Source organism: Cucurbita pepo, chromosome 9, assembly GCF_057944985.1.
Source record: "Cucurbita pepo subsp. pepo isolate OVF chromosome 9, ASM5794498v1, whole genome shotgun sequence".
Lineage (NCBI taxonomy): Eukaryota > Viridiplantae > Streptophyta > Magnoliopsida > Cucurbitales > Cucurbitaceae > Cucurbita > Cucurbita pepo.
Genome location: NC_141806.1, coordinates 12,156,225 through 12,292,636, shown reverse-complemented (window position 1 = coordinate 12,292,636; position 136,412 = coordinate 12,156,225). Strand labels below are relative to the sequence as shown.

General features: G+C 37.2%; 15 protein-coding genes, 1 long non-coding RNA gene, 16 other non-coding genes and 1 pseudogene across 43 annotated transcripts; 25 read left to right on the top strand and 8 right to left on the bottom strand.

Moving 5' to 3' along the window:
• Positions 1-1,712: 1,712 nt before the first annotated feature.
• LOC111802234 (cyclic dof factor 4) lies at positions 1,713-2,377 on the bottom strand. The gene has a single exon (XM_023686528.2). It carries the CDS (start codon positions 2,312-2,314, stop codon positions 1,847-1,849), a length of 468 nt encoding a protein of 155 aa, XP_023542296.1. The 5' UTR covers positions 2,315-2,377; the 3' UTR covers positions 1,713-1,846.
• Positions 2,378-7,369: 4,992 nt separating this feature from the next.
• Positions 7,370-16,119, bottom strand: LOC111801679 (protein SCAR3). 2 transcript variants are annotated; one of them, XM_023685776.2, is made up of 9 exons: positions 15,757-16,119; positions 14,081-14,244; positions 13,142-13,265; positions 12,923-13,052; positions 12,354-12,421; positions 9,450-12,279; positions 9,242-9,346; positions 7,758-7,865; positions 7,370-7,675 (listed from the first exon to the last, which is right to left on the bottom strand). In XM_023685776.2, exons 1-9 carry the CDS (start codon positions 15,909-15,911, stop codon positions 7,625-7,627), a joined length of 3,735 nt encoding a protein of 1,244 aa, XP_023541544.2. In that variant the 5' UTR covers positions 15,912-16,119; the 3' UTR covers positions 7,370-7,624. The 2 variants fall into 2 exon arrangements, with proteins under 2 accessions (XP_023541544.2, XP_023541545.2); XM_023685777.2 differs by lacking the exon at positions 15,757-16,119 and having other exon boundaries at positions 13,142-13,276; positions 14,081-14,221.
• A 15,777-nt stretch (positions 16,120-31,896) lies between these two features.
• Positions 31,897-35,103, top strand: LOC111801951 (protein LIGHT-DEPENDENT SHORT HYPOCOTYLS 10). The gene is made up of 2 exons (XM_023686198.2): positions 31,897-32,605; positions 34,852-35,103. Exon 1 carries the CDS (start codon positions 31,992-31,994, stop codon positions 32,577-32,579), a length of 588 nt encoding a protein of 195 aa, XP_023541966.2. The 5' UTR covers positions 31,897-31,991; the 3' UTR covers positions 32,580-32,605; positions 34,852-35,103.
• A 2,403-nt stretch (positions 35,104-37,506) lies between these two features.
• On the bottom strand, positions 37,507-39,955 carry LOC111801950 (trihelix transcription factor ENAP1-like; annotated as a pseudogene).
• A 1,028-nt stretch (positions 39,956-40,983) lies between these two features.
• On the bottom strand, positions 40,984-41,915 carry LOC111802134 (phosphatidylinositol 4-phosphate 5-kinase MSS4-like protein). Its single transcript, XM_023686402.2, has one exon. It carries the CDS (start codon positions 41,517-41,519, stop codon positions 41,016-41,018), a length of 504 nt encoding a protein of 167 aa, XP_023542170.2. The 5' UTR covers positions 41,520-41,915; the 3' UTR covers positions 40,984-41,015.
• Positions 41,916-44,981: 3,066 nt separating this feature from the next.
• LOC111802787 (small nucleolar RNA Z247) lies at positions 44,982-45,121 on the top strand. Its single transcript, XR_002816321.2, has one exon. It is a non-coding gene; the product is annotated as a small nucleolar RNA Z247 (small nucleolar RNA).
• Positions 45,122-47,054: 1,933 nt separating this feature from the next.
• LOC111802655 (abscisic acid receptor PYL12-like) lies at positions 47,055-47,721 on the top strand. Its single transcript, XM_023687093.2, has one exon. It carries the CDS (start codon positions 47,086-47,088, stop codon positions 47,647-47,649), a length of 564 nt encoding a protein of 187 aa, XP_023542861.2. The 5' UTR covers positions 47,055-47,085; the 3' UTR covers positions 47,650-47,721.
• A 2,527-nt stretch (positions 47,722-50,248) lies between these two features.
• LOC147791324 (transcription initiation factor TFIID subunit, putative (DUF688)) lies at positions 50,249-55,345 on the top strand. Of its 4 annotated transcripts, none has more exons than XM_087126912.1 (5): positions 50,249-51,895; positions 51,974-52,888; positions 52,979-53,074; positions 53,176-53,252; positions 55,283-55,345. In XM_087126912.1, exons 1-3 carry the CDS (start codon positions 50,915-50,917, stop codon positions 53,039-53,041), a joined length of 1,959 nt encoding a protein of 652 aa, XP_086983038.1. In that variant the 5' UTR covers positions 50,249-50,914; the 3' UTR covers positions 53,042-53,074; positions 53,176-53,252; positions 55,283-55,345. The 4 variants fall into 4 exon arrangements, with proteins under 4 accessions (XP_086983038.1, XP_086983037.1, XP_086983036.1 ...); XM_087126911.1 differs by lacking the exon at positions 55,283-55,345 and adding an exon at positions 53,810-55,054; XM_087126910.1 differs by lacking the exon at positions 55,283-55,345 and adding an exon at positions 53,810-55,054 and having other exon boundaries at positions 53,168-53,252.
• A 220-nt stretch (positions 55,346-55,565) lies between these two features.
• Positions 55,566-59,578, top strand: LOC111801609 (protein MALE DISCOVERER 2). Its single transcript, XM_087126908.1, has 13 exons — positions 55,566-55,701; positions 55,814-55,946; positions 56,212-56,283; positions 56,365-56,508; positions 56,601-56,744; positions 56,844-56,942; positions 57,043-57,104; positions 57,180-57,635; positions 57,732-57,922; positions 58,013-58,145; positions 58,235-58,392; positions 58,477-58,668; positions 58,761-59,578. The coding sequence occupies exons 1-13, from the start codon at positions 55,602-55,604 to the stop codon at positions 59,019-59,021; spliced, it is 2,145 nt and encodes a 714-aa protein (XP_086983034.1). The 5' UTR covers positions 55,566-55,601; the 3' UTR covers positions 59,022-59,578.
• Positions 59,579-61,149: 1,571 nt separating this feature from the next.
• Positions 61,150-62,265, bottom strand: LOC111802133 (protein DELAY OF GERMINATION 1). The gene has a single exon (XM_023686400.2). The coding sequence runs from the start codon at positions 62,218-62,220 to the stop codon at positions 61,501-61,503; it is 720 nt and encodes a 239-aa protein (XP_023542168.2). The 5' UTR covers positions 62,221-62,265; the 3' UTR covers positions 61,150-61,500.
• Positions 62,266-66,029: 3,764 nt separating this feature from the next.
• LOC111801862 (CBL-interacting protein kinase 5) lies at positions 66,030-69,142 on the top strand. Its single transcript, XM_023686057.2, is given in 3 exon segments — positions 66,030-66,731; positions 67,921-68,675; positions 68,677-69,142. Coding segments are annotated over 3 exon segments (1,761 nt in total). The 5' UTR covers positions 66,030-66,172; the 3' UTR covers positions 69,124-69,142.
• Positions 69,143-72,364: 3,222 nt separating this feature from the next.
• Positions 72,365-75,746, top strand: LOC111801860 (calmodulin-binding receptor kinase CaMRLK). The gene is made up of 2 exons (XM_023686055.2): positions 72,365-73,919; positions 74,848-75,746. The coding sequence occupies exons 1-2, from the start codon at positions 72,500-72,502 to the stop codon at positions 75,486-75,488; spliced, it is 2,061 nt and encodes a 686-aa protein (XP_023541823.2). The 5' UTR covers positions 72,365-72,499; the 3' UTR covers positions 75,489-75,746.
• An 838-nt stretch (positions 75,747-76,584) lies between these two features.
• Positions 76,585-83,506, top strand: LOC111801864 (transcriptional regulator family protein). Of its 6 annotated transcripts, none has more exons than XR_015422514.1 (8): positions 76,585-77,183; positions 77,442-77,502; positions 78,161-78,387; positions 81,901-82,102; positions 82,631-82,720; positions 82,846-82,946; positions 83,029-83,134; positions 83,293-83,506. XR_015422514.1 is itself a non-coding variant. In XM_023686060.2 (8 exons), exons 1-8 carry the CDS (start codon positions 76,764-76,766, stop codon positions 83,357-83,359), a joined length of 1,278 nt encoding a protein of 425 aa, XP_023541828.2. In that variant the 5' UTR covers positions 76,586-76,763; the 3' UTR covers positions 83,360-83,506. The 6 variants fall into 6 exon arrangements, 3 of the variants coding, with proteins under 3 accessions (XP_023541828.2, XP_023541827.2, XP_023541826.2); XR_002816198.2 differs by having other exon boundaries at positions 82,631-82,723; XM_023686060.2 differs by having other exon boundaries at positions 76,586-77,183; positions 83,025-83,134.
• Positions 83,421-84,958, top strand: LOC147791323 (uncharacterized). 2 transcript variants are annotated; one of them, XR_015422516.1, is made up of 5 exons: positions 83,421-83,477; positions 83,577-83,665; positions 84,501-84,545; positions 84,625-84,679; positions 84,767-84,958. It is a non-coding gene; the product is annotated as an uncharacterized LOC147791323 (long non-coding RNA). The 2 variants fall into 2 exon arrangements; XR_015422515.1 differs by lacking the exon at positions 83,421-83,477 and having other exon boundaries at positions 83,534-83,665.
• A 2,330-nt stretch (positions 84,959-87,288) lies between these two features.
• Positions 87,289-90,720, top strand: LOC111801861 (nucleobase-ascorbate transporter 2). Its single transcript, XM_023686056.2, has 13 exons — positions 87,289-87,802; positions 87,889-87,986; positions 88,076-88,252; positions 88,325-88,425; positions 88,505-88,580; positions 88,660-88,719; positions 88,798-88,982; positions 89,072-89,168; positions 89,241-89,386; positions 89,461-89,552; positions 89,635-89,712; positions 89,791-89,951; positions 90,040-90,720. The coding sequence occupies exons 1-13, from the start codon at positions 87,712-87,714 to the stop codon at positions 90,250-90,252; spliced, it is 1,575 nt and encodes a 524-aa protein (XP_023541824.1). The 5' UTR covers positions 87,289-87,711; the 3' UTR covers positions 90,253-90,720.
• A 1,029-nt stretch (positions 90,721-91,749) lies between these two features.
• On the bottom strand, positions 91,750-94,415 carry LOC111802132 (Rho termination factor). The gene is made up of 3 exons (XM_087126753.1): positions 93,853-94,415; positions 93,410-93,745; positions 91,750-92,225 (listed from the first exon to the last, which is right to left on the bottom strand). The coding sequence occupies exons 1-3, from the start codon at positions 93,941-93,943 to the stop codon at positions 91,963-91,965; spliced, it is 690 nt and encodes a 229-aa protein (XP_086982879.1). The 5' UTR covers positions 93,944-94,415; the 3' UTR covers positions 91,750-91,962.
• A 611-nt stretch (positions 94,416-95,026) lies between these two features.
• On the bottom strand, positions 95,027-102,073 carry IRX1 (cellulose synthase family protein). 2 transcript variants are annotated; one of them, XM_023686054.2, is made up of 13 exons: positions 101,377-102,073; positions 101,196-101,276; positions 101,062-101,113; positions 100,837-100,978; positions 99,830-100,105; positions 99,393-99,738; positions 98,711-98,848; positions 98,483-98,608; positions 98,194-98,406; positions 97,310-97,571; positions 97,018-97,217; positions 95,833-96,186; positions 95,027-95,752 (listed from the first exon to the last, which is right to left on the bottom strand). In XM_023686054.2, exons 1-13 carry the CDS (start codon positions 101,491-101,493, stop codon positions 95,165-95,167), a joined length of 2,895 nt encoding a protein of 964 aa, XP_023541822.2. In that variant the 5' UTR covers positions 101,494-102,073; the 3' UTR covers positions 95,027-95,164. The 2 variants fall into 2 exon arrangements, with proteins under 2 accessions (XP_023541822.2, XP_023541820.2); XM_023686052.2 differs by having other exon boundaries at positions 101,196-101,269.
• A 1,296-nt stretch (positions 102,074-103,369) lies between these two features.
• On the top strand, positions 103,370-103,443 carry TRNAT-CGU (transfer RNA threonine (anticodon CGU)). Its single transcript has one exon. It is a non-coding gene; the product is annotated as a tRNA-Thr (tRNA).
• A 151-nt stretch (positions 103,444-103,594) lies between these two features.
• On the top strand, positions 103,595-103,678 carry TRNAT-AGU (transfer RNA threonine (anticodon AGU)). Its single transcript has one exon. It is a non-coding gene; the product is annotated as a tRNA-Thr (tRNA).
• Positions 103,679-103,984: 306 nt separating this feature from the next.
• Positions 103,985-104,058, top strand: TRNAT-CGU (transfer RNA threonine (anticodon CGU)). Its single transcript has one exon. It is a non-coding gene; the product is annotated as a tRNA-Thr (tRNA).
• A 97-nt stretch (positions 104,059-104,155) lies between these two features.
• TRNAT-AGU (transfer RNA threonine (anticodon AGU)) lies at positions 104,156-104,229 on the top strand. The gene has a single exon. It is a non-coding gene; the product is annotated as a tRNA-Thr (tRNA).
• Positions 104,230-105,841: 1,612 nt separating this feature from the next.
• TRNAT-UGU (transfer RNA threonine (anticodon UGU)) lies at positions 105,842-105,915 on the top strand. The gene has a single exon. It is a non-coding gene; the product is annotated as a tRNA-Thr (tRNA).
• Positions 105,916-106,151: 236 nt separating this feature from the next.
• TRNAT-AGU (transfer RNA threonine (anticodon AGU)) lies at positions 106,152-106,225 on the top strand. Its single transcript has one exon. It is a non-coding gene; the product is annotated as a tRNA-Thr (tRNA).
• Positions 106,226-109,450: 3,225 nt separating this feature from the next.
• On the top strand, positions 109,451-109,524 carry TRNAT-CGU (transfer RNA threonine (anticodon CGU)). The gene has a single exon. It is a non-coding gene; the product is annotated as a tRNA-Thr (tRNA).
• A 5,475-nt stretch (positions 109,525-114,999) lies between these two features.
• TRNAT-AGU (transfer RNA threonine (anticodon AGU)) lies at positions 115,000-115,073 on the top strand. Its single transcript has one exon. It is a non-coding gene; the product is annotated as a tRNA-Thr (tRNA).
• Positions 115,074-115,749: 676 nt separating this feature from the next.
• TRNAT-CGU (transfer RNA threonine (anticodon CGU)) lies at positions 115,750-115,823 on the top strand. The gene has a single exon. It is a non-coding gene; the product is annotated as a tRNA-Thr (tRNA).
• Positions 115,824-116,304: 481 nt separating this feature from the next.
• Positions 116,305-116,378, top strand: TRNAT-AGU (transfer RNA threonine (anticodon AGU)). The gene has a single exon. It is a non-coding gene; the product is annotated as a tRNA-Thr (tRNA).
• A 254-nt stretch (positions 116,379-116,632) lies between these two features.
• Positions 116,633-116,706, top strand: TRNAT-CGU (transfer RNA threonine (anticodon CGU)). The gene has a single exon. It is a non-coding gene; the product is annotated as a tRNA-Thr (tRNA).
• Positions 116,707-116,909: 203 nt separating this feature from the next.
• TRNAT-AGU (transfer RNA threonine (anticodon AGU)) lies at positions 116,910-116,983 on the top strand. Its single transcript has one exon. It is a non-coding gene; the product is annotated as a tRNA-Thr (tRNA).
• A 1,500-nt stretch (positions 116,984-118,483) lies between these two features.
• TRNAT-CGU (transfer RNA threonine (anticodon CGU)) lies at positions 118,484-118,557 on the top strand. The gene has a single exon. It is a non-coding gene; the product is annotated as a tRNA-Thr (tRNA).
• A 161-nt stretch (positions 118,558-118,718) lies between these two features.
• On the top strand, positions 118,719-118,792 carry TRNAT-AGU (transfer RNA threonine (anticodon AGU)). Its single transcript has one exon. It is a non-coding gene; the product is annotated as a tRNA-Thr (tRNA).
• Positions 118,793-118,937: 145 nt separating this feature from the next.
• TRNAT-AGU (transfer RNA threonine (anticodon AGU)) lies at positions 118,938-119,011 on the top strand. The gene has a single exon. It is a non-coding gene; the product is annotated as a tRNA-Thr (tRNA).
• Positions 119,012-123,766: 4,755 nt separating this feature from the next.
• LOC111802131 (uncharacterized) lies at positions 123,767-124,546 on the bottom strand. The gene has a single exon (XM_023686398.2). The coding sequence runs from the start codon at positions 124,538-124,540 to the stop codon at positions 123,881-123,883; it is 660 nt and encodes a 219-aa protein (XP_023542166.2). The 5' UTR covers positions 124,541-124,546; the 3' UTR covers positions 123,767-123,880.
• Between the last annotated feature and the right edge of the window lie 11,866 nt (positions 124,547-136,412).

Genomic DNA, 136,412 nt, shown 5'->3' with positions numbered 1-136,412 from the left:
TTTTCCTCTAACAAACACGTTTTAAAACCGTGAGGTTGATGACAATACATAATGGACCAAAGTGGATAATAACTACTTGCGGAAGACTTGAGTTGTTGTTTAGCAAAGTAAAAGTAGATAACACGGATGCTTGAAATACATTATGTACAGGATTTGGAATTTAGATTTGGTTTCTGATGACCTTAACATTCTACTACATTCCTTGTGACATGATCGTATTATCTACCGTCATAGATTGCTTCTTCCTGCATCTCTTGCAGCAGGTCTTTTTCGCATGTTTTGTCTTCACTCATGCTTTCTAGAAAAAATCCTACGATATCACTCAATATATAATTGCTCGAAGCAAAACATATTTAATATTGAAGTTTTTACGGCTGAGTCACCGAAAAAGAAGTTACACCGAATTTATACACGTAGTAACCATTATATCTTAAGAATCACTCTCATATAAATGTGTTCTCGATTTAGGTAACTAAAGAAAGCAAAAAAGTAAAGAATTTTTTTTTAGAGGACACCCTATTATTATTGCGCAAATGGTCGAAAATGTTTGAAAAATATGATTATTCTATAAAACGCGTTACATCATGTCTAAAAAAACCATACGAATCTCAATCATGGAAGAAAAAAAGGTTGAAATAAGTTATGGCATGAAGAATTCACAGGACTTGAAGGCAACAATGAAGGCAACAATGAAAGGGCAAACTTACAAAAACAAACATGCACCAAACATGATAAATGTTCCTCAGATCCTATAAATTCTGATACATTCAACTCTTAGTGTTTGTGTAAATAAAACCTCGGACTTGGGAAAAGACATTGAAAATATTGTTCCAATATATATCCCATGCAGGTAAAAAGATATATTAAATCCTAAGAAACAAAAAATGTATATATATATATTTTTTAAATGTTCGTGTTGATGAGCAAACATTTCACGGATATTTATACAATTATACATACATATAATTACATTTCATTTCATGTTGAAACCCTTTTTAACGTTACTTTCACTACCATTGAGATATGTAAATAAATCTCAAATGGGTTTCGATACATTTATACCAACCCCTAAACCCATAGATAGCTCCACCAACGCAAGATGAAAATCATTCCTAAACAATTTTTTATACCAACAAATAAGACTGGAAAATTAAACTCACATATAAATGTTTTAAATTTCGAAAACTAGAACCGAACTCGCTAGCGGCCGGTGGACAGCGACCATTGAGAAGATATCTACCCAAGTTTTTCTAGTAAACGACGAACAATCATTGATAAGAGTTTCGTGAAAAAACTTTTACAATTAACCTCACCAAACATCGTATGCTAAGTTAGTTCTCTCGACTTACGTGCATCTCAACTATATTGATCATAACATTCATGACATCAAACGTGCGTGCACCTCAACTGTCTATTGATCGTAACATTCTTGATCTTATCATATGGGTTTTGAAATACCAACCCAAAATCGATGAGAAACTCTCATTTTTTTCCTCCTTATAGCTTATCAACAACTAAATAATACAAAAACTAGAAACTTATTGAATGAATTAATCAAAACCCATCTAAAGAAACTATTCTCCCTATTTTTCAATCAAGTAGCTTGCAATCATTAAGCATCTTAATCCTAATTTAATTGGGTGTTTATGTAATCAATTATAAAGCATGGCTTTGACCTTTTAGAGGGTAATTATTGATGATGATCAAGGTCATAGCATTAAAAATCCAATCTTTTTTCTCCAAAAAACTATAAACAAAGTCTATATTTGTACAAAAACAAGTTTCTTCTTTCAAATTTGAAATTCTTGACACAAAAGCAAAAAAAAAAGGGAAAAAGGGATAGGAATCAACAAGTTTGACCATCTTGGCAATCTCTCCGCCGCTTCACCGGTGAAATTTGGTTAAAACCACCGTGCCACTCCTCCAACTCAAACGGCTGCACCGCCACCATCCCTGAAGAATCAAAGACACAATTCTCCGGCAACCCATCAAAGGTCCGACAAGGAGGCTTGGTTTTCCGGCGGCCGGCTCCGACGGGGACGTTGCGGAGGGCGCCACCGGCCGTCCAGTATCTCTGGCAGCCCTTACAGAAATGTCTTGGCTGATTAACGTTGTAGTTATTGAAATAACAAAATTTGGTGTCGGGGCTTTTGCATCTTGGGCAAGGAATCATCTTGTCCGGTTTTTTTTCAGCTGATTCTGATTTGTTGGTGTCTTCTTCTTTCATTTGTCTCTTGTTTTGCAACGTAATTGTTGTCCCAAATAGCTTGATTCCACCCTCGTCGTCTTCATACTTGTTTCTCTCCGCCATCATTGAGAGGCAGAGAGAGAGGCAGAGAGAGAGAGAGGCAGAGAGAGAGGTGGTTTGGGGGAATTGGGATTAAAAATGGGGACTTTATAATTGAAAGGAAAAAGGGGAAAAGGGTAAGTGAAGAGAGAGAGGTTGGTGAGAAGGAAAAGAAAAGGTTTGGATGAGCTTTTTGTACACATCATTGCTTCACTACATCATCATTATCATCTTCTTTCTTTCTTTTTAAACATTATAAAAATATGATGATAATCATTGAGAGACGTCTTTTAATGGTTAAGAGACCTGCCTCGAACGGAATAGAGAATGAAACAGTGAGTCGGGAGAGATTTCTCTTTGTTAGCTAAACAAGGTCAAAGATAGAGATTATATTCTTCGACCCTAACCCAGTCTCGACTCACTTTTAAGAGACCTGCCTGGAACGGAATAGACAATGAGAGAGTGAGTCAGGAGGGATTTCTCCTTGTTAGCTAAAAAATGGTCAAAAATAGAGATAACATACCCCCGACCCTAACCTAGTCTCTTTATTACCTTCCTCGTGTATGTATAAGGTCGAATCCATTCGATTTCTAAAAATGACTACTAATCTTTAACTTTTCGAGGAATCATTCATTAGTGGTTGTGAATGACTGATTTTTCTCAATCTTTTCGATCCTAGTTCAGTAGGAGCAAGTCAGAAAGATTGAGAAATTGAACCATTTGATTTGATTCGTTCTCAATGGCCATGTGATAATCATCTTAGGGTGATCCGGATGCTCCTATTACACTCGTAGTCACTGAAGGATGAGAACCAACTATGTAGCATCTACATCGAGAATTCAAGTATTGTATATGAGTAAGGACAAAACATACTAAAAGAACTCGCGTTGGTTTGTAGAGATAATTTTCACTCTTACAAGCCGTTCAAGACAAGTAAATAATGCAATAATATCGCAGGTGTGAGATTCCACATTTGTTGGAGAGGGGAGAGAAACATTCTTTATAACGGTGTTAAAACCTCACCCTAACAAACGCATATTAAATCCGTGAGGCTAGCGACAAATGGTAGCAGAGAGCTTGGGTTATTACAAATGATATCAAAGCCAATCACCGGACGGTGCGAGACACTGATCAGAGTAGGGCTAGACCCTCTCCATAGAATAGTAGATTATGAGATCCCACATCAGTTAAAGAGACAAACAAAACCGTGCATTCTTTATAATGGTGTGGAAACCTCTCCTTTTCACATTTTAAAACTGTGAGACTGATGGTAATACATAACGGGCCAAAACGGACAAACAACAAGAGACGTAAAGAAATGTCACGACCATTAACGAGCTAAATCGGGATTTTGTTTTTCAAATGAGAGAGGATTTTAATATATATATATATATATATATATATATATAATTCCATCACTCTCCCACAACTCTCCAACCCAAAAGAAAAAATAAATAAATAAATAAAGACAATTAATATATATATAAAAAAAAAGAATTAAAATGATTTTGTCGTGTAATATATGGACTGGATCGGAATTAAAATTTCCACAAATTATTTAATCTTTTGCTTTTCAAACAATCATTTTATGCTTATAATAATCAATAATTTTTTTTAATTATAATAAATAATAACAATTTTTTAATTATAATAATCAAGTTGTTTGAAAAATAATATCAAATTATTCTACCAACAATAAATAATTATGGATGATTGTTGGTAGCGTTATACTTAGGGTATATATTTTTTTCATTATTATATCAATTATTTAGTTTATAATATGCTTTTTTTTTTTTTTTATTAATCTATACAATTTTACAAATCTTAGCACATGGACAGAGTTGACATTCACATAAAAATTCTTCAAATTTTTAACCCATCTTAATTTTGATACCTATTTTAAAAAATATATTCCCGAGGAATCAGAAAACCTAAAACAAAATGATTCTCAAACAGAGCAACTCAATAACTTTACTAAAGGAACAACCGAACATGATTTACTGATCTAGAAGAGTCTTTTTCGTTTCATATATATCTATAAACATTGTACGATCAGAACCCATATAGCAAATTTTGTTACTTTTTAAAACGAAACGTATTTGTGGGTCGTAATCGAAATTTTTAAGATTGAATCGACTTTTTTAGGTGGGTTTGAATGCATGTATTTGGTGAGTTAACTTTGATGATACTTGGTTTTTTAAAAGGGTTTTAAAGTTAGGGAATGCTTTTAATAAATGGATTTGCTTTAAATAAAGCAATCTTTTTTATAAACTTAATATGAAAGTAACCCTCTTTTCCAAGAACACCTTTTTTTGCTATGATAGACAAAACACCATTTTTCATTGGAAAGAGATGCACTTTTGTTTGGGATGCTTTCCATCACTATTTCTTTCCTTTCTTTCTTCCATTTTTAAATTTGAAGATTTGATCTTTTTCATATTATAATGTATAAAGATATGTCTTTGATATGATATCTTCAACTTGGTTTAGTATATGTAATTTTAAATATGATTTGTTCGTGTAATAGTTGAAATTAGTCACAGTTACGAGTTGGAATTTGTGATACTGAGTAAAAGAGAAGTATATGAATGAATCGAGACTGCGATCATGAGGATAGGATGGTTAAAGAAGACTTAAAAGAATTTAAAGACATTACTTATATCAACAAGGTGTACTTTCTTTTTCGGTAGCTCAGTCATGGAGAGTATGGAGTAATTCTATGTTGGGTGACCTTTTGAAAACTTTCCTAGGATGCATGTGAGTGAGGACAAAGCATATTGGAAGGACTTTATTGTTAGAAGCAAACAGTAAGTAATGTGACCATCTTGCAAGAGAGGTAGGAAAATGTCTGAGCACACAAGTGCCAAATTCGGATCCGAATCTTGGGCTTGGTTCTTCTAAGTTTCTCAAAAACTTTATTTTTTTTATGATTGCCTACCGTGCCTCACCCTCAACCGACCAACCATACAACAATCAGGCCTAGCCGATGTACGAATGTCTAGGTGGGTTTCAGTAGCAAATGGCTTAGCCTGGGTGGTATAGATCATGCAACATGGTCTCGACTCGCGTGTTACTTGTCATAATTGATGATACGATTGTGCCCTGAGAAAGTCATTAAAGATGATAACTGGGTTAAGTGGAGAGCGTGCCACAACCTCATTGAGAGAAAGTAGGTTGTGACCCCACTAGCTAGACACACAAGGGGCGACCCTCAAGTGATGCCCATCTGGCTACGTGAAGGTCAAGATTGAGAAGTGTTATGATATAACCAATGAAGATGGTGCATCATCCAACACACCAAGAACGTGTTTTGAAACTAAGTTGAGGCATATACAAGGTTCGAGAGAATGAGGCAACACGAGTGTTGAAGACAAGCTTAGAGAGGGTCAGGTAGGGCCACAGGCCTTAATCTCAGAAGTTGGAGTTTCGACACGCAGCTCAAAAATTAAGTTTGTCAATATGAAAGATGAAACCTTGCCAAATTTTGGTGTCAATCGGGTACTCTACGAACTATGCACAAGATCGTATGTTCGCTCGCCAAAAAGACATCTACTCAAGAAGGATTAACAATGCCTCAAAATGTATTACAGGGGGAGGCATGGTGTTGGCTCTCCACTACCTCTTGCCTCTATGGCCTAAGCAAGCTACCTGTGACACATACGTGTGTCACAACATGGGCGAGCGTCTTGGGCGTCATCCTTTGAAAAGAATCTTTCAAGGACAGTAACGGACGACACAATGTGCCATTATTGCACGTCATCCTTAAAAATGGTCTTTCAAGGACAGTACTGGACGACACGAGTGTGTCGATATTGCGCCTCAGCCCATGTGTCAAAGGTTAGATTATGCACCCACTATATGGAATGTACGTCGTAAATGATTTAGCATGAACACAGGAGAGTTTGATGTTTGATGGAACCCAGATGGATAGATGTTCGACCAGGCTCCCGTGAGTAGGACTTCGTCCATAACATAATCGGCAGATCCAAGATGTACTCCTACAAGTAAAGGGACAAATTTTATAATAAAAACTAAAATTTACTATCTAAATTTATACCAACAAGATGCACGTTCCTTTTAGTTAGTTCAATCATGAACTCCAAAGTTAAGGACATGGATCGAAATTCATGAGTTTTAGATTAGTACGGCATGTTTCTCGATATCACCTAATCGTTTATTAAATTGAGACGGGTATGGGAAGATTTAGAGCAGCACTTAATTAAATAATGTTGGAGTTTCTTCCATTGGAAGTTGCTCTTTCTTGGTCAATAAAATTCTGTAGTTTCTGGGATATCCAAGACTTGACCTTTCTTTTTTTTTTTTTTTTTTTTTTTAAGTATTTCTTTGAATGATTCTTTGAAGACTTTACCAACGTACTTTACTTCCCCTTTTGGTCTTCTTACATGGAATGCAACACTTTTCAACTCTTTATTTCTTTTCTTTTCCGTCCATGAATGATGACAAAACGTTAACTTTCGGAGGGAGGAAAAGGTCCATCTAATCCAATCATAATAGATATTGATTAGAAAGGTTGTAACGACTCAAGCCCTCCACTAATAGATATTGTCTTTTTGAGCTTTCCTTTTCGAGCTTCCCTTCAAGGTTTTTAAAGCATGTCTGCTAAGGAGAAGCTTCCACAGACTTATAAGAAATGCTTCGTTCTCCTCCCCAACCAATGTGGGATCTCACAATCCACCCCCTTGGAGGCCCAACGTCCTCGCTGGCACTTGTTCCCTTCTCCAATCGATGTGGGACCCCCCAATCCACCACCTTCGAGGCCCAGCTTCTTTGCCGACACATCGCCTCGTGTCCACCCCTCTTGGGGCTTAGCCTTCTCATTGGCACATCACTCGATATCTGGCTCTAATATCATTTGTAACAGTCCAAGCCCACTACTAGCATATATTGTCCTCTTCGGGCTTTCCCTTTCAGGGTTCGGGACTTCTCCTCAAGGTTTTTAAAACGTGTCTACTAGGGAGAGGTTTCTACACCCTTATAAAAAATGTTTCATTCTCCTCCCAAATCGACGTGAGATCTCACAAAGACAATTGAAGAGGCAGAGTAAAAGCTAAAAGAGTCGAATTTACAAGCATTTTCAGGCTTTCTTTTATGCACTCTATTGCTTGCTGCAACCTGCAAGTATGATGAAACATATCTTTCCCAGCACCTAATACTCAATTCTCAATGCTTACAAGGAATTGACAAGTTCTCTAAGGGAATATAAGTCAAAAAGGAAGCTTATTCACAAGACATACCATGAGTTTTATTACATATGCATGCAACTATTAGCATCTTTATGAGAGTTGTCTCCGGGAAACATAGGTTTCATCTCTACAATCAGGCATCACTCCAAGAATCGTCATCTTCGCCGTTGTCACTTCCAACAGCCTGCGAAACGACTCAATAGTTATGGCGAGTCTTTCATGTATATATATAGTGTGCATAGTTGGAAAACAAGACAATGAAGAACCTGGCGAATCGCGTTGGCTTTCTCCAAAATTGCTGTGACTTTGACATGGGTAGCAGGTCCTGCTGTAGTACTTGCCTTCTCAGTCATTGTAGGTCTTAGGTTGAATGACTGGGGATAACATGGTCGAGAATAGTTATTAACATGAACTATACAACTTTTGATCTTATTTGAACAAAGGAAATCTTGGCTACAAAAATTATGATATAAGAATCTTCAAGGGCAGCTTTCAGATTTTAGTATAGAGGCAAATGTCTAGTTAATATAATAAGAATACTACGAATGCGTCACAAACATGATGGCCAACGTGAGTTCATGCGTATGATCTCCGAATGCACAAATGCTAATGTATGCATGCTATGGCCTTGGAATTAGTATAGAGTTGAATTCACAACAAAACCAGTCTGTATACTTGGATGATTTGATTTGCAGAGCTTTTGTGCAAGGAATAAAACTGACCATGTATCACATTGTGAGATCCCATATCGGTTGGGAAAGAGAATGAAACACCCTTTATAGGGGTGTGGAAACCTCTCCCTAGCAAACGTGTTTTAAAAACCTTGAGGGAAAGTCCAAAGAGAACAGACACCAGGCGATGTGCCAGCAAGGAGGCTGAGCCTCAAAGGGGAGTGGACACGAGGCGGTGTGCCAGCAAGGATACTAGTCCCAAGGGGGGTGGGGGGTCCCACATCGATTGGAGAAGGGAACAAGTGTCAGTGAGGACGCTGGACTCCGAAGGGGGTGGATTGTGAGATCCCACATTAGTTTGGGAGGAGAACAAAACACCCTTTATAAGAGTGTGGAAACCTCTCCCTAGCAAACGCGTTTTAAAAACCTTGAAGGAAAGTCCGAAATGGAAAACCCAAAGAGGACACTATCTGCTAGTGGTGGGTTTGGACCGGTACAAATGGTATTAGAGCCAGACATCGGGCAATGTGCCAACGAGGAGCCTGAACCTCAAAGGGGGGGTGGGCACGAGGCAGTGTGCCAACAAGGACGTTGGGCCCCAAAGGGAGGTGGATTGGGGGGGTCTCACATTGACTAGAGAAGGGAACGAGTGCCAGCGAGGACGCTGGGTCCCAAAGGGGGGTAGATTGTGAGATCTCACATCGGTTGGGGAGAAGAATGAAACACCATTTATAAGGGTGTGGGTGGATTGGGGGAGTCCCACATTGATGGGAGAAGGGAACGAATGTCAGCGAGGACGCTGGGCTCCAGAGGTGGGTGGATAATGAGATCCCACATCGGTTGGAGAGGAGAACGAAACACCCTTTATAAGGGTGTGGAAACCTCTCCCTAGCAGACGCGTTTTAAAAACCTCAAGGAAGCTCAAAAAGAAAAACTCAAAAAGGACAATATCTGCTAGCCGTAGCACTACACATATGCCGCAAGTTCACATCCATTAGGGTAATTCAATATCCATCAGAATCAAACAAAATCAATAAAAGAAAACGAATGTTAAACAAAAACGTAAGAAAATTGCTTACTTTTTCTCTTATTTGTTGAAGAAAATCTTCCCTCGCATCCATCACTTGGCCATTTCCAATGCGGTTAAGTTCTTTTTTACCATCCATCATCACTTGTTCTGGCTTCTACATTCAATAATAAATGTATAAACAATTAGAACTTCCCACGCCTTAAGTCATCCTGGTTGTTTATGTTTGCTATCAAAATAACCACTATACTACTATTTACCTTGTCATTTGGCTTGGTTGCAATGGGCTCATGAGTTATTTGCTGCTGCAAGACAATTGGTTCCATCTGTTCCGACCGAGCAGATAAATCCTTCAGGTCTTCAGACACATTCAAGGATGTTTTTGATACACACCATTGTGCAGGAGGAAGAGGAGGCACAGCCGGAGCAGGATTATCTGAACATTGCGGCTTAAGAAGATTCATTGCATCAATATCATCAATTCTTTCACTCATTACAGTGTTCACAATGTCAAAACATGGAAGATCAAGTAACGGACCCGAAAACGATTCATCCATGCCCTTCCTAGTGTACAAATTTTCACTTTCACCGTCCACAGTAGTCCCAATTTTTGTGATTCCCTCAAATGATGAAGCCATCTGTGATATGTGTAAATCATACGAATTCTTGCACGTGCTTCCCGAAACGTCGTCTGATTCCCACAGGTCAGAATTCGACTTAGAGCGATCACTAAGACAATCATCTGACATACATGGAGATGATCTACAGAACGTGTCGTCGTCATCAGAGTCAGAGCCAATCTCATGCACAGAAATAGACTCCTCGGGAGCCAACTGAAACGATGGAAATATGTCGTTCATGCTTCCTCGGCCTTCACTGTCGTCGGGAAATCTCAATTTCAATTTTGAAATTTCAAAACCAGAAACAGGATGGAAAGAGATTTTCATGTGATCAAGTGGGGGTGAAGGAGGACATGAATCTGGACCAGACGTAGTCTCAAACCTTTCATCTTGTACTAGCGTTAGTTTTCTATGAAAGCCATTTACAAGCAATTGATGGCCAAGTCCAGAATTCTGATTCGAATCTTCATCTTTCTCCATAATGGTTTCTGCCATATCATTCATATGGACACAACTAGATCCATGGCTTGAATGATTAATATCAAGACTTTCATCTCTTGACAATACCCGAGACGTATCGTATTTCTGATCATCGTGATGCAATGTGGACTTATTAGAAGTTGAATCATTCTCACTGTTAATAGCATCTTTGGGAAAAGTACCCATTTTCATTTCTTGTGCATTACCATTGATCAAAAACGCATGATGAGAGGGGCCATGTTTTTCGCCTTTACTCGCGTCCTCACGAGAAGCATTTGACACAGCCCAAGAAGGAGGTTTTGATGGCTGAAGTCCAAGCAAGCCACCATTAGTCCAGAACTTATCTAACGGATTGCTGGAGAAAGAAGCTTTTTCAGATTCGTGCGATTCGTGCACCGTGTTCAATAATTTAACTCCCGACTGATCCTCGAAACTAGAAGTGGAGTCAGGAGGGAAGGAGTCACTGATATCAGATTCTGATATGGAACTTTCCTTGTCATGCAAATTAGTTACTAGGGGATCGTCGAGGTTAGAATCCTTCACGGCGTTTTCGAGCCTTTGATCATGGTAAGAACTATCTGAAGAAACTAAATTTGGCAGACTGGACATCATACCTTTGTCAAAGGACGTTTGAGGCTCATTACTCGGGTTAAGAATCGAAATATCAGGATCCAAACTCAATTCAAGGACGTCATGCACTGGTTCTACTACTTCACACTTTATAGTGGATGAGTATGGCTCGACTTCTCGTTTCGTCTGACAATCAAGGTCACTTTCAGATTCTGACTCAATGGTGTTGAGGGCATCCATATAATTATCCGTTTCACTTTCGACTTCATCAAATACATTCCCGTCATTAACGGATTCTAGCAGGTGGCCATTACTAGCAGGCGTGCTCGTTTGTTCATCATTTCTGAGGTAAAAGCCTTCCATTTCCTGTGGATCCAGGGTAGATTCAGGTATAGGAACATTATATTCTTCATCTTTATCATGCTGTTGACGCCTCGACTCCCCTATCTCCACTTTTTCGCTATCACCCTGTCGACTACCCGGCTCCACCATTTCTGGCTTTTCTATGCCACCCTGTTGAGTCCTTGGCTGCACAAGTTCCTCCATTTTACTAACATCTTGTTGAGTCCTGGGCTGCTCAATGTCTGCCATTTCACTGACACCCTTTTGAGTCCTTGGCTGCAGATTTTCTGTCATTCCTGTATCATCCTGTTGGGACCCTGGCTGCACAATGTCGTCCATTTCTCTGACATCCGTTCGAGCCCTAGGCGCCACATGTTCCACCATTTCTCTATCATCCTGTTGGGACCTTGGCTGCACAATTTCTGCCCTTTCTCTAACACCCTTTTCAGTCCTTGGCTGCACAATTTCTGTCATTTCAGTAACATCCCGTCGGGACTTTTTCTCCAACATTTCTGCTATTTCTCTAACCCTCTTTTGAGTCCTTGGCTGCACAATTTCTTCCTTTTCTCTAACATCCTGTTGGGACCTTGGCTGTATAATTTCTTCCATTTCTCCGACATCCTTTCCGGTTCTCGGCTGCATAATTTCAGCCATTTCTCTAACATCCTGTTGACATATTGGCTGCAACATTTCTATCTTTTCTACACTATCTTCCTGATTCCTGGGCTTCATTATTTCTGCCTTTTCATCCCATGTGACATGAGAACAGAAACTCAAATCAATTGGATCATCTAATTCAAATTGAAATTTATCATCTACCATCCTACTTTGTTCATCTGAGGCAAATGAATCAACAGCATCATTAAACTGCATCATGCTTGAATTTGAAGATTCCCTAAATTCCTGTTCTTTAGTTTGCAAGGAAGAATCTAATTTTGTAACACTTCCTGTATATCGTGACCCAGTTCCGGAATCAAAAGAATTTGAAGACTCCCCAGCATCTGATTTCATCCTCATATCAGCTGTAGCAGTTTGAGAAAAGGAAGCTACTTCATTGGAAATGGAGTTAAACTGCAAGCTGCATATCTAGTTGTCAGTGTTCCATTCAACTAAAGAAGAAATGTCCAAAAACTAACTGTTAGTTTGTAATACCTGCTATTAAAACTGGGAATTGATGCACCACATGTCACTTCTCCGTTGCGCATCAACGATCGTTTTCTCTGTGCGTTGTTAATTTATTTGTCAAAATGACAGAGCCTATCTTTGATTTCAAGAATATTAAATAAAACAATGACTCCACATTCTCGACCATTTGACCAGGATCTGTTCTATAGGTTGTACTACTGTGCCTTTGAGTTCTAAGGTTAATGACTTACCTAGCACATATTGTCCTCTTTGGGCTTTCCCTTCAAGGGCTTCCCCTCAAGGTTCATTGATTGGAGAAAGGAACAAGTGCCAGCGAGGATGCTGGGCCCTGAAGGGGGTGGATTGTGAGATCCCACATTGGGGAGGATAACGAAATATTTTTTATAAGGGTGTGGAAACCTCTTCCTAGCAGATACGTTTTAAAAACCTTGAGGGGAAGCCTGAAAAGGAAAGCCCAAAGAGGACAATATCTGCTAGTGGTGTGGGCTTGGACTTGGGCTGTTACAAAAAACTAGAAAGCTAGCCACTTATTCGAGAAGTGCACATAGCACAACCCCTAGATTTTCAGTACATACCTTGATCTTTTGAGCCTTTTTATCACTTCGAACCTTCTCCAAGCTTACTTTTCCTGAGGTTGATATTCTTCTGAAGAATGTGGGATCTGAATAACGCTTTAAACAAGATCCAGGACCCCCGGTATCAAATCTAATGGAGAGAAGAACAACATTGTCAAGCTTGCCTCTCATTTTCAATAAGAAGAAATATGTTAAACAACGATAACGAACTGAACATACTTGTCGAGCAAATGAAGTTGTGGAGGATCACGACATTCTTCATAGGAATCCATAATAAATCGTGGCAAATCATGATAGATGAAGTGATTTTGGTCTGTTTGAATACGAGGATGCCACTCAGAACCTGCAAAGCAACTGCTTTACATTATGCAAATATCAAATGTTGCTAAAATGCTATAGAAAACTGTAACTGCGCTGCTCTAAAGCTCATCTACACAAACCCAGTTTATGAAGATAAGTTCGTGACCAGTACCGAGTTAAAATAAACTAGGATCACTCGTCCTGTCAGTGAATCAGAAAACTACCTCCTTCAAACATCACTTTGCAGCTAAGAAGCACAGACCTTTAGTTTGGATAGTGTGTGTTGGACACTTCGACACTTATTGGACATGCATCAGACACTTGTTAGAACAATAGATACGAGTCGAACACTAATTGTATCAAGTGAATATGAGTCCAGCGTTTGACAGACACATATGAAATGCTTGTTAAGCATTCTAAATAGATATAAATAAACATGTCCTTATCGTGTACGTGTCCTTTATTTTTTTTTAAATGACATGTCCCTGTGTCTGTGCTGTGTTGTGTCATGTCATGTCTATGTTTCATATCCGTATCCGTGCTTCTTAGCCAAGAAATATTTAACACTCATGTACGTTAGAGAACAAAGAATACACGGTCGAAGTGAGGTACAAACAATACCATATGGCTGGAGTCTGTATTTTAGCCAATAAATAGTAGTTTGTGTACGTGTTTACGGGTCAGGGGTGGAGTTTAGAGCAGTTCCTCTTCATTTTTACGAATTAATCCATACTGACAAGGGATTCTCTATTCAGGTCCAGAGTATTTACAACGGACAAGTCGATAGCACCAAAAAAGTTGAAATAACTAATGTTTTAGTCTAAGTAATCAATGATTTAGGTAGCAATTGAGTCATACCAGCTGTGTAAGCAAAATGAATGTGACTTGTTTGAGCTAGTATTGCCTTCTCTAGGGAAGGAAGGGCAGCTTCAATATGTTTGACACGAGCCATCACATTGCGGCTCCTGGAAGCTGTTGCCATCACCTGTTCTTGCAAGCCATGAAAAACCTCCCCCGCAAATCTACAACACAGGATGATACCATCCCATTCAGTATAAATGTTGTTTAATAACATACTTGCATTGCACAAAGGACCAAGCAAAGTGAAAGTGTTTTTCAAAGACCCTATATGCATATCAACACAAAGATGATGATCATCTTTCAGACAACTTACAGACGAACTCTAACTATTTCCTAATGAAATTCTAACGGTCTAGCACCATTTCTGTGAGATACCACATTAGTTGGAGAAGAGAACGAAGCATTCTTTATAAGGGTGTGGAAACCTCCCCCTAGCATACACGTTTTAAAAACCTTAAAAGGAAGCCCGAAAGGGAAAGCCCAAAGAGGACAATATCTGCTAACAGTGGGCTTAGGCCATTACAAATGGTACCAGAGTCAGACACTGGGCGATGTGCCAATGAGGAGGCTGAGCCCCAAAAGGGGTGGAAACGAGGCGGTGTGCCAGCAAGGACGCTGGCCCCAAAGGGGGTGGTGGATTGGGGGGTCCCACATCAATTGGAGAAAGGGAATGAGTGCCAGTGAGGACATTCTGGGGCCAGCCGATGTGAGATCTCACTCCCTTTCTCCAACCGATGTGAGATCTCACAATCCACCTCCCTTCGAGGCCCAGCATCCTCATTGGCACTCATTCCCTTCTCCAGTCGATGTGGGACCCCAGAGGTTTCCACACCCTTATAAAAAATGTTTCATTCTCCTCCCCAACTGATGTGAGATCTCACGATCCACCCCCCTTTGGGGCCCAACGTCCTCGCTGGCACTCGTTCCCTTCTCCAATCAATGTGGGACCCCCAATCCACCCCCCTCAGGGCCCAGTGTCCTTGCTAACACACCGTCTCGTGTCCACCCTCTTCAGGGCTCAGCCTCCTCGCTGACACATCGCCCTATGTTTGGTTATGATGCCATTTGTAAAGGCCCAAACCCATTGTCCTTTTTGGGTTCTCCCTTTCGAGCTTTCTTAAGGTTTTAAAAACGCGCTTGCTAGATAGAGGTTTCCACACCCTTATAAAGAATGCTTCGTTCTCCACCCCAACCAATATGGGATCTCACACTCACCCTAACTACGATGCAATATTCTAAAAAAAAAAAAGAAAAAAGCGAAAGAGTTAGGGGACTAAACACTCACTAAGTCACCGAGCCTGTCACATTCTAAGAGAACTTCTCAATAACTAGTAGGTATGAAATGAATCATGAAAAAACATAATTAAAAAAGAATTAGAATCCCAACCAAATAACTCTGATTTGATTGTCTCCTTCCCATATCTGTTTCCTAAACAAGATACAAAAATGAAGTTCCCATTCAAGGAACTAATCAATTTCCAAGTGAATTTCAACATTCCCAAACATTCCTTCCATTTCCAGATGTGAATATAACTCCACTGATTCCCTCTAACTTAGATTAATCTAAGAGACCTAAGAAATACCTAGAAACAAGAACATAAATACATTCAATACTCGAAACTAAACCGCCGAAGCATCATATATATAGAGCAGGGAAAGCAAAAGAAACATACTCCGCAAGATCACCCAACTGCCTCAAGATCCCAACGAGGCCAGCAACGGCTACACCGTCAAGCACAGCTTTGGGATCTTCATTATTGGCCTCCTTGTAGAGATGGGGCTTTCCAAGCCCGAATTCGCTCTTGAGCTGCACCCTGACGAGCGGCATCTTCCCCTAATTCCCCTGCGCTGCTCTCGGCATTGGAGGAAGTGGATTCGAAGGGAAACGCGGTGAAATTGTAGGTGACTGAAGGGATAAGGGAAGAGAGAGAAAGAGAGAGAGTTGTTGTGGGGATTGAAGCAGCTCAGCTGCCGAACGGAGGGAGCTGCTCTGAGCTTTGTAGGACATTGCCAACTCCTGAAGCCATTCCTTTTCAAAAAAATAAATACAAAAATAATATTCATATATTAATTACACTCCAACAATTAAAAAACAAAATCTAAAATACCCAAAACACCACGATTGTTTGAGGAAAATGACATCTCTATCCCTCTCTGACGTGTCAGCCTTGGATTGGTTGGAGTTTGATAGGGCCTCATATTAGCTGGACTCACAAGTGTTCGAAAGCACCGATTTTTTTATGACGTCATTTATTATCTTTTAAAAAATTATACTAAAAATATAACTCCAAAAATATTGGTTAAATTAAAGTTTAGTTTGTTTTTATTATTATTAAAAACAAATTTTTTATATTTTTAATTATTTGTCTAATTGTCATTTAAATTAATGAATTGTATCAATAAATTTAATTTAGTGTCTTCTATAATACTAAATTTTAAATCAATTTAAATAGATATTAAATATATATATATATATATATATATATATATATATATATATATATATATATATATATAATTAAAAAAAAAAACAGGAATAATTGTGAGATGGCACGTAAGTTGAGGAGGAGAACAAAACACCATTTATAAGGGCTTTCTGGGTGCCTTTTAAAAACTTTGAGGGGAAACTGGAAAGGGAAAGCCCAAAGAGAAAAATATCTATTATCGGTGGGCTTGGGCAGTTAAAAATGATATTAGAACCCGTCAATGGGGTGACACGGGAAGGTGTGCTAGTAAGGACACTGGGCCTCTGGGTCGTTACAAATGGTATTAGAGCCAGTCACTAGGTGACACGAGGTGATGGGCTTGGGCTGTTAAAAATGGTATTAGAACCCGTCACTGGGTGACACGAGGTGGTGGGCTTGGGCTGATAAAAATGGTGTTAGAACCCGTCACTAGGTGACACGGGAAGGTGTGCTAGTAAGGACACTGAGCCCCTAGGCTGTTACAAATGGTATTAGAGCCAGTCACTGAGCGACACAAGGCGGTGGGCTTGGGCTGTTAAAAATGGTATTAGAACTCATCACTGGGTGACACAGGAAGGTGTGCTAGTAAGGACACTGAGCCCCTAGGTTGTTACAAATGGTATTAGAGCCGGTCACCGGGCAACACGAGGCGGTTTGCCAGTAAGAACACTAGACCCCTAGACCGTTACAAATGGTATTAGAATCAGTCACCGGGCGATGTGTAAATACGTAAAATCATGAAACATAAGCTTAAATTTAAAATTAAAAATATAATATTTTAAAATTTAAGGACATATACTCAAAAGTTTTTTTTTTTTTTTTTAAATGGGAAGTTCTCAAGTCTTTTTCATATACTAAATATTGACGATGACAGTTTTTGGTCCAATTAGATTATATTTAAATAAATAAATAAATAACTTTAATTAATTAATAGAATTAAAAAAAAAAAAAAGAAAATTGACTGATTGGATAGCGAATGGTCGCATTTAATTCCCACCTAATTTTGGACAGAAATATTTCACCTTCCCATCACATTACAATATTTTTAATTATGTGTAATTTCTTAATTCAAAAAATAAAAAAAATTACTATAATTATAAACAATTAGAAAAATAAAATTAAATGCATTATTTGTTCGTCACATTATAATAACTTAATTTGAAAATTAATCTTAATATCTTTATTAAGTAAATTATATAAATAAAACTTTTGACCAATTTTAAAATTAAAATAAAATTTAATTAAGAAAAAATTTGTAATGAGTGAAATGAGCTGACATGTGTACGGCTGTGATTTTTTAGGTAGAAATAGACAATAATAATATAAATAAATGCAATTCATAGATCTGAATTTATTACTTGATTTGACTTTATAATTATTTAATTTTGTCTCATTGGAGCTAGAGTAACTTCTATTTTTGTATCTTAGTTTAAAATAATCTATGTCACTTAATTCCATTATTTAATGTGACATGTTAATTTGGAGTAGTAATAATTGAAGATTTGAGATAAGATGTCTTTATTTGTAATTAATCGACATTTATCGCCTTCGATTAGTGAAACCCCTAAACTCAGACAAATGAGAATAGAAAATAGTCGATAATCAAGATTATTTTGGGGGTGCTCCGACGATATAGATGATTCTTGATTAGTAAAGGCTAACGACATCTCGAGACTTGAGATGTCATTATCATAAATGGGTTGTGTCGCTGGGAACAAAGATGACAAGATGAGATGCGACATTGCAAATGAGAGACTGTAGCCTAGAGTAGAGGCAAGTTGGTTAGAATCGTAGACGATTGAATATGCATGCACGGACAGTGTGTGTGGTCGAACAAGCTTAGATTCTGCATGGGTTGTGTTGATTTGGCGAAGGAGAATTTCGTTTATGTTCGATGAAGCCATAAAGTAGTGCGAAAAATGTAAATGGGGCTTGAGTTCCTATTAAAACTTGTCATAAGTGTGTCAAGATCAAGATATTACACGGTGGAAAGTGTACGTTCGACATTTTATCGTCTTCAATTAGCGTAATCCCTAAAATCGATAGTAATTTGCTTCATTGGGATAACGGGAATAAGAAATGTCCATAAAATCAAAGTATAATTAAGACTAAATTAATAGAAATGCCGGTAAACTTTGTACTTTATCTAAATATACTCGTAAACTTTTAAAAGTTTCAATAATACTCTTAAATTCAAAATAAAAAATCTAAAAAAACCATTAGTATTTTATTTAAATAAAATATCCTTAAAGCTTTAATAATATTTCAAAAATATTATTTAATTTTTAAAAGTTTAATTAGTACGAGTAGCATTAACATTATTTACCTTTATAAAAAAAATTATTACCGACAATATATGGACTAAAATCGTCTCTCAATACCTCATAGATTATTTACAAACGTAATATTTTTTAGTAAAGATATTTTTAAATTTTTTAAAAAAAAAATTAAAATATTAATAAAATATTTGAAAAGGCATTTTTTAAACATAAAAATGGTATTATAAAATTATTTTGAAAATTGAAGAGTATTTTTAACCAAATTAACTATAAAAATATATTTTTTAATTTTTTAAAAAATTTAAATGTATTATCGAAACTAGTATTTTTTAATATTAATTTAGCTTATAATTTAAAATTTTACTAAAGTAAAAAAAAAAAAAATAATAATTAAATATTTAAATACAAAGAATAATAGATGAATATATTGAGTTATTTTTTTAAATATAAAAAATTATATTAAATAAAAAGTCAATAATGGTGTCAGACACCACTCAATTTCTCAATTAAAAGTGAACTTGGGCATATTTCACATAGTCAATGGTCAACCCATAAAAAAGGACCAAATATTATACTTTTTATATTTAATGCTAATAATTTTTTTATAATTTAATTACTCTGTTTTATTTATTTAATTATTTAGCATTATCAGTGTCACACTACCCGGTGTCTAACTCTAATACGATTTGTAACAATTCAAGCCTACACTAGTAGATATTGTCTGCTTTAACCCGTTACGTAACAACGTCGTCAACCTCACAGTGTTAAAAAACGTGTCTTTTAGAGAAATATTTCTACACTCTTATCAGAAATGATCCGTTCCAATCTTTAGCTGATATGGAATATCACGTTTGAAAAGAAGTGAGCAATTTAATAATTTAATAAAGTATTTAACTTCTCACCATTGCTAGAAATTGAAATAAGATGTGTATTACTTTATTTTGAACCATTAGGATAAACAATGGATTCGATCGTGAATCAAAAAGAGAAGGGTATCTCATCCTGGAAGCCTCAAATGGCCAACTATTGTTCCCATTTAAGTATAAACTCGAAAGTACTTTGAGGAATGTTCAGCAAATAAATGCCGTTATCCCGAGCATACCAAATGCAAGACCGAAAATTGCAATGAGAAGCTAGCCACTCGCTTTTCTCTCTCCAAAATACTTCGAAGTTGGCGTGTTGGTTAGATGAAGTTCTTAGGGTACACCAAAAGAGCGTAGTCGAAGTCATATTCTCCTTGAATTGCCATTTATAAGTCTGACCCTTTGTCACATTATGGTTACCCAAATCGTCATCTTTTGATTTGCAATGAACGAACAAGACCTGATTTTGACCAAGCTCGTTCACAATCCCCACGGTCCATTCACTCAATGGCCTCATGTACTTTGAATTCACCGTAGCGAGACACGGCGTTCCATGCACTGTTAAAATAAAAACAAAAGAGGAAAACACAAAAAGGTTTAACAAATAACACTTCATTGTAACCTTTCACTTAATTTCTCGGCTTCTGATATTCCGATTTGATTTGATATTTAATTTATAGGTGAATTCTTTCTATTATTATTTAAAACATTATTGTTTTTACGGTTATGTAAATGCATATTAATAGTATTTGTTTTTTAGACAAACTAATAATATATATTTTAAACAATATAATCAACTGCACCATAAATTTGATTAAACGTGGTTGAGTGACGTGCCATGAATTTTCTTGAGACCCATATGAGCTAGAACAGACCATACTAAAAGGACTCGTGTTGGTCTGTAGTGATAGTTTTCACTCTTAAAAAAATAATGAATCGGTAACGAAACCATGTCATAGAGGATACAGGGGAATGTCAGGGCCATCAAAGACCGAATTCAAATTTCGAATCGTAAACATGAATCGCAACGACATAAAATTTTGAACGTCATGATCTGAATTTTCTTAAGCACGTGAACGTTCTTAAAAAGTCACTTTTTCCTCTCACTTTCCTTCTTTCCCTAACATAAAAGTATTCAAAAGTACCATACTTTTATTATTTATTAGCAATAGCAACTTAGTCACCTAACTTACAAGGTCGTTTTTACGATTATGATATTAATATGAGCATAATTCAACTTACGTAAAATATATACCATTAACTAAAAGGTCAAGAACTCTAAATCTTCCATATTACATTCTCGTCTTGTAAAAAAAAAAAAAAATTGGTATTGTTCTACAAACGGTGATATGTGGAAATCACTACCAGGAGAGTAAGATTCGGATTACCTTGTTGATCGAATATCTCAAGGCAAGAACATTTGATTGAGATTCGAATCACTCCACAAGCAAGATTGATCATGTCGAGCTTGAATGATTCTACAGGTAACCTAAACTACATAGAATTGCAAAGAAACTTAGTCATTCGCTAAAGAAAAGCACAAATACTTCTTTTACTATATTTTCCAAGTCTACTTACAAAGACAACATACAGCTCCTCAAAAAGTAAATAAAAAGTTTTAAAATATATTAATAAAATACAGTAACTTTAAATTACTCTAAATTCTAATCTACCCAAAATTTATAACATGAAACTTCATTTTTGTTCAATGTGTTCACATCTTCATTGAATTATATGGTATGATTGATGTCTCTTGATTCATATCAAACGAGATGTGCTCTAAAACAGATACAACTTTTAGTAAATCTCACGTCGGTTAGATAGAAAAACGTAATATTTTTTAAATAATACAAATTAAAATTTTTGTTTTTATTTTTATTTTGTGTATTTGATTTAATAATGAAGCAATCTGAGTGGTTGGGATTCACCATACATTAATGCTCTTGTCTTCTTCTATTCATCTCAAATCTTTAATAAGATATTAATTTATATTTCCAGGTGAAGAAATTAAAATATATTTTTTAAAACTTTTAATAAAATATAAATGACAGACGAATTTAAAATTAAAAGAAATAGAAAAAAAAAAAAAAAAAAAAAAAAAACTCTGCCTCGATTCACGGTACAAGTATTTATTATAATATTTATTTTTCATTCCAAAGTAGAGAATTCACGTGATATCCACGTGCTCTACATGCACACAGCTGTTCACCAAAAGAAAAAATATATGTATTCATAATATTTTAATATAAATATTATAGAATAAATGTGGAAGATTTTTTTAAATATTAAATTATACTTAGGGTGCAAAGTATTTAATAAGTTATTAAAATTTTAATTTTGTATTTAATAAGTTAATGACGTATTTGTTGGATGATGAAAGTCTCACGTCGGCTAATTTCATTGTCATGGGTTTATAAATGAGGAATATTATCTAAGCCTTTTGGGAAGCCTAAAGCAAAGTCACGAGAGCTTATGGTCAAAGTGGACAATATCATACCATTGTGGAGAGTCGTGTTCGTCTAATAGTATTTAATCTTTTTTAAAATTAACGAAGCTAGTAGATATAAACACACAAATAGGGTTACAATCCGACCCTACTTTTAAGATTATTAAAAAAATTAAGAATATTTGACATTTGTAACAGATGTGAGTGTGGGTTAAATATAATTGTAGGGTGAATAATTAGAATTTTCTTAAATAACTTGAGTTGGGTTGGGTTGTGAAATTTATTCAGGTTGCTCGGGTCATTAACTTGACCAATCCAAAATTCTAGGTTGGTCCAATAAATTTCTCCAACCCGACCCAACTCAACTAAACACGTGTATATCTCTAAATTCTACTATCACTTTCATGAACCCATTTGTATTTTTTACCTTCTGATTTTTTATACGAAGTTCGACTCGTGTTGGTTTATGGAAGTAGTTTTCACTTTTAGAAGTAAGGAGTAAGTAACGGAACTATGTCGGCCTTACGTTTGGAAGGACTCGTGTTGGTTTACGGAAATAGTTTTCACTTTTAGAACTAAGGAGTAAGTAACATAACCATGTTGCAAGAGAATGCCGAAGCAAATCACGTGCCAAATCTAAATTTCAAATCCTAGGCATGAGTCGTTACATCGTTATTGAAGAAAAATATCTAGAAGCTTCTAAGAAGGCCATCTGGTTTGTGGATAGTAAAAGCCCAACCGTAGGACCATAGCCCAATAGTTCTAAGACTTGGGCCCAAAGAGAAAGATTAAGCACAACTGCAAGCTTCATTACCCGCTCCAAGAAAACACGTTTAATTAAGAAGTTCATACAATTGAACCATCGAAATGAAAGGTGCAGCTTGTTCGTATAGGTAGTAACTTTCATTTTCTTTAAACCGTTCTTAGTTATCCTATCTTCAGGATTACTCTCATTCGGATCTGGTCTCGGTTTATTCATGTATCCTTCATTTGCTCGGGTGTCGTACTAATTGAGTCACCGAATTCAGACCTCAAATCATTACCATCTTGTGTCAAATACATTTCCTTGGAAAAGTAATACTTTGTCGGTCATTATGTTAGATAATCTTTGTTGCAAGCGAAAGACTATAGTCATCCAAGAAATTAGATAATTCAGTCGTGGTAGAATGAACTCTATCTAAATATATTCGAAGTCAACTATAAATGAGTCAAATCTTATCGGAAAAAGGGTTTGATCTCGTTAATGGAGATCAACTATAGTATTAAGGTTGAGATAGTCGAGAAGGGTAGGGGTGGATAAGTCTTTTCTATTACCGTTTCTGCAAAATTCTCCATTTATGTTTGTATAATTGAGCAGGGTAGGGTAGGGATGGAGACAGGGACAACGAACGTAATCACTATCTCCAACCCTATTTAGCTAACGGGTAAAAATCTATCTCCACTCCCTCCCAAGTTCCCTATTTATTAAGATATTTTTCACTCAAATCGAAACGAGACTCAGCAGATTAAATGAACATCTCTAATTACCAACAACGACCATTAAGAAATATCATTACCAACAGGCCACAACAACGACAAGCTTAGCCACCCATTCGGATACACGAGAGGTTCGAAATCAAAACTCTCAACTGATACCATAATCGACGAGCGGTCGGGAGGTAGGGTTCTTTGTACGCACTTATACAAGCATATACATCTTCAACAGCTGCTAAATTCTTTCAAAAAGGGTAAGAAATGATATCAATTTAGGTCACTTTTTATGGGCAGAGAGAGAGAGAGAGAGATTGGCAAAGAATGATGGGTATGCGTGGTAGGGGTCGAGGTACTCGTATATGGTTAAGGGCAACACCAAATTATGTGGGGTTGCCCTTGAGAGCTATGGGGCCATACCCTATACCCATTAATCCATCACCTTTTGGAGGAAAGCAATCAAATTGTGTGTCTCACACACACACACACTCTCACCTTGTCTTTTCATCTACGTTTCATTTGATTCAAAAGCTGCACCAAAATCTCTCTTGAATATACTCCTTTTCTCGGTTACACGATACACGAGTTGGGTTAGATTCAGTTGAGAAAATCTTTTGGAGCTATAAAAAATTCTGGGTTGGTTGAGTTTGTGACCCGAACAACCTCGATATAGTAAACAATCTAACTCCACTCGATTATGAAAGCTCGTAAAACCTAAATATCAAACATTTACAAGTCATAATGCATCACTAACATCAGTTACGAAAGCCAATTATTTTTAATCTTCGTAATAATCTTAAAACTAGGATATGATATGGTTGGGTTGTAACCCTATTTTCGGGTTAGTCGGGTCAACTATTCTTAATCTTCATAATAATCTTAAAACTAGATAGGATAGAGATGGGTTAGTTGTAAACCCATTTTAGGGTTAGTCGGGTCAACCCGATAAAAGAAATCATTAACATCAGTTACAAAAACAAAATATTCTTAATTTTCATAACAATCTTACAATTAGATAGGATAGGGTTCGGTTGTAAACCCATTTTAGGGTTAGTCAGGTCAACCCGATAAAAGAAATCACTAACATCAGTTGCAAAGGCCAAATATTCTTAATCTTCATAATAATCTTAAAAGTAGTATAAGACAGGACTGGATTGTAACCCTATTTTCGGGTTAGTCGGGTTTAAAGAAATCATTAACATCAGTTACAAAAACTAAATATTCTTAATTTTCATAATAATCTTAAACATTGGATAAGATAGAGTTGGATTGTAACCCTATTTTCGAGTTAGTCGGGTCAACCCGATAAAAGAAATTGCTAACATCAGTTACAAAAACCAAATGTTCTTAATATTCATAATAATCTTACAAGTAGAATAGGATAAGATAGGGTTGAGTTGTAACACTATTTTCAGGTTGGTCGGGTCAACCTGATAAAAGAAATGTTAACCCATGAACCGACTTGAATTTTTCGATTTTAAAAAATTCAACCCAACTCAAATCCAAAAAAATCGAACACAACTCAATCTTTCTGGTTTGAGTTAGGTAATCTGAATTCATCGGACTTTCAAGTCATTTAGACACGTCTATTTTCCAAACGTAAAAACGATTCGAGCGGTAGCTTAATTATTGAGTTATGCTAAAGAAGAAAGGATATGAATACTTCTAATTGTGTCGTTGATTGCATGGCTTTTAGAAATTCTCTGTTCTCTTACTTTACTTGTTTCTCCTCTAACTCAAGGGTACCTTTGAAAATTCTCTAAAAACCCTAAAAATCAATGCAAATATATATATATATATGGATTGATTATTTGTATTCTTTCCTTCGTCGTTAGTTTTCTTACCTACTAAATTACGTTCGAATCGTCGGAAAAAAAAAAAATGAAGCGTAATACTCCATACCCATGATTCAGATCAGGTCATGTTACTTACGTAACTATCCCTACAGACCAATATAGGTCTTTTCAAGAGGTCACCGAACATAGAATTGCTCTAAACAAAACACGATGAACTTTAGGGTTCCTATGATCGAGCGGTAGGAAATAACTTTTAATTTCTTTAAGTCTTTCTTAGCTATCTTATCTTCGGGATTCCTCTTGTTCGACTGTGGTATTGGTTCATTCATATACCTTTCTTTTACTCGGGATATCAATAGTTACATTCACTCAATCACTTTCTCAAAAGCAACCCGTTTATTTCTATTCCGAATTTGATGTTTTCAACTTCCCAATAAAAAATCCTCTGAAATTCAAAGATGAACGTAATCGATAGAACTTTTTGACAAAAAAAAATTAAGAAAAAGTTGATAAATTGCATAAATGTTTGAAATTTGATTATAAAGAACTCCAAACTTGAGAGAAAAAAGAGAGACAGAAGTGATTACATTAAAGAGGGAAGGCATTCCCAAGTAGCTTTTCAAAGCATAATTGAATATATATGGGGAAACAAATAGTGAAGATTCTTTACGTTCTTTTCCATAACGGGTTAAAGTGGACAATATCTACTAGCCGTGAACTTAAAATATTACACTACGAGATACCGTTTAGACACTGTTTGATAACCATTTATTCATTGTAAAACATGTAAAATTATCGTGCATGGACGAGTAACTTCTAGAATATAATGACTAAAGTAGATACGTTGCTCGAGTTCGTATGTGAAAAAATATAATTTAATTATAATTAAATACAAAGAAATCTTATCTCTTTCAAGAAAAAAAAAAAAGTAAAGAGAAAAATTTAAACAAAATTTAATTGGTTCAAATTCTGTCATTTTCAATTACTTTTATTTAAAAAGAAAGAAAAGAAAAGGGTGTGAGAACAATCTTATAAATATAAGTTGGAATAATTTGGTAAAGAATCAGCTTTTAGAACAGTAAAATTTATTCCATCAACAGTAACAATAACAAAAGTTTACTGCACCCGAACATCGAATTAGAGATGGCTACCGAGCGGAGCGGGGATAAACCACCACCTATTTCATTTTCCATTCCTACAAAATTATTCATTTATTTTTTTTTTAGTGATCGGGGTCGGAATTCCCCACAAAAAATTTAGGGGATCAAGTTCCCGCCGTTAATTTTTTTTCGAATTTATTATTTTTTTAAGAAAAAATATCGTTATTTTAAAATTTTCATTTTTCAATATAATTTTTATTAAAAATTTGTAAGAAAAATACTAATAAAATTAAAATTACGATATAGTTTTTAGTTTAAATGTTACCCTTATGATCGGAAAGTAAACTATTTTTTGTTATATATATATATATATTTATTTATTTATATTAAGTGGGGCTTAGATGGGATGAGATATCTCGTTCCGGGCCCTACTTATCTAACGGAGAAAAAATGTATCAACTTCTTCCTCCATTTTCCGTCTAAACGGGGTGAGAAATTGTATGGAAATGAGGAGTATAATTTCTTTCCCGACCCCATGTATCTAGCGGATAAAAAATATCTTTCACTTACTCTCTCATTCCTCATCTAGTTTGAGGGGCGTCGGCCCCGCGGATAAAAGGACATCTCTACGTCATATTAAATATAAAAAGCGATACGATTAATTAGTTCATATTGGTTTCTTGATCCTAGAACGTTATTAATAATCTAATTTAATTTTGTTGATTTATTTTAACTCAACATATTTACTGAAAAATATTATTCTAAATCTTTTTGGAAGGAAATTCAAAAAGAAAAAGTAAATTATGTTTGAAAATTGGAGTCCATTTTTAGATGCTCGTTAATGTCGAGTTGAATTTAGTTATTTTTGGGATAAAAGTAAGTTTCATACACACGTTTAAAATCATAGTTAATTACTTCGTTTGAATCTCGACCTTTTTCCACGAACCAACATGTATTCTTTTAAGATGTTTAATCATTACTCGTATAAAAACACGTTTAACTTTAAAGTATTTATGATTGGTACATATCGTTAGTATAGCTAGTAATTATTGATTCTCTTTTTTTACCACACTCTCATTCGAATGTCTTTCGTTTACTTGTCCGCTTTGGCCTGTTACGTATCGCTGTCAGCCTCACGATTTCACACTCTTATAGGAAATGTTTCGTTTCCTCTCCAACCAATGTGGAATCTCACAATCCACCCCCTTGGAAGCCAGCGTCCTCGTTGGCACACCCCTAGTGTCTGACTCTCTGATACCATTTGTAACAGCCCTAGTCTACTACTAACAAATATTGTCCGTTTTGGCCTGTTACATATCGCTGTTAGTCTCACGATTTTAAAACGTGTCTGATAGAGAGAGGTTTCCACACCCTTATAAGGAATGTTTCGTTTCCCTTTCCAACCGACGTGGGATCTCACAATTCACCCCTTTAGAGGTCAGCGTTCTCGTTGGCACACCCCTCAGAGTCTGACTCTCTAATACCATTTGTAACAGCCCTAGCCCACTGCTAACAGATATTATCCGCTTTGGCCCATTACGTATCATCGTTAGTCTCACGATTTTAAGACGCGTCTGTTAGGGAGAGATTTCCACACCCTTATAAGAAATGTTTCGTTCTCCTCTCCAACCCACATGAGATCTCACATCTCATTCCATAATTATTGATCTAAAAAGAGATTATCTAAGATAATAAAGCAGCTTTGAGATTATACGGTATTTTAAAAGTTGGTAAACATTATTATCGCAAATTTTGATATAAACGACAATCTTATTATAGATCATTGTTACTTGGTACAGTCATGATCTAATTTAATGCGGTGACCATCCTAACCTATGCTGAAAACCATAGTTTATATTAAGATCGATTTAAATGTGACAAATTAATATGGCTCTTAAAACCATAGTTTTAAAATGAAATAAAATTTGTAGTAATGTTGAAGAAACTCACTTTTGTGAATTAAAGTAGGATTGAATATTATTAGCTTATAGTATAAAAAAAAATAGTCAAATTATAAATGAGTAATTTAGGAAAGTTCTTTATGAAGGAAACTACTTTATTTTTAATAGGTAAGAAGGAATATTAGTTTTATTATAATTAGGCTAAAAATATTCTTATATTCTTATATTTTATCTTTTTAATTTTTTTTTAAAAATTAATAATAAAAAACTATATGTAATTATTGGGATCCACGACGGTGTCGTAGTGATGCTCGTTTACCCTTGAGTCCCGATACTTTGCATTGTTATGTGGTGGTTGTCTATCCATGACCTTCGACATCGTGTTGCATGTAGCACTTGTTTATCCTCGACCCACAACGTCTTTGTGTATCATGTTGTGTGGCGCTGGTTTATTTCTGGCTTTAAGGCATTTAATGTTACCGAGTGTAATGATGTTTATTTACTCGTAAACATAGTGTTACGTGCAACCATTAATATATTAGGGAGCATTGATAGAAATTTAAAAAATTTTAAACTTATTGCATTATGGTCCTTTAAGTTTGGGTAATTGTAAACTCACCCCACTTTGGCATATTGGGTTGAGATGGGAATGGGATCTCCGTGGCCATCACGAGTTCAACAGTAATAACAATAATTAAACGCGCTTAGTTCTTAATTTTATATAATTTATTTGAAAAAAAAAAAAACAAAACATTGTCAATCATTAATTGGACGAAAATGGCATTAATGTCCACTCGCTATCTAATGATTAATCAGTCGAATCGGACTAGGATTCAGAATTCGAATTCGACACCTATGTACCACAGGACAGGGTCATATTACCTACTTCTCGTTTCTTTAAGTGTAAGAGCCTAAGCTCACTGCTAGTAGATATTGTCTGTTACATAGGGTCGTCAGCCACTCAATTTTAAAACGTGCCTACTAAAGAGAGGTTTCGACACCAGGTGCTTCGTTCCTCTCTCCAATTGACGTGGGATCTCACATTAAGAGTGAAAACTATCATTATAGACCAATACAAATTCTTTCGTCTCACATCCGCTAATTTAGGGAATGATCATGGGTTTATAATAAAAAAATACTATCTCCATTGTCACGAGGCATTTTGGGGAAGCCCAAATCAAAGTCATGAAAGCTTATGCTCAAAGTGGACAATATTATACCATTGTGGAGAGTTCGTGATTTCTAACATGGTATCAGACCCATGCTCTAAACTTAGCCATGTCAATAGATTGACAAATTCTCAAATGTAGAACAAAACGACCCACTTCTCACTCATTAGAATTTGGGATCAATTCATTCATGTACCTCTTATTTACTCGGGTATCATACTCTATTTTCGGGTTGGTCAATTAAATTGGATTCTCGAGTGATATGAACAGCTAAACGACCTTGTATGATGAACTGGAGGATTGAATAAAATGAAAGAATTGATGATGAAGATGCTGACACACAAGAGCTTAAAATTTCAGAACTCCAAATTGAAGGACGGTCTGTGTTATTACATAGCTTTTGTGCTCATAATAGAAATTGTTGGAAACCCAACAAAACCCCACCTTACTCTCAAACAAATTTTATTAATTTAAACAAACATTTACTTTTTTTACCCTTTCTATATTTAATTCAATTTTAGAATCTCTAATCGATGTCTGATTTCACAATCTACCGCCCTTCGTGGCTCAGCGTCCTCGTTAGCACATCGCACGGTATCCACCCTCTTCGCATTTTAAAATCTGCTAACAGTGAGCTACGAGCCTTTTTAGTATATTTCGTTCTGACTCACATGCTTTCTATGAAAATTTTCAAAAGATTACATGATTGAGTCACAGGGAAAGAATGTGCACCTTGTTAGGATATGTGGTAAGTTTTAGTCATCTTATTATAACAATCGCTCTTATTCAGATGTGGTCTCAGTTCATTCGTTCATTCATTCATGTATCTTTCATTGACTCATATAGAAACCCTATTAATAAATATTCCATGATTAGAGAAGGAAAGAGAGAGAAAAATTACAATAAAGAAGATGAGATACTCAAAATCAAGCACCATTTAAGCAATGGATTTTTTTTAACCTAAATTTAGACAAGGATTTGATTACAACAAAAGGTAGATCCGTTAGAATCGAATAATGAAAGGGGTAAATAATAAATATTATTCTTTACCTATGGTAAAATTAAGAACAAAATTTGAGAGTAAAAAAAAAAAATAAGAATAAACATTTTAAGTAGGGATTTTTATGAAGTTAGTGTCAATGAATAGTATAATTCCCTTTTCATTTTCTCTTTTAATTTTTGGAGAAAAATAAATAGAAAAATAGGAGGGTTTTCACGACATAATAAGGAATGTTTCGTTCCCGCACACCGTTCAGTGTTTGGCTCTAATACCATTTGTAATAGCTCAAGCCCACCGCTCGCTTTTGCCCCGTTACATATCACTGTCAACCTCAAGGTTTTAAAACACATTTATTAGGGTGAAGTTTTCACGCTCTTACAAGAAATGCTTCGTTCCCACACACTGCTCGATATCTATCTCTAATACCATTTGTAACAGTCCAAACTTACAGCTAGCAGATATTATCCACTTCGTTCTCGTACACCGCTCAAATCTAGCTCGAATACCATTTATAAAAACTTAAGTCCACCGATAGCAGATATTGTACGTTTTGGCCTACACACCACACAGTGTCTAACTCTAATACCATTTGTAACAGCCCAAACTCACCGCTAGCAGATATTATCCACTTTGTTCTTGCACACCGCTCAAATCTAGCTCGAATACCATTTATAAAAACTCAAGCCCACTGATAACAGATATTGTACGTTTTGGCCCACACACTGCTCAGTGTCTATTAACTCTAATACCATTTGTAACATCTCAAACTCACCACTAGCAAATATTGTCCACTTCATTCTCGCACACAACTCAGATCTAGCTCGAATACCATTTATAAAAACCCAAGTCCATGACTAGCAAATATTATACGTTTTAACCCACACACACCTCAGTGTCTAGCTCTAATACCTTTTGTAACATCTCAAACTCACCGCTAATAAATATTGTCTGTTTCAGCCCATTACATAACACCAACAATCTCATCCCTTTAAAACTACAAGATCTCATAAAAACTGGTAAAATAAGACTAATTAATTACCCACCACCGACAGCCATATTTATAAAAATAATAATAATTACCAAATACATGATTATTTAATGGAATTTTGATAAGAAAAATATAATTTTAATTTTAGAGAAAAAAAAAAAAAAAAAAAAAAAAAAGACAAAGACAAAAAGCACCCTCGTAGGCCCCATGTAATGTCCTCTCCCAGGATGGGATTTTCGTCTTTCTTCTCCACTGCAATAAAAACCCCATCTTTATTTCCTTTATTTATTTATTTTCCTTTTTTTTTTTTTTTTTTTTTTTTTTTTTAAATTAATTTGTCATTTCTTGTCGAATTTGCTTAAGAAATTTCTGGCCTTCCTATAATTCTCTCTCTCTGTGTCTCTCCTAATTTCTTGATCTCCCAATTGATCATGTCAACCCAACCACGAAAAGATTCCACGGAGGCCGGATCATCGTCGACCACGGCGGTCCTGGACACCCAGCACCACCAAGGCGCGGCGGCGCTCAGCCGCTACGAGTCCCAGAAGCGGCGAGACTGGAACACGTTCGGACAGTATCTAAAAAATCAAGCGCCGCCGGTTCCACTGTTCGAGTGCAACTGCAACCACGTGCTCGAATTCCTCCGCTACCTCGACCAGTTCGGAAAAACTAAGGTTCACTTACATGGGTGCGTGTTTTTCGGTCAGCCTGACCCACCTGCCCCTTGCACGTGTCCACTTCGCCAAGCGTGGGGCAGCCTTGATGCTCTCATCGGCCGGCTTCGGGCCGCGTATGAGGAGAACGGCGGTTCGCCGGAATCAAACCCTTTTGGAAATGGAGCAATTCGTGTTTATTTAAGGGAAGTTAAGGAGTGTCAAGCTAAAGCTAGAGGGATTCCGTACAAGAAAAAGAAGCGGAAAAGAGCTCAATTCAAGGCTAATGACGACGGCGCTGGCGGCGGCGGCTGCGGCGGCGGGAACAACAATAACAACAACCAACCCATGAAGCATCTTGCTTGATTCGAATCACTCTTCTGCAACTCCTGGTATTTTTTTTTACTTCAAAGATTTAATTTTTAATTCAATAATTGATTTGAATCTTTCACTAAAGCTTCCTTGAAGATTATTGAGTAAAACCCATAATTTATTGAATTAAATTAAGCTAACCCTAATAACCCATTTTCAGAAAACCCTAAAATTTTGGAGAATTGGTAATAAGAACATGTTATTCATTACAAAAAAAAAAAAAAAAAAAAAAAAAAAAACCTTGTTTTTTGCAAACAAAGAAACAAGAAAAAGAAAGAACTGTTTTTTTTTTTTTTTTTTTTTTTTTTTTTTTTTTTTTTTAAATTTTATTTTATTGAGTTAATTAAAAACTTCATTTAAATTCTCAACTTTTAGGGGGTTTTTTTTTGGGGGGGGCTTTTGTGATTGTGCGGGATTTTGTGCGCCCCATGCATGGATGGAATGGAATGGAATGGCCATTATACATTCATGCATGGGATGTTTGTTGATGGGGTTTGTGTCTCGAACTTGCTCTGAACGTCCCGTGTCCAAGCCCACTACTAACAGAGATTATTGGTTTTGGCCCGTTACGTATCATTGTCAGTCTCACGGTTTTAAGACACGTCTGGTAGGGAGGGTTTTCTACACTTTTGTAAGAAATGTTTTGTTCTCCTCTCCAACCGATGTGGGATCTCACAAGTCCGAGAGCGAAACTCTTTAGGAATGGTTTTTTACTAAACATATGTGTCAAAGTTTTGTGGGGTTCTTGTTTGCTAAACCGAGTTGGAGATAGAAACTATACTCATCATTCATGGCCTCAACTCAAAGTTGCTCTAAACGTCTCAGTAACACTCGGTCGAGAAACAAAAATATTTTATTAACGATACCCTTATGAAAAATGATTCAAAAATTGTCCTGTAACAGCCTAAGCCCACTGTTAGCCAATATTGTCCGCTTTTGCTCGTTACTTATGATCGTCAACCTCATAATTTTAAAACGTGTCTGGCAAGAAGAGGTTTTCACACCTTTATAAGGAATGTTTTGTTCCCCTTTTCAACCGATGTGGGATCTCACAGGCCCGAGAGTCAAAACTCTCTAAGAATAGTTTCTTATCAAATATGTATGTCGAATTATCGAATTTGAATATTCCTCATTAAAAAACATCGACCATAACCCAGTCGTTCTTCTGTGTATATATATAGAGAGAGAGATTTGGGTACACTTCTTTATTTTCTCAAGATATTCTAATTTTCTGGTTTAGATTATAAAAGCCTACTTAACCATTAACATTAGATTCTTGTACAGTTGAGGATTTGGAGCTAAACAGAATTAATTAGTGCATGTTGATTGAATTAATTGTTCCTTAATCTTCATTGCTATATCTTATCTTAGGACTAATCTTAACATAATATTTAGAAATGGTTGTTGCTTAATTAAAGATTTAATTTTCCTTTTTTGTGTTTAGTGTTTGCATTAAAGCTTAATTACTGACAGCTATGTGTTAATTATTATTTTGGTCTTATAAATCACATTAATTAGTTTCATAGATGGATGAAATTACATTGAACCCAAGATCGGCACGTGTTCGGTTCTTACTCGTTATTTTTCCTTTCATTTCTTTAATGTTTTGAGATAAATATCTTCATTTGGAACCGTTAAAATGAACCCTTTTCGGGTCTCAAAATTTGAACTTCGACTTTAGTTTGTTCATATGACTCAAGAATCCGACTAACTTGGACTACCCCTGGTTAGGTTGGTTAGATTTTTTTTGGCTTGGGTTGGATTGAAATTTCGGCCGAAAACCCAAAATTCAAGTCGGTTCACAGGAGGACATTCTTTTGGTTGGGTTAATACGGCCGACCTGAAAATAGAGTTCCAACTCAACTCTACTCTAACACGTTTTTACGATTATAATGAAAATTAAAAATATTTAACGTTTGTAACTGATGTTAGTGATGCATTGTGACTTATGAATGTTAGATATTTGAGGTCCTGAAAATAGATATTTGAGTTGGGTTGTGTACCTTATTCGAGTTGCTCGAATCACTAACCTAACCCAAAATTTTAGGTTGTCTGTGTATGTACATTCATTCCTACTTGACTTTTATTTCATTTCTGAATTGTCATATTTTTTTGTCGTTGAAATTTGAATTTAATTTCTATATAGACGTTAAGTTATCCGTAATTCCCGACCATTTGGCTGCTAAATGATCTTTAATAACCTTATCTATGAACATCAACATGTTGTTTTTAAGGTTATTTATTTATTTATTTTTCTTAATTTCAGGATAAGAAAGCAAGGGATGGATCGAGAACGAACGTGTAAATGTGGAACGAGTCGAAGGGTTTTCTATCTGATAAAATAATTATTATGTTGTAGAATTAATTATATAAAGAAATAGAGAATAAAAAGTTTAGCAAAGTATTGTAGCAAAAGCTAGGTTAGCAAGCCATTTTATTTTTTTTTTAAAAAGGCCTTATGGCTTGTAAGCACTTTTTAATTAGACTATACATCAAAATTGTCATTTCTATTGTCCAATTTTCTCTAATTAGTGCTTAATGTTTATATATATATTGACGCGGGTTGCCATCATAACTCAGCAGCTACTTAAATATGTTCGGGTGAAAGTAATACTATGTTGGATGACTACTGAACGTGACTTAATAGGTCATGTTTTCACGTGACTTAATAGATCATGTTTGCACGCTTGTTAGGTGGGACAAAATTCGAGCCAATACTAAAGGATCGAGTCATGAGGTATAAAGGAGAAGAGAAGTAATTGGGTCAAAGCCCAAATACAATTCATCGATCTCGACCATAGGGTTAGCCTACCAAGTGGGCACAAGTCATGCATACCCTCGGCTCGTATCATCCAAATTTAACCTAGTCTAGTTTATCTTTAACCTAATTCAGAGTAGAAACGTAGAAAAGAATAAAATGTTCTTATATGAAAAATTATCTTCAATCTACATAATGTACGCTCTTTCTCATTCCAAGAACTCTTGCTACACTCATATTATATTTGCTAAATCATCGATGTACAATTTTCTCTTTTTTTATAAGCAACGCTCGTTCTTCCTTTTAAACAAATTTATACTTGTTGTCATGTGAAGGTTAGGTACATTTTTCGTGTTCAAATTTTGCACTCAATAATTGATGTCCTATGTGGGGAAGGAAAAAGGTTGCTTGTGAAACTTCCCTTTGTGTCGAGGTCAACCACGCTATTTTAGCTACACCGAAAGCTCAAATAAGAAGAAACGCATGGAGGGATTATAAAGAATGAGGTCAACGAACTCCTTGACCCACCTAATGGAGGCCAACTAGATTGTGATAGCAAAATATCTAGAGTCATATCTAAGGACTCCTGTGGTCATACCTCAATTAGACGCAAGCATGAGCATAATTCAACTTATTAAAGCATATATTTTAATTAAAAATGAACAATATAACCTACATGTCATTATGGAGAAAGACATCGAGACTCCCTTGTCTCTAACAAACAGTATATTGAAACACGTCCCTAACTTAGTCGTGTCCGAGAACAAATCACCTAATAAAAAATTAGGACCCAAATGAATTGAAAGCTTGAAAGTTTTCCATATGCACTTAATCAACTCAAGATATTGATTAGCTTTCCTAATCAAAGTTTAAAACAAGATTAAAAGAAGCTGAATTATCCACCACGTTAAGTTTCAAAGTAGAAGAAGATGAAGGTTTGTCTTGAATTAGCTAAACATCTAAACGTTGATTACAGCAGTTAGCCCAACTTCTCTACAAGCAGAGGAAAGGGATACAATTCTCCCTTCTTTTTCTTTCCTTTTCTTTTTTGGTTGGTATTATGTAATCTCATCAGCTTCCATGTGTATGTAATCCCCTCAGCTTCCATGTGTATGTACCTTGTGAAGTTTCTGTTACTTTACATATCTGCATCAGAAAAAACAACCTTTGATTTCAAACAATGTCAATGCATTGCCAAGTTTTCATTTGTATCAGCAAAAGCACACGAACCAGTCGTTTCAAATTTTGCCACTTCAAACGGTTAAATCGACAACGGTCGAACGCTACAAGTAAACGAGAAATTAACAGTAGTGTTTTATAACCAAGCACTTTGTTTCCTATACAATAATGTAGCTACAAACTACCAAGTAAATGTCATAAATTTCGTATCCCATAACTTTTGTGACCTCGTCCCTTTGAGAAATTATTAGGACTCTTTTGGAATGTCTGTCCATAATACTATTAGGGGTTTATTAGAAAAGGTAGTTTTCTGAAAATATGATGTGAGATCCCACGTCGGTTGGAAAGGAGAACATAAACATTCTTTATATGAAATACTCTCCCTAGCTGACGCGTTTTAAAATCTCGAAGGGAAGCCCATAAGAAAAATCCAAAAAGAACAATATCTGCTAGCAGCGGGGTTAGGCTGTTATAAATGGTATCATTGTCAGACACCGGGCTGTGTGCCAGCAAAGACGCTGGCACCCAAGGGGGTGGATTGTGAGATCCTACATCGGTTCAAGAGGAGAACAAAGCATTCTTTATAAGGCTGTGGAAACCTCTCCCTAGCCGATGCGTTTTAAAACCTTGAGAGGAAACTCAAACCGTGAGGGGAAACCCAAAAGAGAAAGCAAAAGGGAAAGCCTAAAGAGCACAATATCTGCTAGAGGTGGACTTGGACGGTAGATTTCAAGAAATGCATTTGATATCTTATATTCCTTTAAGAACATAAATTTCATTTACATCATACTCAAGCAGAGAATTGGTTTCATAATCTTCAAAGGAAACCGACTGGGTATATAAGACACTACATGATCCAATAGTACAATCATGAGGAAGGAATTCATCATTTAGGTATGTTTTTCCTTTTTCTTGTTGATAGCCACGATATCAGTTAGTGCCACCCAAATAACCATTTGCCATTAATCGACAAGAAAAAATCAGACTCCAAATTATTCATTAAGCTTTCCACCTAGAGGCTTGCGTACAAGACCTTGGAGAAATCCTCCACAAACATTCGAAGCCCAAATAAAGTCAGGCTAGAAGCAGCTTTGAATTTTAAGAAGAAATTTTATAATCAGAGAGAAAATTTCCAGTTCAAAACATGAACCGAAGGACTATGTAAAGCAATTTGCATTATATAAAATAGAGAAGAACTTGGCTCCATTTGATGGTTTATGATTACTTAGGATCAGCCCTGTAATCCAAAATTCTTTAGAACTCATGGACCCAACTGTACGACCTATAGAACAAATCCTATGCAAGTGAGGTTGTTATACTCCAATATTCTTAAAATCACGAAAAGGAATGAAACATTGTTCCTAGGCACCCACTATCTGTTTGAAACAAGGAAGAGAAACCCTTTGCAAGACTGTTTGTCAAGAGTAACTGAAACGTGTATATTGAACTATCCAAAATTCCTGCAAGAAACATTGTTTATAAGGGTGTGGAAACCTCCCCCTAACATACGCGTTTTAAGAACCTTGAGGGGAAGCCTGGAAGGAAAAGCCCAAAGAGAACAATATCTGCTAGCGGTGGGCTTGGGCTGTTACAAATGGTATCAAAGCTAGACACCGATGTGCCAGCGAGGAGGCTGAGCCTCGAAGGGGGGGTAAACACGAGACAGTGTGTCAGCAAGGATACTGGGCTCCATATGAGGTGGATTGAGGGGTCCCACATAGATTGGAGAAGGGAACGAGTGCCAACGAGGACTCTCAACCCTAAAGGGGGGTGAATTGTGAGATCCCACGTTGGTTGGGAGGAGAACAAAACATTTCTTTTACAAGGGTGTGGAAACATCTCCCTAGCATACGCGTTTTAAAAACTTTAAAGGGAAGCCCGAAAGAAAAAGTCCAAATGGTGTGGAAACCTCTCCCTAGTATACACAAAAACTTTGAGGGGAAGGTTGGAAGGAAAAGCTCAAATAGGACAATATCTGCTAGCGGTGGGCTTGAGCGGTTACAACAATTTTCAATACTCAAAGATGGGATTACCAAAACACAAACACCTAAAACCAGAAAGATTTGCAATACTTTTGTCTCCCTAATATGTAGAACAGCCTTACAAGTTAGAGATTCAATTCACATATTTATCTAGATCATTAAGAGTTGGGCATATAGAAATGCATCATAACCAAGGCCATACCATCACAACCCACATCAAAATACAAGCTCTATATTGAATCTGTAACAGTTAGATCTTCAGCTTCATGAAGAAAGTAAAGGAAATTTCAATGGAAAAATAGAGCAAAAAGTTTCCATGGCCTTACCACTGGGAGTTGATTTCTTCTTCCCTCGCTTAATCTTCTCAAGCTGAACCTGAGTCTCCATGAACATATGCATCCGCTGCACCTCCAAATCCTTAGCAAATTGCATCCTCTGCTTCTCCAATTCCACCATCTGTCGCACCTTCTCAGCCTCCACTGATTCATACACCTCCCCAAACCTTTGAATTGCTCTAGCCAACCTACTCATCCCTTCCCCCCCTTCCGCCTCCTCCTCCTCCTCCTCCTCCTCGCTCACTCTCTCCTCCTCTTCATCTTCATCCTCGGTCAATGCAGCCGCCGCAGCAGCAGCAGCCATAGCCGAGTAGTTCCTCCGAAAAACCCCCACATCCATGGCTGCGGCAGGCCGCTTACGAGACACGGCGACGACAGCCTCAGCCGCAGCCGCAGCTGGTGGAGGCATCTTCCGAAACGACCTAGGAAAAGCCGAAGGTCCAATCAATTCGTGAAGGCGACCATAAAACGGCCAAGATGAAACAAAACTCCCGTGGGAAGAAGAAACCCTAGCGGCCTCGGTCTTGTACTTCTTCTTAACGGTGTCGATCCGGTTCTTACACTGAACATCGGAGCGATAGGTTTTCTTAGTAAGACCATGGAGAGCGTTGACAGAATCCGCAACATCCAGCCAGTCCTTCTGCCGGAGATTACCGCGATTGAGATCGAGAAAGCGGCGACCCCAAGCGTCGATGAGAGTGGAGGTAGCGTCCTCTGTCCAACAGTCCTCACGAATGGGAACCTGGCGGGAGATGGAAGAGGAAGGGGTGAGATCCGCCATGAGAAGAGAGAAAGAGGTGAGGGGTGGTGAGTGGAGCGGTGGAGACGATGATATCGCCGGGGAGAGGAAACCGAAAAGGAAGCGGGCCGGGAGGGGAATGGGTCATGGTTTAGTCGGAAGCTTGGGCCCAACAGGAAAAGGGGCGGTGAAGGGGGGGTGGGGTCGCTGACTGGCGGGAAGACTGCGGCCTGGACAGCGGGGAAGTGGGATTTCCGAAACGGAGAGGGTTCACGTGGGATCTCACTACACAAGCGCGTGGCCGGTCGTCGACGACTTCTCTCTCTCTCTCTCTCTCTCTCTCTCTCTCTCTCTCTCTCTCTCTCTCTCTCTCTCTCTCTCAGTTTCTTTTTATGGGTCGTCCGGTAACCCTGTGGTCGTCGACGAATTTTCTTTTTTTTCTTTTTTTCTTTTTTTTTTCTTTTTAATGTCTCAATTCTTTTGAATTAATAAAAATATTATTTTTTTTAAAATTTAATACTACTCTTTAAGTTTTTAAAAATATTCTTAAATATTTCCTCAACTTTAAAATTTTTTTATTAATAAAAGTATTTTTATGATTAGTATTATGTTTAACAATATATCTATAAAAAATTTAAATTTAGTAATAATACTATTTACTTTTATAAATTAAAAAAAATTAAACAAAATTCTTAACCACGATCTATTTACCTTTCATAAATTATTTTTAAATTTCTTTTTTTTTTTTATTAAAGTTTAAAGGTAATAATGTTATTTTCAAAGTTTATGAGTAAATTTTAAATATAATTCTAACTGTTTATTTATATATTAATCATAAGGGTATTTTTGAACTTTAAAAAAAATTAAGAATATTAATGAAAATTTTGAATATTTTTAAAAGTTAAAAGTATATTTTTTTTTTAATTCAAAAATATTTTTTTCAACAAAATATTAACTATTTCTAATAATATATAAATAAATAAATAAATAATCTATTATTGAAATTTTTTAATTTAAATATATTTTTGTAGATAAAATACAAAATTTATAGTATGTTTATTAATTTAGTATTTCTTTTATATGGTATGAAAATTACATTTAAAACGGTAAAATCAAACAATAAAATGATTATATAAAAAATACACTTATAAACAAATTATTTTATTAAAATTACAAATTCTAAAATCACTTCCAAATATGACGGGATTGGGATGGTGATATAATACATATTTTGAAATAAATATAATTAACCACAGTAACTAATTTAATTACCACATTCTTTTTCACAATCTGGTAAAACTGGAAAAGAGATATACGAACATTTCTTTTTGAAAAAAATAAAAATAAAAAAGAAATTAATGGAATTTAATTATGATATATATATATATATATATATATGCTTTTGTGATTTAAAAAAAAAAAAAAAAAACCCGGTTTTTAGATAGAACCGGGCGACTCGCAAATACTCTGTAAGTGACTCCAAACGCCGACACGACCGCGCCGCCGTTCGCGGTGGGTGGAAACCTCCTCGGAGAGTATTTCCGAGAGGTACTGATCGGAAAGGAGGAGATTGGTTTCGGCGGCGGATCGGTCGGAGTGATGAGTGGTACTGTTGTTATTAGCAATATCTCTCTTCTTTCTTCCGGCGGAGGATCGCGAACGGGCTTTGTCTGAGTTGGGAGGGAGCGGCATGAGGAAGTAAATCTTACCGCGTTGGAGCTCAGCTTCCGGCGGGACGACGACGGCGGCGGCGGAGGCGGCGGCGGAAAAGGGGGAATAGGGCTTTTTAAGGATGTGTTTGGGATGGGATTTGATGACGTCGGAAGCTCTGACGGAGCCGGTGATTTCTTGAACGAAGCCATTGGAGTGAACTATGCGGATCACATCCAGAGCTCCGCATGGTAAAATGCAAGAAATGCAACATCTTATGCTGTTTTTCATCGCCTTTTTCTTATGGGTTCTTCAGATTCTTCGGCAAAATTAAGAAATGGAGAGATGATGAAATGAACAGAGAGCTAAAGAGCTTCATTTTCATGTTTTTTTCTTTAAATTTTAACTATATAATTACTCATTCAATTCTTTTGAAATAATTGGATCCTTTTCCTACACGGGCCCGAGCCTAAGCTCACCCACCGCTAGCCGATATTGTCTTCTTTGAGCTTTCCCTTTCGGGTTTCCCCTCAAGGCTTTAAAACGCGTCTACTAGGATAACGTTTCCACACTCTTATAAAGGGTGTTTTTTCTCCTTCCCAACCAATATGGGACATCACATTTCCTCTTCGAAAATCTCTTCCCCTCTTCCATTTCGTCTCGAAAAGTGACCGGGATCAATTCAGTTATTGGATGAAAGTCCCACATCGGCTAATTTAGAGAATGATCATGGGTTTATTTATAATCAAGTAATACTATCTCCATTGGTGTGAGACCTTTTTGGGAAGCCCAAAGCAAAACCACGAGGGCTTATGCTCAAAGTGGACAATACCATACCATTGTGGTGGGTCGTGTTCATCTAACATGGTATCAAAGTCATGCCATAAACTTAGCCATGTCAATAGAATCCTCAAATGTCGAACAAACGACTCCAAAATAATGAAGATAATATTCCTTGATTATAAACCCATGATCATTCCCTAAATTAGCCGATGTGGGACTTTCATCCAACACCTCCCCTCGAACAAAGTACGACTACTCCTCTTTCTTTTTGTCTTAGTCATTTTTTACTATGCCTTCGAGGAGCCTTGACTCTTTTTTCTTTCGAAGCTCTTTGTTCGACATTTGAGGATTCTATTGACATGGCTAAGTTTAGAGTATAGCTCTAATACATTAGATGAACACGACCCTCCACAACGGTACGATATTGTCAACTTTGAGCATAAACTCTCTAACATTAGTCACTTTAAACTACATCAAATTTCAAATTAGAATTATATCTAAATGACAAGGGTAATTTTGTAATTTGACATTTTATTTTAACGACTTCATAACTCGATAATAAAATACTTGAAACGGTTTTTTTTTTTTTTAATATTAAAAACAAAAATCATTTTAAAATATAAATCTAAAAAATAGATAAATCAATTTATAAATAATTGAGCATAAAGATTATAAATTCAATAATTTAGGGTTTTGGGAGCATAGCTTTGGAGGGGTTACCAATGAAGTGAACCCATTGCTTCATTTCATCAAAATGCGACAAATGTCGATGTCTGATTGCTTCCCCATTCGGACACACCAAATCGTGGGGTTAGTGTTAGTTCAATAGTCAGATGCGTGAGGAAGAAGTTTCTCTTTAACGAATGCGTTTTAAAATCGTGAGATAGATGACGATATGTAACGGGTTAAAGCAGACAATATCTGCTAGTAGTGAGTTTGAGTTGTTATAAATGGTATCATAGTCAAATGCCAGGTGGTGTACCAGCGAGGACGCTGGGCCCTGAGGGTGGATTGTAAGCATTCATTATAAGGGTGTGAAAACCTCTTCCTAGTAAACTCATTTTAAAAGCTTAACCTTCAGGGAAGACTCAGAAAAGAATGCCCGGGCCAAAGCAGACAATATTTGTTAGTCAGAATGCCCGGGTTTTAGCTATTACAAATGGTATTAGAGTCAGATACCATGCAGTGTGTCAGCAAGGACACTAGCCCCCGAGGGGGTGAGTTGTAAGCATTCGTTATAAGGGTGTGGAAATCTCTCCCTAATAGACGAGTTTTAAAATCTTAACCTTGAGGGAAAACTGAAAAAGGAATGCTCAAAGAAGACAATATCTATTTACAAATGATCATATCAGAGCCAGACATTAGGCGGTGTGCCAGCGAGGACATTGGACCCTTGCCAAAAGGGGTATATTATAAGCATTTCTTATAATGGTGTGCATTTTAAAATCTTAACCTTTACGGGAAACTCAAAGAGGACAATATCTTATTACAAATGGTATCAGAGCTAGACATCGGACGGTGTGTCAGTGCGGATGCTAGCCCTTGTCAAAGGGGTGGATCTTAAGCATTCCTTATAAGAGTATGGAAACCTCTCCGTAGGAGACGCGATTTTAAAATCAAGCTTGAAGGGAATCTCATAAGGGAAAACCCAAAGAGAACAATATCGGCTAGCGGTGGGCTTGTACTCTTACAAAGGAACATGGAGATTCTCACTTCTCACTTAGTTCTTTAACATCGTACTCCTAGAGATCATCTCGGACAATGCGCTAACCACTCAATGTCAGAATTTAGTGCAACTTATTTCTAGTTTGAATTAGTTATAAAATATATATATTCGTGATTATTTAATATTTGAGGAATATATTAGTCAGTTAATATATCTGAGATATTCTTAATCAGTTAAATTTGATTAATAGTATATTTTATTTTATTAGATTTAGTTAATTTATATTTTTGTTGTTGGTAGGTATTAGTTAGTATCTTGTATCCTATTTAAAGGCTATGAATATGAATGAAGATTGAACGTTCGATCCCAATTCTATTTTCTCATTCTTAACTTCCTACTATTGTTTCGATGAGTAATAATATTTTCATATCTATTCACTAGGTAGCTATTGTGTCACTCAATCCTATTGTTAGTAAATATTGTTAGGGAGAGATTTCCATACTCTTCTTGGAGGCTTTAATGTCCTCATTGCCACACTGTCCGGTGTCTAGCTCTAATACCATTGTAACAACTCAAGTCTATTACTAGTAGATATTGTTTACTTTGACTCGTTATGTATCACCGTCAGCCTCACGATTTCAAATGTGTCTGCTAGGTAGAAGTTTCCACACTCTTATAAGCAATGTTTTGTTCTCTTTTCCAACCAATGTGGAATCTCACACAAAATACATTTAACTTTGGAATTTCTATTATTGAGCCATCGGAAAGGAAGATGTATTTTGTTCATATAAGTCGTAACTTTCATTTTTTTTTAAGTCTTTTTAGTCATCTTATGCTTAAGATCGTTCTCATTCAGATGTGATTTTAGTTTATTCTTGTACGTATCCTTTATTCAGATGTCGCATGCCTACAAACTTCCACCTCGATTCGTCCTTTATTCAGGTACTGCTTTAATACCATTTCTTGATTTACGTGTGTCATCCTTACACTGAATCATGTTAATTTTCTTTGTATCCTTCCAATTTTATTGGATGTCTCTTGTACATCGATAATTAAAATTTTGAACAATACCAAAAAAATAATTTTCTAAGTATGGTTGTATTATATGAACGTCGGTTACAAACATCAAATATTTTTAATTTTTAAAATCATCTTTAAAGTAAGATTTCGAGAAAAAGATATAGTCCAAAAATAGAATGTTGAGTTGAGTTGAGTTGTGAATAGTAATTGGATCATTTTGATTAGACTATCTCTCTACTATAGATTATTTTCGCAAGATCAAAGGGTTGGCCGCCGCGGATTCTGCCGTGCGGGATGTTGACGTGATCGCGTATCTTCTCGCTAGTATTGGCCCTGACTATGATCCTTTCGTCACCTCGATGACTACTAAGAGTGAAGTCGTCACGTTTGATGATGTGTTTGCACATCTAAAAGCGTTTGAAGCTCGCCAACTACAACACCACGCTCAACTTCAGCTAAATCCTAGATCTTTGGTCAATTATGTTGGTCGTGGTGGTCAGCAGAAGAACCGTGGGTGTAAGGATCGTGGTCGTGGGCATTCTCAAGGTGCGTGCTCTCTCGTCTTGCTGGTGATCGTCATGACCCTTCTGCTTGTCCTTCCTGCCAGATCTACGGCAAAGTGGGATATACTGTCGTTCGCTGTTTACATAGGATGGATGAGTCCTATCAAGATGAACATCGGTTCTTATTTTATTTATTTAAAAAAGAAAAAATAAATTAGAAAATACGTCAAAATAAATAAAAATAATAATAAAATAGAATAGAAGCCTCACAAAAAAGCACATTTGTCGGGCCCAATTGGTATGAATCCGGCCCAGTTTCCGAAGCCACCGTCACCGTCACCGTCCAACTCCAATTCCTTATTCCTTCCCTAAATTGCAATAAGCCGACTCCCGTCATTTCCACACGCGTCTCAATTACGTGCAAAATACATTTTGAGTCTGCCACGTCGTCATTGACTCACTTGCTGACTTGGCTCTTCCTACGCTCTGCTTATTTCATAAATACATATTATTATTTTGTTTGTTAAATTATAAATTTAAAACATAATTATATCTTCATCATCTAATAAAATCGTTCGTTAATTGTTAGAGACATTTTCAAAATGTTAGAGTCGAAATATGACTTTAAGAGGGAATGACGATGTTCTAATAAAAAGGACGAGATTCATAGAACGACAAAAACAAATTTAGCTTTTGCACATTTTTCATATCGATTCGAATGAATCAACCTTTTTGCGGAAGTAAATTTTTACCTGTTATACAAGATAAGATCGAGCTTAGATCCATTAAAAGAAAATCATGAAACTACTTGGCTTCGAATGACAAGGTACAAAAATAAGATGGGTTGATATTATAACGTAAAGATTAATAGAAGGAGATAATGTATAGATCAATTCGATGCTTAGATAAGAGATTACTCGTCGTATATAGATAGAACTTTTTGAAGACTAAGAATAGTAAAGAACGAGCCTACGAATGTTTCAAGCGTTATAAGCATTTTTACGGCTCTAAAAATCATGCCAAAAGACATTCGTGTCAATAAGATCAAGAACCATAATACAACAATCAAACTTGATTGTTAAAAATTTATGTCATAAAAATGGATATACATAGATGTATGCATCATGCATGTCTTTGGCTCGTAAAATTTGTATGGAATCCAATTGATATCCAATCTTGATAAGTGTAACGATTTAAGCTCACTGCTAGTAGATGTTATTCTCTTTAAACTTTCCTTTAAGAAAACGCGTCTACTACAAATAGGTTTCTACTACGCGTCTACTACAATTCGTTCTCCTCTCTCCAACCGATGTGGGAATCTCACAATCCACTCCTTTAGGGCCCAGCGTCCTCGATGACATTCGTTCTCTCTCCAATTAACGTGGGACCTCCCAATCCACTCCCTTGAGGGCTCAGCCATCTCGATGGCACATGGTTCGATATCTGGCTCTGATACCATTTGTAACGATCAAAACCCATCATTAGCAGATATCGTCCTCTTAAGACTTTTTCTTGTGGACTTTTCCCTCGAGATTTTAAAACCCGTATGTCAAAAAAAGATTTCCACACCCTTACAAAAAAAAAAAAAGTTTCGTTTTCCTCTCTAATTAATGTGAGATCTCACAATCCACCTCCTTTCGAGACAGATCTCTCAAAATTCAACCCAAAATCTGATAACAAAAAGATTTGAGGTAATGATGGTGGCATTATTGGGTTAGATTGAAAGTAATACAAACACACGCCGCCTTCAAAACCCACACACGCCCAATTTGTCCCCAAACCTTAACCGACCAAAAACACAATCTTTTATAAAATTTTTTTAAAAAAAAAACCTTAATTTGAGTAAATAAAAACAAAACGGTACTGATCCATCAGAGTTGTTGGAATGATGCATTGCAACGGAAGCGAAAACGGCATCCAAAGTGGCAACAAGGCAACCACAGACTCAATGCTGCGCCTCTACCACTCCCCCACTCTTTACCCCAACCAATGCACCTCCCGCGTGGTTCAATTGGTTCACGCCCCTCTCCCTCTAGTCTGGTCCATCGTCCGCCGCTTCGACTACCCCCAAGCCTACAAGCAATTCGTCAAGTCCTGCATCATCCGCGATGGCGACGGTGGTGTCGGCACCATAAGGGAGCTCCTCGTCGTCACTGGCATGCCTGCCAACACTAGCGTTGAGCGCCTCGACCGCCTCGATGATGATGCCCATCTCATGGTCTTTACCATCATTGGCGGGGACCACCAGCTACTCAATTACCGTTCCACCACCACTTTACATGAGGTGGCGCCGGAGGAGGAGGGTGGGGGAAGGAAGACGGTGGTGGTGGAGTCGTATGTGGTGGATGTTCCGTCGGGGAGTAGCAAAGAAGACACCGTTTTGTTCGCTGATACCATAATCAAATGTAACCTCAAGTGGTTGGCTCGTGTTGCTGAGACCATTCGCTGAACCGCGACTCAGCCTCTTCGCTCGGTTGCACTTTCCTGTGCTAGGTCGGTTGCTTTTTTTTTTTTTTTTTTTTTTTTTAATCTAGAAATTTCCAGCTTGTCATTATCATCTTTCAAATTCTCTAATGAATTAAAAACTATATTAAATTATTTTAATTCTTTTTTTCATTTTCAACCAAATTATATCACAATTAAAATACCCTAATGCATTTTCATTTATAAAAATACAAATTAATTTTTACACGAAATCATCAAGTTCGAAAATGCATACAAAACGTCTCGTTGTTTAAATATTAGTTTCAAGTATGCGTAACATTCATGACAATTGAAAAACATTTAAAATTAGGAGTTCAATCCTGAAAAGTCCCACGTCGGCTAATTTAGGGAATAATCATGAGTAATAATATCTCCATTGGTACGTGGTCTTTTGGAGAAGCCCAAAACAAAGACATGAGGCCTTATGCTCAAAGTGAACAATATCATATCATCGTGGAGAATCATGTTCATCTAATATGGTATTAGAGTCATGCCCTAAATTTAGCCAAGTCAATAGAATCCTCAAAATGTCGAATAAAGGACTCCAAAAGAAAAGGAGTCGAGCCTTCCACCTCGAAGATATAGTAAAAAATGACTAAGACTCTAAAAGAAAAGAGGTCGAGCCTCGATGAAGGGGAGGTGTTGGATGAAAGTCCCGCATCGACTAATAACCAGTAAAGCTATAAGAGCTTATGCTTAAAGTGGACTATAACGTGTTCATCTAACACGTTATATCTCGGAGATATAATTAAGTTAAAATTGGTGCAATTGCTGTTTAATTTAATAAAAATGTTATAATTTCGTCTCTTTAAATGAAAATTGAGGTGAAATCAGGAAGGAGAGGGTAAAGGAATATTAAAATTAGAATCAAAAGGAATAATTAGTGACATACTAGCTCAATATTTCAACGCGGTTGACCGTTGACTATAGAGTTGACCTATGATATTATGACAATATTAATTAGAATATTGATATTATGACAATAATAATCACTCGGAGGCATACGATGTAACGGCCTAAATCCACCGCTAGTAGATATTGTCCTCTTTGGGCTTTCTCTTTCGAACTTTCCTCAAGGCTTTAAAACGCGTCTTCTAGGGGAAGGTTTTCACACTCATATAAATGGTGATTTGTTCTCCTCCTCAACCAACGTGGGACATCACATCTCAAAGAGGACAATATCTGCTAGCGGTGGATTTGGATCGTTACATATGATTTATAACACTATTAAATAAAAAGTAATCTAATAATTATTTAAAAAGGAACTTTTGTTACGATCCAAATTGGTTGCAACAAATCTCGTAATTTAAGGGTAGTTTGTGTAATTTTTTTTCTTAACAGTAGTAAGGTTTAAGTTTCATATATTCTCGAGAATAATATGTTCGGGAATAAGAGATCATTATTAAAAGTTAACCCAATAAATTATTTTTGTATTTATTTTATAAAATGAATGTAAATAACCTTACATAATTTTAATAGATTAAATGATAAAATAATTAAATTTAATTCAAAGTATTCAAAATATAATTAGTCAATAATAAAATAATCATTTTAATTGAAGAGTTGATTATAATACTATTAACAAATGAATAATTGTACTTAATTTAACTAATGCTAAAATTAAGTAATTAACAATTTTAATAAATATCTTTAATTACGTTAATTTATTATAATTTTATCAGAAAATTAATTAAATAAATATAGATTATTTATTTTATATTATAGAATACTTAATTAATTTTAATTAATTATAGTCCTATATTATTAATTATAAATTTAATTTGAATCCATTAAATTTAGTCAATAATAGAAGAAAATATAATTTAATAAGCAATATACTAACCATAAATAATTAGTTATATCATTGAAAAATAGTTTTTCTACCAACTTCATTTAACTAATCTCAATTAATTAAATATATTTGAAATATTATTAGCTAATTAATGCGCAATTTATTATTAATAAAAAATTATTAATTAATTAACTATATTAAATTAATAAAGATATTTCTAAATTTTGAATTCTATATTAAAAATATTTTTAACATTTCAAAATTTAAATAATACCCTTTAATTTTTAAAAAATGTAAAAAAATTACATTTATGGGAGTAACATATTTAGAAAATCCATTAATATTTTATAACAATATTATAAATTTTATTTTTTTAAAAAAAATTTTACTATTCACATTTTATATATCATTTCTCTATGTAATTTCGAGAATATTAACCGTAAAGAAGATATTTTAATTTTTTTTAAAAAAAATTAAGAATATTAATGTTACTTTTTCATATTTTTGAAGACAGTTCTATCGTTAAATATTAAAAAAAAAAAAAAAAAAACAAACTTATTTTTTAAATATTTTAAAATTTTAAAAAAAAAAATATATATATATATATATTTGAAAGGAGGGTGTATTGGAAGGGTGCTTTTTAACGGTAATTTAAAGCTTTAAATGAAAGTAAATTCAATTATTCATTCTGTATTTGTATTGGAATGAATAAATGATCATACGAACGGCTCAAAATTGTAAACCGAAGGGAGAGTGATCGTACAAAGGTACGTGGAGCGCGCAGCCAACAAAGTGCGCTATCAATTCTTCTCTCTCCCGCTTTGCCTCCACTTTTCATCGGTCTTCTTAAGTTCCTCAACTGTATTTCTTCTTCTGATCCCACTAAGAGCTTTGAAAGCAGCGGGAGCCTGACAAATTGAAGCCACAATCGGCGTAAAGCAACATGAAGATGATACGCTCAATTTGGCGCACAATAAGTCACTGATTTCCTTTTAATTTACTTTCCCATTACTCATTTTCCCTTGCTACACGCCATCGTTTATCAACCCTTTTTTCTTGCTGGGTTCTCCTGTAAAAAGTGCTGCTGTTCTGTTTTCGTATGGGTTTAATTTGTGTTTGTTTTCGCGTTTTGATTAACTTTTGGGAGTTGTTACTGCACATTCTTATCTGGGGTTCGCTTAATTTTGGGGATATGGATGTTTGATTCATCGGAATTTCTGGATTACCCTCTTTCTCAAGTTTGTGGATGAATTTTCTTTCATATTAGATCATTGATTTGGGTTGTGTTTGACTGCTGAAGACTTGCAATCGTAGGCTAGCAAAAGGGTTTATCGGATTAGGTTTATTTGCGGTGTTAGTGAATCTTAGTGTCATATTCTTGCAGCCATACTTCAGTAGTTAAATTTTGTTCCCGTTGTTCTTGTTGGTTGGGGACGCAATGGAGGAAAGAAAACTCAATTTTAATGCACCTCTAATGTCTGTGAGGCGATTTTCCAAGGCATCAAGTTCTTTAGTTGAAGTGAATGAAAAGAAACCTGAAGATTCCCAGCTTAGTAGACGGAGTAGCTTTCGAGTTTCTCGACCGCCATTCAATTTAGAGGAAGTAACAGAACCAGTTGCAGTTCCCTTCCATTGGGAGCAAATTCCAGGAAGAGCTAAGAATGGTAGTGGCTCAGCTTCACCTGAGGTTCAGCTGCCTCCTGAGAGGACTTGTTCTAGTCCTGGACTTTCCTTTGGGAGGGCTTTGGAAATGGAAGCTTGTTATCAAAATGAGTGTGAAGCTAATTCTTCAAATGCCGTTGTTGTTGTTAGATTAGAGTCGACGAAAGCTAGTGAGACGAGGAGCTTGGTATCTGAGAATGATGATGATGATGATTTCTCTGATGCACGCGAGACACTGTCCCTCACTGGTTCATTCTCTATTAACAACTGTAGTGTGAGTGGTCTAAGTGGATACAACGGTCGAACTTTCCAAACAGATCCTCAAACTCGAGATTTCATGATGAGTCGCTTCTTACCTGCTGCCAAGGCAATGGTTTTGGAGCCTGCTAAGTATTCCTTAAAGAAGCAACCTATAGCAATTGAGCAACGTAGGCAAGTTAAGACGATGCCATCTGAGAATAGGAGGATGTCTCCGCTTAAACAACTCGAGTCTACCCTGTTACTTCGGTATTGCAGAGATGAAGTACATGAAGTAGATGGAGAAAGTGACTCTGTGGATGATGAATATGACAATCCAGGTAATATATCAGCTAGAGGTTGTGGTCTAATACCCAATATATGCTTCAAAAACGCTTTGGGCTTTCTTAGTCCTGTGCCCGGGATGAGAATCAGGACGGAGTCGCCCATTTCTATCACTAATGAAGTTAGGGAATCGAGCAGAACAATGCATCATTCACATAGCCAAAAGATCAACAAGGTTACTCTTCATTTAATTTTGTTCTTCCCATTTGCTTCCTATACAAGTATAATTGCTGATAAATTTTACTTCTTACAGCATGCTTGGGATGCTGCTGGATCACCTGAGCTGCAGGAGGTAAAAAATAAGTGGATTGGTGAACCAAAACATTTTCCTTCCTCCACCGACCTGCAAATGAGAGGTACGTCTTCTCCCTTTAGGCATTCGAGGATGGCTTCTCCCTTCCGGAATGAAGCATCATGGTCTCCTAGTAGAAAGCAGTCGCTTGTAGCTCCTAAAGACGTTGAGACTATCTCCAACTTTAAAGGTAAGACTAACGTTCGTGATAGACGATCCATTCAAGCAACTAAACATAGAGCTGACACGGCGAGTGCCCTGATTGAGAAGACACTCTACATAGATACTGCAAGCGTTGTTGAACTAACTCCTCCAATGAATTCAAGCCTTTTGGATGCCAATGAAATGGTTGATCATGCTAGTTGGAACAATGAAACAACAATTGAGACCAGAGTGACAGAAGAAACTATCACTGTAGAACCTTCTTTCCCATTAGTAAAGTGCTTAACTTTGATTGAAGACGGGAAGCGGGAGCGTGAAGCCGCAGAATCTACAAACAAAGACGCCATTGATGATGACTCCAAAATGGGACATGGACTTTACAAAGAAGATCTTTCTGGATACTCTAATGTGGGCTCTGCTGATCAAGATGAATACTCTACGGCCAATTCTCAGCTAGTAAAAGTAGAAGATCCGGCAAGTGTCGAAGTAACTTCTGTGATATCTTCTCAACCTCCACCTCTACCAAAGTCGCCTTCTGAGTCTTGGCTCTGGTGTACACTCCCTTCGGTTTCCTCGAAAAAGTTACTTGCTGGATCAAATCTTGGAAACAAGTTGTATCACAAGCTGCAGTGTCCTAGGACATCAGCCAGCACCAAGTGGGAAACCATTGTAAAATCTACAAATTCGCATCACGATCATGTTCGATACTCCGAGGTAATGTCATGAACTTTCAAACATATATGGTAACAACTTCGTTGCTTCCAAAGAAACCGACTAATTCTCTTTGTTTATCGGTCTTTTCAGGAATTAAATTCTCCTGTTTCACAGCACTCAACAGCAGAGAATTTCAACACTCAGGTTGATTGATTGGATTTGTGTAAAAGTTCATACATTAGCATGGTTTGTACTTCCTTTCCTCAAATTTTTTTGAACAAGTTAGGAGACGATTTGAGCCTCCCTTTTCCTTTTATGTCTTCTGATCTTTATGTGAAGACATGTAGGGGCATAGCGGAGGAAACATTCATATTCACAGAATGAATTCTGTATACAGCAGCCTAGGAATCAACATAAATGTGAGGTAATTGCACTGTATATTTGAAGTAAAAAGTTATATATTTTATGAATTTCTGAGAATGAAAGTTTCTTCATAAACTGTTGTTTGAGCCCTCTTTTTCTCTGTCACTCTCAAGCATTTTCATTCACTTTTTAACAGTCATAGCCATCTACCCTTCAAAAGTAATGCCTTTTAACATCAATGTCTACGTTTCTCTGAACCCAGCAATATAAAATTTGAGTTTTTCAACCCATGATTCAAGCAAGAAAATCAAGGATTATTTAAATGATAGGAAGGTTTACATATAAGTATTCAGAAAAGTTGAGTTTGAAAGCTCAATAATGAATTCTTAACTACAGAGACGTGTAGATTTTGGATAGAGACATAACAGGATGCTATATCTTTTCTTTTTTCTTTCTTTCTTGCACTGCAACCTTCAAAGTCAGGATCAAGAAAACGAATTCAAATGGGTTTAATTTTTTCTTTTTCTTTTCTTGATTGAGCACTTAGTTTCGTTACATCAAGTTTCTGACTTTGATTGTATTTGTGACATCAATAACCTGTCTTTTTCTTATCTTCAGAGCTCTGGGTTTTGGTAAGCCTGATAGAGACAAACAACAAGCCCGGAATTACTAGAGCCAAAAGTTTGACTTAATGTTCTTGAATGACAACCTTCCAGCAGCCTATCCAACTTTCAAATATGCTTTAGAATTACAGTTTCGTTTGACACGATTCACACTCTGTTTTTTACAGCTCTGATAAAGGGAAAAAGGTGTAACTTTTTCCCGGTTCTGGAAGATGGGTCCTATAGAAAAAACAAACCCAATACACGATTCTCAACCCTTCATTTATAGCTCTGATAAAAGGGGAAAAAAAGGTGTAATTTTTGGAGATGGGGTTTGCTCTGTTTTGGTTTTTCTTGAGAAAACGAACAGAAAAAATGGGAATGTAGAGGTGGCAAAATCACAGTCGTTGGACGAAAGTCCTAGATAATCTATCGAGGGAATATAGTAAGTTTGCTGTGAAATGAAGATTGATTGGGTAAGAGAGAGGGAGAGAGAGAGGCAGGCACGAAAAGAAGGGAAGGAAGGAGAGAGAAAGGAAGGCTTGGTCAACGGAACAAATTAAATTAAAAATAAGAAGATGAAGATGAAAGCGCGTCCGTTTACGACGGAAATGGGGACCCTCTAAGCCACTCATCATCGATTTCCACTCTCTCTCTCTGTCTCTCTCTCTCTGTCTCTGTGCCGCCGAATGACAGAAACGGATAGTGTTTTCAACTCTCAACGGTTTAACCACGCCACATCCAAAGAAATTAATATTGTCCCTCTTAATTATATATAATTATTCACTAATTTTGATGATTTTTTTTTACGAAAAAAAATCCATCCCGGCTTGGTGCAAAGGGATTGGAGAGAGAAAGGTGGAGGAGAAAGGGAAAACAAGAAGCTGGTAAGGAGAGAGAAACAGAAGACAGAAAAACAGAGAGACAGAAAAACAGAGAGACGGAAACAGAAACAGAGACCTGGTAGAGACCCAGAAGATGGTCGAAGAGAAAGTGCTCTGAGATCATCCTGAAGGGGCAGTAATAGAAAAATAAACCTTTCTTCATTATATTTCATCTCCTTCTTTCTTTTTCTTTGCTGCCTTTCGTCTCAACATTCCTTGTTTTTTTCTGTAGCTTAATAGATCCACCCACCTACGTTTCTTCTTCCTTACAAAGATTCATACCACATTCTCTTTGTGGGCTTCTAATTTTACATTTTCCCCCACATTTTGACGACCCTTATACAAAAAAACAAAAAACAAAAAAAGAAAAAGAATTTACATCTCGATCAGCATCCCATACGGACAGATTCTTCTGCACCTTTTTTTCTTCCCATTCTTCAAGGTATTTACTCATTCTTTCATTCGCTTCCTTTTGTATTTTATATTGTTTGCTTGCTTGATGAGGAGGGTATTCCCTTATTCTGAAAATTTTGTATGATCCATTGTTCTGTTGATCTTATTTTGTGAAATCTCTGACGCTTGAGCTTAGATTGGATTATATTCAGGGATTTCTGTGGATTTAGTCTTGCTGAGCTGGGTAATGAACTTCTTACCGGAAAAGGGATTGTGGAACTGATTTAAGAATCAAAGATGAGGAATCCTTATACGGTTGCTGGTCCTGGCAGCCCTTTTGAATTCAAATGCAATTGTAACATAGGTTTTTTCTTAGCTTAGCCTAATTCCATACGAAGTTCCAATCGATATTCGTTTCTGGTTACGAGTGTTTGCAACGAGGTCGTTTGTATAGAAAACCCTGGCGATTTTGTGTAGTCTGTTGCATAGCTCTGCGGCTATTGGCCTCTGCTGCATTGTGATCACCAAGCGATGGGGGATGGATGTATCCCGATAGCATTTCGGTTCTCAACTTTCTTAGCTTTGATTGGTGTTTTCGGTATTGAAGTTTGTTTCTCACTTAATGATGAAGGTAAATCTTGTTTTTGTACCTTTTCTTTACCTTTTCTTTGTTTTTCCCCCTCACAAATTGAGATTAATTTCATGTCTATGCCTTGTGGATGATTTCATTGTCGCGAGTTTAGGATTGGCGTTGTTGGCATTCCGTTCTCAAGTAACTTATGATCCTCATGATGCTTTGGATGATTGGAATCCAAATGAGAATGATCCTTGCAGATGGTCTCGTATTCATTGCGTTGGTGGTGAAGTCCACACCCTGTATGCTCTCCATTTTCAACAATCTTGTTATACTTAATATAGCTCTTTAAAATAACCCCATGGATGATTTTATTCATGGTGCTGAGTTTCAATAGTACTGTGTTTCGTTTCGTTTCGTTTCGTTTTGAGCTCGATAACTATGGGTGGGTGGATTCAAATCTTTGTTTAGGTTGACGATAATGCTATGTTGTGGTTAGGTAGATTATGTCTTTTGTTTATTCCATGTGATAGTGAAATTTTGACGTTTCATCTCGACATCTCGTAGGAATCTGAGTGGCCTTATGTTAAAAGGGACTCTGACCCCAGAACTCGGGAGACTTATTCATTTACGATCGCTGTAAGCTTTTGTGTTACTATCATTAAGTGATTCTTTTAAAGAACTTGGCCCATTAACTTAAAACTCTTTATGCATTGACAGTATTCTCTATAAGAATGGTTTCTATGGCACCATTCCTCGTGAAATCGAAGGACTAACACATTTGGAGTTGTTGGATTTGAGGGAAAATAACTTTAGTGGAACAATTCCTGCAGAAATAAGCAGGATCTCCAATCTAAAATACTTGTAAGCTTTAACGTCAACACATAGTTTTTATATCGAGAGTTCGCCCAAACTCCGCATCACGGACTGATTTTGTTCTCTGTTCATAATCTCAGGTTCCTTTGTGACAATGAATTTGAAGGCAGTGTCCCATCAGAGCTTCAGAATCTCAGCTCTCTGTACGAATTACAGTTCGATGATAACCTTGTATTTTTATGGGATGTTGAAGGTGGCAGTGTAAATAGAAAGCATGGGCACTGGTATGAACTCTCATTCAAATGACTTTTTCTTATACTTGTCGAACGTTCATTGAAAGTCTTCGACGTGTTAACATTTTATCTGCTCCTTTAATGGGGTAGCATCTGGCAGAGAAATCCCATCTATATGAAAAGTTTAGATACATCTGCAAGTGAAGATAACGCATACGTTCGATACCTCAGCACCATGCCAAACTCACTGTACGTAATAGAACACGATTCGTCTTTTAACTCGCCCTTGCATTGTTATAGCAGAAACGTTTCTTGTTCGATTGTTGAAATTGTTTGTTTCTCTTTCAAGGCTCAAGCTTGAGAAGGACTCTCAGTCTGACCTTAAGGAAAATAACGATGATAATCTCCCTAGTGAGTTCAGAACTTTTGAAAACTTCCATTCTTGAAAGTGGGGAATGATTACTTATAAGATATGAATTTAAGCAGGTTCTGTTCCACAAGATGTGGATGACACTGTACAGAATCTTGTCAATACTCATCGGCGTAAGCTTCTCGATGAATCAACCAACCTTGCAGCTGTTCCTTCTAGCATTGTATTGCCCTCTTCGGACTCGGTCTATACTGTTACAAGTCCTAGAAGTAGTGGTACTTTCCCTGCTGTACCAAATAAACCTAAAAAGGAACCTCCTCCACCCGAACCAGCGCCTCTTTCCCAACCTCTACCAGAGAATACCTCATCGCAACCCTCGGATACACTGCCAACTCATGGAATTGATAATCCTTCTGGACATTTCTGGAAGTATGCAATCATAATTGGAGGTGTATCTTTATCACTTATTTTGGCTACCATAATCTTCTGCATGTGCCGAAGCCGAGGAGTCACGACTATTGGTCCTTGGAAGACTGGATTGAGTGGGCAGTTGCAGAAAGCATTCATTACAGGTATTTTGATTCATGAGTGCCAGAAAGCTATAACTACGCGTAGTTGGTTTACTTTTCGTGCCGAGGGGACTGAATTGTGTTCGTTTTTCTTACTAGGTGCACCGAAATTGAATCGACCAGAATTGGAAGTAGCCTGTGAGGATTTCAGCAACATTATTGACACTTTTGATTGTAGCACTATCTACAAAGGAACACTATCAAGTGGAGTAGAAATTGCTGTTGCATCAGTCTCAGTGACTTCCTCTAAGGATTGGTCAAAGAGTTCGGAGCAAACCTATCGGAAAAAGGTTTTCGTTTTCTTTTCCCTTCACCCTCTCCCTCGACGGATCTCGAAGATTCGACTAAAACCTTATTCCTCCAATTCGCTTTGGGTGCAGATCGATACATTGTCACGGATCAACCACAAGAATTTTGTTAATCTTCTTGGCTACTGTGAGGAGGAAGAACCCTTTACTAGGATGATGGTGTTCGAGTACGCTCCAAACGGAACTCTTTTCGAGCACCTGCACGGTAGAGAACGACTATGGAATGCAAGGCGTTTCAGTATTTGAGGCTCTAATTTATAATACTAACATAAATGTAACTCTTTTGTTGATCAGTTAAAGAAGTTGAACATCTTGACTGGGCTTCAAGGATGAGGATAATTATGGGAACAGCATATTGCCTTCAGTATATGCATCATGATCTAAATCCCCCAGTGGCACATACAAATCTCACATCAACAGCTATTTATTTAACTGATGATTATGCTGCCAAGGTACATATAAACACTCCCATTTGCCTGATTTGATCATAATTCGAAACCGTCGTTCATATCATATGATCTCCCATAATCCTGCAGATTGCAGAGATCATTTTCTTATCAAATGGGGTATCGAAATATAACAACACAGGCGACCACGACAACGAGCATTCTGAGTTACCGCCCCTCGCGGATCCAGAGTCAAACGTGTACAGTTTCGGAGTATTGTTGCTTGAAATCATCTCAGGAAAGCTGCCATACACAGAGGAACAAGGGCCCCTTGTGAACTGGGTAGGTTCAGAATATACTCCAAACGCTCAAGAAACTGAAACAACAACAACAACAACTCCTACTCAACTCTTATCTGTTTATAAACATTGCAGGCTTCAGAGTTTCTAAATGACAAGAGGAGTATAAGCTACATGATTGATCAAAGTCTGAAATCGTTCAAAAACAACGAGCTGGACGTGATCTGTGAGGTGATACAAGATTGCATCAAATCAGATCCAAGGATGAGACCAACAATGAAAGACATCGCTGCCAAACTAAGAGAAGTGATAGGATTGTCACCGGACCAATCCGTTCCAAGGCTTTCTCCCCTCTGGTGGGCTGAACTGGAGATCTTATCAGTGGAGGCTACTTGAAGAAGACGAAGACGATGACAACGACAACAACAACGACAAAGAAGAAAACAAAGAAGAAGAAGAAGAACAGCAGTGGCGTGTCTCCTTCTGTCTCCATTGTTGCAAGTATAGTATGTTTTTTTTTTTTTCTTTTTGTGTGTGTGTTAATATCTAAATACAAAGGATAGCCTGTTTCAAACTCTGGATCCTCCTCCTGCTCTCCCCTGTGCTGTTCATTTGCTTTGGTCTCTCAGCCTCATCAACACATGGAAACCCAACCCCTTTCTTGTTTTTCTTCTTTTCCCTTTTATTTTTCTGTTGTTTTGATGTAAGCAAAGCCCCTCACTATTCATTTGATTCAAATTCTTTTCCCACAATGTCTTATATAGCTTATGGCTGATATATCAGTAAGGGTGTGGATTTGGAGTTTGTGAAGTGGGGGATGCTTTTTGTTTTCCTTTTTCTTTGTTACTTACTTGGTTGTGTAATCTTTATTTTATCAAACTTTGGGATGTAACATTCTAATACACAAAAATACATCTCAAATGGAGTGAAATAATACATAAATTTGTTAAAAACTCCCCCCCTTTTACTAGATTTATTAGACAACCCCTCCAAGTTTTGCTGCTATACCCTCGTCCTTGTTTTTGTCGTTCTTGTCTTGGTCCTTGTCCTTGTCCTTGTGTTGTATCAACTTGTTTAGCTCGTTCCAACCCTTTTTTAAGTTATGTACATTACTTCTTTTGGCAGTGTTTTCTCCTGAACTCTCTGCTTACATTACACTGAATAGTCGATTATATGTATCCTTGTCTACTTTGCTCCATTTGTTTCAAAAATGTTTAGAACGTTCCCTGAGAATAGGAATGCGTTGGATGAAAGATTGAGATGTTGGTGACCTCGACGACGTGATAGTGATGAAAAAGTTGGCCTAGGTTAAGTTTGAATGAACTACGGTCTACTATATCAATATTTTCGTTCAACATTCTAATTGATATGTACTTTGAAGGTAGTTTTGAAACACTTTTGAAAGGTGAGAGTAATATTATTATGGTTGGAATAACAAGGGCAAGGGCAACTATTACAATTTTAAGGTTACCTATAGAGATGTTCATTTAACTTACGAGATCACAGCATGATAAGGAATTACTGCAAAAGAAGTAAGATTCGGATTACCTTGTTGGTCGAACATCTCGAAGCAATAACACTTATTTGAGATTCGAATCACTCCATAAGCAAGATTGATCATGTCAGGCTTGAATGACTGTAAACATGTCATCTAAACTACATAGAATTGCAAAGAAATTTATCTTGACTAAAAGAAATACATGCTCTTTTTACTGCATTTTCTAAGTTTCATTTACAAATATAACATATATGGCTCTATATAATTTCAAAATAAATATCGACTTTACTGAAGGCATTTTAAGAGTTTGTAACCTTAGCCACGGTATAAATGTAACTAAAAGGAAATAAAAAGTAGCAAAACTTAAATAATTAATGAAACACCGTAAATCTAGTTTTAAATTATCCATCGTAGATTTGTAACCATTTAAGAATAAATGAAACCGCAGTTGAAGTATCTTGAAGTCTTTGTTGCATAAATGAAACTTGATTCGTCTTAATATGCATTAATATTGCATGATTGAGATGTCTTGGTTCATATTATAGCGTGTGAGAAATGACCATATAAACAGGAAACGAGAGAGGGAGTATGATAGATTTCTCTCTATTAGCTAAACGACTCGTCCACTTTAGCTTTTAGCTAACGTGGAGAAACCTCTCCTCTCTCTCTCATTCATTATTTAAATTCTCCACTCATCAGAACTGGGCCGGCCCAAAACGCTCCATCCTCATAGTAACTGGGCCGGCCCATCTAAGCCTGTTTAAAAAGACTAGGTCCAGCCCAAAACGCTCCATCCTCATAGTAAGTGGGCCGGCCCATCTAAGCCTGTTTAAAAAGACTAGGTCAAGCCCAAAACGCTCCAATACAAAGGTTTAGAATAAAGTCCAAATCCACTTTTAAGGATAATATAGTATATAGTATAAATTAAATGATATTTTAAATATTAATTATATGAAATTTATAACATAATATACATACTATTACAACGGTCAAAACAGTCCTAAGAGAGTCGAAAATGGTAAGAAATCATCCAAAAGTCCAACTCGAGCTAAATAAGTTCCTTAAGAGTCAACATGGAGTCGAAGAGAGCCTCACTACCTAGATGGAGCCAACACGAGCCAACATCATAGGATAGACTCGATTTTTAAGTTCCACTTTACATATGTGTGTGCATTCTTCGACCCCAAATCACCCCGATCAAAAGACTTCAAAACCAAGTCGGTGTTGGCAAATGGACAAGCCCATATGTCATAATAATTAATGTGCAAGAACCCACCGTTTACTAAGAACACAACCAAACAAGTTCTTCCCACAACAACAACAACAACAAAAGTAAGAAGAAATCAAAACAAACACCAAAATGTATGTAAATTAAAATCAACATCTTCTTCCATGCCTCTCATCTCGGCGTTTCCCCCATTGATGCAACGAGAGTTGAAGCTTCTTACTCGCCACCAAAAACTCCACCGCCTGAACCGGCTCCAAAATCTCCATAACCTCCTTAATCGTCTTCAACCTCAACTCATCCGCCTTCTCCATCATCCTCCTCATCTCCCTCTCATGCTCCTTCAAAGCCCTCTCCGCCGCCTCCCCCACCTCCTCCCCCATCCCCTCCATCTCATTCACAATCACCGCAATCGGCTCATCCGCCGGCTCCTCCTGACAGCTCGCCATCTCCCTCCCCTGCCTCTCCTCTGCTCGCACCGTCCTCATATGCAGCCCATTCACACGCACCATCTGACTCGCCGACAAATTCCCCACACGGAGATGATGGTGGTTCCCACTCTCCCCTCTAATCCCTTCCAACCACTCGCCCAACCTCGCATCCACTTCACACCCACTTAACGCATACAACAACCGTATGAAAATCGACGGCCGACACCCTGCAATCCAGAGCAAGGAATTCTCTAAAGACGTGCACCATGTGGGTGCGAAGAATGGGAAGGCGTCCTCCTCCGCCAGGCGCCTGCGATTGGTTATGTAATCCTCGAAGTGCGCGAGGCAATTGCGGATGAGGGTTCTGGATTGGTCGTCGTTGTGGGTGGTGTTGTGAAGGGATTCGAGGAGGAGGGTTAGGTCTTGGTGCTGGAGTTGCATCCATTCTTGGAAGCAGCAGCGGGAGCGGTGCTGGTGCGTGGCTTCGAGGGCTTCACCGTTGTCGTTGTTGGCACTACTGCTGCTGCTGCTCTCCATGGGCTGTCGCTGGGTCTTTTTTTATTCCATGCGGTCTGCAAATTTATAGGCTCGAACCCATGACCATGAATTAAAATGCTCTGTTCTTGGGTATTTGGGATTTGCAGTGTACCATCATTATTATTATTATTATTTTTTTTTTTCTTTTTGGTATTATTTGTTGGCCGTGTTTATCGAAATAATATAGAAGGCGGTGAAAGCCTATAGCGTTGCTGCTTCATAAACCTCCACCTATATATATATATATATATATATATATATATATATATATATATATATATATATATAAGATAAAGCTTGCAATTTGACGGCCACGTTGACGAGGAATCTGCCCGTTGCGCACTGCCCACAACCCAGCCCACCGCTTTCTTCAAATTTTGTGTCGAAAGGGTCACTAGTAGATACATGTGTTAAAGGGTCACTTGTACATGTACAGATGCATGTATAAATTATGAATAGATACATGTGTTGAATGGTCACTTGTACATGTACAGATACCAAATTCTACCAAATTTTCAAATTTCTTTTCTGTCAAACAATTCTACCAAATTATTCTGTTGTGACAACCTGGTTCTTGGTTGGTTGGTTGGATTTTTTTTAAATTATTTATTTTTTTTAAAATTAAATTTTTTATTAAACAATAAATTTAAGATACAATATTGAACTGGTTTGTTTAGATATTTGAATTATTTATTTTTAAATATTGAATTAATATTTATTACTCTATTTTAATATATATTTTGAAAAGTTAATTCTATAAATATTATAAAATAAAATGAGTTTAATTAATAAAAAATACTCTTAAAAATCTAAGAAATACCATTTCAACTTCCGGTAAAGTTTTAAGAATATCTAATAATAGATGGAAATAGTAATATTTTATTTCAAAAATACCTTTAAATTTAAGGTTATTACTCTATTTTAATATAACTTATTTGTTCGATATTTAAAGATTCTATTGTCATGGCTAAGTTTAGGGCATGACTCTGTTACCGATCTCTCATGGCTAAGTTTAGAGCATAACTTAACTCTGATACCATGTTAGGAATCACCGATCTCCACAATTGCGAGCCTCAAAGGTGTAGTCAAAAGTGACTAAAAGTGTCGATAAGAGGGTATACTTTGTTCGAGGGCTCTAGAGAAAGGAGTCGAGCCTCGATTAAGGAGAGGTTGTTCGAGAGCTCCATAAGCCTCAAAGAAGGCTTCTAATATACTTTGTTCGAGGGGAGGATGGTTGAAGATTATTATTGGGAGTGAGTCCCACATCGGCTAATTTAGTGGAAGATCATGGGTTTACAAGTGATGAATACTATCTCTATTAGTATGAGGCCTTTTGGGGAAGCCCAAAACAAAACCGTGAGAGCTTATACGAATATCATACTATCGTGGAGAGTCGTATAAATATTTTTATGCCGGACTCGAGCTCACGTACGTAATAAAAATATAATTTATTTGAATAAAGTTTAATAAATGGATTTGAATGGTATGAATTTGTTACATAAATATGTGGTTGAATTGAAGAAGAAGTTTCCACAGGGTGTGTGACACTTATGATGCTCCTCGTATCTACGCCGCTGTCTCTTGTCCAATCAACCACCCACCCCCACGTTCACGCCACCTCATTTTTGTTCTTATTAATTTTAATTTATCTATCTTTAAACTAAATAATTTGATACATTCAAATATATATATATATATATATATATATATATATATATATATATATATTAAATTATTAAAATAACTTAAATTTGCTAATAATTTTTAAATTTAATAAAGATACATTTTTATTATTTTATTTTATTTCATGATTAAAAATAAAATTTTAGATTTTGAAATGTAATTTGTCAAAATATATATTAAAATTGAATAGTGAATCTTAAATAATATCTGAAATTAAATAAATAAATGTTTCAATTATTAATCTTATATTTTTATTAAAAATAAAAAAATGAGATAAATAGTCAAAAAATTTAATAATTGAGTTAAATCTAAGAAAATTTAATTAATTTATAAATATCTCCACTTAATCTAATAAATAAATTATAAGCTAATAAAATTATTAATTTTTTATGCAAGATAATTCAACTAATTAATTTTTATTATATTTGATATATTAATTATTAAAAGAATTAAGATATTTTATTTAGTCTGTATATATCATATCAATAATTACAAAAATTATATATATTTGTAATAATTTAGTCTGACATCTATCAATAATTATTTTCATGCTCATTTACTTTTAAAAATATAATAACTACATCAATATAATATAAAAAATATACAAATATTATTTCAACAATTTTACCTAATTAATTTTAATTTAATTCCATTCATTTATAAATATATTCACTACTAAATATTTTGTATTCATTTATAATAATTTTTTTTCTTGAATTCTTTTTCCTTTTCGGATTTTCCTCAAGATTTTCAAAACAAGTATGCTAAGGAGAGGTTTCCACACCCTTACCTTCGAGGCTCAATGTCTTCACTGACACTCGTTCCCCTATTCAATCGATGTGGGATTTGACAATTCACCTCTCTTCAGGGCCCAACGTCTTTGCTGGCACACTGCTTGGTGTCCACCCCCTTCAGGACTCAGCGTTCTCACTAGCGCACTGTCTGATGTATGGTTCTGATACCATTTATAACAACTCAAACCCAAATATTGTCCTCTTTAGAATTTTCATTTTGAGTTTTATCTCAAAATTTTAAAAACACGTCTGCCAATAAGATGTTGTCATCTCAAGATTTAAAAAACACGTATGTTAGGGAGAGGTTTCCACACCTTTACCTTCGAGGCCCAATGTCTTCATTGATACTCGTTCCCCTATTCAATCGATGTGTGATCTGACAATTCACTCCCTTCAGAGCCCAACGTTTTCGCTGGCACACCACTCGGTATCCACCCCCTTCAGGACTCAGCGTTCTCGTTGGCACACTGTCTGGTGTCTGGTGTCTGGCTTTGATACCATTTATAACAACTCAAACCCACCATTAGCAGATATTGTCCTCTTTAGAATTTTCCTTTCGAGTTTTCTCTCAAAGTTTTTCAAACACGTCTGCCAATAAGATGTTTCCACACCCTTACAAAAATGTTTCGTTACTCTCTCCAACCAATATGAGATCTCACCGAAAATCTTAGTAAAAGTACCATTTTGTTCACGGATGCTTCAATTATAATCTAATCATAGAATAATGAACCTTGCATGTTAGTCTCATAATCATGAACCTAGTTTTGTGATAATAATAGAGCCTAAGAAATTGATATCAAAATTAAGAATCTTATAGATACATTGACAAACATAATGGATGGTTTTGGATGGTTTTATGATACCCAACTTATAAATTCTCTTACAACCACTTGATTTGTGGCTCAAAATAGATCCATTTCCAAACCCCACTTAGCCACTTGTCACCATTTCACTCTCCAATTTGGCCCCCAAAGCCTCTTTCACTAGTTTTCTTGACACTCAAATGGATTAGATTTGATACCCATCGGTTCAACCAATTTGAAATCGATATCGATATCGACATATCGATATCGATATTGAATCCCACTTTTAGGCAAAGCTGAATTTTACTGGGTCACCCTTCTGGTATTTCTGTTACCCATTCCAATTCTCAGCCACAAAAACATCTAAATTTCTCTCTGTCTCTTACCAAATTCTTCTTCTAAACCTCTTCCATTTTCCCTTTCTCTCCTTATTTAACTCTGTTCTTCTTTCCTCTTTCTGTATCTCTGTTTTTCCCCTGTTTTTCCCCTGTTTTCCCCCTGTTTTCCCCTGTTTTTTGTTTTGTGTTTTTTTTTTTTTTCTTTTTTTTCTTCGTGTTTCTCTTCTTCTCCTTGTAAATGGAGAAAAAGGGTACCATTTTAATGCAAAGATATGAGCTTGGGAGGCTTCTTGGACAGGGAACTTTCGCCAAAGTCTACCATGCTCGTAATCTCAAGTCAGGCCAGAGCGTGGCGATTAAGATTATTGATAAAGAGAAAGTGCTGCGTGGTGGGTTGATCGATCAAATCAAGAGGGAAATCTCTGTGATGCGCCTTGTCCGCCATCCTAATGTGGTGCAGCTGTATGAGGTGATGGCTAGCAAGACCAAGATCTATTTTGCCATGGAGTTTGTCAAAGGTGGGGAGCTTTTTAACAAAGTGGCTCGAGGGAAGCTCAAGGAAGATGCTGCTCGTAAGTACTTTCAGCAGCTCATTGGTGCTGTTGATTATTGTCATAGCCGTGGTGTGTATCATAGAGATATCAAGCCTGAGAATCTCCTTCTTGATGAGTTTGGGAATCTTAAGATTTCTGATTTTGGGTTGAGTGCTTTGGCTGAGTCTAGACGCCAAGATGGGCTTCTTCATACCACTTGTGGTACCCCTGCGTATGTCGCCCCTGAAGTCATCAACAAAAAAGGTTTGTCTTTTGCTTTGATTTCATCCAGATCCGTAACTGTTCAAGTTCACCGCTAGCAAATCTGGGTTTTTTCTTTTGAGTTTCCCCTCAAGATTTTTAAAACGTGTCTGGTAGTGAAAGGTTTTCTCATCTTTATAAAGGGTGTATCGTTCTCCTCCCAACTGGTGTGGGATCTTACAATCCACCACATTTGGGGCCAGCGTCCTCGTTGGTACTCGTTTCCTTGGAACTCCAACCAAATTCACCCCTCTTTGGGGCCAGCATCGTTGCTAGCATATTGCCTCATGTCCACCCCCTTCGGAGCTCAGCCTCCTCATTGGCACATCGTTTGGTGTATGGCTCTAATACCAGCTGTAACAGTCCAAACCCACCACTAACAGATATTGTCCTCTCTAGGTTTTCTCTTTCGAGTTTCTCCTCTACTAGGGAGAGGTTTTCTCACCTTTATAAAGGGTGTTCCGTTCTCCTCCCAACCGTTATGGGATCTTACAATCCACCCTCTTTGGGCCCAGCGTCCTCTTTGGTACTCGTTCCCTTCTCCAATCGATGTGGGACTCCAACCAAATCCACCCCCTCTTTGGCCAGCATCGTTGCTGGCACATCGTCTCATGTCCACCCCCTTCGGGTTTCAGCCTCCTCGTTAGCACATCGTTCAGTGTTTCGCTCTGATACCAACTGTAATAGTCTAAGGCCACCACTAGCATATATTGTCTTCTCCTCTACTAGGTACAAGTTTTCCCACCTTTATAAATAATGTTTTGTTCTCCTCCTCAACCGATCAATCCACCCCCTTTAGGGCCAACGTCCTCGTTGGCACTCGTTCCCTTCTCCAATCAATGTGGGACCCCACCAAATCTACCCCTTCGGATCCAGCGTCCTTGCTGGCGCATCACCTCATGTCCACCCGTTCTAGGGCTCAGCCTCCTCACTGACACATCGTCCGTGTAAGGCTCTAATACCAACAGTAATAATCCAAGCCCACGGCTAGCACATATTGTCCTCTCTCTGCTTTCCTTTTCGGGTTTTCCCTCAAAGTTCTTAAAACACATCTGCTAGAGAGAGGTTTTTCCAATGTTTCATTCTCGTCCCTAATCGATGATCTGTTTGGTACGTTTGATTTTCATTAAGATTGGTTATTTTTTTGATGTTTTCAATGACAAGTTTCTGTTTTTCTGGTTAATCTTAAAAGGTTATGATGGTGCTAAAGCTGATATTTGGTCATCTGGGGTTGTCCTGTTTGTTCTTCTAGCTGGTTATCTCCCTTTCAACGAACAAAATCTAATGGAAATGTACAAAAAAATCACCAGAGGAGAATTCAAATGCCCTCATTGGTTTCCCCCAGAAGCTCGCAAGCTCCTCTCAAGAATCCTCAATCCATGTCCTTTCACAAGAATAAACATGGCCACACTCATGGAAAATTCCTGGTTCAAAAAGGGTTTCAAGGCCAATGTAGCAACTCCAAAACCCCTTCAAATCAAAGGCCACGTCTCGTCTATAAACGATGTCGAGGTCGCTTTAGACGAGGGAAGCTCTGTTAGTAACAGCAGCATTGAGAGTGGAAGGCCACCAACAAGAACTAATTCCTTCAATGCATTTGATATCATATCCCTCTCACAAGGTTTTGATCTCTCAGGTTTGTTTGAGAATGATATGAATGAGAGGCCACCGACACGGTTCACGACGACGAAACCAGCATCGACGATCGTGTCGAAGTTTGAAGAGATAGCAGAGATGGAGAGGTTCAAAGTGATGAAGAAAGATGGGATGGTGAAACTCCAGGGAAGTAAACAAGGAAGAAAAGGGCAGTTGGGTATTGATGCTGAGATATTTGAAGTGACACCTTCTTTTTTTGTGGTGGAGGTCAAGAAAACTGCAGGAGACACCTTGGAATACAAGCAATTTTACAACAAAGACATGAAGCCTTGCCTTAAGGACATCGTGTGGGCTTGGGAAGGAAACGAGCAACAACAACAGCAACAACAGCAACAGCAGCCGCAGCCGCAGCTCCAAAATAGATAAAGAACAAAAAGAATTTGTAAAGTCATTCGGTCTTGTTCTTGTTCATGTTCATGTTCTTGTTCTTGTTCTTGTTCTTGTTCGTGGGATTTTGATGGTGTCCATGTGTGAAATGGTGTCCATGTGTGAAACAGGGGAAGGTGATTTACTTTTTAGTTGGTTTGTAACTAGAGTGTTTGTTTACGGCCTAAAAGACATTCAATTCTCATTATTGGTTTCGTTTTGTGTGAATCAAAATAAGAACATGAGGTTTGTTGAGATGCTTAATCATTCAATGTTTGTTGGTTTAGTGAAGTTTAAGGTTGGAAGAGATAAGCTTGTCGGGGATAATTATGGATCTAACAATAATTATGAGCCATTAATGAAGTTACTCTAAGTACCTAATTTTGTTTTAATGGCTCTTTATTCGAGAGGTTTAATGTGTGAATTTCGAAGAGATGTAGATGGGAAAAGTGCTCGAGATACCTCGAGAGAACTAGGAAAAATAAGATTTAAAAATATCTAAAAATTGAAAAATTCAGGTCAAAGTCATCGAGGATTTTGTCCCCACTTACCAATTTGAGAGGTATTGTTCTCCTCGGATGAGACGTGGAAGAAGAGAAAAGAAATGGGAAAGAGATAGAGAAATTAGGGTTCGGAGAAGAAAGAAGAAAAAAATAGGAGAAAGAAAAGGGGTTTCGATCCATCGGGTTGAAATCGGTCGTGGAGTATCCACAAGAGGTGAATATTGAACGTGTCTGAAGTAGATTGGGCGACAAATCGTTCATTTCCACCAAGAACTCGAGGTAAGTCTGCGAATTTTTCTTTCGGCCTTATCTTAATGCAGAGAGAGTCGGGGAAAGCGGGCCTAATCTTGCAGCTAGCTCCCTATTCAGCTCCACTATGTTATATATAACATAGACCACCAAAAATTGAAAGTTATTATTTATACCAATAAGGAGCATCTTTCTTTTCGATGGTTCAGACATAAAAACTTAGTTGAACGTATTTTGTTTGGAGCAATCTTATGTTGGGTGACTTCCTGTAGTCAGATCATGTCGTAGAGAAATGTCGAGGTCATCATGTGCCGAATCTGAGTTTCGAATCTTGGACATGGATCGTTACAACCAAATAACCAATCAAATTTTTATTGATGCACACAGTATTTTCAAAATCATTAAAAACGAGACGAGTCTATTGAAACTATACACAGAGAGATAGGTAAGACTGGATCGAGAGGAAGAATTGATTGTAATTCAACCAATCCTTAAAGTCTCCAAAGGAAATAGTGGGTGGGAGAGAGTAGGTGAAAATGAGGCGTTTTTAGTGTGTGATTTGAGGAATAAGTTGTTTTGCCAACTTCAACATCCATAGGAAATAGTGAGTGGGTCACCAAAACCAAACACTTTTGGTTGTGGTTTTTGTCCATGTCACACATCTAATGAAGTTGTTCCATATTCGATTCGACTTAGTGGTTTGTGTTTGGCCTCTTATGGATGAAATCATATTCCGATCGAGTTCGTCTGACTCAATAGTCATTCACATGTACTTCTCTCTTAGAGGTCGGAGATTTAAATCTCTATACTTCATATTTGGCGTACAAATGTGAGAAAGTTCAGAAAAGACTATCTGCTAGAGGTGGGCTTTGGCTGTTACAAATGGTATCAGAGTGACATTGAGTCAAAAAGGATGCTGAGTGCTAGCAAGGACACTGGACCCCGAGTGGATTGTGAGATCTCATATCAGTTGGAGAGCGAAACAAAACATTCTTTATAAGGGTGTGAAAAGCTCTCCCTAACAGCACGTTTTAAAAACCTTGAGAGGAAGCTCGAAACAAAAAACTCAAATATGATAATACTTGCTATGAGTGTGTTTGGGCTATTACAACTAAAATGATAATAATAAATGGTTTTTTTTATAATTATTTTCAAATTTTAAAATAAATAAATTTGGTAATGATGGAGAATACGCGGAGGCCTTTAAGCCTTCACATTATTATTATTTTTTTTCCCTTTATTTCTCTTTATCATAATAATAATAATTATTATTATTATTTTGACATTGTTCATAATAAAATCTTAATTCCCATTTATTTGGACCCCACATGTAAATAAAATACAACCAAGGTCAAATTAAGATGCCAAGTCACATTTTTAATTCAACACCTAGATTAACTAAAATTGTAGGAGAATCAAAAGTCAAATAAAGTAAAAAAGACTCACCGAGCAAAGGAGTCAATGCCCAAATTTTCTTGGTCGGCCTCGTAAAGTCACATCGATTCGAGAGAAGAACGAAACATTCCTTATAAGGGTATGAAAACTTCTTCCTAACAAACATGTTTTAAAACCATGAGGCTGAAGACGATACGTAACCAGCCAAAATAAATAATATCTACTAGTGGTGGACTTGAGTCTCGAATTTTGTGACCTTATCTCAACTCAATGACAATTTTATATTATTGTGGATGTCTACTGTCCCGAACAAGTAGTATCAAAGTCATGCTTGTAACAAAAACGTTGTGGGTCTTGAATTGTCGTAATAGAGATCTGTGTTAAAGCTCTATCAAACGGGTGAAATCTAGGTTGACCAAACATTAAAATCCATAAAAGATTTTTAAATTAATTTTTTTTTTCTATAGAATTTCGATGTAAATCATGGTGTCCCGTGCTCTGCGCTGTTGCCGTTTGACGAACAATTAAGTCAGACTTCTTCGTTGACTGTTACAGCCATCATTACCATTCATTTCAATTTCATTTAAATATATATTTTTCAAATTCCTCTCTTTAATTAATTAAAATTAATTTTTTTTATTATAGTACTTCATTAATTGTACTAATAGCCAATAATATCATTTTTTTTTTATAAATATTAAATTTATAAAAAATTCAACCAAAGATATTCCATGTGAGATATTTCAATTTTTATATTCACGAAAATAGTTTAAATTCATTTAATATGTCAGGAAATATAGTCTTTGGTTCGAGAGCAAACAAACTTATAGAAAGAAGGGAATGAGATAATATGGTTTACCTCGTTCAAGAAAAAAGTTGTGAGATACCATATTCATTGGAGAGAATAACGAAACATCTCTTACAAGGGTGAGAACTTTTTCTGTTGTAGATGCATTTTAAAATCTGATAATAAACAAAAACAGACAACAAAGGTGGGCTTGAGCTGTTACAAATGGTATTAGAGTTAAACACTAAGTACTGTACTAGCGAGGACGCTTGCCCCTAACGGGAATCACATTCCCTATAAGGTTGTGGAAATCTCTTCTTAGTAGACGTCTTTTAAAATTGTGAGACTAACGGTGATATGTAACGGACTAAAGCGGATAATATCGGCTAGTGGTAGACTTGAGTTGTTACAAGAGCTACTTCACCTATAATTCAAATTACAATCAATGTGAGACGAAAATAGTCGGAGAATATAATCTCGAGTCTCGCAAATTTATATATATATATATATATATATATATGCACTACCTAATTTATATTTTAAATATTGGAGTTTTTATATGTGATGTGACTTACGTAAGGGTTATTGATGAAGAGGCAATTAAAATTAAATAATTTATATGTTATTTAAAAAATTAATAATAAAATTCCCACCTATTCCAACATTATATATTTTATTAATTAAAAAAATCAGTCGCCTCCATTTCATCCCTTATTCTAAGGCCTTCCCCACTTCCCTCCCTCTCCCACTTCACTTCCTTCCATAAAAATGCACCGCTCCATCAACAACAGCGCCTGAGAGAGAGATAGCTCGAAATGGAACCTTGCCGTTTTTGCCGGATTCTGATTCTCACGGCGCTGATAGCTTCCACCGCCGACGCTGCCTGCAACACCACCGACAGACAATTCGTTTCCAGGGCTTTCAACTCTGTCTCCGGCTTCAACCTCTCCTGGGTTTTCGTCAACTCCCTCAACTCCACCCACTGCGCCATTGAAGAAATCAACCTCCCCTTCAAGAATCTCACCGGAATTATTTCTTGGAGGTTTCTACGAAACTTGACTCACTTACGCTCCATTGATCTTTCCCGTAACTCGCTGGAAGGCTCTGTTCCGAATTGGCTCTGGGGCGTACCGAGTTTGGTTCGTGTCGATCTTTCCGGCAATCGATTTGGTGGAAATGTTGGGTTTAAATCTAATTTTAGTAATGGGTTTTCTTCTTCGATTAGGGTTCTTAATCTTTCTAGCAATAGATTCTCTAACTCTGTTCGGCTCTCTGTTTTTTCGCGGCTGGAAATTCTGGATCTCTCCCGGAATAATCTGCGGTATCTCCCTTCTGGGTTGGGGAAGGTTAGGAATCTAACGCATTTGGCTGTTTCGAAGTGTAATATCTCTGGAAATTTGAAACCCATCTCTGTTCTTCATTCGCTTGAGTATTTAGACGTGTCGGGAAACTCCATGAATGGTGATTTTCCGGCGGATTTTCCTCCGCTTGATCGATTGAAGTTCTTGAATGTTTCGGTAAACAAGTTTAAGGGAGTGGTTAGTTCCGAAAACTACAAGAAATTTGGAAAATCTGCGTTCGTTCAAACGGGGATTACTTCAGTTCATATTAATACCCACGCCGGAGACAGAGCCAGAGCCAGAGCCAGAGACAGAGCCGTCCCGAGGAACAATACCATCCATTCACACAAACCCATTAAGGAATCAGTGAAAAAAGGCGAACCCAAATCGAAAGCGAAGGCTCTGGTTGTAGCGGTGTCGGCTGGGGCAGGGGGTTTGTTTTTAGCGTCGGCTGTTGTAATGATGTGGCTATGGTGGAGACGAAAGAGAATGATGAGGGAAAAGAACAAATGGGCAATTTCCACGCCCGTCCAAGTTCAGTTCAAGATGGAGAAATCTGGGCCGTTCGCTTTCGGGACAGAGTCTGGATCTTCCTGGATTGCTGACATTAAGGAACCATCTTCAGCTCCGGTTGTGTTGTTCGAGAAGCCATTGATTAGCCTCACCTTTAAGGATCTGATGGCTGCTACGGCGCATTTCGGTAAAGAGTCCCTTCTTGCAGAGGGAAGGTGTGGCCCTGTTTACCGAGCCGTCCTTCCCGGCGATATCCATGTGGTAATCAAGGTCCTTGAATCTGGTAGCTCCGTTCATGGCGATGCGGCTGTAGCCATGTTCGAGGAGCTTTCTGCACTCAAACATCCCAATTTGTTGCCGCTCTTTGGTTACTGCATTGCAGGTACGTTTAATGGTGTCGTTTATGAATGACTTATTGATTTGTTTTGAGGATCTTAGGAGGGAGTTTCATAGTACATTATTAGTAGGAGACATTTTGGTGAAACTCAAAGCAAAACTACCGGAGAACTTAATCATGTCAATAGAATCCTTAAATGTTGAACAAAGAAAGAGTTAAACTTTAACTAAGGGGGAAGCTGTTGGAGGGAGGACTTTGTTCGAGAGTTTCAGAGAAGGAGTTGAGCCTCGATTAAGGAGAGGTTGTTCGAGGGCTCCAAAGAAGGAGTCAAGTCTCGATTTAGGGGAGGCTGTTCGAGGGGAGGACTTTGTTCAAGGGCTCCAGAGAAGGAGTTAAGCCTTGATTAAGGGGAGGTTGTTTGAGAGTTTCAGAGAAGGAGTCGAGCCTCGATTAAGGGGAGACTATTCAGGGAAGAACTTTGTTCGAGGGCTCCAGAGAAGAAGTTGAACCTCGATTAAGGGGAGACTGTTTGAGGACTCCAGAGAAGGAGTCGAGCCTCGATTGAGAGGATGTTGTTCGAGGGCTTCAGAGAAGAAATTGAGTCTCGATTAAGGGGAGGCTATTCGAGGGGAGGACTTTGTTCGAGGGCTCTAGAGAAGGAGTCGAGTCTTGATTAAAGGGAGGTTATTTGAGGGCTCCCAAGAAGAAGTCGGGGAGGCTGTTTGAGGGAGGATTGTTGGGAGAGAATCTTTTAGCTTAGCTATGTCACTAAAATCCTCAAACGTCTAACAAATAAGTTGTTAGCCTCAAAAGTACAGTAAAAGTAACGTGTCGAACAAAGTGTCGAACAAAGTGCACAATACCATACAATTATGGAGAGTGGTGATTACTAAACATACATACATGTAATCCGAAAACGGTCAGAGCTCATTCATGTTTTTGTTAATTTCTGTGTCCTGTTCTTCAATTTCAGGTAAAGAGAAATTGGTGTTGTACGAGTTCATGGCGAACGGCGACCTCCACCGGTGGCTTCACGAGCTACCCACCGGCCAGCCCAACGTGGAGGATTGGAGCACCGACACGTGGGAGATCAATAACAACAACCACTCTAGTGTATCTCTTTTATCGTCACCGGAGAAGCTAGGTTGGCTAACACGCCACCGCATCGCCGTCGGGATCGCACGTGGGTTAGCGTATCTCCACCACGCCAGATCCAAACCAATCATCCACGGGCATTTGGTGACGTCCAACATTTTGTTGGCCGACGACTTCGAGCCTCGGATTGGCGGGTTTGGGTTCCGACATGTCGGCGGGGACAACTACGGTGGAGTGGAGAAAGACGTGTACTGCTTCGGAGTGGTGTTGATGGAGCTTTTGACGGGGATGCCGGGAAGTGCCGACACGGTGGTCGGAGTACGAAGGATGGTAAGAGAGGGAAAAGCTTTAGAGGCCATAGACCCTAGACTACGGCTCGGCGGCGGTGAATCGGAAATGGTGGAAAGCCTCCGTGTGGCGTATCTGTGTACGGCGGAGACGGCGGTGAAACGGCCTACAATGCAGCAGGTCCGAGGACTACTCCAGGACATACATCCCACCCAGAGCGGACTCGTGTGAATAACTGTGAATTGACTAAACTGTCCTCATCTCATCGGGAAATTACGAACATGCCATTGTGTATCAAAAGGACGAAAATGCCCTCGAGAAAATCCATTCTTGACCCAGCTTTTAAGAATTTATTTTGTATTTTTTGAGGGTCATTAAAAAATATTAATTTGTATAGAAAAAAGAGAATTAAGGGAAAAAAATAAAAAAAATAAAAAAAAAGTGGAAAAATGAGTTGGGAAAGCATAGAATAGAATCCCATTAATTGTTTGTCTCTTCTTCCCATAATGCCCTCCATCATCCAATTACTTTATTCAACCATCACGCTAATTTATTATTTATTAGGTTATCCAATACCTCGTATCAATATTTTTTTCTTCGAGATCCATGAGTATTCGAACCAGTTTATGTGCATTTCAACTAATCTTATTGGATCATTGTCTGATCTTACCAAATTTGATTTGTACCGTATGGTATTAACGATGATGGTTTTTGTAACGACCATAATTTTTTAGGGGCGTGGGCCGTATGCATAAAAGTACTACACATCCAGTTTGTCCAGACTGAAGCCACCTAAGATATTGTGGTTTTAAATGATAGACTCTTATTCATGATTGCATGTGTTTGCATTCCCTAACTCTAAAAGTAGAGTCCTTTACTAAGTATTTCTTTAAATACTCAAACCATGTGCCACTCTTAAATAGGTAAAAAAGCTGTTGCAAGGATCTAAGAATTGGGTAAGGACGGGGATGAGGAATACAATCCCCGTCTTTGGTCCCGTTTATATAACTAGTAGAAATCTCTCACTACTCTCTTTGTTCTCTATTTAGTCGAGATTTTTCACTCCATTTAAGGCGGGCCCACACCGACCCCGCCGTGTAGCCTAGGAAAATGAGGGATGTGGTCCAATCTTAATTGGGCTTTTATTGTTTAAGCCCAAGTTCAAACCAGGCTTTTGGCCCAGCCCAAGTTCAAACCAGGCTTTTGGTCCAGCCCAAGTTCAAACCAGGCTTTTGGCCCAGCCCAATTTCAAACCAGGCTTTTGGCCCAGCCCAATTTCAAACCAGGCTTTTGGCCCATGTATGATGTTTTGGCCCATGTATGATGTTTTGTTCAATTTTACCGGCATCGCCCACCCGGGAAACCGAAAACCCTTCTCCCTAGCATCGACATTTGATTCAAAATCCCAAGCTGTCTGGATTCAATTGAGATCCAACTTCCGATTTCATAGTCCAATTTCTTTGTTGTTGAACCATTTCCTGCCGGGTACCTTGAATCGAAGCTCTCATGGCATCGAAGAAGAAAGAATCCGAAGGGATAGCTTTACTCTCGATGTACAATGACGAGGACGATGAGATGGAAGACGTTGAAGACGTAGAAGAAGAAGAAGAAGACAGTGAACTGCAGCAGCAGAGGCAAGAAGAGGGAGGAGAGGATGATTATGGAGTTAGGGTTGCAGAAGAAGAGTCAGCTGTAAACAGCGATAGAATGATTGTCAGTGAATCTGCTAAAGATTCGACGCCGCCGGTTGATGATGAAAATTTCACTCCAGATAAGCTCAAATTCGGGTCTTCCACTCCGCAGCCGCCCCAGGCTGTTGTTTCAACGTCGCCAATGCTATTACAAGATAATTCTGGTAGAAGAAGGGGGACGCTTGCGATAGTTGATTACGGTCACGACGAAGCCGCAATGTCTCCAGAGGCTGAGGTACTTACATCATCTCTGTTTGTTTGGTGGTAAGCGTCGCTGGCTAAAGTTCTCTAGTGGAATGCGTATTGTACATTTCAAAGAACTGGGAAATAAATAAATCAATCAATCAATATAGCGTCGAACTAAGATGGGTGGTTCCACGTTGTTCTGTTGCTGTAGATGTTTGTTAAGTTTAGCTTTTATGGGAATTAAGGCAGCCCATCCCTGAGAAATCTTTTAGTGAAAATAATTTTGCATTCGTCTGTTTACATACAGGATGGAGAAATTGAAGAATCTGGTCGTGTCACATTTGGCGATGAGCTTTTAGGCACCAATGGTTTGTATGATTCTTTTAATAGTGAAAATTTACTTTGCTTCTTCTCATTTTTAATATCTAACAATGCTCCAAGCGCATAGTTAATACTCGTCTGCTCTAGAAAACTTTGTACTACCATCAATCCTTATTTGTTTAGCCGTTCATCCATGTTATTTTATTTAATTTCCTGTCTTATGAAAATCTGGATTTTCCTTCTCCATTTGTAGACTTCGTTTGGTGAATGGTATCATGAAATCGTTTTTGTATGGCCTTGCCTCGTGTTGGAAGTGCAATTAGGTTGATAGTCTCGTGATCATATCGTAACATGTCCTCAATTGTGTACCATAATCATTAAAGGGTGGAAGTTTAGGATGTTGGCTATTTCAGGATCTAAAGGCTCTACAGCATGTTGGCCGAAAAATTAGTATATCTTCAAAAGACTAGCAACGTGTAGGATTTTGTTTACCCTTTCATGGATCATAATCATATATGCTAGGCAGAGTTATTTGATTGGCTCTGGGGTATTATTTTGGGATGATTTCTTGATGTTTCATAAATATTGAAGATTTAACCTCCAATTACTATCTTCAGGTAGCAATGTCTTGTGCTGATTATGGTCACTTCTCCTTTTTCCTCCTCGCTAATTACTTTATTTTATTTTTTAATTTTTATGATGCAGGTGATTTTGATAGAACATCTCCCGGGACTTTTAGAGTTCCAACACCAAACAATTTAGCCACTCCTCAAATTTCTGAATCACCACATTCTGGTTCAATGAACAACATGATACTGGAGTCTGAAACTGAAAAAGTTGAGGAAACTGTTGAAGAGGAGAAAAAAGATATCGATCCTTTGGACAAGTTTCTTCCGCCACCACCAAAAGACAAATGCTCAGAGGAGCTGCAAGTAAGCTTCATTTCTGATATAATGACTACTTATGTTCTGAAGAGCTTTTAATTGTTTTCCCCAAATGGTATGCCTTCTTGAATGTCGATCTAGTTTTTGATAAGAAACATAAAGCAATTGATACCTATGGAATATATTTAACCATTTCTTGGGTTTTCAAATCAATAGCCTGAGTTGTTTATTAGTGGCACGGGCAGGGTACGGGGTTAGGATGTGTTAACATGTTGGTGAACTGAAGGTATTCTTCGTTGGTGATTATGTGTGACTTGGTTTATGACCTTGGGTTTGGTTCTTGTTCTGTGGCCCTCTGATAGGAGAAAAATTTAGGATCTGCATGCACACAGGGAATTATACAAGTAGAAGTTTTAGTGCAGAATGATTTTTTTAGGTCTGCAGGATGCAATAATCTCTCAGCTCCTAGCAACTTGGTTATGACTTAAGCCTTAAGGTAAGTCTAAGAATCAGGGAAAAGGAAGGAGCCTATGTATTGCTAAACAAGAATACAGATCCTTTTAGTCATTGATAACCACATCCATCTAGTTTCTTGTTTAACCCCAATGATAATACCAATGTTTGGAGGGGCAGAGAAGGAAATTCACCCTAATCCTAGTTAGTCTGTTTGGGGGAATATATATTTTGGACTTGTGCGTGCGTGTGGGGGCAGGGGGGGTCATCTTTAGTTGTGGGTGCATTATGTGTAAGGACAGCAACCAACTTCTCCAACTGGTGGACCTTGTTAGGTATTCAAACACCAAAAACACAAGATAGTAATACATTGCAATATCAAAGGAAAATTAGAATATAAAAATAGCCTTTTGAGAGAACTGTCTCTCTCCACCCCCCCCCCCCCCCCCCCCAAATTCCACAATGAACTGTTCCACTAATATGATCCACACTTTTTTAAGAACCCCAACTCCCCTATTTATGACCAAGACACCGCTATCTAATTACCACTATGCCCTTACTAATACCCTACTAATATTAACAACTTACCCTCACTAGTACTCTCACAAATCCCTATTATGTTTGTTTGTCTTATATTTTGAAGGTGAACATATATCTATATTGTTGTAAGGAGTTACCTTATATTTCTCCAATAAATTCAGGGTCTAATCTTTTTTAGGGGAAAAAATTATGGTACAAACTCTAAACTTTCACAAGCTAATCAATTTAGACCCTCTATGAGAATTTCGTTTTGAAATCATTAACGCAAAACATTCACATGTATAAAACTTCCTTATGCATGATTTATCGTAAATTAGAGTGAAATGTCATAATCAAATAGATAATATTGATCTTTCACTAATATAAGTGGCTTTCCATTCTCTCGTATTTTCTTTTTCTACTTATTTTGAAAGAATGATGTGGTAATTTCTTGTAATAACCCACTTTTCAAGAGACTCGAGCCACAGATTGTCACTAACTAACGTGAAGTATTTTGAAAATATACAATAATTTATAAAATTTTAAATGTGCATGCATTTAAGGAAATTCAAGAAAAAACAACGGTCAAATCAATTAAAGTATAGTGGGGACACCATTTACAATGACTGACGACAAAAAGATGACATAATTCTTAAATACATAAAATCTGCGAAAACAAGACATCGATCTGTCTCATCCCCTATATCTCCACAACTCGTGTGCATTGATTCCTCGGCTGCTCCTTCTATCTTTCATTTGAAAAAGATTGAAGTTGCATGGATGAGTATAAAAACACTCAATTAGTTGCATGCTTGTAGTTCTTAGTTTATTTTTAATCTTATGTTATTGGTTCATTTGTTCGTTCAATGACTTATTCGAACTAAGGAGTTCATTTCTAAGTTGCAACATTTCCTAGGCTATAGCCCATGTTTACTTTGTTTACCTAAGCTCAACTTATAGGGTCATGGTGCAGAAGTCACAAGTTCTCTTTTCTTAGCTCTATCACAAGTTCTCTTTTCTTAGCTCTATCTGAGCCGTCAACTCTCATAGTTTGTTCTCGGGGTTCTAAGGTATCTTGACTAAATGTTCTACTAGATCCTTTCATCGTCGTCATCATCATAGACCTATGGCTAGGCTTTCTGGGCCCAACCTCGTCATCTTCCAGCTTATCGTTCTCGTCATACCATTATGGACACTATTCTCAATTCTCTAGTCTTGTTTAGTTGGCATCCCCTAGTAGGCCATATAACGTAAGTAGCGTAAAGGAGGTTACGACTCTCAATCTAGCCAACACTCATTTACCTATATGGTCCCTTGCTCTCATCCGAGCAAGATCATGATTAGGGATTGATTGGAGACCCTCTAACCACACCCATAAGACTCTTATATTTCTCGTAGGGTTCACATTTACAGGGTTTAACCTAGTTCTACTAACTCATAAAAGTACTACAGGCTCCTATCGACCGGAGAAGTTCACTACAAGGAAATTAACTGGAAAACTCTTAGTAGGCCAAATCGTGCAAAAATGAGTAAAGTAGTTCAATTGGAGTGGTCCAATTGGACCGGTTGTCTTCAACTTCCAGCCATGAGCCTCCCTCGATTCGTTTCTTCTCGTTCCGTTCTCGTGCTACAAGCCTCAAGGGTGTCTGCTCCCTTCAGCAAAGTTGGAGTTTTCTTTGAGCCGAGTTCAATGGTTCAAAAACCATGAAGTTTTGTTTAGAGTTAAGGGAGTGTTGTCTGTTGAAGTTCCTCAAAAACCCAAAACCGTAACTTACATTTCCAATTCCAATCTCCTTGCTTGACCTCGTCTTGGGGGCCCTTCTTCAAAGTTATAAAGCTCGCTGACACGAATCTATAGGTCCAAGATTTGTGAGAAACCGTTAGTGTTTGAGTAGGAATTTTCTTGGTAAAGTTCAAACGGAAGACCCATGGTCTTACCCTCGAGCTCGAATATGGTCTTCCCCTTCACGTGTCTTTTTGCCCAAATTGGTTCAACCTCGCTCAAGCCCACAGTTCCATGAATGAAACCCTTCAATCCTCAAATGATTTGGACCTCTGGCTGCCCAGGAATTCAAAACTCTCTAGCAAAGATAGGTTTTCTCCACCAACTTCAATTACTCAAACTCCCTTATTTTGAGCTTCTCCTCTAATTAACCCTTGATCTACCTTTAAAACGTCCCAAACTCTCCAATCCTCTCAAAATCTGACAGAGAAACGGTTGTTTGGTGTGTATTCACCTTCCTCACACGCACTCTATCGCCGGCAAGGTACGGCCGACGACTGTACTTTTTTCCTTTAAAAAAAAAAAATTAAACCTGGATATTACATTTTTCTTACTGTTTTGATAGGACTTTGGGAGAAGAATAGTTTTATTTAGGTGATTTTGATTTGATTTTAAATGGAATTAAGTATAAATAGTTTGAAATTACTAATGAATGGTCTAAGTTGATTCACTCCTAAAGGTTTAAAATTTAAATTGATACAATTATTAGTTTGAGGTTTTAATTGATTCCCCCTCCAAAGTTTAGGGGTATAAATTGATATTCTTGTACTTATTTTTATTGATTGTTTATTTTATTTTACATGCAGAGGAAAATCAATAAGTTTCTTGAGTATAAGAAAGCTGGAAAAAGCTTCAATGCTGAAGTACGCAATAGAAAGGACTACCGGAATCCAGATTTCTTATTACATGCTGTGAGGTATCAAGATATTGACCAGATTGGGTCTTGCTTCAGTAAGGATGTGTTTGACCCGCATGGATATGATAAAAGTGACTACTATAATGAAATAGGTCATTGACAATTCCTTCTGTATATCTTCCTCGTGTCTCTCCTTATCATTTATCAAAAAGTCACATGCTCTTGGTTATTCATGACATTTTTTAAATAATACCTTAAATTAAATTAGTCAGGTCATGTTTTTTACAAAAAAAAGAAAAGAAAAGAAAAGAAAACATAGTAAGTAACCTTGACAAGTTGAAAAGATCACTCAAGATGTTATTACAGTAATTCTGGCTGTCATGCTGTAATGCTTCTGCCATCATGAACGGTCTGATTAGGCATCTTTTGACATTTAGAGTTATCGAAGATCTAAAATTTGCAGAATTGACAGCATTTGTCTTTCTCCTCTCATGAGTAAAAAACAATTACGTTGATCCATATTCACTGCATGTTCTACTTTTACCCGTTTGCAAGATGCAAATTTAGTATGTGGTGGTAGAGACTGGAGATCATATTGCAAAGTACAAACAACTGCATTATTTACATGCGCTTATTATCAAGTTCAAATGTTATTTCTGAAGTTGCCTATTTTGTTATAGAGGCTGACATGAAACGTGAGATGGAGAGGAAGGAGCTGGAAAGGAAGAAAAGTCCGAAGATGGAGTTTGTTTCAGGAGGAACACAACCTGGTGGTACAGTTGTGAATGCTCCTAAATTAAATATACCTTTTTCAGGTTCATACCAGTAGTGCTTTAGTCTCTTTCTGATGTGATTTATTCTTCTTATAGTGTTTTTCTGTCTATTCCTTTTACAGGTGTTTCAGCTATCGTTGGTAGTGGTCTACATTCAGCAGCTTCTGCATCTGATGCCATTCCTAGGGATGGAAGACAAAACAAAAAATCAAAATGGGATAAGGTGATGCCTTACCACCATGTAGTTGTTCATATCAGCAATGTATACTGTATTACTAAGTATTTGTTTAATTCATATCAGGTAGATGGTGATAGAAGAAACCCAGTAATTTCTGGTGGCTCAGATGCAGCTAGTGCTCATACAGCTTTACTATCTTCTGCTAATGTTGGCTCTGGATACATAGCTTTTGCGTAAGTTTTTTGTACTGTTTTTGAGAAGATTACGTCGATTTTGGTTGTTTTAATCATAAATATTGTACTGCCTTGGCGATATCTTAGAAACAATAAGAGTGCCAACTTTTAGTTGTATCTGAAAGTTCAATGTTGATGTGCATCATTCCTGTTGACAGGCAACAGAGACGGCGAGAGGCTGAAGAAAAAAGATCCAGTGAGAGAAAGTTGGATAGAAGATCCTAGGAGCTATGAATTCTGTTCCATAACATTTAGTTCTAAACCATTTTGAAAGGCTAGGGAAATGGCCACATTGTAGCTTTATATCTGTGACTCTAACCATATATACGGTCAGAATGAAAATGTAATACATCAGTTACCGTTTGTTTCCTCTTTTCAAGGTGCAATATTGCTTGTAACTCTCTTTTTTCATCAATTTCCTTGACTTGTAAAGATTATCCAGGGGCATACAAATTTGGCCAAACGATGGAGGAAGATTTTTTTTGTATGAGTTTCATGAGGGGGAAAAATTTGCTGCACATCAAGTACATGGTAACTTTTAATAGATTCTCTCTCTATTTCTCTCTATTGCGTAGTATTAATGAGATCTCTAGTGATTGCTCACTTGTTAGAAGTTTAGTTAGCTTAAGGTTTAAATTTCCAAACCATTAGCTGACTTCCATGCTACTTCCCTCGGATATGAAGCTGAAGGGATTTTTGTGCACAATGTTCAACCTTGGTTTATCTGTATTCTGTTATCTTTTTGCCTTTGTAGGTGGATTCCCTCCAATGAGAAAAACAAAAAGAGGAGAGAAGAAATCAGAAACCCTAGAGCTCCGTAGATGTACAAAATCCATGTCTGATAACCATCAAGTCAGTGAAAAAATTGACAAATGATCCTCTATTATAGGAGTTGGCCATATTGAGACAGTGACGTCTTTGCCTTACAGCTTCTGTCCTATCCTTTTCCCCACGCCCCTCGATCTTCAACCCTACAAACAGCCAAATTTCCAAGCAATTATAAGCCCCACAATCAAAGCTTGATTCTAGGTGTCTTCACTAAATCATCTCACACACTACCAAACATCACCGAATGCCTTAAAGTCAATACCATCAGCCTTTAATTCTTCTCGATCCATGTTTGCCGAAAGTTATCCTCTCCCCTAAAGAATCGCGAAGGAATAAACCTCCTACCCCACCTTGGCCCCCACCCTTTGCCTTTTGTTCCAAATCAACCCAAAAACTTGCTTATGTTTCAACTTAGGAACCGGGGCTTGTAGGAAAGTTGTCCAAAACAATCATGGTGGAAAAAGAAATGTTCTTCCTTAATTAGAAGAGATGGGTTGGTTTGTAATTATAATCTTTGAGTATCTCTTTTTTCTTGCAGGTGGTTGCATATTTTCAACACAAGTACGTGGGTCAGCTTGAAAAGGTAAGCCATTGGCATCCAAGAACTGTTGTGTTTATTTTATTTTATTTTTTTTCCCCTCACTCGACTCTCGAGGATATAGGACTCCTTGGAATTGGAAGGCGAAGAAAACTGTCTATTCTCCCAGACTAAAATAGGTGTGCTTGCTAGCTGGTGGAAGTGGATTTATGTGTTTTTGCACCCTCTTTGCTAAGCTTTTTCCTTAAAACTGCTTTTCTGCACAGTTGCTTTTGGAATGGAACACAAGTTGTCTTCTTTTCATAGAGAGAGAGAAAAGAAAGAGATGGCATGTGAAGCTAAAGATTTGTCCCAATGTTGCATGTAAAGACTAGCTCTTAAGTTCAGAGAGAGGGTGACAGTTTCTCTTGAAAACTTACATCCATTTTCCCCATTATATCGATCCTTTCAACCCGTCATTTTAGTTTGGTCTCTATATTTTTATAATTTATAGGTATTATGATCTAGTTGAAATCTCACTTATCGACCATGTCGTTATTAGGAGTCATTTCGTAATTTTCTTGTTTCTAGCTTTTGAGAAACAAGGTCGGTTTTGAAATTGAAGTCATTTCTCTTCTTCCCAATATGATGTCTATTAAACTTGAGCCTTAATCTATAATCAACCTAGAACACTAATTTATCGGCTCTCCTTGGGACATTGAAAAAGAATTATTTTAGCTTTTCCATAGCATCTAAGTAATTTATAACTAAGTAATTTATTAGTTAAGTGTTTGTAATCATTAAAGTTATAACAAAGATAAAAGCTTGTCATATATGTAGAGATGCTCATTTTACCCACGAGGTCGAGGTCAGGGACTCGCTCCAAATGGAAAGAGGATTCTCCGTTTAGACGGAAAATAGGGAGGGAGTGAAGAACATTTTTTACTTGTTAGATAGAAGAGGCCAAATATAAGATTATATTCTCGACTTCCCTGTCTCTCTTTCCCACGTTGCGGGGCATATGAACAGGTACATGACCATTAGTGAATTCAAACAACTTGTTTATAAGTAGATTTTGTAATAAATACAACAATAAAGTCACGAGTATGATTAATGAAATAAAAATTTGAGAGTTTGTAGAGAGAGAGAGAAAAAAAAAGGAAAAAGAAAAGGCAGCCATTTCGAAGCTGCAGGACATTGGTGTCTAGTCAGACTTCTGAATCCTACTTGATTCCTCATTTTCCTTTTCTTTTTTCTTTTTTCTTTTTTCTCTTTTACTATTTTTATTTATTTTATTTTATTTTATTTTTCCCTTTTTTATTTTCTCTTCACTTTTCATTGCTAAATTAATTGTATCCATCCTTAACCCTTAAGCTCCTTTTTCATTTTGTAAATGACTCATTTCATATAAAAATGGATATCGAGTTTCTACAGGAATTTTCGCTCGTCATTTTTGTTCACAACGGGCGCTCTCTAAGAGAATTGTGTCTCTGTAGATCGAGAAGAAAGGGGGTGTTCGACGGAAAGTGGATTGGCAGACGCAACAAACGACCCCGAGAGCAAATTCTCCCACTAACATACATCATCACTAAAATTGCTCGAAATAAAACCAATTTTTACTAACTATAAAACTAAAAATGACATTCTTAAAAGTACAAGACAAAATAACCCAAAACCTGAAATTAGTATTCATTACAATTTGGGCAAAAGAATCCTACTTTATTGATGTTCATATGTATTTATGTCATCAATTTATTGCATTTAATGTGGTTTATTAAATAAAGTTGACTATGATAGTGATACTACCAAATTTATTGGTACTCATGTCCCAAATTTTGAATTCACTGTCGAGAGAGTTTATTTTTAGGCGAGAATTTTTGTTGTCTAAAAAATATTCTTAAACTTTTAAAAGTTTTAATAAAAATAGATAACCATTCATAAATATTAGAGTTTCGGGTTCTAACTTAAACTCTAACCTACAAAAATAAAATGAATAACCATTCAGAAATACAACGAGTTTCGATTTCTAACCCGTGCATAACATAATCCAAATTTTCATCATTAAAAATCTTAACTTTAGATTCCCCTTTATTCCAATCATCCTAATCATGCACCAAATAAAAAGAGAACACAAGAGAAACTAAAGATGAAAAACAAGTAAAAAGATAAATGTTGACCACATGATTCCCACTATTTCCTACCCCTAATTCATATTATATTCTTATAAAACAATGTCTTTTTATAATTATGTCGAGCGAAATAAAGACGACCCTGATCATATCATATTAAAATATTCATGTTAGACGAACATTAAAATTTAAAAAATAAAATATATTGAAAATTTATAGAGAATATGTAACGCTCAGGACCACTGTTAACATATATTGTCCTTTTTGGATTTTCTCTTTCGAACTCTCCCTTAAGGTTTTTAAAACACCCATGCTAGAAGAAGTTTTCACACTCTTATAAAAAAATGTTTCGTTCTTCTCTCTAACTAATGTAGAATCTTACCGAATGGATTTGTATATCTAATCGTGTATCTAGATTCTAAGGCTTTACAATCATTAATTGATTTTTAGTTGTCCTTTTGATTGACCAAAATGGACCAAAATTTGGTGCATTAAAATAAAGTTGTCTGAAGGGAAATTGAAATATCAGACCAGGAATTTAATAATTCTGGAACATTTAATAATTTAATTGTCTGTTTTTTTTTTTTTTTGTTATTTTTTTGTTATTTTTTAGGTACAGGATGACTGCACATTTAATTAATTTATTTATTATAAGGAAGATGAAGAAGAGGTTGAGTGGGCAACGGTAACATTTGAGTTTGGCAGTTCTTACGAGGGTAGTTTCGGGAATGTCAAAAAATACAACGGGCGTTTTGGTAAGTCTGGCGGAAAAATGGGTGAATGCCTCAAAAAGCCGCTCGCTCGCTTGCTCGCTTGTTGCTAATGGGCGGCAACTCTGTGTGTTTCCCTCTCTCTCTCTCTCTCTCTGCATTCAGCCCTCAACTTGGCTGATTCTCTCTCTTCTGTAACTTTTTAATTTCAGTCTCACTTCTCTGCTTTTTCCATTGTTCTTCTCGTTTTCTCTGTTTTTGTTTAAGTTTTGTTTCAAACGAGAGCGCCTAGCTTGGGATTTTTCTTCTTTCTTTTGACGTTTTGGTTATTTTACCGTAACCCCATTTGGGATTTTTGCATATTGGAAGTTTGCGAAGTGGGTTTTGTGAGTAATGGAAGCTCCAAAACCAGAGGAGATTAGCCATCCACCGATGGATCAACTTCAGGGCTTGGAGTATTGTATTGATTCTAACCCATCTTGGGGTAATACTCCTTTAAATCAACTGGTTGATGTTTTTCTTCTGAGTTTGTAATCATTGTTGTTTGTTGATGTTAATGGATGAAAACAGGGGAAGCCATAGCTTTGGGGTTTCAGCACTACATTCTGGCGTTGGGTACTGCTGTGATGATCCCTTCTTTTCTTGTTCCTTTAATGGGCGGCGATGATGTGAGAAAACGTTCCATATTCCCCATTTCATTATGCTTTTCTGCTTCTCTCTGTGTTTTTTGACAATGGGGTTTGAAACTCTGTTTCAGGGCGACAAAGTGAGAGTGGTGCAGACTCTGCTTTTCGTTGAAGGGATCAATACGCTTTTACAAACGCTGTTTGGAACAAGATTGCCGACTGTTATCGGCGGTTCTTATGCCTTTATGGTTCCGATCATTTCCATCATTCATGACTCCTCTTTAGCAAGAATCGAGGACCCCCATTTGGTCAGTAACCCATTTCGATTTTGGTTCTGTTCTTAACTTTTTCATTTGTCTCCAACCATGTTGCTTCTACAGAGATTTCTAAGCACAATGAAAGCAGTTCAAGGAGCTCTAATTGTGTCATCAAGCATACAGATTATCTTGGGATACAGTCAGTTGTGGGCTATTTGTTCCAGGTTAGAACTTTCTTAAGAATCATCACTAAATCTATTTCAAACTAAATGTTAATGAAAGGAAGTTCATCATTCATTTCAGGTTCTTCAGTCCTCTTGGAATGGTTCCTGTGATAGCACTTGTAGGCTTTGGTTTGTTTGACAGAGGCTTCCCAGTGGTATACTTAGATTTTGGTTGTCTGTGTGTGTGTATGTGTGTGTGTAAATGAATTTATGACCATTGAAATTCATACCCAGGTTGGAAGATGCGTGGAAATTGGCATTCCTATGCTTATACTCTTCATAGCCTTCTCGCAGGTGGTGCTTAGATATCATTCTACTGCAAAACAACACCTATTGAGTTTTGTTTTTCATGTCCATTTGCTTCTTTTGCAGTATCTCAAAGGCTTTCATACAAGGCAACTTCCGATACTCGAACGCTTCGCACTTCTTATATCTGTCACGGTGATATGGGCATATGCACATCTCTTGACAGCCAGTGGTGCATACAAACATCGCCCAGAATTAACTCAAATCAATTGTAGGACTGATAGAGCCAACCTTATTTCTTCTGCTCCATGGTTGATAGCTAAACTTGGTCTCATTTTTACTTGTTGATATCAAAAGATATAAGAGAACTTACCCCTTTTTCTCCAATACCATCATTCAGGATTAAGATTCCATACCCTCTTCAATGGGGTGCTCCAACTTTTGATGCTGGCCATGCCTTTGGGATGATGGCTGCAGTCATGGTATCTTTGATTGAGGTACTTTTCCCTACTCTAGCAATATATAATAACTTGATAGAGTAATATGGATAACATATCGTCGTATTGCAGTCGACCGCAGCGTTTAAGGCAGCGTCACGCTTAGCAAGCGCAACCCCGCCTCCAGCTCATGTTCTGAGTCGAGGCATCGGTTGGCAGGGAATTGGGATTCTTCTGAGTGGTCTGTTTGGAACACTGTCTGGATCAACCGTGTCGGTGTAAGTTTATCAATGGCTTCTTTTTCTTGCATTGTGTCACTGGATGCAAGTTTTCTGACTGAATGGAAATACAGAGAAAACGTTGGACTGCTTGGAAGTACTCGTGTCGGTAGCCGAAGGGTTATCCAGATTTCAGCTGGATTCATGATATTCTTCTCAATTCTAGGTGAGCAGCCATTAGTAAACAATGTAACATTGCATCTTTTCTTGCTCAAGTTCATCATATTGGACTCTTCAACTTCCTGCAGGGAAATTTGGTGCATTGTTTGCTTCAATACCCTTCACCATATTTGCAGCTGTGTACTGTGTCTTGTTTGGTCTTGTTGGTGAGTTGATATCACAATGATTCTCATTTTGTGTATCTCTGGAAATGGAATGTTTGTTAATCAATAGCTCTTTCTCAGCCTCCGTGGGGTTATCATTTCTGCAATTCACAAACATGAATTCAATGAGGAATCTGTTCATAACTGGTGTGGCATTGTTCTTGGGTTTGTCTGTGCCTGATTACTTTAGGGAGTACACTGCAAAGGCTTTCCATGGTCCTGCTCACACCAACGCTGGATGGGTGAGTTTGTGAGCTAACTTTATCCAAAAACATGAACTCTCTAACCATTTCTTTCAATTCTGACACGATTTTTCGTTTCGATGTTCAGTTCAACGACTTCTTAAACACCATCTTCTTCTCCCCGCCATCGGTAGCTCTCATTGTTGCAGTGTTCTTGGATAACACACTTGACTACAAAGACAGTGCTAGAGATAGGGGAATGCCATGGTGGGTTAAGTTCAGGACATTCAAGGGAGATGCCAGGAATGAAGAGTTCTATACTCTTCCTTTTAATCTAAACCGCTTCTTCCCTCCATCTTGAAGAAGGATGATACACAGGAAAGAACAACGTTTGCTTGCTTGATGCACCAGCAGAGAGAGATGGCAAACAAAATGAGTATCAGGCTGAGAAGATTCATGAATGGAGAGGGTGTAAAGAAAGAACTAAGACATGTCAATGGCAGAGCATGAGCGGCGGCATGGCATCCTTGTCTTCCCAGTTTTGAGTGGTAAGTAATAAAGCCACAACTTAGTCTTGGAAGGAGAGATCTGTATTGTCTGTTGGTTTTTTTTTTAATCAGTGAATTTTTTGTAGTTTATAGATTTGTTTGTTCTTTGAAAAGAGAGGGGTAGAAACCAGGAGAGAATGATGTTTTGATGCATCTCATATTCATTACTTCACTCACCCATCCAACATATTGTGTACGTGAAACATTCACAAACTAGCTCCTTTCTCACGAATGAACGAACGAGTTAAATGGGTAATGATTGTGAAGTTGTAACGGCTCAAGTCTACCGCTAGTGGATATTGTCGTTTTTGGGCTTTCCTTCAAGGGTTTTAAAATGCGTGTATTAGAGAGAGATTTTCATACTCTTGTAAAGAACGTTTCGTTGTCCTTTCCAACCGATGTGGAATCTCACAATCCCCATTCCCCTCCTTTTGGGGTCAGTGTTCTCGTTGGCACTTGTTACCTTCTCCAATTGATGTGGGACCCCCAGTCCACCTCCCTTTGGGGTCCATTGCCCTTGTTGGTACACCGCTTGGTGTCCACCTCTATTCAGAGTTTAGCCTCGTTGCTGGCACATGGCTTGGTGTCTAGCTTTAGTACTATTTGTAACAGTCCAAACCCAGATTCTCTTTCGGGCTTCCCTTCAAGGGTTTTAAAATGCGTCTATTAGAGAGAGATTTTCATATCCTTATAAAGAACGTTTTGTTGTCCTTCCCTGTAATCTCACAATCCATTCCCCTCCTTTGGGGCCAGTGTTCTCGTTGACACTCGTTACCTTCTCCAATCGACGTGAGACCCCCCAATCCACCTCCCTTTGAGGCCCATTGCCCTTGTTGGCACACCGCTTGGTGTCCATCCCCATTCAGAGTTTAGCCTCGTTGATTGCACATGGTCCGGTGTCTAGCTCTAATACTATTTGTAACAGTTCAAACCTACTACTAACAGATATTCCCCCTACCCAATAGTTATATGTGTTAAGCTATTGTTGCTTTTTTGCTTGCATCACATATAACACCAATTTCAATATTTCAAATCTTGCTTTCAAAACTCTCTTTCGAAGTCTCTCTACCCCGTTTTCTAAAACTTCTTAAACCGGGACCAGAGGCTCGAGCATACGTCACTTGGCCGAATGAGTGTCGCACAATCGCAAGTCCACTGCCACCAAAAGTACGATTGTGACAAATGGTCTCAGTCTTATTTGGGCTTTTCCTATCGGGCTTCCCCTCAAAGTTTATTAAACTCATCTACGAGTAAGAGATTTCTCCACCCTTATAAAGAATGTTTCGTTTCCCTCTCCAACCGATGTGGGATCTCACAATATCAAACAATGTCTTATACTCTAGAGCATCGTTATAGATTCAATATATGGACAAACGCTTTTGAATGTTATGGTCCAAACTTGTAATTTCGTAATGAAAACATGTGAAACGAATAGAACGAGGAACACAAAAGGAAAAGCAACTACAAGAACACAAAAGACCAATGATTTACTGTGATGACTGGTGTTGTTCAGCTCCATGAATTTAAGATGTCAGCAGTTCCAGCAGCTCATTTTTCTTCAACTTGGAGTATCCCTTAATTCCTCTAGACTTTGCAACTGCTTTCAGCTCCCTAAGTTTCATATTCTCCACTGTAAGATGCGAACCATTTCCTCCTGCCGGAGATGGGATTGGTGATCTCTTCACAAAGTTAGACGGTGGCCGTACTAACTTGAATTCTGCAGCAGCTTCAGATGTGTCTTTTCTTCTCAGCCCTTTAACTCCTCCTGCATTCTTTAAAGTTTTGCCTGTCCATACCAAGTTATGATGCACATCCATTCAGTCATAGAGTCGGTCAAGAACACGATACTTTTGTTGTAACGTAAGCGGAAGTGAGAACGATCGCACTCACACACCTACTAACAGAAGTTAAACAAAGAGACACAAAGATTTACTTGGTTCGGAGAAAAGAAATTTCCCTACATCCACGGGTAGCTACCAATCTCTATAATCAAAGTGTTTACGAAGTGTGTATCTTACACTCTCACACTACAAAGTCTCTCGACAAAGTTCTTCCTAAATGTCACTCAACAAATTCAAAGTGACACTCAAACAAACAAACTATACGCATCTCAACCATCCTAGACAACCCTTTATATGACATAGAAACGTTAATGTCATACATGAATCAAGATGATTCGTGTATCAAAATGGAAGATGAACCAAAAGGGCTGTGAACCAAATAAATGAGAATTATGAACCAACTAAATGTCAATACATGCACAGGAGATGTTAGGAATCACGACTCTCCACAATGGTATGATATTGTCCACTTTGAGCATAACCGACTCTTCACAATGGTATGATATTGTCCACTTTGAGCATAACCTCTCATGGCTCTGCTTTGGGCTTCCCCAACATACCAATGGAGATGTATTCTTCAACAATTCTCCCCTCGAACAAAGTACACCCTTTGCTTGACACTTGAGTCACTTTTGACTACACCTTCGAGGCTCAGAACTTCTTTGTTCGACATTTCAGGATTCTATTGACATCGGCTAAGTTAAGGGCATGACTCTAATACCATGTTAAAAATCACGACTCATCACAATGGTATGATATTGTCCACTTTGAGTACAAGCTCCCATGGCTTTGCTTTTGGTTTCCCCAAAAAGCCTCATTCCTATGAAGATGTATTCCTTTACTTATAAACTCATGATCATTCCCTAAATTAACCAATGTGGGACTCACTCCCAACAATCTTAAACCGAAGATGCATGAACCTATACTTCATGACAACTTACAAGACAACTTACAAGAATGGTTCAGGAGCCATATTGGTAACTTATCATCAAGGTTCTTTCCTTGCTTCTTGTATACCATGAAAGAGATATTTATGTTAATGACTTTAGTTCTTGCAAGATGCATTCATGGATTCAAAGGTGGGGCAAATTTCTCACGAATGCACCAGATGAGACAATCAAGAAATTACCTTTTACTTGCTTCCTTGATTCAGTAAGAGCCTCCAAAATAGACTCAGTTCCATCTTCATCCTTGTTAGTATCTTCATCAATGGAGCTTGCAGCTTCCTCAGCAATGGAAGTCTGTATCTTCCTAAAGAGAGCAATTATTTCCTCCTGGTTATTTGATTTGGGTTTTTTCATGTCTTCATTCTTATGGGTATCTGTTTTTCTCAAGGATGGCACATTCTTCCTTGTTCTTCCAGGCGCAGAGCTTCTACGAACAGGCTGATGCCCTGTTTTTCCATCGTTTCCATTGCTTGAAACAGCCAATTGAATGTTCTTGCTACGATACCCATCTGCAATCTCTGCCAAATTCAACAAGCTGCATAAAAATTAATCCCTCAGCTCGTGAAATACACAAGAATTCTAGATGGGTTTTTCTGGGAATCTGATAGAATGTGGAGATTCATACCTTTCAAAGTGAAAATGGGTCTCCTCCTTGTGAAAGAGACCAAATTGGGGAAACGGATTAGGGTTCGAGACTGGAAAACTACTGCTTCCATCTGATTTTTCCCAGAAAAATGGAATTCTATGAATGTTCAAACTGGATCTGATCCACAAGGTGTAATGTATGGGTGTGTTATAACGTGGGCTGTCCACAAGCTTCTGAATCTCGTGCTCCCACGTGGCTATCTCAGTGTTCGTCGTTTCTTTTGATTTGTCGCCATTATTGCTACCGCTATTTGTTTAATAGCAGAAATTCATCACCGTTTTTGCCGTTTCTTACTGGGATTTGCGGCAAAAGATGGTACTGATAGCAGAACCCCTCCGATGTTCTGGATATCGCCGGCAGGGCACTATCATCTTGGCTTAGTGAGCTTGAAATTTCGGCGTTCTTTCATCTTTGTCAAACCTAATTCGAAAAGGCATGGAGTTCTGTGAAGTGGGTGATCTTAAAAATGCCATGGAGCTTCTTTGCAGCTCCCAGAATTTCAACCTTGACTTGGTAACTTAGTGATCGCCCGGTCACTCTTTGATACCATTCCCGACAAGGACCTTGTCTCATGGACAATGGTGATAGCTGGATATCAGATGTATGGCTTTGTAGTGAAGCTGTCAATACGTTCAATCAGATGCGAATCACTGGGATTAAGCTCGATCAAGTATTATTCATTCAAGATTCATGGTTTTAAAACGCGTCTAAGGAGAAGTTTCAACACCTATATGAAATGGTTCATTCTCTTCTATAACCGATGTGGGATCTCACAATTTACTCCTTGGGGGTCAGTGTCCTTGTTGTCACACGAGCTGAAACTCGGACACTGTAATTTTTAATAAGCAAAAGAGAGTAGGAATGAGATAGTTACAAAATGACTAAAATACCTTTAAAAGTTAAAACAATATAATGAGTGAGCCAAAACTTTAATACATAAGTGAATCGGTATGTTTTGATCTCAAACTATATCATAAAGTATAAACAATCCCAACGATGACGAGTCTCAAATGACTAAAATACCTTTAAAAACTAAAACAATATAATGAGTAATCTAAAACAGTGCCATAAAGTATAAACAATCACGACAACGACAACGACGAGGAGTCTAACATGACTAAAATGTCCTTTAAAACTAAAACAATATAACGAGTGAGCCAAAACATTCATACACATTCAAGCAAATCCGTATATTTTGATTACAAAATGTGCCATAAAGTATAAACAATCATGACGACAACGAGCCTTCGATGAGGAATTGAAGATTTTAGGTAAATTTCTTCAAAACTAATCAACAATCTATAGCAATGCAGCTTTGTGCAACGGTTGTACTGTCAACCTGGTTCACAAATGGGTTAATCTTCACCCAAACAAGTGAGAAAACTGAGGCCAACAGCACTGACCAAAGAACAACAATGGTTGGAGTCCTGTTCTGGCGACCCATGAGACCTTTGAGGAATGGATAGAGATGAAAAATCACCCAAAACGCAAAGAATACCTTGCCAAAAAGAGGACCCCATGCTTCATATCCACCATTTAATGCATCAGAAAATCCCGCAACGACACCAACCAGGTTGATGACGATAAGGGTTGTCGGAGGGATCAGAAGTGTCGTCCATTTCACCATGTAAAGCTCTCCAAACTCGGAGTCCTCGGCTGCCTTTGCTGTAACCGTGAAGTTGGTGTCGACGCCAGCTAACATCTTTAGGAAACCTTGGAAGACAGCAAAGAGATGTGCCGAGACGCCTCCGATTACCCAGAATTGCTCGTTACGCCATATATCTTCGATGCTAACACCACTCCAACGCAGCTCGAGGACACTCGTGAGAATGATGGACAAGAAGAGACCGAGAAAAAGGGTACTTGCTAGGTTCGAGAGCTGAACGATGTGGAAGAGATAAGGAACACAATTCTATTTGAAGATTTTACAAACAAATCTAGGAAGGTAGAGATATTTACCGTTGGAATGATGAACTTTCCTGTGAGCAGGCAGATTGCAGGCAATGAGCAGTAAGCAACAAGAGGGAGCGAGGTGAAGGGATAGACAATGGTGTTTATGTAAGCCATTCTTTGGAGCCATTTGAGGCGGCCGCCTGCGAATCCATACCATAATGGACAGTGTCTGCTAAGAAAAATCTCAACAGATCCAAGTGCCCATCGAAGAACTTGGTGCAGACGATCAGAAAGGTTAATTGGTGCGGACCCTTTGAATGCCGGCCTAAATGGCATGCAGTAGATGGACCTCCACCCTCGGCAATGCATCTTGAAACCCGTTAAGATATCCTCAGTCACTGACCCATATATCCAACCAATCTGAAAAGCAAAGCCGCAAGCCAAAAACATGTTCACAAGGGTTCACAAAATATTGACTACACTACAAATTTAAGTAAAAGAGAGAGATAATATGTAGCGGTCTGAGCCCACCGCTAGTAGATATTGTTCTTTTTAGGTTTTTCCTTTCGAGGTTCTTAAGTTTTTTAAAACGCGTCTGCTAGGGAGAGGTTTCCACACTCTTTATAAAGAATGCTTCGTTCTCCTACTCAACCTATGTGAGATCTCACAATCCACCCCCCTTCGGGGCCTAGCATCCTTGCTGGCACACCACCTCGTGTCCACTCCCCTTCGGGGCTCAGCCTTCTCGCTAGCACATCGTCTAGTGTCTGGCTCTGATACCATTTGTAAGGGTCCAAGCTCACTGCTAGTAGACACTGTCCTCTTTGGGCTTTTCCTTTCGGGCTTCGCCTCAAGATTTTTAAAACACTGTAAGGGCCCAATCACCCCCTTTGGGGCCTCTAGCATCCTCATTGACTCTCATTTCCTTCTCTGTGGGACCTCCCAATTCACCCCCTTTAGGGCCAGCAAGGCACATCGCCTTGTGTCCACCCTCCTTTGGGGTTCAGCCTCCTCGCTGATACATTGCCCAGTGTCTGGCTTTGATACCATTTGTAACGGCCCAAGCCCACTGCTACCAGATATTGTCCTCTTTGAGCATTCCCCTTTGGACTTCCCCTCAAAATTTTTAAAATGAGTCTATTAGGGAGAGGTTTCCACACTCTTATAAAGAATGTTTCGTTCTCCTCCCCAACCGACGTGGAATCTCACATAATAGTTCAATAATTTTCACATATGAACTAAAACCAATACCTCTTTTCCCCAAGCGGACTTCTCTTCATAACCACAGCTAATGACATGAATTGCTTCCTTGATCAAAGTCGAGGGATTTGCAGATTCCGCAACTCCGCCATTTTCCATTAGCGTAGACTCGATAAACACAGACGACAATCCGAAAGTTTTCTCAAAGCTCAGTTGAGAAATCAGCATTGATCTCTCATACTCATCATAATCTGTAGAAGCCAAATTTAAATTCTAAGCCATACAGAGAACTACTGCCTTAAATTTCTAATACCCAATTCCACCAAGATTAGATTAGACTTACTATCTATTTCCCTGAGGTTAAAGATTGCAGCATCAAGCTCTTCTCTTTTTGCATCTCTCTGAATCTCAGTCGGATCTTTTGAGATCTTCTTGGAAGGACAGCAGCAAGAGCAGCAGCCACACCAAGAGCAAGATGATGAGGATGTCTTAGATAAGCTAGGCATAGAAGGAGGTCCGTAGCCATAAAGTGCCTGTCTATTGAAAACACAACCTGTACCAACATAAACTGGTCCCTGGATGCCATCCAATCCTTTCATGTTCACCTGAAACAAAAATGAAGATCCTCAAAACTGATGAGCCTGAAGACTAACTAATGCAGGGATAAAGCTTAACTTGTAACAGCCGAAGCTCATCGCTTTGGCCCGTTATGTATCACCGTCAGCCTCACGGTTTTAAAACGCGTCTGTTAGGGAGAGGTTACCACACCCTTACAAAGGATACTTTGTTCCCCTCTCCAACCGATGTGGGATCTCACAATCCACTCCCCTTGGGAGTCTAACGTCCTCACTGGCACACCGCCCAGTGTTTGGCTCTGATACCATTTGTAACAGCCCAAGCTCACCGCTAGCAGATATTGTCCGCTTTGGCCTGTTACGTATCGCCATCAGCCTCACGGTTTTAAAACGTGTTTGTTAGGGAGAGGTTTCCACACCCTTACAAGGGATGCTTTGTTCCCCTCTTCAACCGGTGTGGGATCTCACATAACTTATGTAGTATAAGTACGTTTCGACATCTATTTGGCAAACATTTTGGCATACACACTATCTAGCACTAAGAGCTCGGATGCTTCTGAAGCATGGAAAATTATGTTCAATATTCTTCGGTAAAGGATTGGATAGAACGATCATGTATGTTTCAAGACAATAAAACTAATTTTAAACTCACATCGAAGAAAACCGTGTTGCGATTGGCATATCGATCACTTCGATCAATGCCATCAAACCTCTGAGGAAACTGAACATAGCATACATCTCGGCCAACTTGTGGGTCCATCAAGAAACACATTGCCTCACGTATAGCTTGACTATTGTTAACATAGTGATCACAGTCAAGGTTAAGAATGAAGGGGGCATTTGTGAGGACTGCAGATACTCTTACCTGTTTAAGGACAAAGATTTGAGTATACAACTTTGATGTGCCTGCAACAAATAAAATGTGATAGATAAATGGGTACCAGAGCATTTTCAGCACCAGCTTTTTTGTGATGCTGGTAACCAGGCCTCTTCTCTCTGGAGACGTAGACTAGTCGAGGAAGTTCATTTCCCTCTACGTCATGGGCGCCGGTATTTCCAAGAAAAACCTGAAACGATTCATCCTCTACGTTTGAACATTTGATTCAAATTTTCAAGTGAATATTCTTCTCTGTAAGTAGAATATCGGAATCGAATGAATAGTTTTTAACCTGAATCATTCCAGGGTGATCACGTGGATTGTTTCCTGGCCAAGCTGTTCCATCTTGCATGGACCAGCCTTCATCAGGTGTTTTTTGAGCCTTTGCCACCAAAGCATTGACTCGTACTTTAAACTCTTCATAAGCTCTCTGCAATGAATTAGCAGACTAATTGTTAAGTAACTATTTGCGACAATTGACATACTATATATAACAGCCCAAGCCCACAGCTAGCAAATATTGTCCGCTTTAGCCCATTACGTATCGCTATCAGTCTCATGATTTTAAAACGCGCCTGTTAGGGAGAGGTTTCCACACCCTTATAGGGAATGCTTGGTTCCCATCTCCAACCGAAGTGGGTCTCACAATCCACCTCCCTTGGGAGCCCAACGTCTTCATTGGTACACCGTCCGATGTCTGGCTCTGATACCATTTATAACAACCAAAGCCCACCGCTAACAGATATTGTCTGCTTTTAGCTCATTACGTATCACTGTCAGCCTCACGGTTTTAAAACACGTTTGTTAGGGAAAGGTTTCCACACCCTTATAAAGAATGTTTCGTTCCCCTCTCCAACCGATGTGGGATCTCACCCTATATGACATATTTATAAAATTCAAATCTAACAAGTCATTAAGTCATGGGAACTACTAAAAAAACGAGCGGAATGCAAGAGGAAGCTTGAAGTTCTTACTTTCATAGCTCTACGTTCCTTTACAAAAGAAGGTTGTACTTTATCTTTCAAATAGTCTATTTTCTGGGAGAAGTAAAACTCAGGAGCTCGAGGTTCAATGGAGAATTTTTTGCAGAATGGAACCCATTTCCTTGCAAAGTCAGCTGTTTCAACTAGAGATTCAAATGTGAGCATAGCTGCACCGTCATCGGACACATAGCAGGAGACTTTATCGACAGGATAGTCCACAGCAAGGATTGAAAGCACGGTATTCGCAGTGATTAGAGGAGGTTCTTTCAACGGATCAACGGTACTCACAAAAAAATCCACAGCAGCAAGCTGGGAAGGTTCTCCCTCTCTTTCAAACCTGACATAGAAATGGATGAACACAATGAATACCGTATCAGAAGCTGCAAAGTAGAAAGAGGGGTTCCTAAGTTTTGGTTTCTTGCTCCTACCTGGCTGATAATCTGTCAATAAATGTGTCCCTGCAGACAGGAAACCATTTAGGGAACTGATCCAACACCCAGGAGAAGGCGAACCAGATTTCACATATGATAGAAGTGAGCCATAGACCAAAAGCACTATCAACAGGATTTGTAATCCTATATTGAAAGAAAAGACCTAGAATGATCAATCGCATGATTATCACTATTCTGTATGGTGTTAATCTGCTCGACGGAATCGGATAAACTGAAGAGAATGAGTGTGTAACTACAGCCTCCTCTGAAATCCTGGAAGAACAAAAACCACATTTTCGTAAGTGTAATGACTAATTACCATATCATTATAAGAATGAAAGTTTGAGCCTTCTATGACCAAGAACTTGTAGCGATATGAAGCCACTTTAATAGAAAAGGCTATCAGCACACAGAAACCAGGTTTTTTGTGAGATCTCACATCAGTTGGGGAGGAGAACGAAACATTCTTTATAAGGGTGTGGAAACCTCTCCCTAGAAGACGCGTTTTAAAAACCTTGAAGGAAGCCCAGAAGAGAATGCCCAAAGAAGACAATATTTGCTAGCAATGGGCTTGGACCGTTACAAATGGTACCAGAGTCGACACCGAACGATGTGCCAGCGAGGAGGTTGAGCCCCGAAGGGGGTGTGCCAGCAAGGACGTTGGGCCCTGAAGGGGGTGGACTGGGGGGTCCCACGTCGATTGGAGAAGGGAACGAATGTCAGCGAGGACGCTGGGCCTCGAAGGGGTAGATTGTGAGATCCCACATCAGTTAGGGAGGAGAACGAAACATCTTTATAAGGGTGCGGAAACCTCTCCCTAGAAGACACGTTTTAAAAACAAGCCTGAAAGGGAAAGCCCAAACAGGACAATATCTGCTAGTGGTAGGCTCGAGTTGTTACATTTTTGCTCCAATCATGCGTTCAAAATGTTAAAGCAACACGACCGGTCTGACCATTAAATTCTTCCAAATTACATTAAAAGAACCAAACATCCTTGTACTTACTGTTTCTCTTCCATTTGTTGTTGGGGTGGAACTTGAGCTTCTTGTTCTGTCTTCACAGTAGACCTTTTCTTCTTGTTCTTCTTATCCTTCCAACTCTCTACTCTGTTCTTCCAAATTGGGTTCCCAGATTCATCATTCAATTCTTCACAAAACAAGAAAAGATTATCAAGAACAGGAACAACATGAAAGGCTCCCAACGTGAGTAACAAAATCTATATTAATTACCACTATCCACAGTTGATACGCTACTGACATGTCTAGCATGAACTCCAACATCCTAATCAAGAACAAAAAAAACAGTGAATACTTGTAACTGGTCACAACTAACAAGTGAATGAAGCTGACAAAACAAAATTTACCTGAGAATGACTGAGATGAGATGCCATGGTGTGTTGATTTCCTGATGTCTTTGTATCATCCATCAGTAAATTCTCTGAAAACTCAGATCATGCAAACAAACTCAGAACACAACTGGAAATACAAGAATCATTGATAATATTCAGATAAAAATGAAATTCAAGTTCAGTGATGAGAAAATACTGTCAAATGGCGAGCCACACCGCAAGCAAACATTACGGCCTTCCTTAATATCATACTGAACGCAGACTTTGCAAATGGGAAATTGGCACTCATGGCAAGCAACGAAAACCTCTCCATTGGTATCAACTCCGACTTGCTCACCACAAGTGTGGCAAATCGGGATATCAGAAACCATCATTCTGATACTCACAAGCCAGTCAGTCCCTTGGATTGCCTTGATTCTGCAACCCCAAATAAAAAATGACTCTAGCAGGCCTTGAATTAGGGTTTGTGGGTGATTTTATATGGAAAACGAAGAACCCAGATGAACGGAACCGATGTTTGGGAGAGGGCGGTGAAAGCATTGGAGGGTAGTGGTTGAAAAGATGAGAGGTTGGGAAGTTGGTTTCAGGCATCTGCAGAGTGAGGAAGAGGAGATGAGAAGCAAACTCTGTGTTACAGACGGATTTGAATGCTTGCGGGAAGTGGAAGCAAAGATTTGGTTGGGCGGAGGACGATTTTGCACCAACCCTTTTCCATGAGAAAGCAACCCCGCGAACACAATCAACCCAGATCAGGAACTGTGTTGGTGACGATCCCCGTCACCCAACTAGGGCTAGACCCAATAAATGATCAGTGGAAAGAAACACTATTGACTGGAAAAATCTAAGGTTTGAGGGTGGAGACGGCTAGAATCAAGCTTTGTTGCAACGTGCTATGTATTCTTTTCGATTGATGCGTTGCACTAATGGAAGATGGAGATAGAACCTCACCTAAAATAGGACGATGCCAAGATGGTCATGGGACGTAATGCAGCACGTGGTAGTACCTTTGTAGCATCTTAGTCGTCTAGATGGAGCCTCCAACACTATTGCCTCTTTGCACCTGAACGAGTCGGTCGGTTGCTACTGTGCTACGGCAAACAAGTCGCTTATTAGGAGGCTGAAACGCTGAGTGTCACGATCTTATATTTTCAACCGTGTGACGTCATGACTTATATGCATATATGACCGGGCCTTAAGGAGAACTCAAACTCCATTTTACTTTTTTGTGTCTCTTTATGATTTTGTTGAACCTTAGATAAGGTTCTTCTTCATCTATCGAACACAACTCATGTGGAAACTAAGTTTCGTTCTGCCATACGCGTCACTCATGTTGGGATTGCACTACTCACACTCAATCTAGATAATTTATACACATAGTAACACCCGATTGAAAATTCTAGGATGGCTAGGGGTTAATATATTGATGACTAAAATAGAATAAACTTAAAAGTTTAGTCACAAAAATAGGATGATGTTAGAATTTATTTTAATGATAAATTGGTGGTTTATATCGTGGTGTAACGTGTATCCCCTCCATCATGAAATGAATGAAATAAATAAATAAATGGATTTTTGTTCAAGAATGAAATCTTATTGGAACTGTCCATATCCAGTTCATCCTTTAGAACCATATCCAGTTCCGGTCTAACAACTGATTGCAGAGTTGATCATTCGAACCTTTCAATTCCTAGATGTGGATCTCGTACCTGTGATTGAGGATATTCCCAAAACTCACAAAGAAAAAAGAAAGTGAGTTAGACAAAAAGAGAAGAAACTTGGACAAAAAGAAACGAAGTAACTTAGACAAATCTTTTTTTATCGATAACCTCAGACCGATCAATCGAATATTGATTAATACGTAATCGAGCGAACACTACTTGAAAATGAAGATGACTTTTCTGCTCAGAAATGAAATGTTGCTGGAAATTCTTGCTCCCATTGGAGCATTTGTATATCTATATGCATTAGGATCCCGATTCATGGATTTCTCGGTTAGTTGTTCTTATATTTTAAATAGGCCTCTTAGGAATGTATTTCATAATACAATTTTACATACAATGTAAACCCTGGTCGTTTTTTTCCCCTTTCCTTTCATAAAATTAACATGGTATCAGAAACTTAAGATCTAAAGGATTCGAGTATTTGTTTGTTTGTGGTCTGTACGTCCAATATGTCCTAGTTTCCAAGTGGCTCTTGTAGCTCAGTTGGTTAGAGCACTTGTTTCGTAAGCGAGAGGTCTTGAGTTCAACTCTCAACAAGAGCATTGATTCATTTGGTTTATAATCTTTTAAAATCTATGTTTGGCATTTAACTTTCAAATTATCATGCTTGTATTCATAGCCCTAAGATATTGATTGTCTTCGGTGTTTGTTTGTTTGGATTCTGTGATTGCTATTTTTTTTTGTTTATGAGTAGCTCTTATAGCTCAGTTGGTTAGAGCACCCGTTTAGTAAGTGGGAGGTCTTGAGTTCAACTCTCTTGAACTCTCAATAAGAGCAGTATTTTATCGATTGTTGGAGCTGTAATGCGACTTCGTTGGGGTTGGGATCATACATGCACGAGGTTGAAACGTGGTGTTGTGTCATAGTCTTATATTTTCAACCGTGTGGCATCTTGACCTATACTCATTCATGACCTACTTTAAGGATAATTTTGTGCCTCTTAGTGACTTGGTCGAACCTTGCCTCTTAGTGACTTGGTCGAACCTTAGGCAAGGTTCTTCTTCGTCTACACGTCACTCTTCTCATTAGTATAAAAACGTTTGGTTGTCGTTTCAACGTTCGATACATCCTCTTTTTCAAGTGGCTCTTGTAGCTCAGTTGGTTAGAGCACTTGTTTCGTAAGCAAGAGGTCTTGAGTTCAACTCTCAACAAGAGCATAGATTCATTTGTTCTTTTAATATCTCTTTTTATCGTGCTTGAATTTATAGCTTGTTTATTTGTGATTTTGTGATGGCTACTTTTTGCTAATAAGTGGCTCTTATAGCTCAGTTGGTTAGAGCACCCGTTTAGTAAGCGGGAGGTCTTGAGTTCAAATCTCAATAAGAGCATTGGGTTCTTAAGTAAATATGTGTCTTTTCACTTGATTGCGACTCTAGCTAAAGCCAATCGGCCTCTACTCTAGACCAAGTTTGTCGCAACTTGTTTCACTATCTTGATTCTCAATAACACGGGCTACATGCTTGTGCATTTTTTTTTTTAACTTGTTTTAGATGTGTTTGGACTCTTCGTTGCGTCAAAAAAACCTTAAAACGCTTAACCAAAGCTTACTGAAGGGTTTTAGCACATACTACGGCATTATAATGCTTACATCAAGGCATTACACTGCTTATCAGATCAATACAGCTCGTATAGGGCTAATTGGGAACTCTCAAATCCCATTGATGCTTCATGATGCTTTCTCGGGCCTTGACATGTCATCATCAACTTTTGCTGCTCGCTCGGACATGTTTATTCAGAACCTATCCATGAGTCAACTTCATAATTGGGGTCCCAAACATCCATCAATCTGAGCAATATAGAGGCATGAACTCTCCCATATCCATGTCGAGACATTTCTACTTACTGGGTCGAAGAATGACCTTATATACCAACTTTCGATTTAAGGTCTAGGATGCAATGTCGGTACACCCGTTTTGTCCTCGAAAGTCTATTCTTAAAAGAAGATGTCTAAGACTCTCGTCTTGCAACATTCACTCAAACCATGACACCCATATGTACCATGAGGTTGCTCACTTAGGCCATGAGGCCTAGGGTTGGTGGAGAGTTGACACCATGTCTCCTCCTATTGTACATCCTGAGACATTTTACTTCTAGCGGGAGTAGACGTCATTTTCGCATTTTATCTCATAGAGCTTTTGTCTGGTGTCTGATTGACACCAAATTTGGTGAGTTTTAATATTTTATATATACAAACTTAACTCCATTACTGCATGTTGAAACTCATGTCGGAACCCTGACTTTTGAAGTTATGGCTTAGGCCCAAATCGGTGACTTTCAAGTCTATCTCTCACACTCTGGATGATATTGTTGTCTCTAATCTTACTCATGTCACGCTTGGCTTTCATGCATACTCTTCTTAGTGTGTTGGATGATACGTTGTACTTCTCAGTCACATCATGACACTTGTTTTTCTCATAGTATAAATAGGTCTCTTAGATATGTATTTCATAATACAATTTTACATACAATGTTTGATGTATCAGAACCTAAGTTGTCGTTTCAGCAGTCAATAGTCTTCTTTTCAAGTGACTCTTGTAGCTCAGTTGGTTAGAGCACTTGTTTCGTAAGCGAGAGGTCTTAAGTTCAACTCTCAATGAGAGCATGATATAGCCTTTTGCTTAGGTTGGGATCAGTGATTTCCTTTCAAGGAAAAGGCTACTTTCACCCCATTTCAAAACTTAAAATTAACTCTTGAATTTATAAAAAATATAATAAATTGAAAAGACTCATCAACTTTGATTCGGTCATGCCCTAAACTTGGCCATGTCGAACAAAGAATTAAGTGCACCACGTGTCGTCGTCCAGTGAATGCCTACGACAATTAGGGGTTTGGTTTTCTGTTTTTCTTTCATAAAGTTAACATGGTATCAGAAACTTAAGAGTGTTCGAGTATTTATTTGGTTGTCGTTTTAGCGTTCGATACGTCCTCTTTTCCAAGTAGCTCTTGTAGCTCAGTTGGTTAGAGCACTTGTTTTGTAAGCAAGAGGTCTCGAGTTCAACTCTCAACAAGAGCATAGAAAATTCATGTTTACTGTTCAACTCTCAACAAGAGCATAGAAAGTTCGTTCAGTTGGTTAGAGCACCTGTTTAGTGAGCAAGAGAGGCCGTGCATGTGTGTTTGTGTTAAGTTGTAAGTTATCATGGGTATTAGAATTTTGTCACAAACCTTCTCAGTAAGAGCGTAAATTCATTTGGTTTTGGGTGTTCGTTTGTTTAGCGATTTTGTGATTGATACATTTTTGTACAAGTAGCTCTTATAGCTCAGTTGGTTAGAGCACCCGTTTAGTAAGCGGGAGGTCTTGAGTTCAACTCTCAATGAGAGCATTGTGTTCATTTAACAAGCCCCACATTTGAAGACAAAAACTAATGTTGGTTAGTTCCTACCTATAACTATTACTTATGTGCTATAGTCTCGAGTTGTGATGCCGTCGTCAGCTGTAAGCGTTTAAGTTCAAAACATCCTGTACAAGAATGTGTCTTGCCTTAACCTGAAAAATGTAATGTGTCTTGCCTTAACCTGAAAAATGTAGTAGCACATGGCTTGAGTATTGGTCTCGAGTCTTAATGACGGGACTACACATAGCCCATACGTGCGAGTATGGGCTCACCAGTCAGTTCGCACATCGCTAGGCCACTTTCCTTGTCGGGCGAGCATACTCTGGGAGCTTCTTAGGCCGGACACCCATTAGAACTAGTAACCGTCACGACAGTGCTATGCAAAACATAACAATTGTTGTCTTACCATTGGATGTACGAGTCCGTACCCTCGTGATGGAATAGGGGTATCCCCCAAATGCATGAGGTCCCCAATATTTTTACTTTTATCATTAATGAATATAATCTTGCTATCATCTTTGATGCTTAACATGTTATTTCTCATTTTTCACTCTATATATCATACATAACCCTAAAAGGATTACATTCCATTTCATTTATCATGATATCATGTCATTCATAGCATGTTGTATACATACAATTTAGTAAACATAACATAACGCTCCATGCTTTTAACATGTCATTTCATAACGTGCAATTCATACAACAATTACCTCAATGGTCACACAAAACAATCTAAACATAAACACATCACATCACAATATATCGTATCATAAACATGTCATATCGTAAACATTTCGTCACATCACATCACAATATATCGTATCATAAACATGTCATATCGTAAACATTTCGTGGTCATATCATTCTCTAACTTATCATAGCCTTAACGTTCTTATACCTATCACAGTCATATCGTTATGTGAATGTACCTTAGTCATATCATCACAGGAACGTATGCTAACGCTATCGTTCTATCAATCTATCACAAACCTATCACTTTCTACCCATATCCTAACCATATTCTTTCATCAATTTCCTATATCCATAGCACTCCGGTATGTAATCTAACCTTAACGTTTCATGAACATATCTTACTCCTATCGTTACATTTCGTTTTGTGCATCCTTCTCGTATCCTATCTCAAACATATCCTTGAACACATCGTACCATAATTATTATCATACAATTCACATACTATAGCATAACATAAACATAATATAAGCATACCGATTCACAGATAATTCACACATATCAGTATATATGACACGTGCAGAACCACAGGTACGTGTCAACATCAAATATAACCATGCCGATAGTAAGGCCACTTACCTGGTCAGCTTAAGTTGTTGTCACGAATATATCCTTAATGAAAGATCGACTATCTTTGAAATCCAAGTCAACCTATGTGAGCCCATGACATTAGTTTCAAATTTGAACTCTATAAAATTATTTATCTAATTTACATTGGTCTATTTTAAAAGCCTTGAAATGTTATATATCTATAATTATATTTTTATTAAAAATCTTATTTTCCATGGTTACTGTTGTATAAAAAGAAGTAGATAGAGTTATTTCAAGTTATTCTGTGCATTTACTTTTCTCTCTATATTTAGTTTGTGATTTTTAATTCCTGAATCTTCTTTTTTTTATCTGTATTTACTCTGTTGCCTTTTAATCTTTGTTCTCATGTATTCCAAATTTCTAGTGGATCTCTGTTTCCAAATTTTTCCTTATCTCAATGTTCCATGTTTACAAATTTTCTTGGTTATTCTATTTTTAATTTATTTATTTGGCTACTGATATAAATTTAATATAATATTACTAATCTGACGTGATTTACTAATATTCTTATAAATGATTGACATTTAGTTTCTATCTCAAAGCTAAACCATTGTAATAATTTAATGAAGATCTAACTATAATTGACTGTGATTTCTTAAAAAAATAAGATAAAGAAAATGAAAATTTAATATATATCTTATTGATGAGATCTATCCTCACCTAAATCTCAACTGGGTAAAGGCTATTTTCATTTTTTTCTTAATTAAATCGGATAATTGTTGTTTTTCTGTTGATGATTGTGGGAAGGGATGAAAGGTTAGTAAAGAGAAGTGGGGGAAAGATGGTTTGTTTTTTTTTGTTTATTTATTATTATTATCATATTTTAAATATTTTTTTTATAATTATTTTTATTTGTTTATTTATTTCATTATTTATGATTTTATTTATTTTTTTGAGCTATTACACATGTGTCTTATTTTTCAAGTGGCTCTTATAGCTTAGTTGGTTAGAGCACTTGTTTCGTAAGTGAGAGGTTTTGAGTTCAATTCTCAACACGAGCATAAATTTATTTGGTTTCTAATCTTTTAAAATCTATGTTGTTATATTATCATGCTTGTATTAATATTCTTGCTTAATTCGTGTTTGACGATTCTATGATTGTTACGTTTTTGCTTATAAGTAGCTCTTATAGCTCAGTTGGTTAGAGAACCCGTTTAGTAAGCGGGAAGTCTTGAGTTAAACTCTCAATAAGAGCAGTGTGTGTTCTTTTAGGTGTTTTTGACATGAAATCATGTTTGGTTAGAGCACTACTTTAGTAAGCGGGATCATGTTGTCGCAACTTTAAGACCTAGAGTAAGTTGGTTGTTCCCTACTAGGACTTGGATGTGATAAGAGGGTATATTTATACTCATTCCTATCTACATTTCTTTTTCAAGTCCATGAAGCAACTGATCGTGGCGACAGGGTGCTTGGGAGCGGCCCGGGCGTATGTCTAGACTACATACATATAGTTCTCACTTAAAACATGTCATGTATTCCAAACCCCGTTCCCACGTTACATGAATTTAGCATATGAAAATACACATTTTGATTCTTATTCTTATTTTTTTCACATTGCTTGTAAAGTTTTAAACTCCGTGCAAATTTTTTGTAATTGGTTTTTCTGTTACATGTTTTTTCATTTTCATGCATTCATAGTATATTTGAGTCACTCCCGATCATTTGATACCTTGAAATTCGTTGTGTGATAAAATAGATATCCTAGGTATGTATTTTTCATAATACAATTTTACATAGAATGTAAATCCTAGTCCTTTTTCGTTTTTCTTTTCATAAAGTTAACATAGTATAAAAAACCTAAGATAAAGAGAGTTCGAGTATTTTTTTTGTTTGTCGTTTCAGTGTTCGATATGTCATATTATTCAAGTGGCTCTTGTAGCTCAGTTGGTTAGAGCACTTGTTTCGTAAGCGAGAGGTCTTGAGTTCAACTCTCAACAAGAGCATAAGTTTTAAAACAATTCTATGGAATGGATTTGATATTTTCCTTGTTTTTCTCGGGTAAACCGAAGGAGTCTCTTGCATTCTCTTCCCCTTTTCCTTACTAAAGTTTTCACCAGAGCCCTAAGATTCTCTTGCATTCTCTTCCCCTTTTCCTTACTAAAGTTTTCACCAGAGCCCTAAGATATGTTTGTTTGGGTGTTTACTCGTTTGACGATTCTAGAATTGGTATGTTTATAATTTCATGTTCTCTCATAGCTCAGTTGGTTAGAGTACCTGTTTAGTAAGCGAGGGAGGTCTTGAGTTCAACTCTCAATGAGAGCAGAGCACTGTGATCAACTCTCAATGAGAGCAGAGCACTGTGAGGTCTTGAGTTCAACCCTCAATGAGAGCAGAGCACGCAGTCAATTAATACCGTCATTGGTGTAAAAATTCACTACCAACTATAAAACATAAAACATAACCTTTATCTTAAAACACAGCCACACCGTTAAAACATAACCTTTATCCACCGTTAAAACATAACCTTTATCCACCGTTAAAACATAACCTTTATCCACCGTTAAAACATAACCTTTATCCACCGTTAAAACATAACCTTTATCCACCGTTAAAACATAACCTTTATCCACCGTTAAAACATAACCTTTATCCACCGTTAAAACATAACCTTTATCCACCGTTAAAACATAACCTTTATCCACCGTTAAAACATAACCTTTATCCACCGTTAAAACATAACCTTTATCCACCGTTAAAACATAACCTTTATCCACCGTTAAAACATAACCTTTATCCACCGTTAAAACATAACCTTTATCCACCGTTAAAACATAACCTTTATCCACCGTTAAAACATAACCTTTATCCACCGTTAAAACATAACCTTTATCCACCGTTAAAACATAACCTTTATCCACCGTTAAAACATAACCTTTATCCACCGTTAAAACATAACCTTTATCCACCGTTAAAACATAACCTTTATCCACCGTTAAAACATAACCTTTATCCACCGTTAAAACATAACCTTTATCCACCGTTAAAACATAACCTTTATCCACCGTTAAAACATAACCTTTATCCACCGTTAAAACATAACCTTTATCCACCGTTAAAACATAACCTTTATCCACCGTTAAAACATAACCTTTATCCACCGTTAAAACATAACCTTTATCCACCGTTAAAACATAACCTTTATCCACCGTTAAAACATAACCTTTATCTTAAAACACACACAGCCACACCGTTAAAACATAACCTTTATCCACCGTTAAAACATAACCTTTATCTTAAAACACACACAGCCACACCGTTAAAACATAACCTTTATCTTAAAACACACACAGCCACACCGTTAAAACATAACCTTTATCCACCGTTAAAACATAACCTTTATCTTAAAACACACACAGCCACACCGTTAAAACATAACCTTTATCTTAAAACACACACAGCCACACCGTTAAAACATAACCTTTATCCACCGTTAAAACATAACCTTTATCTTAAAACACACACAGCCACACCGTTAAAACATAACCTTTATCTTAAAACACACACAGCCACACCGTTAAAACATAACCTTTATCTTAAAACACAGCCACACCGTTAAAACATAACCTTTATCTTAAAACACAGCCACACCGTTAAAACATAACCTTTATCTTAAAACACAGCCACATCGTTAAAACATAACCTAAACAACATAACATTTATCTTAAACAACATAACCTTTATCTTAAACAACATTTATCTTAAACAACATAACCTTTATCTTAAAACACAGCCACACCGTTAAAACATAACCTTTATCTTAAAACACAGCCACACCGTTAAAACATAACCTTTATCTTAAAACACAGCCACACCGTTAAAACATAACCTTTATCTTAAAACACAGCCACACCGTTAAAACATAACCTAAACAACATAACCTTTATCTTAAACAACATAACCTTTATCTTAAACAACATAACCTTTATCTTAAAACACAGCCACACCGTTAAAACATAACCTTTATCTTAAAACACAGCCACACCGTTAAAACATAACCTTTATCTTAAAACACAGCCACACCGTTAAAACATAACATTTATCTTAAAACACAGCCACACCGTTAAAACATAACCTTTATCTTAAAACACAGCCACACCGTTAAAACATAACCTTTATCTTAAAACACAGCCACACCGTTAAAACATAACCTTTATCTTAAAACACAGCCACACCGTTAAAACATAACCTTTATCTTAAAACACAGCCACACCGTTAAAACATAACCTTTATCTTAAAACACAGCCACACCGTTAAAACATAACCTTTATCTTAAAACACAGCTACACCGTTAAAACATAACCTTTATCTTAAAACACAGCCACACCGTTAAAACATAACCTTTATCTTAAAACACAGCCACACCGTTAAAACATAACATTTATCTTAAAACACAGCCACACCGTTAAAACATAACCTTTATCTTAAAACACAGCCACAAACATAAAACATAACCTTTATCTTAAAACACAGCCACACCGTTAAAACATAACCTTTATCTTAAAACACAGCCACACCGTTAAAACATAACCTTTATCTTAAAACACAGCCACAGACTTAACCTTTATCTTAAAACACAGCCACAGACACAGCCACACCGTTAAAACATAACCTTTATCTTAAAACACAGCCACAGACTTAACCTTTATCTTAAAACACAGCCATAACCTTTATCTTAAAACACAGCCACAGACTTAACCTTTATCTTAAAACACAGCCACAGACTTAACCTTTATCTTAAAACACAGCCACAGACACAGCCACACCGTTAAAACATAACTTTTATCTTAAAACACAGCCACAGACTTAACCTTTATCTTAAAACACAGCCACAGACTTAACCTTTATCTTAAAACACAGCCATAGACTTAACCTTTATCTTAAAACACAGCCACAGACTTACATGTTTCGAAAACACTGTTAAAACATAACCTTTATCTTAAAACACAGCCACAGACTTACATGTTTCGAAAACACCGTTAAAACATAACCTTTATCTTAAAACACAGCCACAGACTTACATGTTTCGAAAACACCGTTAAAACATAACCTTTATCTTAAAACACAGCCACAGACTTACATGTTTCGAAAACACCGTTAAAACATAACCTTTATCTTAAAACACAGCCACAGACTTACATGTTTCGAAAACACCTTTAAAACGACGCAACAAAAAGACTAAATAAAATAATTAAGTGTTAAGTAAAACACAGCCACAGACTTACATGTTTCGAAAACACCTTTAAAACGATGCAACAAAAGACTAAATAAAATAATTACGTGTTAAGTGTTAAAACATAACCTTTATCTTAAAACACAGAACACAGCCACAGACTTACATGTTTCGAAAACACCTTTAAAACGACGCAACAAAAGACTAAATAAAATAATTAAGTGTTAAGTGTTAAAACATAACCTTTATCTTAAAACACAGCCACAGACTTACATGTTTTGAAAACACATTTAAAACGACGCAACAAAAGACTAAATAAAATAATTAAGTGTTTACGTGTTTCGAAAACACCTTTAAAACGACACAACAAAAGACTAAATAAAATAATTAAGCGTTTACGTGTTTCGAAAACACCTTTAAAACGACACAACAAAAGACTAAATAAAATAATTAAGCGTTTACGTGTTTCGAAAACACTTTTAAAATGACACAACAAAAGACTTCGAAAACACCTTTACACAACAAAAGACTAAATAAAATTCTTAAAACACAGCCACAGACTTACATGTTTCGAAAACACCTTTAAAATGACACAACAAAAGACTAAATAAAATAATTAAGCGTTTACGTGTTTCGAAAACACCTTTAAAACGACACAACAAAAGACTAAATAAAATTCTTAAAACACAACCACAAACTTATATGTTTCGAAAACACCTTTAAAACGACACAACAAAAGACTAAATAAAATAATTAAGCGTTTAAGTTCAAAATACCACTATCCTATGCATGTGCTATGGTCTAGAGTTGTGATGTCGTATTTAAAGAAATACTCACTAAGTGACCCCACTATTGCGGTTAAATGCAAGAACATCCGAATGTAATGACGGGACCTATCCTTTCAATCTATTTTCCTACGGTGTTGTCTTAATGGGTAATTTGGACATGTACCATATACTCTACACACAGCCCATACGTGCGAGTATGGGCTCACCAGTCAGTTCGCACATCGTTGGCACTTTTCTTTGGGCGAGCATACTCTGGGAGCTCCTTAGGCCGGACACCCGTTAGAACTAGTAACCGTCACGGCAGCGCTATGAAAAACATAACGATCGTTGTCCTGCCATTGGATGTATGAGTCCGTACCCTCGTGATGGAATAGGGGTATCCCCCAAATGCATGAGCACACATAATACATGAGGTCCCCAATATTTTTACTTTTATCATTAATGAATATAACCCCCTATCATCTTTCATGCTTAACATGTCATTTCTAATTTACGTATCATACATAATTCTAACGGGATTACATTTCATTTCATTTATCGTGATATCATGTTATTCATAACATGCTGTATAGATACAATTTAGAAAACATAATATAACGCTCCATGCTTTTAACATGTCATTTCATAACGTGCAATTCATACAACAATTACCTCAATGGTCACACAAAACAGTCTAAACATAACACATCACATCACAATATATCGTATCATAAACATGTCATATCGTAAACATTTCGTGCTTATATCGTTCCCTAACTTATCATAGCCTTAACGTTCTTATACCTATCACAGTCATATCGTTACGTGAATGTACCTTAGTCATATCATCACAGGAACGTATCCTAACGCTATCGTTCTATCAATTTATCACAAACTTATCTCTTTCTACCCATATCCTAACCATATTCTTTTATCAATCTCCCCTATCCATAGCACTCCGGTATGTAACCTAATCTTAACGTTTCATGAACGTATCTTACTCCTATCGTTACATTTGTTGTTTTTCTGTTTCTTTTTGCAGTAACCGTTACTTTTTCCCGTAAGAATGGGTTCACGAGAGATAATTGTAGGAAGGGATGAGAGGTTGGTAAAGAGAAGTGGGGAAAGATTGATTTTTTGTTTATTTATTCATTTATTATTACTATCCTCTTTTAACTATTTTTTTTATAATCATTTTTATTTGTTTATTTATTTATTTATTTTATTTTTTTGAGCTATTACATATGTCATTTTTCAAGTGGTTCTTGTAGCTCAGTTGGTTAAAGCACTTGTTTCGTAGGCGAGAGGTCTTAAGTTCAATTCTCAACAAGAGTATAAATTCATTTGGTTTTCTAATCTTTTAATATCTCTATTTGTCATTCAAGTTTCAAATTATCATGTTTGTATTAATATTCTTGATTAGCGGTAGTTCTCATTCGTGTTTGACGATTCTATGATTGTTACGTTTTTTGTTATAAGTAGCTCTTATAGCTCAGTTGGTTAGAGCACCCGTTTAGTAAGCGGGAGGTCTTGAGTTCAACTCTCAATAAGAGCATTGTGTTCTAAAGTAGTAACTCACACTCAATCTAGATAAAGGACACGGTTGACTACCCTTAAGTTTGTGTAAGATCAGGTCACTCGGACATGTCTCGAATCTCATCAATGCTTCATGATGTGCTATCTCGGGCCTCGAGATGTCATCAAACCATGACACACCCCTATGTGCCATGAGGGTAGCTCACTTAGGCCATGAAGCATTTTATCTCGTAGAGCCTTTGTCTGGTGTCTGATTGACACCAAATTTGGTGAGTTTTAATATTTTATATATACGAATTTAACTCCATTACTGTATGTTGAAACTCATGTTAGAATCCTGACTTTTGAAGTTATGGCGAGGCCCAAATCGGTCACTTTCAAGTCTATCTCTCACACTCTTGATGATATTGTTGCCTTTAATCTAACTCATGTCACGCTTGGCTCTCATCCACACTCTTCTTAGTGTGTTGGATGACGCGTTGTCCTTCTCAGTCGCATCATGACACTTGTTTTTCTCATAGTATAAATAGGTCTCTTAGGTATGTATTTCATAATACAATTTTACATATGATGTAAATACTCGTAGTTTTCCCTTTTCCTTTCATAAAGCTAAGATGGTATCAGAATTCTAAGTTAATGTTTGAGTATTTTTTTGTTTGTCGTTTCAGTGTTCGATATGTCATATTATTTAAGTGGCTCTTGTAGCTCAGTTGGTTAGAGCACTTGTTTCGTAAGCAAGAGGTCTTGAGTTCAACTCTCAACTAGAGCATAGAAAGTTCATGTTTACCATTTACTATTTAAATTTCAAATTATTATGCTTGGTATTAATATTTGATGATTAGCGCTTTGTTCATTGTTCTTATCGGTAAAAATTCACAACCTGATTGTCTTGTTTGTTTAGTAAGCAGGTGGTCTTGAGTTTAACTCTCAATAAGAGCAGGGTGTCTATATATTTAAAAAATTGTCTTTCCACTCGAGCTATGAGTTCAATTTTTCTCATAGTATCTCTTAGGTATGTATTTCATAATACAAAACCTATTTGGGTATTTGTTTGGTTGTTCGATATGTCTTGTTTTTCAAGTGTCTCTTATAGTTCAGTTGGTTAGATTACTTATTTTGTAAGTGAGAGGTATTGAGTTCAATTCTCAACCAATGCAAATCTTTCAAATTATCATGCATGTATTAATATTCTTGAATTATTTTTGGTGTTTGTTTAGTGATTTTGTGAATGATACATTTTTGTGCAAGTAGCTCTTATAGCTCAGTTGGTTAGAGCACCCGTTTAGTAAGCGGGAGGTCTTGAGTTCAACTCTCAATAAGAGCAATGCATGGATGTGTACGTTTGAAAATGCCCACTTTTAAGTTTAAAAATATGTAAAAATATGTTTTTTGGGTTGTATTTTATGATACAATTCTATGTACCCTGTAAACTGAAGAGCCTAAGATATGTTTGCTTGGGTATTTATTCGTTTGGCAATTCTAGAATTGGTATGTTTTTAGTTTCAAGTAGCTCGAGTCATGTTGTGTCGAGTATTTTTTTTGTCGTTTCAGTGTTCTATATGTTTTAATATTCAAGTGGCTCTTGTAGCTCAGTTGGTTAGAGCACTTGTTTCGTAAGCGAGAGGTCTTGAGTTCAACTCTCAACAAGAGCATAGGTGTAAATACAATTTAAATTTTCTCATATGTCTCTTCGGTTTGTATTTTATGATACAATTCTATGTATAGCGTAAACTGAAGTAGTCTTTTGCAACTCTTCCCCTTTTCCTTACTAAAGTTTTTACGATACTAAGATATGTTTGCTTGGGTGTTCATTCGTGTGGCGATTCTAGAATTGGTATGTTTATAATTTCATGTTGCTTTCATAGCTCAGTTGGTTAGAGCACCCGTTTAGTAAGCGGGAGGTCTTGAGTTCAACTCTCAATGAGAGCATTGTGTTCAGGCTAGTTTCAGAAATATTCGATTAAACATTTGATGATATATCTTGAACTTATATAGCGTTTTGCTTATTCTTCTTATGGGTGTTTATTCGTTTAGCGATTCAAAAATTGGTATGTTTTTAATTTCAAGTGGCTCTTGTAGCTCCGTTGGTTAGACCACCTGTTTACCAATTTCAAGTGGCTCTTGTAGCTCCGTTGGTTAGACCACCTGTTTAGTAAGCAAGAGGTCTTGAGTTCAACTGCTCGTAAGCAAGAGGTTTTGATTTCAACTCTTAACAAGGCAAAGTCTTTGTTTGATTGTCGTTTCAGCGTTTGATGTCCTTTTTTTTTAAGTGACTCTCGTAGCTCAATTGGTTAGAGTACTTGCTTAGTAAGTGAGTCTTCTTGAGTCGAACTCTAAACAAGAGCATTATTCTAAGAACTTGATTATTTGCTACTTTTCTTATACTTTTCATAGTATTTGTTTGGTTGTCCTTCTGTGTTTGATATGTCTTCTTCTTCAAGTGGCTCTTGTAGCTCAGTTAGTTGGAGCAATTGTGTCATAAGTGAGATGTCTTGAGTTCAAATCTCAACAAGAGCGTATGTTTCATTTTGATTTTTGACCCTAAATTAAATTCTAACTTTTATTAGTGGTTTAGACCTATGTGTATTCAGAGATTGGTTTAGCCCGAGGAATTAACCTCAAACATCATGGGAACGAGAGATGAGATTTACCTAGAAGAAGACCACAATGAGAACCTTGGAGAAAAATAAAGGTAACATGTAGGCCCATGGCAGTTGGTACAATGTTGCAGAGTTTCTACCTCTCTTTCCGCTTCAGTACGGTATCGTTGAGCTAGGCTTGTGTGACCTGAGAGAGAGTTTTGTTGGATCCGTCTTGTGGGAGGACGTCAACTATGCAGATAGTTAGCATTCCTAGCACGTAAAGGCGATAGCGCCCCCAACTTTGGGCGACTAGATGACTTGTGGGATGGGTTCGTAAACTACCTCCCATGGATGACAAACAGGTTAGCACTCACCATTTTTCCCACTTGTTAGAGAGTGTTTGTTGAGGTAGCACCTCAACATCGGATATCGGATATCGGTTACCGCTGCATAGACTAAGCACGCTACCACAAACTATGCACAATAAGAGCAATACACCTAGAGCCCAGAGTAAAGCACGTGGTCACCTACTAGGCCATGGATGCGATGAGAGCCTACAAGTAGGTTGTTTATTGAGTATTTTTATACTCACCCTCTTTCCTCTTTATTTTTCAGGTGTTCACAGGCTACCAATCGAGGTGAAGGAACATTCTAGAGCTGTGCAGTCACAAAGGGGACGATTCTAGAGTGTCAGTTGGAGTCTTTTGTATTTTGTTTTAGAGTTACATTCCAAACTTGTTTCCCCGTTTGTAATATTCTAAATAACATCGTCTTATAATTGGATTTATTATACTTTTATCGTATTTTATTTAAATTTTATCGGACTTTTTTAACATCATCATATTTAGCTCTTGTAGCTCAGTTGGTTAGAGCACTTGTTTCGTAAGCGAGAGGTCTTGAGTTCAACTCTCAACAAGAGCATAGGTTTCAAATGTTGAGGTTCACAGGGATGTTTGTTTGTTTGCGGTTCTGTGATTGGTATGTTCTTATTCTCAAGTGGCTCTTGTAGCTCAGTTGGTTAGGTTCACAGGGATGTTTGTTTGTTTGCGGTTCTGTGATTGGTCTGTTCTTATTCTCAAGTGGCTCTTGTAGCTCAGTTGGTTAGAGCACCTGCTTAGTAAGCGGGAGGTCTTGAGTTCAACTCTCAACAAGAGCATTGTGTGTTCTCCACTCTCCTTTGTATAAATAATTTTATATATAATGTAAATCATTGCATTTTTTTTTTTAAACTAAAGTTTTCGTGGTATCTGAATCCTAAGATATTGGTGATTTTAATATTGGTACTTTTTGGCTTTCAAGTAGCTCTCATAGCTCAGTTGGATAGAGCACCCGTTTAGTAAGCGGGAGGTCTTGAGTTCAACTCTCAATGAGAGCAGAGCATTGTGTTCATACATTGGGTTAATTTGACCAACTTGAACTAAGATTTTTTTTCTTGCTTGGGTTAGTCGAATTTTTTAGAACTGAAAAATTCGGTTTGCTGGGTTGATATATTTTTTTGGTTAAGTCGATCTAATCAACATGAAAACAGGGTTACAACACAAGAATTTGCGAAGGAAGTCAAATAAGTATGGCAAGAACGCTAATCGACGAAAATAACATTTGTAAGTGATACTTTGTGACTTGTAAATGTTTGATATTTGAACTTTATGAGATTTTAGTTATTAATATGGAGAACTTTATGATATTTGAACTATAAACCTTTTAGGTTATTACTTGAACACGATCCTCTTATATGTCAATCACCTTCAATTCTCATATAATAAGTCACAATTAAATTACAAATAACATAATAAAAATTATTGTTAAACACTAAACAATTAATTACCGTGCTTAAGGGTATAAATCCAAACATAAGCTCCTTGAACTTTGCTTGATCTCCGATCACGTGGTTGCTCGCTCCTCTGGCTAGTAACATATGTTAGTTTTCATTTGGTATTCTTCATCTGTGAGTAGGTTCGTCATAACCTTATCTTTATTGAGTATCAACGGGTTGGCCATTTTCTTGATCAACATCAATGCAGGCTCTTACCCTTCCAGTGGTTGGCATTGTCATGGGTTTGTGAGGTGTTGTCATGACCTCCTCAGTCGTGATGTCCGCGACCACGACCACGCCCACACCCATGACCTTTACTTTCCTTTTTGTGACTATCATGTCCTTTCGTACCTAAAAAGGAAGAATCAATCGCATCTTTCTTTTTCGTCTGTGCCAATCACTTCTCGTGTGTGAGCAATAAATGTTTCTCCTTCTCTCTATCTTCGTAGCCACGAAATCTCTCCTCATGGATCTTAAGACGATCAACAACCTCCTCAACCGACATGTTTGTGAGGTCATCGAACTGCTCAATGAAGGTAACAATTTGCATAAAACTTAGAGGGACAGCTCGAAGGAACTTATTGATGATGGAGATCGCCTAACGAACGGATACCGCTAACGATTGTCATCAAATTTATGGCAAAGTCGTCTATTGACTCATCATCCATCATGTAGATAACCGAACTCACTCTCTTCAAGCCCTGCACCTTTGCTTTCTTGACACGTTTCACACCTACATGCATAGTTTGCAATGTCTCTCATGCTGCCTTTGTCAAGTCTTTCTCTGCCAACATGAGAAGGACGTCCTCCAAGACTGCTTGGTAGATGACTGCAAGAGTCATCCTATCCTTACGCTCCCCAATGTCATCACCAAGCTCAATGACATCCCACACACTTTGTATATGTAAGTTAACACACATCTTTATCAACCATGCTACTAGTTACTTTTCGTGAGTAACAAGTACTAGATTGTTATACTCCCCTCCTTCCCACTCTTTATCATTGTCATATCTCATCCGGCTACTGTATATGGTGATGACATTTGTTTCAGCATCCTAGCTCCGATACCAAATGTTGGATATGGTCCACAATCAAAATAGGCCGAACAAATAAAAAAATCATGAAAAAAAATTTGGAGAAAAGTTTCTTTGCTAACAATCCTCCTAAACAAAAAACCAACAATTTTCATAAACAAAAGACTAACAATTTTTCTAAACTTATTCTACTTAATAACTAATAACAATTATCCTAAATGGTATTAAATATCTTTAACGCTTCCTCTTCCCGCAAGCTAAGCATCGGATTTGAACGAACGTGAAGCTTGGATTTGAAATTCAAAGAGAGGTCGAGAAACACTTTTCGTGAAAATGTCAACAACCTAGTTCGGAGGAGGCATAGAGAAACACTTTCTTGCCCATCGAAAACTGTAGAGAGATCGACGCTCAGCGGCAATGATCCATGAAAAGGGATCATCGCTCAGCGACGATGCTGCCTTGGCTCTAGTGATTATATTTCTAATTCAAGAAGTAGAAGGGGGAAACCTAGAGCAAAGGACAAATACAATATTGAAGTCGAAAGAGTCGCCACAGTGGGCAAAGAAGCCAATTTTGGTGAGAAGGCCAACCGGAAGAGTCGTCACGTTGGGTAAAGGAGCCAATTTTGGCGAGAAGGGCGGTGGCGACTTGGTTGGTGAAGAGGCTAGTGTGGCACCCAGATTCCAAAGGTAAATCTTTGCAGAAGGTCGATAGGTTTTTCGAGATTCTGTATGTTTTCGATGGGAACACTCATGAGGATTCTGTATGTTTTCGGCGCCCCGATACCATGAGAATGTTTGCTTAATCCACCACACCTAAAGTTCTCAATTTATAATAAGTAAATTAGAAGGATATGAAAATCGTAATAAATAGAAAGATACCTATAATAAAAAGGCAAATATGTTTAACACAGTGGCAAAGAGAAAACAAATAATAACCAAGTTTTTAAATCGATGGTGGTAAACGACTAAAATACCATTACGGTCGTTACTAGTTCTTTTGAGGTAGTTGTTTTTGTTCTGTTGTGCCGTGAAACCTTAGGACTTTTTTATAAGACCGTTAGTAACTCTGTCAAAGTAAACGGAAAGACGCTCCAACGTTCGAAATAAAATCGTGCAAAAAGACAATTATTACGCGTTTTTGGGGGACCCCACTTTTGCAATGAGAGAATATCGTGCTCTTAAATATAAATAAACTAAATTAATAAAACACTTTCATAAAATAAAAAATATCACTCAATTTAAAAAATAAAATAAAAATATTTTGTTTAAAAAATATTTTTAAAATTAAAAAAAAAAAAAAAGGTCTCGTACCGACCGAGATAGTATTCCACTTTGAGCATTTTTAAATGTTAGATGAACACGACTCTCCACAATAATATGATATTGTCCACTTTGAGTATAAGCTGTCATGACTTTACTTTGTGCTTCGCAGAAGGCCTCATAGCAACGGAGATAAACCGAGGATCATTCTCTAAATTAGCGAATGTGAGACTTTCATAGTCTCTACTCCTTCTCTTTTGGAGTCCTTTGTTCGATATTTGAGAATTCTATTGGCATGACTAAGTTTAGTGCATGACTCTGATACATGTTGGATGAATAAGACTCGACCTTTTGGGAACCCAAAACAAAGCCATGAGAATTTATGCTCAAAGTGGACAATATCATATCATTGTGGAGAGTCGTGTTCATCTAACACTAAGAAATGTTTTGTTCCCCTCAATCCAATTGACGTGAGATCTCACATAAAAGCTCAATTGAAAAAAACAATGCAACAATATATCTACTCTTTCTCTTTAACATTACATCTTGAAGAGGATTTGCTCTATCGTCGAGTGAGCTCGCCATTGAGGGTTGACCTTTATTCTTTTTTTCTTTCGTTTGTGTACAACAACAGAGAAGACTGCTTCATGCTAGACGTCGGAACGAGGAAGCCCGTCGTAGAAAAGAAGGATCGTCAAACTCATCAAAACTCGAGAAGTAGTTTGAGATATTTTTGGTACAACAAAAGTAACAACCTATGCCCAGGATTTGACACTTGATGGTCTCACCATTCCTCTACATCTCCTGCAACATGGTTATGTTACCTACTTTTTGCTTCATAAGAGCGAAGACTATCCCCAGAGATCAACATGGGTTCTTCTAACATGTTTTGCCTTCACTCACATGCACTACAGAAAAATTCCTAAGAGATCATCTAAAATAGAATTGCTCTAAGTAAAGCACGTTTAATCATGGAATATCTATGATTTAGCCACGAAAAAAAAAAATGTGCACATTGTTAGTATAGGCATTAACTTTCGTTTTCTTTAAGCATTTCTCAGTCAAGAGTATATATTAATTATAACAACCCAAACCCACCACTAGCAGATATTGTCCTCCTTGAGCTTTCCCTTGGAATCACATTAAATATTGTCCTCTTTGAGCTTTCCGTTGGACACAGTGCAGATATTGTTCTCTTTGAGCTTTCCCTTAGACCCACCACTAGTAGATATTGTTCTCTTTGAGTTTTCCCTTGGAATCACCGTAAATATTGTCCTCTTTGAGCTTCCCCTTGGACCCATTGCAGATATTGTCCTCTTTGAGCTTTCCCTTAGACCCAACACTAGTAGATATTGTCCTCTTTGAGTTTTCCCTTGGAATCACCGTAAATATTGTCCTCTTTGAGCTTTCCCTTGGACCCATTGCAGATATTGTCCTCTTTGAGCTTTCCCTTAGACTCACCACTAGTAGATATTGTCCTCTTTGAACTTTCTTAGACTCACCCAGATATTGTCTTCTCTAAGCTTTCTCTTAGACCCACCACTACTAGATATTGCTTTCCCTAGACTCACCCAGATATTGTCCTCTTTAAGCTTTCTCTTAGACCCACCACTAGCCGATATTGTCCTGAGCTTGTCCTAGACCCACGAGTAACAGATATTGTCCTCTTCGAGCTTTCCCTTAGACCCACCACTAACAGATATTATCCTCTTTCAGCTCTCTCTTTCGCACTTCCCCTCAAGATTTTTAGAACGTGTCTCCTAGGGAGAGGTTTCTACACCCTTACAAAGAATGTTTCGTTCTTCTCTCCAATCGATGTGAAATCTCACAATCCAAGCCCTTCAGCGCCTAACGTCTTTACTGGCACTCATTACTCTCTCAATACTAACTATCGTTTAATTATGTTCAAATTTAACCTTATTTTGATTTTCCCCATATGCCATTTTCCCCCTAATCATAACTATATTCTATGAATATGAATATGAATAAATCCTCACTCCTTCAAAACTATACACTAAATAAATAGCAATAATTTCCAAAAATATATTCACATTGACTTTGAAACTAAGATCAAAATTTAAGACAAAAACCCAAGAAATTACAAAGAAAAAGAAGAACAATGAATGAAAGTAATGTCATCTAACAATAGAAGCCACAGCATGAGCCCACCATTTGAGATTATCCTTCATATCAGTCTCATTACCAGGAAACCTCCATTTCTTCATCAATGGCTTCCTCAACTCCATAGCTTCCCAAGCTTCCGAAAGATAAGGCCTCAAAATTTCCCCACCCATCTCTTCTTCTCCTTCCTTCCGGCCTCTGTTCAATGCCGGAACAATCCACGCCAAGCTAGAATCTTTATCCTCCTCCATGAAAACAAATCCCATATCCATAAACCCTTTTAGCTCCTCGAATTCCAGCTCCGACAAGCTCTTACTTTCCGACCATTCCATTCTCAACTCTGTTTTCCGCCGCCGTTCATTTCCTCTCTGGCTGTTCTCCGGCGACTCGTTTCCGGCCATCGTTTGAAGCTTTGGCGAAAACAGAACTGAATTGGGTGAGTTGGAATTGGACATAAAGCTCAATTTGGAGGTTAAGTATTCGCTTATTGACCTCGTTCGAATCTGTCGGACGAAAGGCTCCTCCTCCTCCTCCTCCGGCGGCGGCGACGGCGGGGTTTTTAAGGGATTTTCTGGTTGTGGGTTTTGGGGGTTAGATGAAAAGGGGTGGTTGTTGAAGATTTCACGCTCAAACCAGACGGAATTGAAGAGATTTAGAAGTTGCTCAAGGTCCATCAATGGCGGCTGAGAACAGAGGATTCTATGTCGGGTTGTTTGGTTAATTGGGTTTTTGACAAATGAATGTGATTTTATATGTGAAGAGGGTAAAGACATTGATGTGTCTAGAAATTTCCGTTGAATTACATTGCTTTTTCGAGGAAAGTATGTGTGGGTAAATTGTGTGGGCGTCACGTGTAAAATGGTGTGGAATTTGTCTTAATTTATTGCACTTAGGAATGTGTTTTTGGACTCGGGATGAGCTCGTGATTTGAACAATTCGGATAGAGTTTATAAGTAATTCCGACCCAATTCTTTATATTCGAATTAGGTTGGATTGAATTGTCAGGTTGTTCTTTTTAATTATTTACAAAGTCTCACTTATTCATGATGCATGTTACGTTAATAACTAAAATCTCATAAAACTCAAATATCAAACATTCACAAGTCACAACACATCACTAACATGGGTTATAAACGTTAAAATATTCTTAATCTTCGTATTAATTTAAAGGTAGGATAGTGTTAGGTTAGGTTGTATCCCTATTTTATGGTTGGTCGGGTTGACTCAATACAAAAAATGTCAACCTACAAAGTGACCCCAAGTTTCGATTTCTTAAAAATTCAACTTAGTTCAAATTGAAGAAAAAAAAAAAAAAAAACCCTGTTGAATGAAAGTCCTACATCCGCTAATTTAGGGAATGATCATGAGTTTATAATCAGGAATGATCACAAGTCTTTAACCTGAACAATTCGAATAGAGTTCACAAGTAAACCCGACCAAACTCTCTATTTCGAGTTAGGTTGGGTTGAGTTGTCAGGTTGTTTTTTTTAATTATTTACAAAAATCTCACTTATCCATGATGCATGTTACGTTAATAACTAAAATATCAAACATTCACAAGTCACAACGCGTCACTAACATTGGTTATAAACGTTTAAATATTCTTAATCTTCATATTAATTTGAAATAGGATAAGATTAGGTTAGGTTGTAACCCTATTATCTTGTAAGATTAGGTTGGGTTGTAACCCTATTTTCTGGTTGGTCGGGTTGACCCAATAAAAAAATGTCAACCCGCAAAGTGACCCCAAGTTTTGATTTCTAAAAAACTCAATGCAGTCCGAACAAAAAAAACTAACCCAACTCAACCTTCATTTTTTGTCCAGATAATTCGAGTTGGTCGGGTTATTAGATCATACTAACACTCTTACAAAATATGTTTTTCCACTCAAATAAAGATTCGAACCTCAAACTTTTATTTATTTATTGAAAGTTCATACTAGTTATCGTAAAAATATTTTTAATACGGTAAGAAAATGTTGGCCACTAGGAGAAGGTTCTAAACAATTCCGCCATAAAAATATTATTAAAATTTTGTTCTATAATTATTTAATTTATAACTTTTTAAATTAAGCGTATAAAAGTATTTAATTTATTTTTAGAGTCATTTTACGTCGTCGTGATTTTAAGTGTAAACGTAATATCATTAATAACTATTGAAAGTGACTTCAGGTCACTTTACGAATCGAATCAATTTCATTTCATCACGAAATAATCATTACTATTTTATATAAAAATTACACTTTTAAACTTGGTTCTTATAAAATTAAATGATAATAACATTATATTTTGCATTATGATAGAATATTACTTGAAATTAGATGGTTTATTGCTTCAAAATTACTCAAAAACCAATCAAAATTAATGCATCTTGTAATGATAATGAATGATTGGATGCATGAACTAAATTTGTCCTTCATAAATCCTTTCTTTTTACCCTAACATAACCCAATAACAATTGTAATGTTGGATTTAAAAACATGACATATCATCCTATGATGTTGGAGAAATTAGAGCATTTGTTGTTGTCAAAATTACGAAAGGATAATATGTTTTAACCTTTACGTCACAACAACAGTAAAAGTTATTTAAAGAAGAAAGAACGGCTACATGTGTGTGGTGTTTGTCTAACAGATTTATATGTTTGAGTTAGCTATGAGGAATTTAGCGTTACAATGATGTAAGGAATTAGGAAGAGTTTTCATTTTCAAGTTGAATAAGAGTGTTTATCCCTTTTAGGGTTCTCTTTAGCTCCTTTTTGAATTAGGTCAAAAGAAGATCGAATTGACCTAGACTGTAATGTCTCATGCCCAGGATTCGGATTAGCGTTAAGAATCTAAATTTGGCACCTGATGGCCCTGACATTCTCCTATGACATGATCACGTTACTTACTCTTCGCTTTTTAAGAATGAAAACTATCCATAGACCAACCCGAGTCCTTCTAATATAATTAAAATTTTCACTCTAAGTACCCATGATTCTCTAATTAACAATTTTGTTTATGATTCAACCATAAACTAAGTCCCTCCCCAGCCAATAAGAGGGTGAGACTCAACTGTCATATGCATGACATGACCTTTTTTATTATGCAAAAAATATCCATTTTAAATATTTCAAAAACCATGCTATGAACTTAAACGATTTGAAAATAAAATTCTTAAATCAATCAAAGAACATATAAGAAAACAGAATAACACAATGCCCTGATCTAACCGAAGGGCTACAAAATAAATACAAATACAGCTACCCTAACACCAGTTCCATGGTCTTCACGCATTGCCTCCGTCATCCATACAAGGGTATCTTGTTTTTACCTTAAATGTAAGAGTAACACATGACTTGAGTATTTTAAGAAATACAGTAAGTGATTTCACTATCGGGGTCATGAAATACAAACACATGCAATATGATGAGACCTATCATTTAAAACATCATTTCATTCTCTTAAATGACTTTCCACTCCGGGCTAAGTTGGATGTGTAGTACTTCTCTACACACGACTCACACGTGCGAGCGTGGGCCCACCAAGCGGGTTCGCACACTCTCTGCTGGTCGGGCTAGCACTCGCTGATAAGCTATTGTCGGACACCTAGAGGGAAAAGCGACCTTCGTAGTATCATGTTTACGTCTCATAGTGTACTCATCGTAGTCTGTCTTGTATAAACTCATTATAGGATACCTCCACTCACATGTATCCACATATGCATCCACATGAATGATTAGAATCAAATCATTTGTAACAATTACAAAATGGGTTGTATCAATAGTTGAAACAAGACAAGTCACTCAACATTATCCATATACGATAGACCCTTTAAATTATTACTTAACATGATTCTAATATATATCAACCACCTCATATTCATTATTATACTAATAATCTTGAATTTTTTATAGCAGACAGTATAATATTAAATTTTTTATACCAGACCTAATATTAAATTGAAAATAAAATAATTAAAATTATTATTAAAAATGTCATGCTTATAAATAATTTTAAAATACCTTGTCTAGAATCCCTCTCCAAACAAAAGACATATAATTCAGCCTTTGATAGGCTGAGATCGTAGATATTGTTTTCTTTGGGCTTTCCCTTCCGAGCTTCTCATCAAGGCTTTAAAATGCATTTGATAAGGAAAGGTTTCCACACCATTATAAAGGGTGTTTCGTTTTCCTCTCCAACCAATGTGGGATATCACAATCCACCCACATTCAGGGCCCAGCATCCTCGTTGTCACTCGTCCTTTCTCCAATTGATGTGGGACCACCACCAAATCCACCCCACCCCCTTTGGGACCCACCATTCTTACTGGCACACCGCCTCATGTCTACCCCTTTTGGGGAACAGGCTACTCATTGGCACATAGCCTAGTGTCTAGCTCTGATACCATTTGTAATGGCTAAAACCCACCGTTAGCAGATATTGTCCTTTTTGGGCTTTTCCTTACCGCCTTCTCCTAAAAACTTTAGGAAAAGGTTTCCACACCATTATAAAGGGTGTTTCGTTCTCCTCCCCAACTAATGGGGGATATCACAAAAAGAACTTGTCTACGTCTTGACTCGAGTCTTGAACAATCGAGACATGTATATCGAGTAATTTGCATAGGTGCATTACGGGGCAAATCTCCTTTGGCAGTAAGTTGATTGGGCATTAATCAAAAACCATCTGCCAATGGAGTAATTGCCCAGAAATCCATCCAATGCACTTCATGTTCATTGTTCATCTTCATTTCAATGCACTTTCTTTCATTACCTTCCATCTCTATATAAAGCTTTTGAACAAACCTTCACATCGCCAATGTTGATGATGTAGAGAGATCAGCATATTCTAAGCACAATGCCTACCCCTTTCAAATATGTGTATATAAGTATAATGCTACTTGGGGATGAGATTCCCTTCTCAACTCTCCACTTCCCTAAATCATTCAACCACACGGCTCGGTTCCAAATCGTGTTCGAGATTAGAAATCGGGATTTTCCTTTTTCGAGATGGAGACTTGAAATAAACACGACTATATAAAATTTAACTCGTAAATCCAACTTTAATGACATGACACTCGTAATTATTTGTACACTATATTAAAACCTGATTTGTATATTTGTGGTAAGCATTTTTACGTGTGTCGAGTTTTTGGTGCTATTTTTACGCACATTAGCTAGCATAGTGTCGTTGCGATGTAGTACCATGAAGCTATGTTTTTTCTTTGGTTTTTTTGTAGTGTTGGGACGTTGTGAGATCTCACATCGGTTGGAGAGGAGAACGAAACATTTTTTTTTATAAAGATGTGTAAAATCTCTCCCTAACAGATGCATTTTAGAAAATGTGAGGCTGATGGCGATACGTAACGGGCAAAAGCAGACAATATCTGTTAGCGGTAAACTTGGGCTGTTACAAATAGTGTTAGAGCCAGATACTGGGTGGTGTGCCAGCAAGGACGCTGGCCCCCGAGGGGTAGATTGTGAGATCCCACATAGGTTAGAAATGGGAACAAAACATTTCTTATAAAAGTGTTGAAATCTCTCCCTAACAGACGCGTTTTAGAAAACATGAGGCTGATGGTGATACGTAACGGGCAAAAGCAGACAATATCTGTTAGCGGTAAACTTGAGCTGTTACAAATGGTATTAGAGCTAGATACTGGGTGGTGTGCCAGCAAGGACGCTGGCCCCTAAGGGATAGATTGTGAGATCCCACATCGGTTGGAAATGGGAACGAAACATTTCTTTGTGTTGAAATCTCTCCTTAACAAACCCTTTTTAAAACCGGAAAGCTGACAACGATACATAATGAGCTAAAGCGAACAATGTCTGCTAGCAGTGTGCTTGGGCTGTTACAAACGTCGTATTGCCTCCTTTCTCTATTGATTTCTTTGATTTCTCCGCACTTCTCATTTTACTTGATTTCCTTCGATAACTCATTTAACTACTCTCGTTTATTCTATTTACTCAACTTCTACGAAAACATACTAAGTTTTTTTTTCACCATGACCAAATGTATTTCTCATTCAAATTCACGACGAAATACGCGTAAAGTTTCGATATAAACGATGGTTACGATTAGGAAAACGCTTCAAGTAAACCACTTTTTAAAGAGAAAAAGTAAAGGGAAGGAAGAAAAGGTGATACTTTCACACCACTTTTTTGGTGCAAGAATTTCAACACTTTGTAAAGCCAAGAAACATAAAATTATATGCTCTTGGAATAATCCCTTTTGGTTGCAGCTCACAACCCCTTATATTATTACTGTCACTGTAATAATTGTACTTACAAATCATGAGAATCAACCAAGTAAAACAACTATATTCTGTTCATGAGTTCTTATTCTTATCCTCCTTTTGGCCTTTGGGTTATGCTGCCCCTTGGCTTCTTTTCTTTGCCCTTTGGCCACCTTTTTCTATTGCCCCTTTCCATGTCTTTAATCAACAGCCTTATGAAAGAGTTGTAAATATAAAAAACGAAGAAAAAATTGAAATCATTCCGTTTGTCGAAGAACAATATCTTTAAATCTAAAATATTTAAGAACTCTAAAAATGACGAGGAATCAACCCTACATTTACTTTGATGGTCAATATGTAACAGTACAAGCCTATTGCGAGCCGATATTGTCTTCTTTGGGTTTACCCTTTCGGACTTCCACTTAATGTTTTAAAACGCGTATGTTAGGGAGAGATTTACACACCCTTTTAAGAGATATTTCGTTCACCTCTCTAACTGATATGAGATCTCACACAATTTGATCAAAAGTATAGAAATTTTGTTTCTAAACTCAATTTCAAATCACTCTACAAGATAGCTTGAGTAAGTTTACTTGAACGAGGCTAGTATGCAAATCTAAACACAAGAAACGTAAAGGAACAAGTTCATGAGTTAAGAAACATAATGGGCAAATTTCATTTCCTTTTAATGATATGAAAATTTTAACCAATTGGATTTAAGAACTCTCATGGATATGCAAATCTCTGGATCACAAATGCTAAAACCCGTAAGTACTCTTAAGAGATCGATCTAACAACCTTATTGAAGAACAAGACCTTCAAATCGAAAATACCAAAGAACCCCAAAACGATAAAGAATTACGTCAAGTGAAAGTAAAATTTAGATTACCTTGTTGATCAAATATATCAAGACAAAAAAAAACTTATTTGAGATTCGAATCACTCCACAAGCAAGATCGATCATGTCAAACCATAATGTTAATTTTTGAAATAAAGTATCATGTCAAACCTTAATACACTTTTAAAAGTTAAAAGGGTATTTTGAAATCTTTTCTAAAGTTCAAAAATATTTTTGAAAAAGAGTATCCATCCAAAATTAACGGTACGAGTATTTTTTAACTTTTTTTTTTAAGTTCATATTGAAACTTTTGAAAGTTGAGTAATATTTTTGAGACGAAGTGTGAGAGTCCCACGTTGGTTGAGGAGGAGAACGAAACACCCTTGATAAAGATGTGAAAACTTTCCCCTAGCAGACACGTTTTAAAGCCTGGAGGGGAAGTACGAAAGAGAAAGCCCAAAGAGGACAATATCTGCTAGCGATGGATCTGGGTCGTTACAGGAAGCCGGGGGAGAAGGGTTAGGCTTAATCTGCACTGAGATATATATGAGTTTCTTAGATAGCCACTCAGCAATCCTTCCACTACTTGAAGGAGACAGATGAAGAAAAGATTTGGGAAATTTGGTGCTTAGTTTGTGTAATGATTGAAGCATGGATGAAGCTTTGGCTCAAGAACTTTGTTCCTAATCTCGAATATTGTTACCTTAAATCTTCATGGCAATGAAAATGATGGACAAAAAGAAGTATAGGGACTGAAGGAATAGCAAAAGTGGCATATGCTTCTATGCCATTGGTTTATTTCATTAGCATATCCAAGGGGAGGTGCGGATCATGAGGATTTAAAAGGCTACTCATGAGGGTAGCAAGAGGTAGCAAAATCATAGGGTTGGGGTTCAGGAATGACAGTGTAATTCTCCTTTGGCAAGAACATGATCAAACCATTCATTTGATTCATTCCAAATGCTAATCATAATGCATTTGTTTGTTTCTTTGCCAAAGGAGAATTGCCCTGCCATTTACTCTCCCATACAACTTCAACCACATATCGAGGTGATGAAAGTGTGGGACCTACAACAATCACAATATGGTTTGATAATCGAACCGTTTGCCGAGTAAAGTCTCTTGAAATCTTCTCTTTTTGCATTCAACGTGTACATATTTGGTCTCTGGGTTTTTAAATTTTAACGTTTTGTCTAATAAATTGTAATAGCACAAGGTCAAAGCTAGCGGATATTGTCCTATTTTGGCTTTTCGTTTCAGGATTCTCCTCAACATTTTTAAAATGGGTCTGATACGGAGAGGTTTTCACACCCTTATCAAGAATGTTTCGTTCTTCTCCTCAACCAATATGGGATCTCACAATCCACTTCCTTCGGGAACAATGTCCTCGCTGATACTCGTTCTCTTTGCCAATTGATGTGGGACCCCCAAATTTATCCTCTTTCGAGCCTAGCGTCCTTGCTGGCACATTGTCTCATGTCCACCCCCCTTCAGGGCTCAGCCTCCTCACTGGCAACCGCTATATAAATCATTGACTTATTCGTCAATTTTTGAAATTCATAGATCTACTCGAGACAAAACTGAAAGATTAGAGTTTTACGGGACTCATAAAGGGTATATGAATTAATTACCGATAATACATTGAAAAGATGTGTGAGATCCCACATCGGTTTGGGGAGGAGAACAAAGCATTCTTTATAAGGGTGTGAAAATCTCTTCCTAGCATACGCGATTTAAAATTTTTGAGAGGAAGCCCGGAAGGGAAAGCTCAAAGAGGACAATATCTGCTAACGGTGAACTTGGAGAAAGGAAGAGATTGCAGGACCTCGAAGGGGGTGGATTGTAAGATCCCACATTGGTTCGGGCATATATTTCATAAATGTCGAAAGATCCCATTATTCTTACAAATGGAATTATGGGCTAGATAAAAGAGCACCGGCGAAACCCGCCGCTGACGTCGGCCGGATTTGTGAGGTTCCAAGTTCTTGGTGCTGCCGATGGTCGGAAAGTTGAGGAAGATGCTTCTTTAGTTCTTTTTATCTCATTCATTTGAGAAATCCCAAGAATTACCGACCTTTCCATTCGATTCTTCACTCTTGTTTAGTTTACATTTACAAAATGTTCTAAAATTAACCGTGAGAACCTACTGTTGGAGTGAAAAACGAAACATTCTAAAGAGAAACTCGAATGCCAAAGCCTAAAGAAGACAATATCTGCTAACGGTAAACTTGAGTTGTTATAAATGGTATCATCAGGCCAGATGCCGGACCGTGTGCCAGCAAGGAAGCTGGACTCTCAATTATATAAGATATTTAAATAAGATGCCTTCCCCAACCAATTATATAAGATATTTAAATAATTTAATAATTTATTAGGATGAGTTTCACATGCCTTTTAATTTTTTTTTTTTTCTCAAACAAAATATTTTTAATTATGCTTTTTTTTCTTATTAAAAAACAGAATTTTAAAATCAATATTGGTTTTGTAATTGTTTTTTATTTTATTTGAAAAGTCTTTTTTTTTTTTTTTTTTTAATAATAATAATAATAATAAAAAGAAGAAAAAAACCAAACCCACATACCTTGTTACTTAAGAAGGCAAACTGTTGCAGCAGAATTGCAGGACAAATCTGATCCATTTGACTATAACCACACTGTTTTAACACACAGATCCTCCTCCTCCTCCTCCGCCGCCGCAAATGACGGCGGCTGCGGCGGCCACATCTTTGGCCATCGGTAGCTTCATTAAATGGAATTCTCTGTCAAAAGGAGATCTTCTTCATAATGCTACTCTCAACTCATCTCTATATTTTATGTCAATTTACAAACACATATATATATATATATATATATATATATATATATATATGCAACCCGAAACAATGACCCATTTGGGTTATGCTCTAGCCTCTGGTCCCGTTTGAGAAGAAAAATTTTAGAAAACGGGGACAGAATTTTTTTTGAGAGAGAGTTTCAAAGTAAGATCGAAAGGAATGTTATAGGTTGTAAGTGAAAAGGACAACATAACGCTTATATAGCATATAACTACGAGTATGAAAAATTGACGACTAGTCACATTCGTTTATAGTATATATTTTGAGGCATTTCAAATCTACGAGGTGTAGATATAATTCTACCGAAACAGGATACATTGGGACATGCGTGTTGAATGATGAAAGTCCCACATCGGCTAATTTAAGGAATGATCATAGGTTTATAAGTGAGGAATACTAACTTCATTGGTACGAGGCCTCTTGGGGAAATCCAAAGCAAAGTTATGAGAGGTTATGCTCAAAGTGGACAATATCATACCATTGTGGATTCGTTTAACAATGTGGTCGTCGACAACACGCCTTGGACAAGTATAACTATTCCTTTATAGTACATTTTGAGGCATTTCAAATATATCAAGTAGACAACACGCCTTCGGACAAGTATAAGACACTAGACACATGTAGATGATGAAATGGTGGTTTAACCTATGAATTCTCGATCGAGAGTACGTGTCTTAACCCGTGTGCTTATCTTGAAATCACGATAATGACGAAAATATAAATACGATATTAATCTCTAATAGGGACAAAATTAAGAAATGACTTAGCAATTAAGGATGGCGTAGAAGAAAAGTCGATTATTGAATTAAATCCATTGGGTGCCATTTCCAAGATGGATCCATTCCATTTAGGGTTTTTAATTATAACAAAGGGATTTGAATTTGGTATTAAATCGACTTAGTCAAACTATATAATTAATTTATATGATTGGTTTTGATTGCTTGCTTCACGCATCCATTAATTGAAAAATAATTAGATTGACGGTTTCTCTCTCTTAAGATCGACACCACAACAGACATGTTCACAAGAGTAGCTACTATTAGAGATGTCCACGAACAGAAACTGACAGCTTTTTCATTTTCATTTTCATTCCTGCCACCTATTTAATTTTTCATTTATTTTTGTACGGATCAGAATAGAGATTTTTCATGGATACTTTTCGAGTATTGAGTTTCTTGCGGGTATTTTTAAAAAAAAATCAAATTGTCTTGAAAAAATTTTAACAAACGGGTTTATGTTTCTTTATATTATTATTTATGTCACCCGAGTAAAGAAGGAGTACCTTATCCAAATGAGAGTGATCCTCAGGATAAACGGGCTAAGAAAGGTTTAAAAGAATTGAAAGTCGCTACCCATACTATCAAGGTGCACCTTCTTTTTGGTAGCTCAGTTATAGGAACTTTTATGGCTAAGCTTTGTAAGTGAATACAAAACATTCTAGAAGAACTCGTGTTGAAGTAATATGACCATGTTGGTAGGGCTCGTGTTGGTGGGATGCAAGTAGGACTTATTACCCACAAAATCGGTCTAATAGAACATAGAACATTGTTCACAGATCTATAATTTTATGAGAATAATAACTAAAACAGGAAGCAAAGACAGGTATTTCTCTAAAAACGTAACCTAATATAAACCAATTATGTCGTTATCATAAAGTTCTGGATCTGCCACGGCTACAACCACGTGTTATTATTCGATTTGAGCCGCCTTAAACAATAGTAACGGTAGTTCGCATTATAGTTGACTCTTTTAAATAATTTTGATTTAAGGATTTAAAAATATGTGAATATTGTGACAAATATATACTAATATTACTCATCTTTGTGCCAATGAAATAAAAAGATTCTTTCTTTGGAAGAATCTCTCTTCTCCTTTATTGTAGCCAACACCATGTGATTAATCCTTAATTAATTAGGGTAATTAGGGTAATTAGGGTAGTTGTAATTAATTTAATAAAAATACTCTCGAAATTTACACTTTATCTTAAAATAAAATGTAAAAAATGTAAAAATACCGTAATTTTAAATGTTACTCATAAATTTTCAAAAGTTTTAATAAAACTTCAAATTAAAAAAAAAAAAAATGAAACTGTTAATTCTTTATTTAAAAAATAATTTAAAACTTCAAAAAAAAAAAATTCATTAATACCTTTTTTAACGCGTTTTAAAAAAAATTTAAAAATATATTTACCATTAATATTAAATATTACCCATAATAGTTTAAAATTAATATTAACATCTTTTCTTTTACAAAAGAAAAAGTTCCGAAAAATCGACATCTCATGGATTATTTACCAATATTTTAATGTTACTTCGAAAAATTTATGAGTATTTTTGAAACGTGATACTAACGATAATGTATTTTTGAATTTTTAAAATTTTTTTTTAATAGTATTAATGAAACTTTTGAGAACGGAACGGTATATTTGAAACATTTTGGAAAGTTTAAGGATATTTTTAAAATAAAGTATTAATTTTTTTTAAGAGTATTTTTTAAGATGTTTTTATTAATTTAGGTTATATTTAATTACCTAGGGGTAGTTAAGGTAATTAAATGTGGCTTAAAGTCTACTTTTTTTTAACATAAAATTAACATTATTTTTCATAATTACTTATATTTAATTATCGTTTACTTGTAAGATTAATTTACGGCTAAAAGTA

Excerpts from the sequence above, each read along its gene's own strand:
- LOC111801951 (XM_023686198.2), top strand. The coding sequence starts at position 31,992 with ATGTCAACCCAACCACGAAAAGATTCCACGGAGGCCGGATCATCGTCG.
- LOC111801861 (XM_023686056.2), top strand. The coding sequence starts at position 87,712 with ATGGAAGCTCCAAAACCAGAGGAGATTAGCCATCCACCGATGGATCAA. Across the intron at positions 88,426-88,504 it reads TTGTGGGCTATTTGTTCCAG|GTTCTTCAGTCCTCTTGGAA; the intron begins GTTAGAACTTTC and ends CATTCATTTCAG. Across the intron at positions 89,387-89,460 it reads TCTGGATCAACCGTGTCGGT|AGAAAACGTTGGACTGCTTG; the intron begins GTAAGTTTATCA and ends ATGGAAATACAG.
- LOC111802234 (XM_023686528.2), bottom strand. The coding sequence starts at position 2,314 with ATGATGGCGGAGAGAAACAAGTATGAAGACGACGAGGGTGGAATCAAG.
- LOC111802655 (XM_023687093.2), top strand. The coding sequence starts at position 47,086 with ATGATGCATTGCAACGGAAGCGAAAACGGCATCCAAAGTGGCAACAAG.
- LOC111801679 (XM_023685776.2), bottom strand. The coding sequence starts at position 15,911 with ATGCCGCTCGTCAGGGTGCAGCTCAAGAGCGAATTCGGGCTTGGAAAG. Across the intron at positions 12,422-12,922 it reads AAAAGGCTCAAAAGATCAAG|AGAAAACGATCGTTGATGCG; the intron begins GTATGTACTGAA and ends AACAACGCACAG. Across the intron at positions 9,347-9,449 it reads CAACCAAGCCAAATGACAAG|AAGCCAGAACAAGTGATGAT; the intron begins GTAAATAGTAGT and ends TATTGAATGTAG.
- LOC111802133 (XM_023686400.2), bottom strand. The coding sequence starts at position 62,220 with ATGCAACTCCAGCACCAAGACCTAACCCTCCTCCTCGAATCCCTTCAC.
- LOC147791324 (XM_087126912.1), top strand. The coding sequence starts at position 50,915 with ATGGAGGAAAGAAAACTCAATTTTAATGCACCTCTAATGTCTGTGAGG. Across the intron at positions 51,896-51,973 it reads ATAGCCAAAAGATCAACAAG|CATGCTTGGGATGCTGCTGG; the intron begins GTTACTCTTCAT and ends TACTTCTTACAG. Across the intron at positions 52,889-52,978 it reads ATCATGTTCGATACTCCGAG|GAATTAAATTCTCCTGTTTC; the intron begins GTAATGTCATGA and ends CGGTCTTTTCAG.
- LOC111801864 (XM_023686058.2), top strand. The coding sequence starts at position 76,764 with ATGGCATCGAAGAAGAAAGAATCCGAAGGGATAGCTTTACTCTCGATG. Across the intron at positions 77,184-77,441 it reads CAATGTCTCCAGAGGCTGAG|GATGGAGAAATTGAAGAATC; the intron begins GTACTTACATCA and ends GTTTACATACAG. Across the intron at positions 77,503-78,160 it reads TGAGCTTTTAGGCACCAATG|GTGATTTTGATAGAACATCT; the intron begins GTTTGTATGATT and ends TTTATGATGCAG.
- LOC111802132 (XM_087126753.1), bottom strand. The coding sequence starts at position 93,943 with ATGGAAGCAGTAGTTTTCCAGTCTCGAACCCTAATCCGTTTCCCCAAT. Across the intron at positions 93,746-93,852 it reads ACCCATTTTCACTTTGAAAG|AGATTGCAGATGGGTATCGT; the intron begins GTATGAATCTCC and ends TGAATTTGGCAG. Across the intron at positions 92,226-93,409 it reads ATCAAGGAAGCAAGTAAAAG|GCAAAACTTTAAAGAATGCA; the intron begins GTAATTTCTTGA and ends TGGTATGGACAG.
- LOC111802134 (XM_023686402.2), bottom strand. The coding sequence starts at position 41,519 with ATGAAAAACAGCATAAGATGTTGCATTTCTTGCATTTTACCATGCGGA.
- LOC111801860 (XM_023686055.2), top strand. The coding sequence starts at position 72,500 with ATGGAACCTTGCCGTTTTTGCCGGATTCTGATTCTCACGGCGCTGATA. Across the intron at positions 73,920-74,847 it reads CTTTGGTTACTGCATTGCAG|GTAAAGAGAAATTGGTGTTG; the intron begins GTACGTTTAATG and ends CTTCAATTTCAG.
- IRX1 (XM_023686052.2), bottom strand. The coding sequence starts at position 101,554 with ATGATGGTTTCTGATATCCCGATTTGCCACACTTGTGGTGAGCAAGTC. Across the intron at positions 98,609-98,710 it reads ATCACCCTGGAATGATTCAG|GTTTTTCTTGGAAATACCGG; the intron begins GTTAAAAACTAT and ends GAATCGTTTCAG. Across the intron at positions 98,407-98,482 it reads CTGGTGCTGAAAATGCTCTG|GTAAGAGTATCTGCAGTCCT; the intron begins GTACCCATTTAT and ends GTCCTTAAACAG.
- LOC111802131 (XM_023686398.2), bottom strand. The coding sequence starts at position 124,540 with ATGGACCTTGAGCAACTTCTAAATCTCTTCAATTCCGTCTGGTTTGAG.
- LOC111801609 (XM_087126908.1), top strand. The coding sequence starts at position 55,602 with ATGGGGGATGGATGTATCCCGATAGCATTTCGGTTCTCAACTTTCTTA. Across the intron at positions 57,105-57,179 it reads TAACGATGATAATCTCCCTA|GTTCTGTTCCACAAGATGTG; the intron begins GTGAGTTCAGAA and ends GAATTTAAGCAG. Across the intron at positions 57,923-58,012 it reads AGCAAACCTATCGGAAAAAG|ATCGATACATTGTCACGGAT; the intron begins GTTTTCGTTTTC and ends CTTTGGGTGCAG.